Raw genomic sequence first — 131,259 nt, forward strand, 5'->3', positions numbered from 1 at the left:
ATTTAGTTTAAAGTGAAATTATTTACGTAAAAAATGTAAAAATGGTCGATTTATTTATTTTAAATAATCGATTGTTATTATAAATGATATATTAAAGCTATTTTACGTTTCTGCTGGCAAAATAATCTCATACTTGTGAGAACTTTGAATAATTTTACATTTCACATATTAGTGGCAGCTCTACAGCGGCCATTGTCGTCGGCAAAATTAGAAACATTTCTAATTTGGCGACAGCGAAGACTTCAACCCTTTTGTGGTGAAGTCGTGCTGTTGCCAAAAAATCTGTGCCCATAAGAACGCGTGTATTTTAATATTTGACAGATGTCGCTTGTCGTCTTCTATGTGTTCAGCACATTAAGATTAAGTTATGTGTACATAATGCAGTTATGTACAGTAGATTATGATTAAGATATGTCGATATATGGTATTCTGCTTGTCACGTTTGTCTCATGTCTCTATTTGTCACAATTGCGAATTGGCGACCCTGTTAGTCAGGATGTATCATTTTGGTATTCTGGCTGATACAGTCTCAAAAAAGTTCACCGAATAGTGTGGTGAAATGAAAAGCAAGCTATCAGCTGTTTATTTTAGTTGATTAGAGATGAGTGCATGTTCACAATGATAATTTGTGAATTGATTGCACGCTAGTAGTTCTTTTTACCAAATTTCAGCAGAAAAATGTCTTGTAAATAATTGGATAATATGTACTATTATTGAAAATAATACTAAAATAATTTATAATTAATGCGTTATATATGTATTTCATCTGAATCAATTTTTACCCTGCAAGACAGGTACCGGCGAATTCTTCGGTGAAATGCCAGCGAGCGGTACCCGCAGTTTCAATGAAAGTTTCTATGCCATTCTTAAGGCGAATTGACAAAAGTACCCGAAACTATGGTGTACGTGTGATCGTTCATCCCTTTCTTGCACATTACATTCATCATTTAACAATTTATATATACCTCTTGCACAATTTGGGCAATGATCTTGGTACAATCACGGATGAAAGACCCAAAACTGCGAACCAAAACTTCATGTGCACTTTCAGCAGAGAACGTTAAATATAGAGAAGGTCCAATTCCGGACCAGCGTGTGAATTGTCAAAAACTAACAAAATCCTATAAGCGAGTTTCACCACGGCTGGCTCGGAAGGAGAAATATTAACAGTACCTCGTAACAGAGCTGAGTATTAATTGAAAAATATGCTCAGAGGTTTACATTTATATTAGAGACGCATGTTAGGCTCTTTGTTTATATGTTGATGCATTTATATGCTTACTATATACAACTGATATGAAATTCGTTTTCCGGATATTTATGAATGCATCCACAATTGAAAACATTATGCGATTTCAGAGGTATATTTGTAAAAAAAAATATTGAAACGGACCCACCCAGAGAAGGAAAGAAGTGATTACCCAGAAGTAGCGGAGATTATTAATGTAGATTCCTACATGGATGATCTTATGACAGGAGGAGATAATCTAGATGATGTCAAGTTAATTCAGGACAATATCAAATTAGTTTCAAAAAAATATGGATTCAACCTTAGAAAATGGTGTTCTAATAACATTGAACTTTTAAAAAATATCCCTCTTAAAGACAGGGAAAATCAACTCGATTTAAACAGAGATATTAGCAGTGATGTAAAAGCATTAGGTGTCACTTGGACCCCATTCGTATAACTTGTAATTGGAAGTGTAACGACAAGATTACCAAAAGAACCATTCTTTCAGACGTTTCCAAATTATTCGATCCACTAGGGTTTGTGAATCCCGTCACAGTTACTTAAAAAATTTTAAAGCAAGAAATGTGGAAAAAATTGATTGCGATGAAAAGCCGCCACAGGGAATAATGGACACTTGGTTAAAAATCAAAGACGAACTCTCATTGTTTAATCAAGTACGGATATCCAGGCGAATTCTGTGCAATAAACCAGTAAATATTGAGCTTCACGGATTTTGTTTTGCTTCGATGAAAGCATATGGGGCAGTAGTTTATGCAAAATCTATAAACGCAACAGGTGAAAGTTATATAAACATATTTGCAGCTAAATCATGAGTCGCGCCAACAAAGATAATAACATTACCGCGCCTGGAACTATGAGCGGTTGTACTCTTAGTAGAATTAACACATAAAAATTTAGAAAGTTTTAAATTTAAATATACTATTTACTTTTATACAGACTCCACAATAGTATTAAATTGGCTACAGCTCGATCCTGGACGCTTACAGATTTTTGTACCAAACAGGGTCAGTTTCATATAAACCAACACCAACACCAAGAATTGGAGGCATATCTGCTCAAAGGACAATCCGGCGGACATAATTTCTAGAGGAGTGTTACCAAGTGAACTCATCAACAACAAGTTGCGGTTTAAAGGACCGGAAATTTTGAATACAAATAATTATAAAATCGAACGAAATGTAAATCTTGATAATTTAATTATTCCAGAAATAAAAATTTCAAAATAGTTATGGTTTTAGCCGAAGAACAAACAATTCTATTTCATATAAACCATAACATTTTTTTGGAATTTCTACAAAATGTTTTAGCTAATATATTTAAATTTTTAGATATTATCAGAAAAAAGCCATTAATGAATAATGAATTTTCTATAAACGACAAGCACTAAATTTCATAGTTCGTGAGATACAAAAAAAAATATTTTGACTTGGAACTAAAACTAATTAAATATAATAAACAACTTCCAAAAAATTCCAAATTAGTCACTTTAGCCCCAATTGTAGACGGCAATAATATTATAAGAGTAGGAGGTAGGATTCAATGTAGTAAGCTTTCAGAGGATGCTAAGCATCCTGTTCTTCTCCCTTATGAAGATGAAATCGTTCGATTATTAATGAATCATATACATCTTAAGCATCTACACATTGGCCCACAAGGGTTACTTGCAATAACTATGCAAAAGTTTTGGATTTTAAGAGGTTGCTTGCTAATTAGCAAGATTGTAAACAAATGTTACAGATGCTTTAAAGCAAACCCTCGCCCACTACATCAGTTAATGGGAAACTTACCCCAAGATAGACTAACAGGAACTCGTCCATTTTATAATAGGAATGGACTTCCTTGGCCCAATTTGGATGCATTATAAAATACGTGGAAAAAAGGCTGATAAAGCTTATTTCTGTGTTTTGTATGTTGTTGTACGAAAGCAATACACTTAGAAGTCGTATCAGGTCTAACTTCAGCAGCATTTATAGGTGCGTTAAAAAGATTTATTTCTAGGCGAAGTTGCCCAAACAAAATATATTCAGATATTGGGACCAATTTTATTGGAGCAGCCAATAACCTTCGTGAAGTTTTTAAATTATTTCAAAAAGACTCTCATAAATCAGAGCTATCCGAATTTTGCAATCAAAGGGAAATTACCTGGATAAATATACCACATGTAGGAGGACTATGGGAAGCAGCGGTTAAATCAGTTAAAAAACATTTTTTCCGTGTAGTTGAAGGAGTGATGACTTTTGAAGAAATGTCCACACTCATGACACAAATTGAAGCTGTACTTAATTCGAGACCTATTACACCATTATCAAATAACCCAAATGATCTACAGGTTTTAACACCGGGTCATTTTTTGATAGGAGAACCACTATCAACTATTATTGACATTAATCATAATCAAAGTTATCATGGGTTAAGGGATCACTGGAAATCGGTAGAAAAGAATTCGAAAAAATTTTGGAAACGATGGTCCAATGAATATCTAACTGAACCTCAAAAAAGAAATAAATAATAAATAGTACTTCAAATAAAGGACATTGGTACTTCTTAATGAAGATAATATTCCACCATTAAAGTGGAGAAGAGGACGCATTGAAAAAGTGATGAAAACAGATGGCAAATGTCGAATGGTAGATGTAAGGACAAGCAATGGTACATCGAAAAGAGCGATACACAAAGTTTGTCCTTTTCCTACCGAAGAAGAAAAAATAACTAATGATAAAATATAGATAGGTGATAATGAAAAAAGGCGCTCCTTCGAATTAAAAAAAAAAACAAATTTGTATATCAACATTATTAAGTTTTCTTATAAGTTTACCTTGTGTAAAATGTTTAAGTGTAGAATATTTTAAGAATAATACTGGAGCATTTCTCGAAAAAACAGGATCTGTTGGATTGACTAGATCAGAGTGGGATATAATTGTCCACATTGCGCTATTTCAATACACGTCTGAAAAGCAGCAAATATCCAATTCAATAAAATATTTTAAGAACTCCACCATATGTGAAGAGGAGGAAGTAAAAGCAATGATCCAACAGCTGCACAATAAATACGCAAATATTTAACAACTACATGATATCATCGCGTTCACCGGGAGGAGGATGCAGCGGAAGGCTAGGTCAGTCTTACCCTTTATAGGGTCGTTATATTATTCCATGTTTGGGCTAATGGATGAAGAGCACGCTGATGTTCTAATAGCAAAAATAGAGAACGCTAAAAAGAACGAAAATTACTTGCTGGACTTGCTAAGAAACCAATTTTCAGTGGAAGACGTTACCTCGGATGTACTAAAAAGGCAAAATAAAGCCTATTGGAATAATTTTAAATTAATGAATGACTCAATTTATTACATCAGTTCAACTCTCGATGAGCAAATGAAATGCTATTCATTGAAGCAGCCATCAAACTCAGCATAACAATGGTGGCCTTCGAAATGCTTCAAAGGGACATTATAAGCGATCTCTGGAATTCTGGAGGGAACTTCATGGAAAGACTGTTGCCAATAAAAAAGTTTGAAAATCAAATACAGTTAATTGCAAACAACGTCCACCAGAGCTTGCAGCTTCCAGATACCGATCCTTTCGAACTTGGACATGTAGCCACCACAACAGCCAAAGTTACTAAAGATTTTATATAGTTTAATATAAAAATTCCTTTAGTTACGAAATCGGATCTCCAAATGTGTACAATATACTCATACCCCACAATACACGACGGAAACTTCGTGAGCATTAAGGAAACAAATCGTCATATTATTTTTAATGCAAATAAAACTATTTTTTATGGTATGAACGACGAGATGTTGGACAGATGTCACAGTATGGAACGAATGACAATATGTCCACAAGTGCATCCTATCTTTAACATAGGACATATGCAAGCTTGTGAGATGTCATTACTGACAAATAAAACAGGTATACCACTTAACTGTGAAGTCAACATTATGCCGTTGCAAGAATTTTGGTTACAGCTATATTCACCTAATACTTGGATATTTTCACTGACATCAAAGATAGACGCCAAAACAAACTGTAATGGTAGTGAGAAACCCATCACGTTGGATAAACAAGGTATCATTAAACTAGATACCAATTGCATTTTAGAAACAAAAAGCGTACAACTTTGGGCATAGGAATTAAAGAACTCACTAATTGAATTTGAAATACCAGCAACTAACCTTATTACACACCTTCCTCCCCTTAAGCATATTCAATTATAAGGATCTATTCAAGCATTTAAGATACCAGACATTCCCAGACCAACTACCATTTGGGGTTTTCCATTGGATTTAGAATGGCATCATATAGTCCACTACGGGATGAATCCTACAACCCTAACACTGCTGATTGCTGGTGGAATTATAATCGCAATAGTCCTCCGACGCATTTGCAATGCATCAAGGCACGTATATCCTTTAGGAGGATATATATTTAGAAGTTAATTATTAATAAAACTAGTAAATCAAAATTACATTCAAAAATATGAAATATAGTAAAATGAAAATAATAACATATACATATAAGAAAAACAATTACGAGTTCGACCCGCCAATCTTCTACATATTGTAATTAAAATGCCCAAGATGTATAAATTCTTGAATTATTTTGAAATGTAAACACTTCAACGCGGGTAATATGTTGAGATTTCTGAACAGTTCTTAACGGCTACAGTTGTAGATAAGATACGAATACTTATGTGCATTATCGCTAAAAATAGAAATGTATTTATCAATTGCCCATTTCTATCAACACTAGAAATACATGTTCGGGCATATTGAATAGAGATTGTAGAACAATACAAATACTGAAATACAAACATTACACTGCCTATTGTAAAGGATCACAAATGATCCTAAACTAACGAACAGATAAGAGATTTGTTATGTTATGCCGTCGCCGTAGAGAACACTTAAGTGCTGAACACAAAGACGACGACACGACACGACGTAGCGACAGCTGATCACAAATGTCGCTTTGAAGCCAGCGTCTTGAACATTTTGAAGACGGCAGCGACATATCAAAAAGCAATTTCATTGTTGCCGTACTAACATCTATCACTTCAATAAAATTTACATATTTAGTTTAAAGTGAAATTATTTACGTAAAAAATGTAAAAATGGTCGATTTATTTATTTTAAATAATCGATTGTTATTATAAATGATATATTAAAGCTATTTTACGTTTCTGCTGGCAAAATAATCTCATACTTGTGAGAATAATTGAATAATTTTACATTTCACATATTAGTGGCAGCTCTACAGCGGCCATTGTCGTCGGCAAAATTAGAAACATTTCTAATTTGGCGACAGCGAAGACTTCAACCCTTTTGTGGTGAAGTCGTGCTGTTGCCAAAAAATCTGTGCCCATAAGAACGCGTGTATTTTAATATTTGACAGATGTCGCTTGTCGTCTTCTATGTGTTCAGCACAATTAGATTAAGTTATGTGTACAAAATGCAGTTATGTACAGTAGATTATGATTAAGATATGTCGATATATGGTATTCTGCTTGTCACGTTTGTCTCATGTCTCTATTTGTCACAATTGCGAATTGGCGACCCTGTTAGTCAGGATGTATCATTTTGGTATTCTGGCTGATACAGTCTCAAAAAAGTTCACCGAATAGTGTGGTGAAATGAAAAGCAAGCTATCAGCTGTTTATTTTAGTTGATTAGAGATGAGTGCATGTTCACAATGATAATTTGTGAATTGATTGCACGCTAGTAGTTCTTTTTACCAAATTTCAGCAGAAAAATGTCTTGTAAATAATTGGATAATATGTACTATTATTGAAAATAATACTAAAATAATTTATAATTAATGCGTTATATATGTATTTCATCTGAATCAATTTTTACCCTGCAAGACAGGTACCGGCGAATTCTTCGGTGAAATGCCAGCGAGCGGTACCCGCAGTTTCAATGAAAGTTTCTATGCCATTCTTAAGGCGAATTGACAAAAGTACCCGAAACTATGGTGTACGTGTGATCGTTCATCCCTTTCTTGCACATTACATTCATCATTTAACAATTTATATATACCTCTTGCACAATTCGGGCAATGATCTTGGTCCAATCACGGATGAAAGACCCAAAACTGCGAACCAAAACTTCATGTGCACTTTCAGCAGAGACGTTAAATATAGAGAAGGTCCAATTCCGGACCAGCGTGTGAATTGTCAAAAACTAACAAAATCCTATAAGCGAGTTTCACCACGGCTGGCTCGGAAGGAGAAATATTAACAGTACCTCGTAACAGAGCTGAGTATTAATTGAAAAATATGTTCAGAGGTTTACATTTATATTAGAGACGCATGTTAGGCTCTTTGTTTATATGTTGATGCATTTATATGCTTACTATATACAACTGATATGAAATTCGTTTTCCGGATATTTATGAATGCATCCACAATTGAAAACATTATTTCAGAGGTATATTTGTAAAAAAAAATATTGAAACGGACCCACATATTTATTTAATATTTTATAATAATACACATATGTACATACTTTCATAAAAATATGTTTTATATTTTTATATTTACTAAATACATTAACTCTAAAATTAACTACATATTTCGTAACTTAAACTTACATATACATATGTATATCTATATACATAAGCATTTACGTGTGTACATATGTAGATAACTCTTCAAAATTTCGAATAGTATTATTATCACTTATCAGTGAAGGTCGTGTCACATGTGCGCGCATTGCTCTGTATGCATATACATACATATGCTTGTATGTCACCGAACAAACACACAAACTTACATTTGCATATGCGTGCACGTAAATCTGCCAACCATCACAAAAAATCAAAAGCATTGTTCTACAAAAACAACAAGCGCCTCAAACGCATAAGCAGCATTACAAGTCAATATGGCAGCCAATCGACGAAGCCAAATATTGTAGTAAACACAACAAAAGCATTTTCATTCATGAAGGCAGGCGCACATTCACTTGGCAAAGTTGCTTCATTCATAAAAGCAGAGCCATACACATCACCCCGCGTATTCCATGCCAACAAACGCCTTTTCGCGACGATGACAAAAATCATAAATTGAAGATTTTTCTAATGTTCTCTCGAGAAGGAAAAGTTGCAACGCTGCAAAAACCTAGGGATAAAAGTGGCAACTTAGCCCTTGAGTCGATTTAAAACATTTTTCAGCAAAAATTCTGTGGCTCGCAAAAATTTATGTCGATATGTTTTCATGCTCATACATATTCATACATATTTACGACAAGCCGATTTTCTACCAACAACGCAATGTTGCGTCGCTTTGGCATTGCGCAGCCGGCCATCAATTTTTCGACACATCGAGCTTTACAGGGCCGTTTCAAGTGATCCCGCCATAATAATATTTGCGCTTAATATGTATTGACAAATATTGAAGTATTAATTGGTTATCTATATAATTAAATGCATTTTAATATCTACCAACATATTAAATCATGTTTAGAATAATTACTGTTGATCTTTTAAAGAAACAAGGCATAAAACTTAAAGACATTTGATGTTGGACATCTAGGCCCCTTTGCCTGCGTACGCTCCACATTCCTTACAACTATTTGACATGAACACAAAAAAATCATAAGCTTCGGCCATTGGTTGACCGTGGCAACGAAGATCTTATATGAAGCCATGAGTAAACATATTTATTTACATACATATATTGAATGTTGACAAATTGACATATGTACACAATTAGAATGATTCTTTGATATTTGTTTACATGTGCAAATATGTAATTACGAATGCGCGTACGTTTATCATTTTGTGATAATATACATATGTATGATAATATATGACATTTTATTGATTAAATTAAATAAATGTAGTATTATTATGTTACAATTACATAAGAATATAAAGAAATTTAGTTTATTGTATATTGCAAATGATTACATAAGTATGTGCGCATGTGCCTTCATATCAAATATCAACGAAATATCTATAAATTATATGCAAAAAGTCATGTGCGCATTGTATATAAGCGAATCTGTAAGCATACATTTCCTAACATAGAAATTAACACAATTTTTCTCATTTAACACTGCAAACGCTCAATTCTGCTATTTTCGACCCATCTGATGTTAAACAGTGGTGAAACTCGCTTATAGAATTCTGTGGTGAAACTTCCTTATAGAAACGAGTACCCCTTCGAAAAGCAAACCAGTGTGGTCATTAGCCCGCCGTGAACCTTCTCTATATTATACATTCTCTGCTTTCAGTACTGTTCTTGGTACTATTACGGGTGAAAGACCCAAAACTGCGAAGGAAAACTCCACATGCACTTTCAGTACTGCGACCCACAAAAGCCCAGAAACTATAACCGCTATTTTCGGTTAGTTCTACCAAAATCCCAAATGAGAATTTAATAACAAAATCATTAATTGTATTTCATATTTATTGAAAATATCAAACCATTCAGGTGTTTATTATTATATTTAATTTATACATGTATTATCGTACTACACTATATACATTTGTAAAGAAATTGAATAGTTGAACATTTTTTGCTATCGGACAAAGGCTGAAGGAAGAGTGGCAAATCTCAGATATCCCGTGCGGGGTGGAAGTGTAAGCTGCGCACAGTATGTGAGGACTCTTTTGGTCTCTTTAGGAGTTTTTGTAAGATCTGTTCTTTCACTAATTTCACTAGTACTAGATTCATCCAATTTCTGGGAGGAGGGTTTCTTTAAAATATAAAGCAAAATTTGAATTTTAACAACATAAAAGTTGGTAATAATTACCTTATGTTTCAGGAATTCTAAATCTAGCACGGGCAACGTTCTAGTCTTAACATCCATACTCTTGGTGTTGTGTTTCCACTGAACTAATTTCGTTGAATCCATGTCCTTTTAAAGCGATACAACAACGTTATGATTCCTCAAAACAAGGTGAAAATGAATCAAAAAAGTCCTCCTAATTAAACATACAAAAAGTTTTTAAATTTCTATGAGCACAAACACTCACTTAAATTTAATCTTTAATTTCTGTGTTTTAGCTGCTAATGGCACGGACAAGTGCCGGTAAGCCCAAAAATACTGAAACTGCTTTGCCCTCTAGCTCATTGGCAAAACCCAGTTGACACACGTCGTGATAATAAACGGTTTCAAAAGCACCCAAACCATGTCGTTCCAATTCTCGTGCTTGTGTTGACCAAAAGGTTTAACTGCACGTTAAAAAGTGACATTAAACTTAATATTTGTTGTGTAAATGATTTGTGTTCCATGTAGAAGCGTTTGCATCCATAGTTCTGGATTTGCTTGCAACACATGTTCCATCGCTTCGAAAGTTCTACGCTGCTACAATAAGTGACACCAATAAGTTTGCGTACCTTTAAGGCGCCATATGAGGTTTGAAATATCTGTGTGGAATATAAATTAGAATTTAAGGCAAGATTATATTATTATATTCAACAATTATTTACGTAATGGTTTCGCCATTGATGTTGACCACTGTTGGCGTAGCTTCTATTGCGTGCTTCTAATTGACAGTGCAATGAAGTATTACTCTATCACCCTCTTCAATTCCATATTTTGGCTTTAGAAAACTTTTATTTTACGTTTAACTTATTTAAAAATGCGTGCTTCAATAATTTAAACTTTAATTATGCTGCAGATCACTGATTTAAATAAAACACGCAAAATAATAATTCACTAGCAGCCATGATATAGCTCAAAACAAAACTTGTTCAAACACGAGAACTTTGGTTGTTTCTTTCTATCATTCAGAGTGCTGTACGAGAGAAGAGTTGAGGTAAATGTTTATGCACATTTTGCCCTTTGTTGTATATGTGTGTATGTAGTGGTGTTATTAAAATTTCTTTGAATGTGTTGGTGTTTCAGTACCCATGACTTGCTGGGTAAGTAAATATGAAAAAATTAACCTAACAATCGATTAACAGATGTACTCATCCTTACATTTGAGCATAATGGCAATCGAAGGTAAATAATTGTAAAAAATACAAATTCATTATTTTATGATTATTATATATTTTGGATTTTGGATATATATATAAAATATACAAACATATTTGTGTTTTGGAAATCGAAATAATTTCCTAAACGTATTTTCTTCATCTAAAATGATTTTCCTTGTTGCGCAAAATAGCCAGATTGCGCCTACGATTGTAGCTAAAACATAAGCACTTTGTTATCCATTATTGCAAAGTTGCAAATATTAATACATTATCTCTCTTCTTCTCGTTTTTTTTTCATTATTATATATATTAGGCCAATTGCATCATTCAGTATTTTGCTCTAGTTTTTCTGTGACCTGGTTTAAAGCACATCACAAATTAGATACTGTTATTGCTCAAATAGAGATGAGACAAACTCGCCAGAATAGCAAAAATTAATTAAAATACCACTACTTGAAAAGGCTCTTTATTTATACCTCAGTATTAATCCTTATCGAAACAAATGATTTATTAGTTAAGATCGCTTCAAAATCTTTATATAACTTTTTGAATTATTAGATTCTGACATTCCATTCAAAAGATATCACGAGTTAAAAATTTTGAAAAGCCGTTCGGCGGCTAACTATGCGTTGTAGAGTTGTAAGCGTCACTCGGGCACGGTGGTACGGGAATGGTCCTGTGCGGATTTAAAAAAAATTGTCGCTTGATAATAATCTATACTAATGTTATAAAGCTGAAGAGTTTGTTTGTTTGAACGCGCTAATCTCCGAAAGTACTGGTTAGAATTGAATAGTTCTTTTTGTGTTAGATAGTCCATTTATAGAGGAAGGCTATAGGCTATATAGGAGAGAAGAAACAGTGGTAAATGTGTAAAAACGGGGGAAATTATTTATCTTTGAGGGCTTCCGTTCCTTGCGCTGCGAAAGCGGTTCAAGATACACAAAAGTTATGTATGAAAGAATTATTTCTCTTTTAATGATCTAAAAAAAGTCCGTGAGTACCGTTTTTGTGATAACTAATAATTTCTAAAATTTCAATAAATTTTTTTTATTGGTATTTTTCTAATCTATCTATCCAAAAAAAAAAATGGAAAACTCGGGAAAGTGGTAACAGAGAATTCAGAATTGCAAATGGACGATGACATCTACAATGAAACATTGGTGTTGATTGAAGATTTGTGTTTGCTTATGAGTGGCAAACTTTTGACTGAAATTCATATGCCAGCGCCAAATCGTCAAATCAGAAGTGTACTGAATAGTACATTGGAATGTGAGCGTGCATACGACAGAATAATTTTGGAACAACAACTTCAAGAAATGTTCCATTATTGAATGAGCAGCAAAAAAGTGCCTATGATGAATTGATGAAGACTGTCAATAATGGAAACAGTGGACTATTTGATGCGCTCGGCGGAACTGGCAAAAATACGATCTCAAAATGGAATTGTGTTGGCTCTCGCATCTACTGGAATTGCTGCAACGCTACTAGAAGTTGGAAAAAAGGCACATTCGGTACTGAAGCTTCCGTTAAACATGCAAATCCATGAAAAACCTATTTGTCTCGAAAAAAGTCGAGAAGGGCCAAACTGATCTGGCTAATTTTAGTTTTGAAATATTTATGGAAGGTCAGGGAAGGATTAGAAAGTAAGTATATATCGAAATCGCTATAATCGCTTAAAGCGGTTCCTACGCCAAATATATATATATATCGAAAAATATTGAGGAAGATAACAAGAATATGATTTTATTTGAATTGACAACAAAATTATAAAAAAACAAACAAAACAAAGAATAATAATATTTTGAAAGTTGTCATTGTTGCTTTGTTAAAATATTTTTATTATTGTTCAATTGTATAAGGCTGTGTCGATAGCCCAAAACAATTTGTAACAAGTAGGGAAAGGCAACCGAACAGTTTATTCTCTCGCAATTTATTGATGTAATTTTATTACACACAATTTGAAATAAAGTCCAATAGAATAACGAAAATCGGCATATATAATACATGAGGGTTGAGGTAATTCCTGAACCGATTTCACTCATTTTCAACGCCCAGTTATAATGGTAAAAGGGGCAACTTGGCACCTGTTAGTAATCAGACAAACGGCAATTCGGCCTTGAAATTACTCCTAAATTGCAAATCAACGAAATACCAGTCTGCAAAATAGCCAAAAAAAAGAGCTATAAAGAATATTTTTCAGATATTCAAGTCGCTGGAGGTACTGCACAGGACTTCAAAAGATTTACGCGACAACGAACATATTTTTGGTGAAGCCATGATTCTGTTGGCAGGTGATTTTCACCAGACTTCCTAAAATCATCTCATTTGTGGCGACACATAAAGAATCGCCAATTAACAAATAACATATGAGTGTTTTTGCAACAATGGTAGGGTGCAGTTGACACCTCGATGAATTAAAAACATTTTTAACGGGTTTCTGTCACTTCATGGCTTCGAAAGAGGAGCTTATTCATCATGTTTTTTCTGACATGAAACCATAATATGATAAACATAAATGGCTGATTGAATGACCTATATTGGTGGTAAAAAAAACAAGGATCTCTTTGATCATAATGCGACAATTTAGAATTTCGTTAAAGGAGAGTTGACACAGCTAAAAACCAGGATGACGTATTCAATTATTCCACAGATTATTTTAAATTGCTGGACTATCCCCAATCACTTGCAATTAAAAGTAGTGTGAAATGTCATCATGCTGCGTAACATAAATCAACATCAAACTTTGCAAAAGAACAAGGCTGGCTGTGAAGAAGGTAATCAATGTCGTCACCAAAGCCAAGATAAAGCCAACTATGAAATTTGGTCACTTGTTACTTTCTCCAATATACGATTAAAAAATCAAAGTTTTACATATTATGATGATTTACGCTTAACACAGATCAACAATAGTGTCTATCAATCATTTTAAAATTTATCGGCTATAATATTTTCGTCTTTATGCGAAAGCATTTTTTCTCTGCATTGAAAGATTTACTAATTTAATGTATACATTAGCCACAAAAACGTGTGGCCGGGTCTGCTAGTAATATTATAAAGAGGAAAGGTTTGTTTTTTTGTTTGTTTGTCTCGAATAGGCTCCGAAACTACTGAACCGATTTGAAAAATTCTTTCACCGTTGGAAAGCTATACAATCCCTGAGTGATATAGGCTATATTTAGTTAAAAAAAAATAGGGTTCCTTACCAAAACTCCGATAATGTAAAAAAAATACCAAAAAACTTTCTTTAATCGCGAATGCTGCGAAAACGATTGAAGATATAACAAAGTGATGTACTACAATTTTGTAGAACTTATCATTATCTACGTCGCGACATCATACCTCTAACTATTATAGTTTTGTCACAATAAGCGATTTTATACAAAAAAATTAATTAAAATACCACTACTTGAAAAGGCTCTTTATTTATACCTTAGTATTAATCATTATCGAAATGATTTATTATTTAAGATCCCTTCAAAACCTTTATATAACTTTTTGAATTATTAGATTCTGACATTCCATTCAAAAGATATCACGAGTTAAAAATTTTGAAAAGCCGCTTGGCGGCTAACTATGCGTTGTAGAGTTGTAAGCGTCACTCGGGCACGATGGTACGGGAATGGTGCTGTGCGGAATTAAAAAAAAATGTCGCTTGATAATAATCTATACTAATATTATAAAGCTGAAGAGTTTGTTTGTTTGTTTGTTTGCGCTAATCTCCGAAAGTACTGGTTGGAATTGAATAGTTCTTTTTGTGTTAGATAGTCCATTTATCGAGGAAGGCTATAGGCTATATAGGAGAGAAGAAACAGTGGTAAATGTGTAAAAACGGGGGAAGTTATTTATCTTTGAGGGCTTCCGTTCCTTGCGCTGCGAAAGCGGTTCAAGATACACAAAAGTTATGTATGAAAGAATTATTTCTCTTTTAATGATCTAAAAAAAAAAGTCCGTGAGTACCGTTTATGTGATAACTAATAATTTCAAAAATTTCAATAAATCTTTTTATTTGTATTTTTCTAATCTATCTATCCAAAAAAAATTGGAAAACTCGGGAAAGTGGTAACAGAGAATTCAGAATTGCAAATGGGCGATGACATCTACAATGAAACATTGGTGTTGATTGAAGATTTGTGTTTGTTTATGAGTGGCAAACTTTTGACTGAAATTCATATGCCAGCGCCAAATCGTCAAATCAGAAATGTACTGAATCGTACATTGGAATGTGAGCGTGCATACGACAGAATAATTTTGGAACAACAACTTCAAGAAATGTTCCATTATTGAATGAGCAGCAAAAAAGTGCCTATGATGAATTGATGAAGACTGTCAATAATGGAAACAGTGGACTATTTGATGCGCTCGGCGGAACTGGCAAAAATACGATCTCAAAATGGAATTGTGTTGGCTCTCGCATCTACTGGAATTGCTGCAACGCTACTAAAAGTTGGAAAAAAGGCACATTCGGTACTGAAGCTTCCGTTAAACATGCAAATCCATGAAAAACCTATTTGTCATTTCAAAGCAATCAGTTATGAAAGATCTGTGGAATAATAATTGTCGCTTTGGTGGCGTAGTGCTCCTGTTATCAGGCGAATTATGACAAACAATTCCTGTTATTTCGAAATCAACAGTGGCGGACGAATTGAACTCATCTCTCAAGTCATCGTATTTGTGGCGACTCGTGAAAACCATACGATTGACCATGAATATGCGAGTGTTCCTGCAACAAGATAGCACCGCAGAAGATCTTCAAGGAATTGGAAATGGGCAAATTCCGGTTGATACTTCTAATGATTTGATATCAATCCGAACATTGGCCAAAATTATCGTAACTACTATTGTTTGAGTGCACGCGCAATTTTAGCTGCCAAAAATACCGATGTCGATGACTTAAATTATACAAGTCAAATTCCGAGAGATTTGTGTTCGTACAAATCGATCGAAAATGAAGCGTTGAAAATGAAGACGAAGCCGTCAATTATTCAGTGGAATTTCTAAATTCTCTGAATTTGCCTGACAAGTCACCGCATCCTTTGTTTCTCAACGTTGGATCTGTCATTATAATGCGCCGAAACCGTGTAATTGAATCCGACTGATTGTAACGCAGCTATAGAATAATGTAATAGTTGCAAGAATTTTGAAAGGGACAGAATGCTTGATTCCACGAATTCCTTTGAATTCCAACGATTTGCCATTTCAGTTCAAACGTATTCAGTTTCCAGTGAGACTTGCATTTGCGATGACAATCAACTGGTCACAAAGACAGTCGCTGGAAGTGTGTGGTATAAATCTGGAAATGTAATGTTTTGCACACGGCCTGCTATACGTGGAGTGTTCACGAGTTGGAAAACCTTTTCACATTTACGCACCGGTAGAAAAAAAAAACAAAAAAGTTGTTTATCAAGCTGCGTTACATTGAAAAAATTTAGAAAAATCGCAAATAAATGCTTTTCAATACAATATCAATTCAACTTATTATTCTTTTAAAAACAAAAAATTTCACGCAGGGCAACTGCGGGATCAGCTACTATAATATAAAAATTAATTGCTGTTCGTTTGTGCCGCAAAAAAACGAGAACGGCCAAACCGATCTGACTAATTTTAGTCTTGAAATATTCGTGGAAGGCCAGAAAAAGATTAGAAAGTAAGTAAATATGAAAAAATTGCGAGGAAGATAATAATAAGAGAATTTTATTCGAATTGACAAGAAAAATATAAAAAGAGAAAACAAAAAAATTATATTTTGAAGGTTGTTATTGTTAAAATATTTTTGTTATAGTTCAATTGTATAAGGTTGTTTCGATAGACCAAAACGATTTGTAACAAATAAGGAAAGGCTAAGTTCGTGTCCAACCGAACATTTTATACTCTAGCAATTTATTGATGTAATTTTATTAAGATAACACACAATTTAACCTATATATTCGACATAAAGTCCAATAGAAAATCATCATATATAGTATATGAGGGCTGATGTAATTCCAGAACCAATTTCACTCATTTTCACCACCAAGGTTAACGGGAATAGGGGCAACTTGGCACCTGTTAGTAGGCAAACAAACGGCACATTCCGCCTTGAAATTACTCCTAAATTGCAAATGAACGAAACACCAGTCGGCAAAATCGTCAAAAATAGCTCTATAAGGAAGATTTTCCAAATAATCAAGAAGTCGCTGGAGGTACTGCACAGGAAAAGATCTTGATTGTCGAAAATCAATCCTTGGCTAAAATCATTTAATTTGTGGCGACAAATACAGAATCGCCAATTAACAACTAACATATGCAACAATATCAAATTGCGATTGTAGAAGTAGTTGGCAGTTGACACCTCGATGGATTAATAGCATTTCCAACAGTTTTCTGTCACTTCATTGACTCGAAAGAGAAGTTTTCCTGACATGAAACTTCAATATGATAACCATAAATGACTGATTGAATGACCTATATTGGTAAGAAAAAAAAGATATCGATGATCTTAATGCGTCAATTTAGAATTTCGGTCCAAGAGAGTTGACACAGCTACAAACCAGGATGAGGTAGTCAATTAGCCCAAACTATTTAAAATTGCCTGTACTTTGCAATTAAAAGTAGTGTGAGTTGTAACATAAATCAACCTCGAGTAATCAATATCGTCGCCGAAGCCAAGATTGGACCAACTTAATTTAATGTATACCTTAGCCACAAAAACGTGTGGCTGGGTATGCTAGTACATAGATAAAAGAAGAACCGCTCCACCGATTTTGTGTAAAGATCACAAAAACCATCTAATAAATAGTCCGAACAAAGCCTAAACATTGGGTTTGGATCGGTGAACCTGTTCTTAAGTTATAAAACTAAAACGAATAGTGGCATTGCTTTTTATAATCTCGCAACATGTTGCACAGAGTATTATAGTTTTGTTCACATAACGGTTGTTTGTATCTTCTTCTTCTTGACTGGCGTAGACTCCGCTTAAGCGGTTATGGTTGTTTGTATCACCCAGAAATAAAAGAGTTATACCTGTTGTTTTATTTTAAAACAAAGCGTAGCGATGGTAAACCGGTGGGATTGGGTGAAACTCAATCGCAGGTTAAGCGACAAAGGTCGTTCGAGGGGAATCCTCTCTTGGTAAGAAACCTCGGGTTGGAGAGGCCCCGAAGTTTAGCGAAATCGCCAACCTTGCGGGGTCTATTGAGCTTGGGGTATGCGATCGGAGCAGGGAAGATGGAGCCATCTCCCACGATGATGGTTTTCATGAGGGTGATCAGAGGAAACCCTGGTCCCCCTCCAAGCTGCGAGAGCTCCACAAGCTTGTCAGGTGTGCTGATGAAAGATCAGCATCCTTGTACAAGGAAGCGGTGTCCCTGGTGGGAGAGGTCTGGAAGGGGGCTAAGCTCGAGGCGGTGGCCAAGGAAGAACTTCCACCACGCCCTCGTGCTCGGGTGTGGCTCCCCGCCGAACCCTCCACTTCAGGAGGGATCGAAGAAATTTTACGTTATTGCAATCCTGCTCTTCCCGTTTAAGATTGGAAGGTCATTCGGCTAGAGAAAACTCAGGAGCCATATCGGCAAGCGCTGATACTTCTGAATAAGGAGTCCTTGGGTCCTCTCAGTGATGGAAAGGGGGTCATCAGCTATGGTTTCGAGAAGGTGGTCCTTCGGGTCCTCCCTACCAATGCCAAAGCCGATGTCCCACTACCTCCAGGAGCGGGAGAGGAGGGAATTGATGCCCAAACGGGCATGGATGTTGACTCATCCCACTCGGACACGGCGAGTATTGGAGATGGATCCGTCTTCAATCTCGGCAAACTGTTCGAGGAGGATCGAGCCGAATGTATGGAGAGTGCGGAACTCGCACTGTTGGAGAAGAGTTTGGAGGATGAAGATCCTGCAAATTAATCTCCAACACGCAAAGGCGGCATCCGCCAACTTATTGCTTCGTCTAGGATTGGACGAGGCCGACGGTCCTGATCCAGGAGCCGTGGCTAAGCAGCAACGGTGTGTCGGCTAGCTAGCTGCGCAGGTAAAATCAGAGCTTGAATGCTTGCCCGTAATGAACTTAACGTTTTCCTTTTACCCAATTACAGTAGCGGAGACGTTGTGACCACCAGATTGGAGGGTGATGCCGGGGAACTCTGGCTAATCTCGGCCTATATGCCGCACGACGACGAGGTGGAACCACCTCCCGTTAAACTGAGAGAGGCTCTCTGGGAGGCCAGGCGTAGGAAAGTCAACGCCATCATTGGCTCGGACGCCAACGCAAGAAGTACTGTCTGAGGAAGATCGGGCAATAATGTTAGAGGTGAGTTGCTCTTTGATTTTGTAAGTACTCCCCTACGTTCGTGACTGCGGCTAGGGAGGAAGTCCTCGACCTTACCCTAGTATCTAGAGACGCCGTACCTTTGATCTCGGAATGGAAGGTTCTCAATGATCACTCCTTTTCGGACCATAGGTATATCAGTTTCAACCTGGACAGAGCTTATCCAGTACGCAAACCTTTTTGGAACCTTAGGAATACAAATTGGGTTCTATATTGTAGGAAGCTTCGTTCAGCTCTTCCGGCAGCGCCCCCACGAGACTCAGTTCTCTCGGCCAATGCGATTGATGAGTGTGTCGAAGTTTTTAGCTCTGGGTGCAGGATGGCCCTTGAAAGTTCCTGTCCTCTGAGATCTCAGAAAGGCAAAGAGAAACCTCTTTGGTAGACGCCGGAACTTTCGGAGCTCAGATCTTCAAGTCGAAGGTTCTTCAATAAAGCCCGTAGAAGTGGTCTAGGTGACGATTGGGCTTTGTATAAGGTGGAACTTGCCATTTTTAAGTCTAAAATGAAGAAGGCCAAACGGTCTTCTTGGAGAGCCTACTGCGAAAGCGTGGAAGGCTGCCAGGAGTCCACAAGATTTAGGCGTATTCTGTCCAAGAGCCCAATATCTGTGGGTTACTTGAGAAATGGTGCTGGTGAGTGGACCTCGAGCAGTGAGGAGTCACTAAAGCTACTTTTGGATGCTTATTTCCCAAAAAACCAAAAAAAAGGGGAAAGAGCTTCCCTCGGAGAGCTTCAACGGGGCGAAAGCGCTTTCGAAAACCTTCTGGATGATCGCCACCTAACCTGGTCGTTGAATTCTTTCAAACCTTTTCAAGTCCCCCGGATTATACCTGCGCAGCTACAGCGAGCGGACAAGGTATCATGCAGCTGGCTGGCACCGATCTACGCGAACTGCGTCAGACTGGGTCATATTCCGGAGGCTTGGAGACAGGTTAAGGTGTCTTTCATCCCAAAAGCTGGTAAAAGCTCTCATGTTACTGCAAAAGATTTCAGGCCTATTGGCCTCTCCTCATTCCTCTTGAAGACGCTGGAGAGGCTCATGGATCTGTACATCCGGGACAAAATTCCTAGAAATAAGCTTATTAAAGTTCAACACGCCTACTGTAAGGGCAGGTCGGTGGACACCGCCTTGCACTCTGTAGTGTCGTGGATAGAGAAAGCCCTCTTAAATAATGATTACGCGGTAGGTACCTTCCTCGATATCGAGGGGGCCTTTAACAATGTAAGGTAGAAGCGAACCTTAAGCACCTCATTTACGGTCTGCTCAGCGACAGAACTGTCTTTGCGGAGTGGGGAAGCGTAAATGCGCTCCGGACTGTAAATAGGGGAACCCCGCAAGGTGGCGTTCTCTCCCCTTTGCTCTGGATCCTGGTGGTGAACGACCTACTGGAGGAACTTGAAAATCAAGGCTGTCGAGTGACGGCCTATGCTGATGATGTAGCCCTTTTGGTAAAAGGAAAATTCCTAAACACCGTATATGAAATGACCCAAGGTTTCCTAGAAATGGTAACCCGCGGGGCGCATAGAAGTGTCTTAACAATAAACCCGAGTAAAACGGAACTCGTCTTATTCACAAGAAGATATAAAATTCTAAATGCCACTCTCCCCCCATTGGGAGGCCCCAGTCTGCAACCTGCGGACAAGGTGAAATACCTTGGGCTTATTCTTGATAGGAAGCTCTCATGGAAGCCAAACATTGAAGAGAGGGTAAGAAAGGCTTCGGTAGCTCTTTACTGCTGTAGAGGGGCTATTGGAAAAAGGTGGGGTCTCTCCGAAAGTGGTTTTATGGTTGTATGAGAACATTATTAAAACTATAATGTTCTATGGCGTTGTCGTCTGGTGGAGGGCACCCGAGAAAGTCACACTAGCTAAGCAGCTGGAGCGTGTCCAAAGAGCGGCTCTCATTGGAATCAGCGGAGCTCTAAGAACAACACCAACAATGGCTCTAAATGCCATTTTACACGTCGCACCTGTTGATATCACCGGTAGGTGCACTGTGGCAAAGGTCGCTGTCAGACTCAGAGACGCTGGGTACATGATCGGTCCCAAGCAGGGGCATTCCGTCGGTTCGATTGCATCCCTGACTACTTGGACCACTGCACTGCGGAACCGTCCTCTAGAGGTTTCTTCTCTGCACATGTAGCTACGAGGGATATGTGGGAAGGTAGAAGTCAATGGAGGAGAAGTGCAGTCAGCTTTTTCAGGGATGGATCGAAGCCTATTGGAAAGGTGGGAGGGGGAGTTTTCTGCAGAAAGCTCTCTATCAATACCAGCTTTAGGCTACCTGACCACTGTAGTGTCTTCCAAGCAGAGGTCGCTGCGATCAAAGTAGCAGTGGACGCACTGCTTCGTATGGTGACCTCTTTTAGAGAGGTATGTATTCACTCCGACAGCATTGGAATCGATGGCAGACCGCTCTGTGCTAGTTAAGGAGTATCTTAGATCCTTATCACTAACTTCCAGCTATTTCCAAGCCGACTAGTGTGGGTACCCGGTCACCGCGGGATCGCTGGTAACTGTATAGCGGACAAGCTTGCAAGGGAGGTTACCCAAGCTACATTGACGTCGGAATGGGAGCGCATTGGTATTCCATGGTCCACCTGCGCAAGAGCGCTGGACATGCAGACTACGCATGAACTCGTCAAACGCTGGTCAACTACCAGTACTTGTGCAGTGGCGAGGTCCTTTTGGCCCTCTGTGGAGCGCAGGCGGTCCTTTCAACTGCTTTCTCTGGGTAAGGTCCATCTCAGCGCCATCATACTGAGCATTTCCTACTGCATTGTTAAGCTTTTACCAGACTAAGGTTGATACACCTCCGAAAGCCCTTTTTCGGCGATCCTAGCGAATTGGCTAGAATCGATATTACCAGTCTTAAGAAATTTATAATGGATTCCAAGCGGTTTGCTGAATCTTAAAGGTCTTTGATCCACAGGGAGTTTTATTGGTACCACAATGGACAGCGCCAGACTGTCTAAGTGAGATCTTCTGTCTTTGCAGAGGTCTGCCTACAAACCTAACCTAACCTATATAAATAAATCCACGCTTACTATCCATATAACTTAATTTCGAATTCCAACTGATTCCTTCACTTTATAATGTATATGTAGCGACTAGCATCACTCCTAATTGTAATAGATTAATTTAATAACTATTCTTAATATTGTAATTATCTCCTTTCTGATAACATTGTATTCAGCAACTAAAATTTAGTCCCGTTACAATATCAATCACCTCATATTCATTTCTTTTATGCGCCGTATCCCTTTTGATCATCTGACGAGACCACACGTGTTTAAATATATTCATAACTATATATTTTAACATATAATCTATTATATTAGTAAATAGGATTTACCCGTGTGTGTTTCATTTAATAACACCCTAACCACTACATTGGTGGCCCCGACGGTCGGAGTATTACCAACGCCCGACGACAAAAGTATAATCGACGCACGACGTTTAAAAGCATAATTGCACAATCTCATCGCACATTGGCGACGCTCTCATCAAAGCTGACGACCGACGCAGAATCCATAATAGACGTGATATATGGACTAACCGCCACTTTAGAGAAGACGTGACTCCAATATTTGCACCATAACCTCTACATTGGTGACTCCTCTGTACCATAACCTACATTAGTGACGCCGATCGTCAAAGTAAATATGGATTAAGAAGTTGCACTTGCATACTCAACCAATTATGCCACGCGGCCTGATCTACAGAACAGTAAACTCGTAATCAGAATCAACTAGGTACCAAGATCACCAACGTAAGGCAGTTACCATCGGAAGACTATTCAGAAGACAGGAAACCATCACAAACATTGGCTAACATCATCCGACCTATACAGTTTAAACCTAACAAGCCATCGCTGTGGATCGCACAAATCGAAGCACAATTTAGGATTCTGGGTGTATCTTACTCTGACAAATTTTATTACGCATTTTCAATCCTCGACATGCTGCAGCAGTGGAAGACATTATAGTTGATCCTCCAATATCAACACCTTTTACTACACTTAAAATGACACTTGTTAGCCGTTTTTCTAAATCGAAGGAAGCGACGTTGCAACAACTTCTCGATTATGAGGAGATTGGCGATCGAACGCCATCACAATTCCTGCGCCATCTCCAAGCGCTGGTTCCAGGAGTCGACGAAGATGTACTTAAGGTACAAGGTATGTACGCTTCATTCGTTTCCAAAAGTACCAACAACACTAACGACGCACACATAGTCCAACAAATAACGGACTTAAGTAAACAATTAGCAGCACTATCAGCCGTTATTAACAAAAGGGAATCTAGGTCAAACACACGACAGCTCAACAAGACGAGGTCACGAAGCCATTACCAACAACGTCGGTAAGCCCTAACGGGTTTTGTTACTAACACGCGAAATACAGTACAAAAGATATATGGTGCAAACAAGGTTGCACATTTTCGGGAAACGCACAAGAGAATCGCAGTGATTCTTAACAAAATTCTCACTGTCTTTACATTAGAGATCGAACCTCTGGTACTCAATATTTGGTGGACAAAGGTTCTGATCTATCGGTTTTCCCAAAAGATTGGTCGAGAAATACAACACCAACAACTGGTTACACGCTACAAGCAGAAAATGGCTGTATGATCCTCACGTATGGAAAAAGGCTATTGCCACTAAACCTAGGACTTCGCCGTGATTTTTCGTGGCATTTTAGCCGATGTCACAAAACCAATCATTGGGTCTGACTTCCCGAGTCACTTTAACATTTTCGACCTCAAGCGAAAATTACTACGGAAATTTCCTGATATAACAAATCCAGATGGTGTAACAAGGGAGAAAAAACACAGCCCTTTCCATCACATATGCACATCCAACGGACCACCAATGACGAATAAAGCAAGTCGTTTACCACCGGATAAACTGCAAACTGCACGCCAAGAGTTTGATAACCTGATCAAACTGGAAATCGCTCGACCTTCGAACAGCACAAGGTCATCACCATTACATCTTACAGCAAAAGCACTGGAGGATGGCGACCATGTGGGGACTACCGAAGTTTAAATGCTCGCACAATTTCAGACAAATACCCTGTACGATGCTTCGAAGACTTTACCGCAACACTACATGGTAAAACCATTTTTTCAACTATTGATTGGGTTCGCGCATTCAATCAAATAACGGTCGCACCCGAAGACAATTCTAAAACGGATTCCAGATTCGAGCGCATAATGGACCATTTTTAGAGATGCCTCCGAACACAGTATAGGCGCTGTTCTACAGCAATGTCAATAACATTTGGCAATCATTGGCATTGTTCAGTAAAAAGCTACAAGTATCAATATATTAGAAGCCGTAAGATATATTCGACACATTTTCTAAGGTTGTTAGGTAATCGTCTTTAAAGATCATAAGCCGCTACAACACCCTTTCCAACAACGCACAGAACGAGCCTCCCTAGGCAGTTCCGTCGTTTGGATTTCATTGGCCAATTTACCTCGGAGATCAAACACATTTCAGGACACCAGAATATCGTTGCAGACACTCTTTCCCACGTCAGCGCGATTTCTGAATCAATCACTACGCAAAGTTTAACAACACACGACACTGAATTGCAGCAACTGCTCAGCAATCCGTCAACATCACTAACACTGCAGAAAATACAGACAGATGCCAACAAACCAACCTTGTACTGTGATATAATTACAGGATCTATACGACCATACGTCCCAGTATCTCTTAGAAAACGCATATTTGATTCTTTACAATCTCTAGCACATCCCGGAATTTAAACATCCCATACGCTGTTGAACAAACGATTTGTGTGGCCGTCTATAAACAAAGACTGTCGCACAGGGGCAAAAGCTTGCATCGACTGTCAACGTAACAAAATTCAAAGACACGTTTCAACGCCTATCGCTACTTTTCAAGCACCCTCACAACGATTTGAGCACATACATACAGACTTGGTTTCTCTACCATTTTCTAAAGGATTTAATCAATACCTAACGAATATTGATCGTTTCACACGCTTTCCGGAAGGAATACCTTTGGAAAACGGAACAGCGGATACAGTATCCCGAGCACTACTCAGGCACTGGATCGCTCGGTACGGTGTACCAAAACGAATCACATCAGATCAAGGACGACAGTTTGAGTACAAACTTTTTACCTCACTGTCACAGACCCTTGGCATCAATGGGTAAATCGAACGTTTTCACCGCCAACTGAAATCTGCGCTCCTTTGTCATCGCAAAACTTGGTTGGACGCTCTACCAGTTGTATTACTAGGTCTTCGAACAGCATGGAAAGAAGACATAGGACCGTTGAAAGTCATCACACGTCACGACAAATATTTCGTCATTGATTACACTGATCAACAAAATTTTGTACCAAAAAAAGTAAGCAGTACTTTCGAAAAAAAAAAATTCAAAATCATACCTATATTGATTTGATTACGACTAGTTTCCGTGTTCCGGTACTTATCAGTAAATTTTAATATTAATCGTCTTTTCCTTATTATTTTCTAATTCAGTTCAGGGAAAAGTGGCTGTATTTTGTGTTTGCTGATTTTTTTTAACAGTGTCTGTGATGAAAAGATAAAGTATGATGAACATAAATGGAAAATTTGCGGAGATTTTAAAGTTGTTGCGCTTTTATTAGTATTGCAACTTGGATATACAAAATTTTTTTGATTTTTTTGTGAATGGGACAGTAGGGATAGGAAGAACCATTACGTGAAGAAAAAATAGTGCAAAAGACGATCTCTTACTCCAGCAATAAAAAATGTAAAACATTCTCCATTAGTACAACCGAAGATATATTTTTACCAGCTCTCCATATAAAACTTGGTCTGATGAAAAACTTTGTAAAAGCGCTGGATTTCAATAAAGAAAGAAAAAAAAGAAAAATTCTCTAAAATCGGTGACGCCAAGATTAAAGACGGCGTGTTTGTAGGTCCTCAAATCAGGCAATTGATGAAATATGATATATTTAAAAACCAGCTCAATGATCTGGAAAGACCAGCTTGGGAATCATTTATAAATATCACTGAAAATTTTCTTGGAAATCACCGATCAAATGGCTATAAAACTATTGTTGAGGAACTTCTAGAGAATTATAAAGCATTAGGCTACAATATGTCCTTAAAAATACATTTTTTACATTCACATTTAGACTTTTTTCCACCAAACTTAGGTGCCGTTAGTGATGAACACGGGAAACGATTCCAAGACATTTTTACCATAGAAAAACGATACAAGGGAAAATGGAGTCAAACTATGCTGGCTGATTATTGCTGGGATTACAGAGAGTCGTTCCTGACGCGAAATACAGGAGAAAATCATAATAATAATATTATAACATTGTTAATAATTTAATTTTTGTTAAAATAATTTGTAATTTAATAAAAATAAAGAAATCATATTACAATTAAACTATTCCTTATTCCTAACAGAATCAGTCAAAATTTTTCTTGTTACACAGAAAAACAATTTTTTTGTTGATCAGTGTTATCGATGCAATCCGAAATCTATTTCAGTGCATTGACTTAAACCAGTATACGTAGCTGACAACGACGTAAACGAATTGGAATCCCCCACAGAAGCAGAGAAAATTCATCACAATACTCCTAGGGTAAAATTTAGCAATAAGATAATTTATTTTCCAAAACAATTCCTAAAATTTAAAATTCTTCTCAAAAACTTTACATTTTTTTTAAGAAGGGGAGTACTGTAGCGACTAGCATCACTCCTAAGTGTAATAGATTAATTTAATAACTATTCTTAATATTGTAATTAACTCCTTTCTGATAACATAGTATTTAGCAACTAAAATTTAGTCCCGTTACAATATCAATCACCTCATATTCATTTCTCTTATGCGCCGTATCCCTTTTGATCATCTGGCGAGACCAAACGTGTTTAAATATATTCATAACTATATATTAACATATAATCTATTATATTTGTAAGTAGGATTTACCCGTGTGTGAATAAAGTTTATTTAATTAAGTAAGTGGGTAAATAGTGTTTCATTTAATAATACCCTAACGACTACATATACATAAGGAACTTATGAAGATAGCGGAATAAAACTATACACAAATACTGTATATCATGTGGCTTCACTTGTGGAAAAATTTTCGTAATCGGACTTTACATTTTCAAGGCCCCGTATATTGAACATGAAGAACTCCTTGCCTAGGCGTAATTTTTCGCTGAAAATATCGTTAAATCTCTCAGATATTTTAAAGTAATTTAGAGGAAATCTTTTTTTCTAATAGTATCTCTCTGTTCCAAAAATTATTAAAATCAGGTTGTAACTTCCCCTAGCTCGCATATACCTAATTACAGGTTTTTCAAAAATATGATGAGCTTAATGCCTTATAAATTGGTTAATATGTGAAATATCTTAGCAAAATTAAGCGAGATGTTAGTCTTCTTCTTGACTGGCGTAGACACCGCTTACACGGTTATAGCCGGGTCCACAACAGCGCGCCACGCATCTCTCCTTTTGGCAGTTTGGCGCCAATTGGTTATACCAAGCGAAGCCAGGTCCCTCTCCAGCTAGTCCTTCCATCGGAGTGGAGGTCTCCCTCTTCCTCGGCTTCCACCAGCGGGTACTGCATCGAAAACTTTCAGAGCTGGGGCGCATTCGTCTATTCGAACAACATGACCTAGCCAGAGTAGCCGCTGTCTTTTTATTCGCTGGACTATGTCTATGTCGTCAAATAACACATACAGCTCATCATTCCATCGTCTGCGGTATGCGCCGTTGCCAATGTTTAAGGGACCATAAATCTTCCGCAAAACCTTTCTCTCGAAAACTCCTAGTGCCGTCTCATCGGATGTTGACACCGACCACGATTCTGCACCATAAAGTAGGACGCGAATGATGAGGGACTTGAAGAGTTTAGTTTTTGTTCGTCGAGAGAGGACTTTACTTTTCAATTGCCTACGCAGTCCATAGTAGCACCTGTTGGCAAGAGTGATTTTGCGTTGGATTTCACGGCTGACATTATTATCTGTGCTGATGCTGGTTCCTAGGTATATGAAATTATCTACAACTTCAAAGTTATGACTGTCAACAGTGACGTGGGAGCCAAGACGCGAATGCGCTGACTTCTCGTTTGATGACAGGAGATATTTCGTCTTGTCCTTGTTCACCTCCAGACCCATTCACTTCGCCTCCTTATCCATGCGGGAAAAAGCAGAACAAACGGCGCGGTTGTTGATTCCGATGATATCAATATCATCGGCGTACGCCAGCAGCTGTACACTCTTGTTGAAGATTGTACCTTCTCTATTTAGCTCTGCAGCTCGTATTATTTTTTCCAACATCAAGTTAAAGAAGTCGCGCGATAGTGAGTCACCTTGTCTGAAACCTCGTTTGGTATCGAACGGCTCGGAGAGGGCCTTCCCAATCATGACGTAGCTTTTGGTGTTGCTCAACGTCAACTTACACAGCCGTATTAGTTTTGCGGGGATACCAAATTCAGACATCGCGGCATAAAGGCAGCTCCTTTTCGAGCTGTCGAAAGCAGCTTTGAAATCGACAAAAAGGTGGTGTGTGTCGAGCCTATTTTCACCGGTCTTCTCCAAGATTTGGCGCATGGTGAATATCTGGTCAGTTGTTGATTTTCCAGGTCTATAGAAACACTGATAAGGTCCAATCAGTTTGTTGACGGTGGGCTTAAGTCTTTTACACAGTACGCTCGATAGAGCCTTGTATCCGATATTTAGGAGGCTTATCCCACGGTAATTGGCACAGTTTGTGGAATCTCCCTTTTTATGGATTGGGCAGATCACACTGAGATTCCAATCGTCGGGCATGCTTTCTTCCGACCATATTCTGCAAAGAAGCTGATGCATGTACCTTACCAGTTCTTCGCCGCCTTATTTGAATAGCTCAGCCGGTAATCTATCGGCCCCTGCCGCTTTGTTGTTCTTCAGGCGGGTAATTGCTATTTGAATTTCTTCATGGCCGGGTAATGGAAATCTATTCCCTCGTCATCGATTGGGGAATCGGGTTCGCCAACTCCTGGTGTTGTACTTTCACTGCCATTCAGCAGGTCGAAGAAGTGTTCCCTCCATAATCCCAGTATGCCCTGGACATCGGTTACCAGATTACCACCTTGGTCTCTTCATGAGGATGCTCCGGTCTTGAAACCTTCGTTAAGTCGCTTTATTTTTTCATAAAATTTTCGAGCATTCCCTCTGTCTGCCAACTTCTCAAGCTATTCGTACTCACGCATTTCGGCCTCTTTTTTTTTTGTCAGCAGATGCATCTTGCTTCCCTTTTCAGCTCTCGGTATCTATCCCATCCTGCACGTGTTGTGGTTGTTTGCAACGTTGCGAGGTAGGCAGTCTATTTTCTCTCCGCTGCGAGACGGCATTCCTCATCGTACCAGCTTGTTCTTTGTCGTCGCCGAAATCCAATTGTTTCGGCTGCAGCGGTACGCAGTGAGTTTGAGATGCCGTCCCACAGTTCCCTTATACATAGATGCTGATGAGTGCTCTCAGAGAGCAGGAGTGCCAGTCGAGTAGAGTATTTCGTGGCTGTCTGTTGGCTTTGCAGCTTTTCGAGGTCGAACCTTCCTTGTGTTTGTTGACGGGCGTTCTTTGCTGCACAGAGGCGTTTTTTGCTGCAACCAGATAATGGTCCGAGTCTATATTTGGTCCTTGGAGCGTAAGCACGTCTAAAACACTGGATACATGTCTTCCGTCTATCACAACGTGATCGATTTGGTTACGCGTGTTTCGATCAGGAGACAGCCAAGAATCTGGTACTACAGACGACCATATTTCGAGCCTCAGCGAAGTCGATCAGCCTCAAGCCGTTTGGCGAAGTTTCGTCATGGAGGCTGAATTTTCCGACTGTTGTGCCAAAGACACCTTCTTTACCCTTGGGCTTGGGGCAGCGCTCAGGCGCTCATAGAAAGCATCTTTGGTCACATCGTTCTTCTCTTCCGTTGGGGCGTGGGCGCAAATAAGCTATGTTGAAGAACCTCGCTTTTATGCGTATTGTGGCTAGACGTTCATCCATCGGGGTGAATGCCAGGACTCGGCGACGGAGTCTCTCTCCCACCACAAATCCAACACCAAATTTGCTCTCCTTTATATGGCCGCTGTAGTAGATGTCACCAGGACCCACCTTCTTCCGTCCTTATCCCGTCCATCGCATTTCTTGGATTGCGGTGATGTCAGCCTTTACTCTTACGAGGACATCAACCAGCTGGGCTTCCCAATTAATTCCATTCCAGGTGCATGCCCTTATATCATTATCCTTAAAACGTTTGCAGGGGTCGTCATCAAAAGGGGGGTGTCTCATCCGAGGCTTTCTTTTTCGATTTTACATTGGTACTCCGTTTTTATGTGGTGGGTCCCAAGCCCTACGCACAACCGCAGAAGCGGGTTCGCCTTCTCACTTTAGCTCGCCTTCAAACGGATGTTTGTTAGATACCCGGAGGATACTTGGTCTAAAACCGGAAGTCGTGAGCTGCTTGAATCATGTGGAGAAGAATCGTTTCTGGCCACTCCCAAGTAAATGACAATCAAAAACTTTCCTCACTTACGTGAACTTCTACACATGATCCCATCCTCCTATTACTTTATCCTATTGTGATTTTCTACTGGACAGTTGGGCTTCAGCTGAGCTGCACAAGCGCTTGTCGGTATCAAGATCCTTCTGACCCAAGGAAAATCTCGACATTTTACGAATTCTCGACAATTTGGGAATTTTTGAGCTCTTTGCACTCAGTAATATTTTTTCTTAGTTGAAAGGGTTATTGTCCCTTTCAAAATTGAAACCGGGTGCTAGCTGCAGAAGTTGCTTTATTTGTTTGTTGTTTATACTTTACAACAGTCGCTTAGTTGGCTTTATAAACGGAATCTTCATATTTAGCTCCAATACGAATCAACGAATAACTAAAACAAAAATATTTGTGACAGAATATCGAATATAAGTTTTCATTCAAACGATACATGATACGAAATTCTCCTTCATGTGAAAATAAAAATTCATCATACAAAAAACAGAAATGTGTGAGTTTTTTCATTCGGAATATCGGTTCACATGAAGTTTACAATAAGGTTGATTATGTTTTTCTTTATTTAACATTTCATGACTAAAAAAAATCTGTTCTGCTATTGTCGAATTTTAGCGAGACTAACGAACAACAAATCATTTACATATATGTACATATTGGGCCTAATTCTGAATCCGTTACGATCGAAAAATGGTTCGATTCGATCGAAAAATTTTAGGTCGGAATCATTGAAACCGTATCGAAAATAAAATTTACGATCACACACTTACCGTCTCGAAGAAATACATTCCTATATATACATACTATTCGTTAAATAAACAAACAATTTGGAAGTTTATATGTAAATAATTACTGAAGACGGACTAAATTATGTTTTATATGAGTATTTTAGAGACAAGAGACAAAAACACTTTAACAAGACTCAATATGAGGCGTTTAAATACGATATAAAGTTGCACCCGAAATAGCGAAAGACTTTTCTCAAATAGCCTCAGGCGAATTAAATACTTTGTGAGATGAAATTTCACAATAGTTAAACGGTGGCTAATCTCCAACCCAGGACAAAACTGAATGAAATAAAATATATTATATCTATACTAATATTATAAAGAGGAAATGTTTGTTTTTTTGTTTGTTTGTGTCGAATAGGCTCCGAAACTACTGAACCGATTTGAAAAATTCTTTCACCGTTGGAAAGCTATACAATCCCTGAGTGATATAGGCTATATTTAGTTAAAAAAAAATAGGGTTCCTTACCAAAACTCCGATAATGTAAAAAAAATACCAAAAAACTTTCTTTAATCGCGAATGCTGCGAAAACGATTGAAGATATAACAAAGTGATGTACTACAATTTTGTAGAACTTATCATTATCTACGTCGCGACATCATACCTCTAACTATTATAGTTTTGTCACAATAAGCGATTTTATACAAAAAAATTAATTAAAATACCACTACTTGAAAAGGCTCTTTATTTATACCTTAGTATTAATCATTATCGAAATGATTTATTATTTAAGATCCCTTCAAAACCTTTATATAACTTTTTGAATTATTAGATTCTGACATTCCATTCAAAAGATATCACGAGTTAAAAATTTTGAAAAGCCGCTTGGCGGCTAACTATGCGTTGTAGAGTTGTAAGCGTCACTCGGGCACGATGGTACGGGAATGGTGCTGTGCGGAATTAAAAAAAAATGTCGCTTGATAATAATCTATACTAATATTATAAAGCTGAAGAGTTTGTTTGTTTGTTTGTTTGCGCTAATCTCCGAAAGTACTGGTTGGAATTGAATAGTTCTTTTTGTGTTAGATAGTCCATTTATCGAGGAAGGCTATAGGCTATATAGGAGAGAAGAAACAGTGGTAAATGTGTAAAAACGGGGGAAGTTATTTATCTTTGAGGGCTTCCGCTCCTTGCGCTGCGAAAGCGGTTCAAGATACACAAAAGTTATGTATGAAAGAATTATTTCTCTTTTAATGATCTAAAAAAAAAGTCCGTGAGTACCGTTTATGTGATAACTAATAATTTCAAAAATTTCAATAAATCTTTTTATTTGTATTTTTCTAATCTATCTATCCAAAAAAAATTGGAAAACTCGGGAAAGTGGTAACAGAGAATTCAGAATTGCAAATGGGCGATGACATCTACAATGAAACATTGGTGTTGATTGAAGATTTGTGTTTGTTTATGAGTGGCAAACTTTTGACTGAAATTCATATGCCAGCGCCAAATCGTCAAATCAGAAATGTACTGAATCGTACATTGGAATGTGAGCGTGCATACGACAGAATAATTTTGGAACAACAACTTCAAGAAATGTTCCATTATTGAATGAGCAGCAAAAAAGTGCCTATGATGAATTGATGAAGACTGTCAATAATGGAAACAGTGGACTATTTGATGCGCTCGGCGGAACTGGCAAAAATACGATCTCAAAATGGAATTGTGTTGGCTCTCGCATCTACTGGAATTGCTGCAACGCTACTAAAAGTTGGAAAAAAGGCACATTCGGTACTGAAGCTTCCGTTAAACATGCAAATCCATGAAAAACCTATTTGTCATTTCAAAGCAATCAGTTATGAAAGATCTGTGGAATAATAATTGTCGCTTTGGTGGCGTAGTGCTCCTGTTATCAGGCGAATTATGACAAACAATTCCTGTTATTTCGAAATCAACAGTGGCGGACGAATTGAACTCATCTCTCAAGTCATCGTATTTGTGGCGACTCGTGAAAACCATACGATTGACCATGAATATGCGAGTGTTCCTGCAACAAGATAGCACTGCAGAAGATCTTCAAGGAATTGGAAATGGGCAAATTCCGGTTGATACTTCTAATGATTTGATATCAATCCGAACATTGGCCAAAATTATCGTAACTACTATTGTTTGAGTGCACGCGCAATTTTAGCTGCCAAAAATACCGATGTCGATGACTTAAATTATACAAGTCAAATTCCGAGAGATTTGTGTTCGTACAAATCGATCGAAAATGAAGTGTTGAAAATGAAGACGAAGCCGTCAATTATTCAGTGGAATTTCTAAATTCTCTGAATTTGCCTGACAAGTCACCGCATCCTTTGTTTCTCAACGTTGGATCTGTCATTATAATGCGCCGAAACCATGTAATTGAATCCGACTGATTGTAACGCAGCTATAGAATAATGTAATAGTTGCAAGAATTTTGAAAGGGACAGAATGCTTGATTCCACGAATTCCTTTGAATTCCAACGATTTGTCATTTCAGTTCAAACGTATTCAGTTTCCAGTGAGACTTGCATTTGCGATGACAATCAACTGGTCACAAAGACAGTCGCTGGAAGTGTGTGGTATAAATCTGGAAATGTAATGTTTTGCACACGGCCTGCTATACGTGGAGTGTTCACGAGTTGGAAAACCTTTTCACATTTACGCACCGGTAGAAAAAAAAAAACAAAAAAGTTGTTTATCAAGCTGCGTTACATTGAAAAAATTTAGAAAAATCGCAAATAAATGCTTTTCAATACAATATCAATTCAACTTATTATTCTTTTAAAAACAAAAAATTTCACGCAGGGCAACTGCGGGATCAGCTACTATAATATAAAAATTAATTGCTGTTCGTTTGTGCCGCAAAAAAACGAGAACGGCCAAACCGATCTGACTAATTTTAGTCTTGAAATATTCGTGGAAGGCCAGAAAAAGATTAGAAAGTAAGTAAATATGAAAAAATTGCGAGGAAGATAATAATAAGAGAATTTTATTCGAATTGACAAGAAAAATATAAAAAGAGAAAACAAAAAAATTATATTTTGAAGGTTGTTATTGTTAAAATATTTTTGTTATAGTTCAATTGTATAAGGTTGTTTCGATAGACCAAAACGATTTGTAACAAATAAGGAAAGGCTAAGTTCGTGTCCAACCGAACATTTTATACTCTAGCAATTTATTGATGTAATTTTATTAAGATAACACACAATTTAACCTATATATTCGACATAAAGTCCAATAGAAAATCATCATATATAGTATATGAGGGCTGATGTAATTCCAGAACCAATTTCACTCATTTTCACCACCAAGGTTAACGGGAATAGGGGCAACTTGGCACCTGTTAGTAGGCAAACAAACGGCACATTCCGCCTTGAAATTACTCCTAAATTGCAAATGAACGAAACACCAGTCGGCAAAATCGTCAAAAATAGCTCTATAAGGAAGATTTTCCAAATAATCAAGAAGTCGCTGGAGGTACTGCACAGGAAAAGATCTTGATTGTCGAAAATCAATCCTTGGCTAAAATCATTTAATTTGTGGCGACAAATACAGAATCGCCAATTAACAACTAACATATGCAACAATATCAAATTGCGATTGTAGAAGTAGTTGGCAGTTGACACCTCGATGGATTAATAGCATTTCCAACAGTTTTCTGTCACTTCATTGACTCGAAAGAGAAGTTTTCCTGGCATGAAACCTCAATATGATAACCATAAATGACTGATTGAATGACCTATATTGGTGGTAAAAAAAAATATCGATGATCTTAATGCGACAATTTAGAATTTCGGTCCAAGAGAGTTGACACAGCTACTAACCAGGATGACGTAGTCAATTATCCCAAACTATTTAAAATTGCCTGTACTTTGCAATTAAAAGTAGTGTGAGTTGCAATCATGCTGCGTAACATAAATCAACCTCGAGTAATCAATATCGTCGCCAAAGCCAAGATTGGACCAACTTAATTTAATGTATACCTTAGCCACAAAAACGTGTGGCCGGGTCTGCTAGTATATTATAAAATTAGATATTAGGGTTATTAAAGACTTTTATTTCAAGTTTCAAACTGAATTTATGTTTGTTGTTGTTATCTAAGTAACTAAGTTTACTCGATGAGGAGGTCAGTTTTAAACTTTTTTTAAACGAAGCAAAATTCATAAAATTTGTCGCATGTGTGGATAAAACAGCTTTACGTTTTCACTTTGTGGCAAAGCAGTTTATCGACGGAATGAATGTTTGAATGCAAATTCTCGATAAAAAATCTGTATTATATTGAAATCGCATTCGCTGCGGATTCATTATTGTAATTACTTTTTTGTAGAAATAAATTCATTTTATGATTATTCGTAAATCGATTTAAATTCGCCAGTCAGGAAGTCGAGACACTCATCATTACTAGCTGTATAAGAGCTTTACCACCCACTGTACCATCACAAGTAAGATACCATCAGGTCTCGTAGATGAGAAAGCATTGAACGTGATATCCACGTGTGTTTGGGAGTAATGGAGCTATTTCGGCTACGGGTTCGAAAATTAGTGAAATCATATTTTTATTATAACATAAAGAAGTTAATGTACGGATTTCCTTACTTTTTATTGTTTGCCTTCTCTAGTTCATATATATTTTTTTACACTTTATAAAGTACAATCGTTTTCAAATTCATATAATTCATTTACAATAATTGAGATACTATTTCATAAGCATATGGTTATAATTATGATAAAACGTGGATACGCTATACTAAAATTGATATTTACTACCAGTTGTTATTAAAAACTTTCTTTTTCTTGCTCCAATTTCAGAATTAAATCTAAATTCATATAGAAGATACTTTCAGCGTATTTAGTGCTTTCAAGCAATCTAATAAAAAATATTCAAAATAACATGGTTCCCAAGTTATACACAATTTTAAACATAACATGCCAGGCTAATTGTGACATTAATTGTGCACTGCTGTTGAGGAATGTTGAATATTTCTCTCGAACTCTTCTAAACTTAACGCTTGATTCATATTGAGCAGTGGCAATTTTCCAGCCGATGCTTGCGCAAGTAACTCAGGCGAAAACCACTGCGCCAATTGATTACTGGTGGGCGATAATCCACCATCACGTTGATAATTTATTATACTAGCGGCAGCAACCGCAGCTGCAGCGTTATTTGCCACACCGTTGCTATCATTAGCACGTGGCGATTGCATACAAACTAAACAAAAATAAAAAAAATTATGTTATATATTACAAATACAAGAGAATCACTACTGTACGCACTGTTTCGATTAGATGTGTCGATAGACTGTTGTTGTTGATGCAACTGTTGTTGTAGATGCAGTTGTTGTTGCTGATGCCTTTGCAGCGCAAGCACACGTTGTTGTTGATATAACTGTTGTTGATGTTGAACGTGGGGTATTATGTTAGAGTGGTTCTGTGGTTGCTGTGACACCATCGCGTGTTGAGAAAATGGAGTTGTAGACTGGTTTAAAACATGTTGTGGAGCCTGATTATTTTTCAATAGCTGTTGTTGCATTTGTTGAAAATCTAATTTATTGAAAATCATTGGAGATATCTGTGGCATTTGTTGTTGCTGCTGATTGACAGATTGTGGTGGTAAAGGTGCTTTCAAAATTGGCCGTCCTGTATCAATTTGAAATGTAATAGCGTTAAAACTACTATAATCAACATAGGAAAATTATTAAGCATGTTTAATTGCAGCTCTATAATATTTACGAATAGTTTACTGTTTCACCTGAAAATTTTTCTACATAAAATAAGACATAATATATTTTTGTCTACTTGAAAACTTCCGTTCACGTGTCTAACAATTGGAGATCATAATACAAACTACAAGGTTCTACAAATACAGTGGAACTTCTCTAACTCGAATCACCATAATCCACAGAAAAACTTCGAGTTAGAGAGACTTCCGAGTTATAGAATTTTCATTAAAACATAAAATTTTTCAAAAAACTGTAAAATATAGATTTATACACAGATTTATTTATTTACATCGCATATAGTTCAAAAGTTCGAGTTATGGCGATCTTCGACTTATAGAAGTTCGAGTTATGGAAGTTCCACTGCATATAATCTGTTTATCTGATAAAAACAAATATGCTTATTCTCTACAATTTCGCAGACTGATTATTACCTAAATTGCGAACACTTTGTCTTTTCTCCAGGTGCTACTGGTAAGCGATTAAGGATCTTGGTATACAGAGCCGCAGTATACTAGTCATAACCGTGGTCATATTCGGAGCGAAGAAAAGCAGACTATCAAACGAAATACTAAAAATTTCGCTGTTTTTTTACAATCGGTTATGAAATGTTAGTGACCATAGACGTCTGAGTCGGAAGCAATAAGGCCTCAATTTCCAGTTGTTATAGCGGCACAACATATTGTACAAAATTTTTCGAGGAATGCGCATAAATATTCGGGTCCGTTCCGGTTACGAAGAACCGACTATTGTGATTGTAAAAAACCACCGAAATGGTCTCAAGTGTGGCAAGAAAGAAGAGTTATCACACTTTTCCGAATACCCACTTATCGGGTAGGTTAAGGGGTATTATCGACAGTTAGAGCACCTTGGTTAGAAATTTGGGTTTGATTGCAGTAGAGATAATTATGTACATAGAAAGAAAATTGTGCAACATTTTGTGGTCAGACATATCCAAAATTTATCTGTTGGTAGAGAAAGTTCTCGATGGTAACTAAGAAGATCTCCCAAAATTGAATTCAATCCAGAGCATTACATAGAGATAATTAAACATGAAGGGGCAACCATAATGTGTGTGATGAAATGCGACAGGGTTGGATCTTCTAGCTAGATAATGAACCGAAGCATACACACAAAGTGGCAAAGAAGTGGTTCGTTGATAACGCTTTTGAATGTTTGAATGCTTCCCCCAGCCTCTTGATCACAATTCGATCGAAAATTAAACATACAAAATGAAGTCGCTAACCAGGTTCCCACAAATATTAAGTAGATTTGCGAAACGGTAAAGCAGTTTGGAGCACATATCACCCCAAAGGTGTGAAAATTGCAACAAATTTGCTGTTGCTAAGAGAGTATTATAGTATTATAGTTTTGTTCACATAACGGTTGTTTGAACACCCAAAACTAGACGAGTTAGAAATATGGTTATATATACCAAAGTGATGAGGGCGACGTGGCGAGTCAAAATCCGAATGTCTGTCTGTCCGTCCGTCTGTGCAAGCTGTAACTTGAGTAAAATTAAAGATATCTTGATGAAACTTGGCACACTTTCTTGGCACCATAGAAAGTTTGCTTTCGAAAATGGCGAAAACCGAAACACATAAAGTGCTATAACTAAGAGATAAATAAAGCTATGGAAATAAAATTTGGTACAAAGGATCGCATGAAGGGGCATATTTGGATGTAATTTTTGTGAGGAAGTGGGCGTGGCCCCGTCCCCAAATATGTTTCTTTTAGCCACCTCCCATACAAAGGATAGGTTGAAAATTACTAAAAGTGAGTTAATTCACTAATGAAAAACGTGAGAAATACTAAATTTTACAGAATAAATACCAGAAAGAAACTGCACTCAGATTTTTTTACAAAATGGAAAATGAGCGTGGCATCGGCCATATCTCAGGAACTACTCGACAGATTTTAATGAAATACGGTATATAATATTTTCTTGACACCTTGATGACAAGTGTGGAAAATGGATGAAATCGGCTTACAACTACGACAACTTCCCATACAACTAAATTTTGAATTCCATCTGATTCCTTCACTTTATAAGATATACACAAGGAACCAATGAAGATAGCGAAATATAAGTTTACACAAATACTGTATATGATCAGTAGCATCACATCAAAAAATTGTGACTATAGCTTTTCAATGGCCCGGTATCGAATATGAAGAACTCAGAGCCTTATGGTAATTATTCACCGAAAATATCGGTAAATTTCTCAGATATATTAATTTAATTCAGAGGAAATCTTTTTCTTCTAATAGAGTATATCTGTATCAGAAATGGTTATAATCAGGTCATAACTTCCCCTAGCTCTCATATAGCTTATTATAGGTTTTCTATTGAACTTTATACCGAATATATAGGCGAAATTGTGAGTGAAATTAATAAAAAAATATAGCATAAATTGCGAGAGTATAAAATGTTCGGTTGCACCCGAAGTTAGCCTTTTCTTACTTGTTCATCGTTTAATTTGTTAATTGTTAAGTTTTGGACAAATTATCTAAGGCACTCCTATATTTTGAGAAAGCTATTTCTGTTATACTTTCATAACTTTTTTTTAAGAATTTATATAACATAATAAAGTTGCTTTTTTTTGTTAATATTATTTTCATGTTAAGTAAAAAAAAAAACATTCGAAACAATCAACTGACAATTACAATATTTTTTTCTTCATTATCCACTTCATTACAACTGTATCTCGTAAATACCAAACGTTCTGGAGTCATTTCCTTTAGGTACTTGCAGTATGGAAATGGATGAAACTCCTACACAAACTTTATGTTGAAGACCCGACAGAATTTTATGGTAAAAATGGTACAGAAGAGCTGCCCTCAAACCATATCTCAGAAACTACTCTACCAATTTCAACCGAATTCGATTCATACTTCTTTGGCATCGCAATACTATAGTTTGAAAACGGCCGAGATCAGTTCGTAACCACACCTACTTTTACTATACTACAATTTTAAGTTCATCTGATTCGTTCTCTTTACAACATATATAGTGGCCGACAAATGTCAACATACACCCGCTGCTTTCTTTGGTGTGGAAGTAAGAAAAGCTTTCTAAAAAATTGTGTTTATACAGTTTCATTCTAATCTTCCTTTTAATCACAAAAAACCAAATATTTATTAAAAAAAAGTTATGAAAGTAAAACTCAAAAATTCGCATGACAAATGTCTACATACATTACGAAGCTCATACTAAATACACTGAATGTAGTGTTGAGGTAAGGTATTATTCGCTTTTTCTCTTTAATTATGGTCATTGTTTGGTTATTATTGAATTTTATTATAATTTGGACACATAAATACCTACAATACCTTTGCGAAAAGCAATTTTAGGATATGAAAAATAAAAATAAAATAATATGGTGAAAATACGAAAATGTTTAACTTGAGTAGAACGGCAGTACGAACCATGTAAAACACTTCAAAAGTAGTGATTATAGCGTAAATAAGCAGAACAGCGGACGCCCAAAGCATCCATCTCTTAAGACATCGGTTTGGTTCTCAAAAAGGCGGACCAAGATCCAAGTCACTAACTTAAAATTAGAGCAATATGTGCCATATATTCCTCAAAAATTTACAAACAAACTTTATCCGATAACGGGTTCCACCAGAGATCACCACAGAAGGTGATACATTGTCGGTAATGAACATAAAGAAAAGAGGAAGGACTTTTTAAACAAGCTTATATTTACTAGTTAGTCAAAATTAAATTAAAGATTTGAATAAAAACTAACGCTGCGCTTGATCCGAAGTACTTTTTGATAATTGTGAAGTATGGTGACGGCAGTGTAATAGTTTAGTGAGGTGTAGCGGCTTCTGGAGTGGGAATGTTATCCTTTATTGAGGGTAGTATGGATCGCTACACATAGTAGTCTCTATTGGAACTTAATTCGAAACCTTCAATGTATAATTTTACCTTGGTTTCGGCTGCATCTTCCAACAAGATTAGGTACTTTTTGTCGGCCACAGTAAATTAAGCGAAAGTGAAGATATCGGAACAAAAATTTGCAGAACTACAGCATTTTAAATTTAACATGCAGTTTCCTTTTAAAGGCTCCAGTCATTGTATATGAGGACATCAGAGCTTATTGTTATTTCTTTATTAAAAATATACGTAACTCTCTCAGCGAGTCTAAAAAAATTCAAAAGTGATGTGCTCCTTCTAATAATGTGCCTTTGTGCCAAAAATGGGCAAACTCAGGCCATTGATATGTGAGCTATCTTAGCAAAATAAAGTGGACGTAAAATCTTGGATATGATGTTGCTTGATGGCAAAAATAGTTGAAATCGCTCCAGTATATAATGTTCGGTTACACCCGAACTTCCAGAACATGTAGTTTTTTGAGTTGACAATAGAAGTCAAATTTCTACAAATTACCTTACCTCCCTCTACCTACGAGTTTTGTGTGGTTTATGGTGATTCCAGTTAAAATTAAAAAAAATTACACGTAAAATTGGATAGCATCGAAACGTTTGAGGACTAAGCCCTTAAAGCCATACAAATACATTATATAACATTTGATATACTTACCCATCGGTTTGATAGCAGTGACATTTTGATTTACTAAATGTAACGGCCATTTCATTGGTGCCATTGAGTTACGTAGTGGTTGCCCTGGTTGTTGTTGCGAAGTCTGGTTTAAAGATTGTGGCGGCACCGGATTATTGGTACTCATTTGCTGTTGTTGCTGTGAGTGGTTACCACCAAGTATCATCCGTGGATGAGTCGATATCGGCTGTTGCATCTGATGCTGGTTGTTTGATGAATTGATAAAATTATTTTGTGCCATAGTTTTATTTTGGTGCTGTATAAGAGAATTTGTCGCAGTATGGTGTTGAGTTGTACTATTTGAGTTCGTATTATCTTTATCAGCAGTCATTTTTCGCAGCACTGACGTTGGTGTGAAAGCCAACGGAGTAGGTGAATTAATATGCCTCGATGATTGATGCTGTTGTGGTTGCTGAATTGTATGCGGCACATGCGCTTGCTGTTGTGTTGTTGACTGCTGCTGTTGCATGCTATTGGAGAGATGCATTTGTTGCATATTTTTCTGTTGGGCATCAACTTCGCTTAAACCCAACATGTTATTTGACTGTGGATGCTTTTCCTGGCGCCGTCTAATTGAGTCCTGTTGTTCCTCTATTTTCTTCTTCAGCATAGCATTTTGCATTATGGTGTGTGTATGAAATTGAATTTCTCGTTGGCTCGGAATAGCTTGATGATTTGTAGATTGATGTGGCAGAAGTGAAATCCGTTCTGTTTGTCCAGAAATCATAACATTTGAATTCGGAATTTGCTGCAATATCTGTTGTTGTTGCAATGGATCGATCGTTGCATTAATAGGACCATGATGGAGCATTAGGTTTCCGCTGTTATTACAAATAGGCGAGTGCTGTTGCTGGTGCCCAATAGGTCCAGAGTTCTGCTGAGTTTGTGGAATATTGGTGGTTAATGCGGCCATAGTAGATGTGTCGCGGAGTACCGCAGAAATTACTTCTTTCACATGTAGTGATGTACTCGGGTTATTAAGATGGTGTTCCAAAACATGTATTGACACGTCACCGCGTTGTAGGCCATGAAACAGATTTTGTTCCAAACGCTTTTGAGGATGATTTGCAAACAATACAGATAATGGTATCGGTTGAGCCTGAGACAAAATACTGATGTCATTATTTTGATGCTGCTGATGAAAAGTCTGCGTATGCATAACTTTTTTCAAGTCATCATTTTTAATGATAACTTGCTGCGAGAGATTTGGACCAGCTAATGCAGCCCCTGGTGGCATTATATTAAGTGGTGGCATCGGCTCAGTTCTATTTTTTGGCGATATCAAAACAGTCGACTGTATATTAGACGGTAGTAAGGGCTGCTGTAACTGCTTCTGCTGCTGTTGTAGCTGTTTATTTCCAGATCCTAGTTGTTCCAACAGCTTTTTAAATGCTTCAATTTCCCCTGCTTGTGGTTGTTCTGGGTTTGCCGGTTCATTTGCAACTGGAAGAATTATATCAAGTACCCTATCTTGATCTTTTTTGTTTGGCATATCTAAATTGTGTGCCTCCGGTACAATTTCATTTGCTGTATTCATTACACCCATCCGTGCTTCCAGTTCCTCGACACTGGTAATAGCGGTAACTACTTAAAAACAAAAAAAAGTCAAGTTGAACAATATAATCAAACAAAGTAACTCTCACGACCATTAAACAATGTATACCTTTTTGTGTTATAACAGAATCCGGTAAAGCTGGCAGTTTGTTGAGAAATTCCATCAAAGTATTCGTTTCATTTTTGGTTTCACTGCTAACTAAATCCATAGCAATATTCTTTGTATTATCATTTCCTGACGGTGGTTGCACTTCGTTGATTCCAGTTTTGTTAGCGAACCAACGGCTGAACCGAGAGCTGCCTATTAGCTCGTTCTCATTATTGGATTTGTCTCCACGCATTAGTGAGTGTTTAAGCGGATCAAGGTTTGGATTCAAGAAAACATCAAAATTGAACTCCGGATCTCTAGAATTGCTGGCATTTTTAGACTTTTCTTCATTTTCTATCATAAAATCTGGTAGAGTTGGTTCAATAGCTACACTGCTTCTTACTGATCTTTCAGCGTTAATGCTTTCTCCACTTTCTTTACTACTCTCTTCTTCACGCAGAGAATCCCTGTTTTCAAAACTAGTTGGACTGTTGCCGATTGTCAAAATAGTTGGAGATAAGTTTAAACTGCTACTGGATTCATTATCTTGCTGTAACGATGGGTGTAATTGCTCTTTTGACTTCGAATTGGACAAGTTTGAAGCACCGCTTTCAAGAGGCGATGAACTTTCACTGATCTTCCTCGACGAATTTGGCAAAGTTGTTCGCTTAGTGTTACCAGTATCAATACTGGTGCTTCCATGGTATTGGTCATCCATTTCTTCGAATCCACGCAATTCAATTGTATCGTGCTGAGATGTTGGACCGCTACTAAACCATTCAGGCTCCTCATTTCTGTCATGATATTTTTGATTCCGCCTACGATTATGAGATACAGAATGCTGATTTGAAGACAAATCCGTGCCATACCCATCTCGCCTATTACCACCACCATGAGGATTAGGTGTTTGAGCATTGCCAGCGTAGTCATATTTTTCTCGGATATTATCGTCGCCTCCTCCACTACGTCGTTCCAAGTGTCGCCGTTCTGAGTATCCATTTCCAGATGATGTCCGCTCATGAGCTCGATCTGAATACCGTCCGCCACTTCGAGGCGGGCCTAAATGATTTATTGCTAATGACTCTTTATCTGGTACCGGGGCAGATATCAAGCTTTGGCCTTTATCTCTATCTTGTGAAGCACGGTAATCCCAGTTTACGTCACGTGGTAATAAACGGCCACTACCGATTCTTCGTTCTTGAGTGATCCCACCGTTGTTGTGGCTATGTCTAGATGAACCTAGAGCAATGGGTGATGATAGTCGCCTACTATTAGACTGAAGCTCCTGCTCTCTCTCCCGTTCACGATCTTGCTCTGTAAATGAGAAAATATTAAGTTAAAAAAGCATTGGTTAATCAATACAAAAACTAAATTTTTTAATTAGCAGAATAATGTAGATGGACCATTCTTTTTACTTTAATTAATTGAGTATCTTTAACGGGATTTTGAAAAAAGTGTCTGCAACAGCTAGTGGAACTGCTATAAAAACGAAAACATACTAGTCCCCGTATGACAAACAATTCATATATACCTTCAAACTTAATCCTCTAACATATCCTTATCTATAGCCTAATTTTATTAAAATATATCCGCTTCGGTCAAAGCATAATTTAAGAGCATATTATTGTTTTCTAAAACATATAATTTAGTTGGTTACTTACCCAACAGTTTCCTCTGAGGTGATAAGAATAAACTGTTGTCATCTCCAGTCATCGTTCCGCCATTACTTCCGCGTTGACGGTAATCGTACAATTGATCTTTGTTTCGTTGCCTCACATGACTGCTATTCCCACCAAAAATATTAGGGTAAGATAAGCCATCTTTAATTTCTGTAGGCGTTTGCGAACGTGTTTCGGTTGGAGAATTTGGTCCATAAGATGAATGTGCACTGCTTGATAAATTCTGTGCACCCATAATATTGGTATTACTAGAAGGTACAGAAGAAGCAGCAATACGTCTTTTAGCAAAGGCAGGCATAAGATGTGCTGAAGAAATGCTGCGATGGTCTATGTATGTCTTATGTAGGTTATGGTGAGATAAATTATGTTGCGAAGAATTTGATATGTTTCCTGTAGTTTCACGCCTTGAAGGAGATCGTCGGACACTCAAATTCGAAGATGATAATTGTGCTGTATGATTAGCTACACAAGCATTGCTAGATGATGCGGTTCCTTCGCTACCGGAACCAGAACCATTTTGTTGAACATTGCCACTCGTATTAAACTTCCACACACCAAGCGATTGTAATTCAGCTCTTAGGACGTATTCAGGACGGCGGCGAGAATGTGTTTCGTTGCGAAGATCATATAGTTTTGACCTACTATAACGCTTTACATTGTCACAGTTAGAACCCGTGGAGTTACTATTGTCTGAAATGGCCTCAGGTAACTGGTAATAATATAGTTTTAGAGGCCCTTGACACTTAACAGACATGTCTAACGCCGAAACCTCTGAAGTATTCATAGCCGAAGATTATATCGTCCAAATCCAAGTTATTACAAGGTATCGCCAATTTATTGATGAATTTTCCTTTTTTATAAATTTGTAATTATAAGCTGATTATTTTGCATTTTTGTGTATTACTAAACCGAATATTTTGTTTCCGCTTGTAAAGCTTCACTACTTTAATTTATTTTCCTGGCAGTATAAATCAGTAAAATACACTACATATTACCAATTTCACAGGTTCGAAAGTACTAAATTATAAAATAAAATATATAAAAAAATATTTAACTATATATCACAATTGAAATTAAATCGATGGGTATCGAATTTTTCAAATCAATCACTATACGAATACTAAATTAAGAAATTACTTTTTAACTGGTTTGTTTTCTTACCACGAAAATTATCGTCCAATTTCTTATTCGATAATTAGTAAAAAATTAGTGACATAGAAATAGAAACAAAGTTTAAACATTTGTAACCGAATAGGCAAAAGATATAATATAAATCAAGTGATATTTTTTTGCTTTTTCCACACTGTTGCTATGATTTATATGCACGATTTTGTGGAAACAATGTAGAAGTCCATGTACTTAACAAAATCATGTCCTGACAATCACAAACGCAAAAGTAAAAGCGAAAAAAAAGTTGTACCACCTATTCGTTTCTTCAGTGCTCAATACTAGTATTGCCATTCTTATAAACTCAAACAAACATAACTGCAAATTTTTGATATTTTTATGTACTTATTTAGATATTAAAATACTTTGCGATTTCACAAACATTTTCTTTGGATATCGACCATTAAATAAATCAGTGTAGAACAATGGACGATAAATTACGATGCATTTAACTAACATTAACTTTCATATTTCTTATTATATACAATCAATCACTCTCTAAAGATGTTGGCAACACTAAATGTTGCAAACATAATGGCCGATGAGAGTCAACCTGAATTTAGAGACTTGCTAATATATTCGAAAAAAAAATTAACATTTATATTTTTTAATAACACAATTGCACTGTTGTTTTCAACGCCATAATTAAGGTATATCAATACAGTTAATTGTAAACCTATGTATACAAAATCACTTCGTTGCAATATTCACAATTTTCAATGTATTAGAAAGGTACCACTCTTTAAACTCACTAACTAATGTATTTTTAATTTAATTCTGTAAAGTTACTCACTTTTCCGTTTACAAATAGAAACCCGCTTTATACATATAAATTAAATAAAAGTACCACATACATTCGTTTTCTTAACCACTTTGATAAAGAAAGCACACTTGAACAAACGATATAAAGAATTTGAACGTAGTGGTTGACGTCGTATATGCTTTGTTTTTATTGTTAGCATTTGACTTATTGTACTATATATTACTCTCTGTCCAACAAATTATCGGGAGAGAATTGCCATTCTAAAATTTTCACAAATGTTCATATAAATATCACCAGAATAATTATACTATGTTTACAACCAAAATTTATCTATTAATTTTTATAAACACTGGGTATAGAGTGAAATTATAAAAAATAAATTAAGTTACCACAGCTTACTTAAAAAAATATTTCATCATATAAGTTTCATTGAGATCACGATGAATCGTTTTTACGTCGGCTTTAGAATGCGAACCCACGATTTCGGGATGAAAATGGGTATGGTCGGAATGAGGAGATTCACCAGATTAAGAATAATATATAAAACATTTGTTCCACTATTAAGGTGCTGCAACCAGTTCGGCAACTGTTGCGCAACACAAGCTCTTTCAATTCTACTTGTTCCTTGATATCTCAATTCTGTTGAAACTCTAATTGCCTATGCTCTCTTTGTGATAATAGTCGTGTTTTATATAACCACCACAAGCTAATAGATGGTGTATCATGTGTATAAGTTCACGTAAGTGAGGAAAGTTCTTGACCCCAATTTTGCTGGCAACCACTGCAAAGATATTAAGGACTACGAATTAAAAGCATGCGCCTGGAATGTCCCGACCCTTCATTGGGAAGATGCCTATGCCAAGCTGGTTGATGTCCTCGTAAGAGTAAATGCTGACATCACCGCCATCCAAGAAATGCGATAGACGGGACACGGACGGAAGGCATCCAATCCTCATCGAAGCGAGGTTCTTCAACATATTGCTTATTACATTTGCGCCTACGCCCCGATGGAAGAGAAGGACGATGTGACCAAATATACTTTCTATGAGCGCATAGAACGTACCTATGAGCGCTGCCTCCGCCAAAAAAGACAGAAAGACAGCGGCTACGCTGGCAAGGTCGTTTTGTTCCAAAGGACGAAAATGCTCCATATCTGAATGTGTACGATGTAGTTCCCGCTGGTAGAAGTCGAGGAAGAGGGAGACTGCCACTCCACGGTAATTGGCGCAGATTCTGGGGTCTCTCTTTTTGTGGATTGGGCAGATTACAATCGTCGCGCGTGCTTTCTTACGACCATATTCTACAAAGAAGCTGATGCAAGTACTTTATCAGCTCTTCGCCGCCGTATTTGAATAGCTCGGCCGGTAATCTATCGTCCCCGCAGCCTTGTTGTTCTTCACACGGGTAATTGCTACTCGAATTTCTTCATGGTCGCGTAATTTAACAACTGTTCCATCGTCATCAATTGGGATCGGGTTCGCCATGTCCTGGTGTTGTACTTTTACTGCCATAAATCAGATAAGATAAGTGTTTGATTAACTAGAAATAATTTATTTTATAGTAATTGAATTAAATAAAGAATTCTATTGTTTCGTTAGTTCCTGGTTTATAAGAGAAATTGTAGAAAATTTATAAAATACAGAGGTGGTCAAAATTATTTACACATCGAACGTTTTTTTTAAATTCTACAGAAAAAGCTGTTTCTTGTTGTTGTTGTTGTGGCTGTGCCACAATATGTTATATTAACCTTGATCTATTCGCAAGCGAACGATGCCAGGTTGCTGAGAATAGATGGACATATGACAGAGAAATTTACAAATGAAAATACTACCAGTTGTCAAAAGTATTTACACATAGGTTTTTGCGTCAAAAGAATTTACACACCGCGATTTAGCCTTTATCCTTGCAGTTGATTTGTGCAGGATTAGGGATTGGTAAAATTTATTTACACACCGCGATTTAGCCTTTATCCTTGCATTTGATTTGTGCAGGATTAGTTATTGCCTTCTATTACATCCATAACAAACTAACACAGCCCTAAAGTATAAAAATTGGTAATTAAAATGACCAAAACGGAGATATTAACGATTATAACTAGATCGAGGACTGTTACTAAGTTTAAGACTGTTGTTTCGGCACCGGCATCGTTTATAATGTCATTAAAAAGATGGAGACGAACAATTAAGTGGACAATTTAAGGAGAACTGGACAGAAACCTGTGAAAACACAAAGGTAATGAAGAAGATTAATAGAAACCGTCATACAAAATCCCACAATAAGTCGTGTTAATATTACAGCAGCATCAAATCACCATATTGCATTAACAGTTAATGATGCTACACTGCCTAGGCTATCAACAGAAATTAACAGAAACACCTGTATTGTGCATAAAACGGTCAATATTTTCGAAACCATAAAAAGCGATTTGAATCCCATTTGACGTAAATAGCATTCTAAAGCCTGGCGTGGACAGATAATATTATGTTTCCACAGACACAAATCTGCGTGGTTTAGGTTGCTGAGACGTTTAACTCACTAAACCGCTGGATTTAACGAGATTTCGTCATACAAAAATGACACTTCAAAATCATTTCACCAAAGTGATTTGAAGCTGAACTTCTCTAAATCCTCCTGTGCGTCTCTGACTTTGCGCCATCTGTTGGTCACATTTGTTTAATCACAGCTGATTTTGACACTACAAACTGTCAAAGTGAAAAAAAAACACACAATTTAAAAAGAAGAGAAAATAACAGACAAACTTCAAATCAAAAATCAAAAAAGTGCAAATAAATATAAATAAAAATATAAAATAAAACAAAATAAAGGCATAGTGCATGAAAAAGAAACGTGTTGTTTGGAGTGAGGCTGCCGAGGCCGATTTAATTCAGCTGTTCGTTCCGCTAGGAAGAACAGCCACATATATGAAGAGATGTCCAGCGCCATGGTATCAGTTGGCAATATATATACTGCACAGGAAATAAAAACAAAATTACATAATTTTACAAACAAATATAGGTGGGTAATAAATTATGCAGTAAACGTACATCATTGAGTATTATTTTTTTATAATTTTAGGCAAGAGAAACAAAAAATTGGAAAATCGGGTGGCTCCCCGAGTACATGGAAATTGTACGAAGCGGTTCACCAAGCTGTAGGCGACTACAAGAGCTTTTGTTCCGCCGAGCTTGTGGAGGACAGCATCGAGGGTAAGTTTTAAGTGTATTGGAGGTTCTATAATTCGAAATGAAAAACGTTTATGTAATGTTTTTTATGCTTTTATTTGTTTGTAGAAAGTTTTTAATATGTATGCATATTTTCAGGTGATATGGAGGCGATTTACCTGGAGGCTGAAATAGAAGGGGAGTCGCCGCTCCCGAGCCCGGACGCTGGTCCTTCTACATCGGGTAGCTCGACTCGGCCATCGTCAAACGAGGCTAGTAAGAAGAAAAAAACGGCTGTGATGGTAATGGAGGAGATGCGGGACTATTTTTTAAAGGCGACTGAGGCGATGAAGGAAGCCGATGAAAAGCGTCTGGACATGTTACAAATGTATGTGAACGATGTCAGGGAAATGAAGGACGCTTTCATCGACTTCCTTCGTCGCCAAAACTAGATTTAAGTAGAAATTAAGTTTTAGTTTTAAGATAAGTAAATAAAAATGTAAATGAATTAAAAAAATGAATATAAATTTAAGTTTTAGTTTTAAGATATGTAAATAATAAATGTAAATGAATTAAAAAAATGAATATAAATTTAAGTTTTAGTTTTAAGATACATATGTAAATAAATGAAAATGAATTTAAAAAAATGAATTGTCAATGAAAAAATTAATATAAGAAAAAGAATGTATGAATTGGAAAATATTAATATAAATAAACTTAAAAAATGTATTATTATATATATATATATAATATAGAAATATTTGTTATTTGTAGTGGAATAAATAAATAAATAATTTCAAATAATTACTGACCGAAATATGAAACAAACCCTTGTCTTATTTCCTCTGCTCTTGGGTTAACATTTCCACAAACGTAAGAGACGTTTTCTGGCAACTGTCGAGTTTCGTTTTCGATTTGTTGTGCTGCAATCCACTTTTCATTAATTTCACCATTTTCCTCATTTAAAAAGTTGTGCAAAACGCAGCACGCTTTGATGATGTGGTTATCCAAGCCTTTGCCAACGCGTCTAAACCTTGCCTTTAAATGACCGAAAGCATTCTCCACCACTCTTCGACATTTCGAGAGAACATGATTAAATTTTTTTTTATCCAAAGGTTGGTTTACACAAAAAGGGTAAGGTTTCATTAAATATTCATCTAGTTTGAACACAGAACATTAACTGAAAAAATTTGTCTACTCATGTCTTTAAAGAAACTAGATTGTGCTAACTGGCTTTTTAAAGATGAACTCTCAAATATTGAAGAGTCATTACAACGGCCTGGACTATCAACGTTGATGTATATAAAGCGGCATAACATTAAAGAAATACATTAGGTGTTAAAAGAGCTTCATGAAAACACTTACCTTGCATCTACTAAAGTCAAAAGAACTGTGGAATACCAGCCTTTGTAATTGTAGTAGTCAACAGCATCTTCTGCTGCTGGGCGAACTTCTATATGACAACCATCTAAAACTTCAAAATATATAAAAAGTCCATCGAAAAAAATTTAACCTATTACCTATATTTCCATTGAGTGGAGAATATTTCTAAAAAAAAGACAATTTTTATAACAAAGTACGGCATTACAATATTTTCCTTTAATAAATATTTGGTGTTTATGCCTGAATGTCAAAAATCTCCAACGGCAGTGAGAACAGGGTAGTTTTGTTAAGCGTTTAAATGTAATCTAATTACTTCAATTTTTTTTGTGGGAACATAATATAAGACTGAATTTTTGTTCCAGACATGTTTAATAAACGCTTTATGCACTTACGACGTGAAATGTGCAGTTCAGGCGTTAAACAGAGTCGGAGGTGACATCATGGCGTTGTTCTGGTCAATCGGGCTTTTCCATCTATTGGCAGGATTTTACAACACTACAATGCTCATATCGTGAAGGATCATTATCATAAAATATCAGAGAACCATTGATACAATGACCGAAAACTCCATTATTACCGAAAATTGGTTTTAAAAAAAAATAAATTTTATTTAATCAATTCGAACCAGGTAGCAGGAGGTTTTTGATGCCAAAGGCGAAATAACCAATGATGAATTTATCACCATAGAATAGTAATTTAGACAGAAGAACATTACAATTTAAAAATTATCTATCATTACGTCGTGTGTTAATACTTTTGACGCAAAAAAATTTGAGTAATTACTTTTGAGTATTGGTAGTTTTCGTATACCTGGGAACCAGCATCAACAACACGAACAATGACAGCCTCGAAATCCAGCGCAGAATAACTCTTGCCAACAGGTGCTACTTTGGACTGAGTAGGCAATTTAACAGTAAAGTCCTCTCTCGACGAACCAAAATCAAGCTCTACAAGTCGCTTATCATTCCCGTCCTGCTCTACGGTGCAGAAGCTTGGACGATGTCAACATCAGATGAGACGACACTAGGAGTTTTCGAGAGGAAAATTTTGCGCACGATTTATGGTCCTCAGAACATTGGCAACGGCGAATACCGCAGACGATGGAACGATGAGCTGTACGAGTTATACGACGACATTGACATAGTTCAGCGAATAAAAAGACAGCGGCTACGCTGGCTAGGTCATGTTGTCCGAATGGACGAAAACACTCCAGCACTGAAAGTGTTCGATGCAGTACCCGCCGGAGGAAGCCGAGGAAGGGGAAGGCCTCCACTCCGTTGGAGGGACCAGGTGGAGAGCGACCTGGTTAAACTTGGGATCTCCAACTGGCGCCGAACTGCGAAGGAGAGAGAGAGGTGGCGCACTATCGTCGATTCGGCTATAACCGGCTAAACGGTTGCAACGCCAATCACATACATTGGTAGTTTTCTTTTCATTTGTCCATTTCTCTGTCATATGTGCAGCTATTCTCACCAAACTGACATCGTTCGCTTGGGAATAGATCAAGGTTTATAACAATATAACATTTTGTGAAACTGTCACAACATCAACTACTAGGAAAAGGTTTTTATGAGAATAGAGATAAATATTTGTTAATGAAAAAAAGGTTTGTTTTTTAAATTAAGCGTAGAATTATTTGTGTAAATAATATGAAAGAAACGGACAGATATTCCAAAACCGAGTTTTCGCATACATAATTCGCATGTGAACGCAGTGATTGATACATAGCTATAAGTTTCCGATAAGTAGTGTCAAAAGTATTTGAGTATGAAAGCGGTCTAAGGAGGCTATGGCTCTTCATTGTTGCCAACAGCAACAATTTGGTCGTGTGCTCTCTCTGTTAGCAAAATAGAAGAGTGCTGTTGCAAATACCGAGACAAAAAATAGGTTATATTTTGCTTTTGTGGCATCGCCATAAAAGCTTTCTGAATAAAAAGTGCAATTAATTTAATTCCTACGCGACAAATTTTAAAAGTAATTAAATTAATATACACATTGCCAAATATTAACCTATTAACTTAAATTATATTTGTTTTTTGTATTATTATTGACTATTGCCGTATACACGTGGGCTCTAATATTTTATTTAATTCTTAGTCATGGTCATGGCTAAGGCGCATAGTGCTTCCACACCATCTGTCGTTTGTAGGGAAAATGTTTGCCGCGTTCCAGAAACAATAAATTTTACAGCAGAGGAGGTGCGTACATTGGAAGTGTGGCGAAAGAGCAAAATATTTGAACAGTGTATGCAATTATCAAAGGGAAAGCCAAAGTAAAGTTTAATAAAGATTATTAGTTATTGGAAGTATTTCAAAACAAATCTTAAAATTTATAGATATACATTCTATGACGGTCCACCATTTGCTACTGGACTACCGCACTATGGTCATATTTTGGCAGGCACCATTAAGGATATTGTTACCCGGTATGCATATCAACAGGGATATCATGTGGATAGACGTTTCGGTTGGGATTGCCATGGTTTGCCGGTTGAATTTGAAATAGATAAGCTTTTAAACATCCGTGGCCCAGAAGATGTTGCTAAAATAGGAATTAAAGCATACAACGCTGAATGCCGGAAAATAGTCATGCGTTACGCTAACGAGTGGGAAGAAATTGTTACTCGTATGGGACGTTGGATTGACTTTAAGAACGATTACAAAACGCTTTATCCTTGGTATATGGAATCGATATGGTGGGTTTTTAAACAATTATTTGACAAGGGATTAGTTTATCAAGGAGTAAAGGTGATGCCATATTCAACGGCATGCACTACTGCGCTCTCCAATTTCGAATCTGGCCAAAATTACAAGGAAGTAGTCGATGTTTGTGTAGTGGTGTCACTAAAGGCAATTAATTTGCAAAATACGTACTTCCTCGTATGGACAACAACGCCATGGACTTTACCATCCAACTACGCTTGTTGTGTTAATCCTAACATGATATATGTTAAGGTAAGTGCTGATGTAGAGGTAACATAAAATGCACATCCAAATTAAAATATCATTTTAGGTACTGGATAAAGCAACTGCTCGAGTATATGTTCTTGCTGAATGTCGTCTAAATTATGTCTATAAAAATGAAAATGAATACGAAATTTTAGATAAATTTCCTGGATGCACCCTAGCTAATCAACCCTACGAACCTGCATTTCCCTATTTTAAGCAGAGGGGAATTGAAGATAATGCTTTTCGTGTACTTATAGATGATTATGTAACAGAAGATTCGGGCACTGGAATTGTACACAATGCACCGTATTTTGGCGAAGATGATTACCGTGTTTGTCTTAAGGCGGGTATTATTTCAAAATCAAGTGTCATAATATGTCCATTAGACGACTCCGGCCGGTTCACAAATGAAGTTAAAGATCTAACTGGTTTATACGTAAAAGATGCCGATAAGAAAATAATATCTATGCTGAAGGATAGTGGAAGTGTTGTTTCAACAGGGAAGGTTAAACATAGCTACCCATTCTGTTGGCGTTCAGATACACCACTTATTTATAAAGCTGTGCCATCGTGGTTTGTACGCGTCGAGCATATGTCGAAAAACTTATTGGCTTGCAGCTCTCAAACATATTGGGTACCAGAATTTGTACGAGATAAACGATTTGGGAATTGGTTAAAAGACGCAAGGGATTGGGCTGTAAGTTTAAACATTAGATTAATATTTATCTTAGTGAAAATATCGTTATAATTTGTATTTCGGCTTTTCAGATTAGTCGCAATCGTTATTGGGGAACACCAATACCAATTTGGCGATCGCATACAGGAGATGAAACTGTTTGTATTGGTAGTATCAAGCAATTGGAAGAGTTATCAGGCAAGAAGATTGCGGATCTACATCGTGAGACAGTTGATGAAATAGAAATTCCATCTGCGATACCTGGGCGACCGCCATTGAAGCGAATTTCTGCTGTTTTTGATTGCTGGTTCGAGTCTGGTTCCATGCCATTTGCTCAACAGCATTTTCCTTTTGAGAACGAAAAAGATTTTATGAATAATTTCCCAGCCGATTTCATTGCCGAGGGCATTGATCAAACGCGTGGTTGGTTTTATACACTGTTGGTCATTTCTACAGCTTTATTCAATAAAGCGCCTTATAAAAATTTAATTGCCAATGGCCTAGTGTTGGCGGCAGATGGTCAAAAAATGTCGAAACGTAAGAAGAACTATCCTGACCCCATGGAGGTAGTCAACAAATACGGCGCCGATGCATTGCGTTTGTATTTAATAAACTCGCCTGTAGTACGTGCGGAAAATTTAAGATTTAAGGAAGAAGGTGTACGGGATATAATTAAAGATGTTTTCTTGCCGTGGTACAACGCGTATCGGTTTTTACTGCAAAACATTGCTCGCTTTGAGAAAGAAGATCTAAATGGTGAGCAGTTGTATACATACACTAAGGAACGCCATCTGAAAGATATTGGTGAATCGTCTGTGCTTGATATTTGGATAATATCCTTCAAGGAGTCACTGGTGGATTTCTTCTCTAAAGAAATGAAACAGTACCATTTATACACGGTGGTGCCACGGTTAACCAAGTTTATATATCAATTAACTAACTGGTAAGATTAAGTGATTTATATTTATTGATATATATTATAATACTAGTATGTATTTTTGTAGGTATGTACGTTTGAATCGTCGACGTATCAAAGGCGAACTTGGCAAGGATCAGTGTATAAAATCATTAGATACACTGTATGACGTACTCTATTCAATGGTTCAAATGATGGCGCCATTCACACCGTTCCTTTCCGAATACATTTTCCAACGTTTGTTACTATTTCAACCAGTTAATGCTGTTGCAAATCCAACATCAGTGCATTATCAGTTAATGCCGGACTGCAATCGCAACTTTATACGTTCCGATATTGAGAAATCGGTAAGCTTAATGCAGTCAGTTATCGAATTGGGTCGTGTAATGCGTGACCGACGTACACTGCCAATCAAATATCCTGTCTCGGATATAATTGTTATACACAAGGATGAGGATAGCCTTTCTGCTATCAAGAGTCTGGAAACGTTCATTTTGAGTGAGTTAAATGTGCGCAAGTTGACTGTAAGTTCAGATAAGGAGAAATATGGCATAACTTTACGCGCAGAACCGGATCATAAGGTACATTAGTTGTACATGTTTCCTTGAGTTATTTATAAACTGGATTTCTTCCCGCAGGTTTTAGGTCAGCGTTTAAAGGGTAATTTTAAATCCATTATATCAGCTATGAAACAGCTTAAAGATGATGAAATACAATTACATCTGTCAAATGGCTATTTCGAAATAGTCAACCAGCGCATTGAACTCGAAGAAGTGCGGATTATATACTGTGTTTCAGAGAAGATTGCTGCAAATATGGAGGCGAACAGTGACAACGAAGTACTTGTGCTTATGGATATGACTCCGAGTCCTGAATTGCTCGAAGAGGGTTTAGCACGTGAATTTATAAACCGCATACAAAAACTTAAGAAAAAGGCACAACTCATACCAACGGACCCGGTTGTAATTTTTTATAAGTTAACTGAAAATTTTGGTGAAAGCCATCAGTTAAGTAAAATTATTGGTAAACATGAAAGCATGATTAAAGCCAGTATTAAGTCGGAATTGCTTCCCTTCAGTATGGAAGAAACCGCTAAATGGCGTGTAATTATCACTGAAAATACAGACATTAAAGGTGTGAATATAGAACTAACCATTTGTACAAATGGAAATGAAAATGCGACACCATTTAAGTGGGTGAATTTTATTCTATCTGAAAAAATAAGTCCACGGTTTAATCAGGGAAGAAAAGCCAGTATATTACTTGAGAATAGTACTACAAATAAATTCATTACGCTATCACAAATATACGACGAGATAAATACAATATTTGGTCTTTTCGGCTTAAATTACAGCATCTACTCAATTAACAACCGAAAACAAATTGAAGCGTCGGATGTAAATATTTCATTAAATGGAGAAACTTTGTTGGTGGGATTCGCCTTAAACGAAACAGCTGAATATCAAGCCGTCAAACAGTCACATGTTCCATTTTGCCACTTTAAAAATATGAATCATTTTATTTTTACGGAAAATCCACAGGGAAATCCTTTGCTTTGAAAGCTGAAAATATTAATTTTATGAAATTTCATTGGGAATGAATAAAAAAAATAGACATAAAAAATTGTTTTTCTTTGATCTTACTGAAGAATAAAAACTGGTGCTTGGTTCTTCAACAGTTTGAAGAATGAAGGGTCATTTCAATGCGGTATCCTTCTAATGTTGTGGCTACTATGCCAGAATAAGAAAATGCAACCGCAATGTTGGACTCGCACGAACAGTGGCTAAAACTAATGACATAAAGAATGTCTTCCCAGTTCCACCAGGGGCATCCAGGACATATGAACCAGCATTTCCGTTATCAATTGCCCTCATTGTATGATAAACTTTATTTTGTGATGGATTCAACTGAGGTATATTAATTTCAACTACTAAATTTAAGTTGTGGAACCCAATAGACCGATAAATCCCAACATATATATGTATGTCGAAAGTGGCTATGTTAAAATTGCGTTACATACATTAATCTAAGCAACTTATATCTACAATGGATAATGGCTGATATTATACGTACTGTGCAATAAGTATAATTCGTGCTTTGAACGTTATCTAATTAAAACACATTTAGGTAAATCGAACGTATTAGATACTTTATTTTGAGTTCAAAATGTATGGGTGAAATACCCAATTATATAAATTGTATACTAGGAATCACTAATGGGCTTTCCGAAAACAAAAAGTGATATGCATTTTACTCTGCTGTCAAAAATATGAGCATTCCTGCTTAATTCGGATTAGAAAGGCACATTTCGTGGTAATAATAAATTCCACATAAGCCCTATGGGGTTTTTCTTTGATTCGCGCTTTTCTGTCAGACAGTTTTTAAGGCACAATGCACAAGCGTTTTTAGTCTTCACACACTTCATATTTGGGACGTGCACGAGCCAGAACTTTTTGTAACTCTGATGAACGTGCTGTCTTGTACTAAGGACGAAAAATTAAGGAAATTTAAATTTGTTAAAGGCTTTTTATTTTATACACCTACACCAGATACGCTTTTTTGCAGGTTTAACTGTGATGACAGTCGCCGCCCTTCTTTCACACCACATAGTTGTATCAATGTTTCAACCCGTACAGCAAACAATTGTTCACCATTATATTCAGCAAATCGTTTCACAACATCCGCGGAGAACTCTTTTGCATTTAGCCAGTTAAACACGTCACTATTATTAGACCACTGATCGATGTAAATCGGCAACGTCTTATGTATTTCTAAGTCATTGCGCTTCTCACGCATTCGCAGGACTTGGCGTAACTCGTCTTGTATCGAACCATTAGATGTACTGAGTTCACTACTTTTGCCTCTGTTGGTGTCTTATTAAAAGAATGGAAATAATTAAATGTCTGTACAATTAAATATATAGAAAATATTGTATTTTACATATGTCTTACATATATGGATATTGTAAAATTGCAAATATGAATGAAAGACATATAATTTATTACCAGCTTATTCTAAGTAGCGACTAAGTCAGTGGTCGGCACGAGAGGAATTCTGACTGTGTAGGTGAGCACGAAATGAAAGATACCCAGTGAGAACTCTGGAACCTTACATTACATGCTGGTTCGACAACGACTGAACGATAAGGCGTAAGCGTACGTGTGATGTAAGTTCGCCACAATTGTGCCAAACAGGGCCGACCACTGGACTAAATGTTGGACAAATGCTGAATATCTACTACTTAAAGATCCAAAATATATAATTTCATGTTTATTTCTATATTTCCAGTTTTGCTCATCGAATACATAAAAAAATGTCACGTGACATATAAACATCGAATTTAGACTTAAATAATCTACCTAGAACTCGACTGAAGCACTTAAGCTGAAACTCCGTGAAGCTAAACTATATAGCTTGCCTATGCGAATGCGTCGTAATATACGTGACTGCGTATTTCGAGCATCTCCACAAGTTCGATTTTGAATGCGGTGACAGGTGAGTTGTTGTTGTAGCGGTTATCTATCCCTGCCTGAAAAGAAGAGCATAAATCTAGTTGTCGTCGAAATCATCTAACGGGAGGCCCAGGAAACGTGCTGTTTCGACAGGGTTGGACCAAAGGGAAAGGGGTGTTAGATGAGTAGGGTTCGTTGGGCATGCAAAGAGGTGGTTAGAATCATGCGGGGACTTGTTGCATGCGGGACATGTATTTTTTATGTCGGGGTTCAGTCTGGATAAGTAGGAGTTTAACCTGCTACAATATCCAGATCGAAGTTGCGCAAGGGTCACTCTGGTTTCACGTGGCAACTCGAGCTCTTCGTCTGCTATAGGTGGTGGTTTGGTTCCAAGGACGCCATTCACTGGAAGGGAGTCAATGAAAGTGTTGATAGCTCCACTGTGAATGGCGTTTAGAGCGGATCTAAAACTGTTTGCGTCCGCAGTCTGGTCGGTATAAGGGTTTAGTTCGTCGACGTGTTGTAGGAATGATCTCTTGATGCACCTAGGGGGCGGTTCTGCTTCCAGCAAGTGACTACATGGGTGATTTCTACGAAAACACCCAAGTAGAAACTGCTTGCTAAGCAGTTCATTATGCTCCTTAATAGGAGGTAGCTGTTCACTTTCGAACACATGTCATCGATGCCAGTGCCCGACGTCATTATCGTACAATCATCTGCGTAAGAGGTAACGGAAATTCCCTCTGGTGGTTGAGGACGTTTGGAGATATAGAAATTAAACAGTAACGGGGAGAGGACACCGCCCTGTGGAACCCCTTGTTTAATTTTCCTAAGTTTCGATGTTTTACCTCGAAATAATACCGATGATTGTCGACCGCTCAGGTAGTTCATAATCCATCTCTTCAGCCCCGGAGAAAGTGTTGTTTGTTCGACGTCTTCTAGAAGCGTTGTTAAGTTGACCGTGTCAAAAGCTTTTGACAGGTCCAACGCTACTAGGACGGTTCTCTTACAGGGTGGTTTCTGATTTAGACCATGAACTATCTGGGCGTTTATGACGCTAAGTGCTGTGGTGGTACTATGCACTTTACGGAGACTATGTTGATATTTAGCTAGGTTCAGGTGCTATGTGAGTGTCGGGAGCAGTAAGGCCTCAAGTGTCTTCACTACTGGGGAAAGGAGAGTTATCGAGCGATAGGACTCCCCTTGGTTGGCGGGTTTCCCAGGTTTCAGTAGTGCAACCACTCTTCCGATTTTCCACATATCGGGTATTTTAAGAGTGGTTAGCGACAGATTAAGTACCTTGGCGAGAAATTCTACTCCCGTTGAACCTAGGTGTTTTAACATCAGAGAGTTGATTCCGTCAGGGCCGATGGCTTTGGAGGACTTGGTCTTTCTGATGACCTCCTGAACCTCCCCACTGGTGAAAACAAGTGGCGCGCCGTTGTTTGGCATTTTGCGCAGCCGTCTGGTGACACGTCTTTTAGCCTTGTCAACCGGGGGGTGCAGTATGACAGGTGACAGGTGTGATACATATGGGCACAATTCCGATTTCTTTGACGATCTGAAAGTATCGTTGGAAAGACTAAGTCCTCCTGATTAAAAAATATACGGGGTTATAGGTACCGCAGACGCCTAGTTTTCGAGATATTTGGCTTTAAAGATTAAAAAATCAAAAATTTCAACCAGCAATTTCACACACTTTAACACATTTTACGAAAAAAAAAATGACAAGACAAATAAATATTTTTGTTGTTTTTACTTTGAAATATATTTTAATTTATTAAATAAAAGGTAGACGCAGCTCGAGACAAAGAGATAAATAAATATTTTTGTGCAGATTTAAGTATATCTCCACCTAAGAAAATGGTTCAGCAGTATTGCGCATGATTAAGACGACATTTTAGCGCAGGCTTGCACCAAAAGTGCTGCCTGCTTGTTTTAATTACAGGATAGTGCGTTCTTTTGGCTTCTCTATAACGCTTACGCTGAGGTTACACGGGGAAGAACTTACTTTCAAGTTGATCACACGAATTAATTGTCAAAATTGGCATAAATTGAAAACCGTGACATAGGCTGCAGGCAACTTTTTATTCAATTATTGTTACAGAGATGCCGTCGTCAAGGAAACTGCTTTCATTTATCGCCAAAATGGATTCATAAGTCTTTATTTGTAAATCAATCTTGTTTGTGTACAATTTTGTGAAAGGGAATTCACTTATTTCAACTTTTTTTAAAACTAATTTTAAAATTTTAATACTTCTAATTTGAAAATTGGAGAGCTCTACACTCAGCTGATATTTATTGATCATCAACTCTTGCTCGCAAAAATTGAGAGCAAGATGGCTTTCAAGTTCGGAAAGTGTGAGTGTGGTAATAAAAAGGTGTGGGTGTGTGGCAATTTGAAAGCAATTTTTTTCCCGTGTAACGTCCGGGTTAGCCAATCGATGACAGCTATAATTAAAACACACAGAGTAAAACTAAAAGCAGACGAGCAAAAGTAATCGGCATTAAGAAATGCTAATGCACATAGAATTAGACGGCAGGGGTCGGCTTTAGTACACTATTCCAGGCTTTCGGGGATAAAATGGACATGGTTGGAAAAGGGGATATTCACACTTAAAGTTTAATAATTTACACTTTTAACACGTTATTTCTCACTGTATATTGAACTTTTCACATATATTTTGCACTTTGCATATGTTTACACTTCACTAATTTGTTTCTACATATCTATTTGATATTAATTATTACGAAATTTGTTTTAAATAAGCATTTTAATTTTTATTCAGTTTTATCAATATCACAATAACGAAATGGTTGCATTTTGACAAAAAATAAGTGTTGCCATGTTCATATTTTACAGAAGGATCAAACTAAATAAAAAGGAAGGATTTTAACCCAAATACAAAAACCGCAATCGTGCTTGATAAGCTCATGCAGAAAGTAGTTCTTTCTCTTTAATAATCCCAAGTGTTGACCCGACCAGGTTTTTTTTAAAGCGCAGCCAAGAACCCTATCCAGGTATAAAATTTGGGGTAAGAATTCAAATTGTGTTCAAGCCATAATTGTCCACCAGTGCACAGCACTATGGAAACGCTCAACTGGTATTAGCTTCGGCTACAAGGTGTTACCAGAGACTTTAACCTGGTACCACGGGCAGCAGGAGCCCAGGGAGCTTTGCTTCTAATCTGCTTAATGGCTTGTTCCTTCGGGGAGTTTCGTGGTGGCTGTGGTTTCAAAACCTAAATGCAGGCAGAGGGCCTTTGGTTACTCGGTGTGGAGTTACAAGGCAACCGGGTGCCGGACCCAAAGCACGGCAGAGGTTTCAGATGGGCCTCGGCCCTACTAAGGTAGCATAAGTGTGTCCATACCACACGCCAATTGGTACTGAAAGTGCATAGCGTTGATCAACGCATTGTATTGATCCGATGTATGTACTCACGTAAAACAAACTCACTAGTTATCTTCGAAGTCTCAACAAGTTGTCGAACAAAACGGTACATATAAAAAAATAATGATATAAGAATCGACTAAAAATTACTGATGTATTTTTGTGCGTTGTTGACAGAGCTGGCTAAAGATGCAATAACGTCCGACGCGTAAATGAAATGTGGCACCCTTTGTAAATAATTTTCGTCTCTATTGTTTTTTGGGGATGCCTAATGTAATGCAAAATTTCTGGATTTTAAAATTTTTATCGTCCAAATTTAAAAAAAATCAATTGAAAGAAACTTACTTTGCGTGCTTTGGTTTGAGTGAAATTTTCAATAGTTTTCAATAAGTCAAGCTGATTAGCAAACACTTTTCCGATAGATAAGATTGCTAAACAATTTAATCTTTCTTGAGACATAGTAGATCTGGTGTACGTCTTATTCAATTCTTCTTCTCACTCCACTCCCAAAGTCAACAAAAATATAAAAAAAACGAAATCTGTGACATAATGCTGGGATTGATGGTAGGAATTTTAGCGAATTGACCATGTCTTACCAGCTCTAACCAATTTAGTAAATATCAATTGTTTTATTCCCGCAACATGTTACACAGTGTATAATGCTTTTACATAACATTGTACATTTAAAAAAACTCAAAATCTGGCTATAACTTTTCAAGACCCCTGGTATCGAACAAGATTACCTCAATGACTGTGGCTAAATTTGAACCCTTATTATCCGTAAATCTTTCACATATTTTCTAGGAGCCGAGGGAAATATTTTCCTTATAATATAGTGCCTCTGTGCCATTAGGATTCTTAAACGTTTGCTGGGTTTTATAGAGTGAACCAAAATAAAAGTATAATCATGGATCTAATGTGGCTTGGTAGAAAAAAATTGTGAAATAGGTGAATGATTTTCGTTATTCTAGTGGTCATTATGCCGAATATATGGGTGTCACCTTAATAAAATAAAATAAATTAATTGCGTTCAAGTCGAAATGAGAGTGAAGGAGTAAAGAAGTGTGACTTGAAAGCAATTTCTTGAACGAGTAACTGCCTTCCCTAAATAAAAGCGTTGAGCGGAACGTTTTTTAACCGCTCAGCGTTAACGTCGATGCGGCATCCCTAAATAAAAGCTGCTACTTTACGTCAAATATCAAAATATTTACTTGAATTGTTGTTGTGAAATTTTATTGTACAGAGAGTACTACTTAAATTCGGAACGCTCTGTCAAAATCGAATTGTTCAGTTATACAATATCCAAATTCTTATATCTAATGCTTGGGGTCGTTATTTTGATGGAATATGAAGCATCTCCCTAAACTTAAGACCTCGGCTTCGTTCGCAGAAACTCGGACTGATATATGGAACAACTTGGCACATTTTACGTAGAGATTTTAAATTGAAAGCGTACAAAATACGGTTGTGCACGATGTGAAGTTGCCGCTCGACCTTCCCAAGTGACATTGCTTTGGTCTAGGGCTCTTGAAAAGATCAATGAAGATCCAACGTTTTTGAGTTAAATTCTGTTCAGCGATGCGGCTCAATGGGTATGTAAACAAACAAAATTGACGCATTTGGGGCGAAGAACATCCTGAAAAGATTCAAGAGCTGTCATTTCATTCAGAAAAAAGCGGTTTGGTGTTGTATGTGGGCTGGTGGAATCATCCATAGTTCTTAAATAATGATGCCGGTGAGAACGTAACCGTCAATAGCGACTGTTATCGCACCATGTTAACGGCCGATGCCCGAAATGGAAGCTCGTGATCGCGGCGACTTTTGGTTTCAACAAGACGGCGCCACTTCCCACACATTGCATCAATCAATGGTTTTATTAATAGAACACATTTCACGTTTCGGGCCGGTCGATTGGCCACCAAGATCCTGTGTGGATATGTAAAGTCTAAAGTCTATGCGGACAATCCCGCTTCAATTCAGGCCTTGAAGCAAAACATCACGAGTGTTATTCGCCAGTTACCAGTTTATATGCTCGAACGAATCATCGAAAATTGTTTTCAACGAATGGACCCTCTGAGACGTAGCCGCGGCTAATATTCGAAATAGATACTGTTTCGCATGAAATAATAAATATTTCCCATTAAATTAGAAATTTCTGTGTTTTTTTTTCTTTAAAAAAGTAAGGACGTTGAAATGGATCACCCTTTATTTTAATAATGGATTGTTCACTATTCAATCCGTTTCAATTCCGTAACTCCGTTTCACACATTTTCCGATTTCTTGAAAAAATGTTCTTTCTTTATGTAAATTTATAACTAAACTTGTAATTTTAATTGTTTATTCACCCATTAAACTTTTAACTTCTTTCTCAAAAATATAGCACACTAGAAAAAATAGAACAAACAAGAGATACTTCGGACAGAAATTGACAAATTTCGATGTAACGGCACATGAAATGAATATTGCTTACAAATTTCGACTTAGTTGCCATTTTAAATATAAAAAAATTTACATTTAAATAAGTGCTGCTAATGTGGAATATATTAGTACATACAACTTTAAATATAATGTTTTCATTAAATGCTGAATGATTGGTGTTAGTATAGTAAAATTACTAGCGCACGAATATGAATATTGCATACTGTACAAAAAATATATTATAAATTTAAATATTCCAAATATATTGCAAATATTAATTTGAATATAAGCTTATATGCAACCATGTAAATAATTTAAAAATAAACTTAAAAAATGTGTTGAATTACAACACAGTGAACTGTTATGGACATGAACCAAGTATAATAGAGGAATAGATTACGACATAGGTTTAGCGCTAGCATTTTTGGTTTTGCTGTGACGTCATGCAAATCAGAAACACAAAACAAGCAAATTAGAAAAATGTCGAAGCTTTTTGCACAGTGGTACAAAAGGGCGGGTACACCCTTGAAACGTGCTGTTTCAACAGTGTCGGACCAAAGGGAAATGGGTGTTAAATAGAGATATGTAGGAGTTTAACCTGCTACAGTATCCAGAACGAGGTTGCGCAATGGTCACTCTGGTTTCACTTAGCGATCCGAGCTCATTGTCTGCTATAGGCGCTGTGAATTGAGTCCGCGTCTGCAGTCTGGTCTGCTTGGCGAGCAATTTAATACGCCACAAATAGGTCGCCGTGGATTTAGAAGGAGAGAGTACCAGGCTCCTCGCAGAGAAGAAGCGAGAAAATTATATCTAGTGGTTCACTTTTAAACACATACCATCAATTCCAGTGTCCGCCGTTATTATCGTGCGTAGGATGTAACTGAAATTTCCTCTGATGGTTGATGGAGTTTACAAATAAAGAAATTAAACAGTATCAAGGAGAGGACACCATCCTCTGGAACCCTCTGTTTAATTTACCTCGAAATAGGTAGTCCATAGTTCAGTCCCGAAGAAAGTGAAAGTGACAAAGTCGAAGAGAACGATGGTGCTTTATTATTATTTAAAGTTCTGTTGTTGTTGCCTGCTGTCATTCTGAGTCGTGTGACGTCATTGTGTCGTAATCTTGTCTGCTAGCGTTGGCCATTGTTCATATACTACTACTACATACATATTATATACGGATGAAGATACATTTACTACTACATAAATACATTGCTTTTGACATTAATTACCGTTTATTTGTCCATACATGCAGCTGCCAACTCCTTCAGAATTGCTAATATTATTAGTTTGCTCATTTTGTGCAGAGTTAATTACGTCGGGAAAAGTTTTCCGTGGTTTGTTAACAGAATTGTAAATATTGTTTTGTTTAGGTTTACAGTTATTAGAACTAGTAGTGGTAGATAAAACTAACGGCGGTGCTGCCGGCACATTAATCAATGCAGAATTTGATTGTGACGCGGCAACGTGTCTGTGTTTCACATTATAATCATGTTTTTCTTCTACCAGAGAATTTTTATTTAGCGGCGGAATAATTATGTATGGCTGACAATATATATATTCGTTGTCTGATTGATGTTGTTGCTGTAGCTGTTTTGATAGTGAATTGTCTTTATTTTTAACAGATTGCTGCTTAAACTGTTGTGTCGGCTGTTGATGAGCAGAGTTTTCGCCGGCCTTCGCTATTGTCAATTAAACATACTTTTATTCATTTATAAGTTTAATGAACAAATTGAATTATAAACTAAGTAAATTACATAAACAGTATACATTTACAAAACGTATTATTAGTACTTATTGAGTAAAAATTATGTCAAAATTAATGATAAAAAAAGAACACGAATATTTTTTGACTTAAGTGTTTTACTATCACCTCAAAGCCAAACATCTAAAGCACAAACTAACAAGCTGCCTTTTAAGGTATGGTTTCTTCTTATGCTGGATACATTTTGTTTTACGAGTATGTACGTCTACAACATGAGCTGAAAATATTCGATCCAATAATGTACAGTCATATTTCTATTTGATTGTTTTACCATGTTCGAGATAGCCGATGGAAATAAAAAAAAAATACTTATACTTATTGCATTTGATCAATGTCAGGCAATTCCTAGAGTGTTTGCGTTACTATCGATCAAAGATAAAGAGATGTATGAATCTCTGTCATTGGAATGAGAGCGCTATATCAAACATTAGAACCTCCTCGACTTTGACCGATGACTGGATGGTGCAGGTTTTGACCAAAAGAGATCTACCACTCTCATGTCATTGAAAGTGAGAGCGCAGTATCAAACGTCAAACCCTCCTCGAATTTGACAGTTGGCTCGATTAACCATGTTTTGACCAGAGATAAAAGAGATGTACGACTCTCTTGTCAGTGGAAGTAAGAGCGCAATATCAAACGTAAAAACTTCCTCGACTTTGACAGTGGACTGTATTGAGGAGATTTTGACCAGAGATAGAGATATTTACGACTCCCGTGTCAATGTCATATCATCCGTATCAGCCTTAATCACCTCGACTTTGATAGTTGAGTGGTTTGAGTGAGTTTTAACGATACGTATGTTACGAAATTGCGAAGACTGAAACGGTCAGATTGAAATGTTGCTAAAAAATATAACAGAGATATGTATAACCGCCATGCAAGATCATAAATAGACAGTATGTATTTTATACCATTGCAAATAAATACAGTAAATTATCGTCCCGAAAATGTTAGAGGTTTTGTTTTGTTATTGTTGTTTTAACGATTATCCAGGTCATCTAACGGTAGATACAGGAAACGTACTATTTCTACAGGGTCGGACCAAAGGCAGAGGGATTTTAGATGAGTCGGGTTCGATGGGTATGCAAAGAAGTGACTAATTTCATGCGGGGACTGCATGCAATGGCATAATGAGAGAAATATGTTCTTTTGTCAAAACACTTTCTTGACATACTGTATATTCTCCGTTTTAAATGTTGTTAAAGGCGTGCCTGAAACTGTCCGCGTCCGCAGTCTAGTCGGCGTATTGTTGATGTCGTCGACGTATTGAAGCGACTTTTTGGTGCACCTGGGAGGCGGATGACTGCTACTACTTTTTCCTACGAAAACACCCTACTAGAAACTGCTTGGTGAGTTGCTGCAGTTCATAGTGTTCCTTTACAGGTAGCATAACGGTCCCGTGGTGTAGTTGTGCATCAGGAGGCATCAAGAAGCATCCTGTGACTGTCCGGAGTGCCATATTCTGGCACGTCTGTATCTTCCTCTGCTGCGTTCCACTGCATCCAGGCGACCATATAGGTGCCGCGTAATTGACGACCGACCGAACGACAGCTTGTAAGTGGCCAGCAACATTTCTTTGTCCTTTCCCCAAGTGTTACTCGGCTAGCTACTTGAGGACTTTCTTGTGACTCTGTGCATTTGTCATTATCGCTGTCGTATAAGGAGTGCAGAATGTTGAAGGTAATACCCAAAATTTAGGGGTTATTCACGGTCGGTATAAATTTTTTAAAGCTTTTGCTATACTGCTATCTACCAAGTTAAAAACAATCCTGAGAATTTACAGTAGTTTCGATGTTTTTTTTTCCTGTTCAAAATAGCGCTAAATAACATATTTCTTGACAACTGAGTCATTATTGCTTGATCACTTTTTTTGTAAACCAACGTGAATTAGTAGTAACGCCAGCCTTGAATTCGACGTGCATAGTTAGCAACCAAAGTAGTGAAATAAAAACAAATATCAAATTGTGTTGAACTTTTTAGGATATATAAATCCGGTGCAATTGGTAGCAACAACATAAACTAAACTTGCAGATACTATGTCAACAAACCGTGCAGTAAAATCAAATAGTTGAGTTGAGTGAGTGGGAGGTGTGGACGGCGAACTCATTGCTATACATATAAACGAAATGAACCAAAAAAAAATATATATTTTATTTAAAGAAATTGCAAAACATTATTACTTTTGCATTTTTTAATATTTAATTTTTACAACCAAATAGATAAAATAATAAGTAAATAAAAAGTAATAGCTAATGACAATATAATATAATAAGAATATACCAAACATATGTATGTGCATGTTTCTAGAACAGTAGCAGTAAATTGTCTTTCATTGCTACATCATTCGATATATTACTACAAATCGTTAGTTTTATATAGCAGAAAGGCGGTAGTTATAATTTATAAATATTTGCAAATTTAGTATTTTATAACATTAGCTATAAAAGCTAACGTACGCTTACGTTACGCTTAAGCAAGTATAGTCAGATCTCAGCTATGAAAAGGTAACGAAATGTACACATGATTATATTCAATTACAAATAGGGTGTTGCGCTAAGATACATATGTAATTAAATTGACACAAAGGAAATTAAGCGAAAGCAATGTTTTAAACTAGATCTGCAAAATTTCAATCGAAGCTAAAAATGTCTAAATCTTAGGTATCTATTGCACACACACTCGTAGTAGGGAACCTCTCTGTTTTTTGGTTATAAAGGGTGATCCAAGCAGGGGTACTTTCTTCAATGCCTTTTTTTTACAGATCACGCCTGAGTCTTGCTAAGCTGTCATTTTATTTTTGTTTAGTATTGTTTAGCATTTCATCATGAAAAGACTTATGAAAAACAGCTTGTGCACGAACTGAAACCGCTCGACCTTCCCAACCCAGATCGCTTTGCTCTATTGGCTCTTAAAAAGTTCAAAGTATCTTCTTTTTTTTAACGTTTAACGTTTTCGAGTTAAATTCTGTTCAGATATGAGGCCCTTTTCTGGCTCAATGGACATGAGTGCAATCATTGGTACAATTTTCTTCAAAAATGATACCAGTGAGAACGTAACAGTCAATGGCGACAATTATCGCGTCATGATACCGAATGTTTGAATATAATAATGGATTCATTGAGAGAACACTTCGGAGAGCAGATAATTTCATATTTTGGGCCAGTCGATTGGCCACCAAGATCATGTGATATCACACCGTTACACTTATTCCTGTGGTAATATGTAATATGTAATGTCTATGCGGACAATCCCGCTTCGATTTAGGTCTCGGAGCAAAACATCACGCGTGTCATTCAACAGTTACCAGTCGAAATGTTCAAATAAGTCATCGAAAATTTGACTCAACGGATGGGACCATCTGGGACGTAGCAGCGGCCAAAATTTTAAGGAGGTAATCTTTAAAAAATAAATGCCAAAAAATGGTCTTTCGAATGAAAATAAACATTCCCCATTAAATTTGCATTATCTGTATTGTTTTCTTAAAAAAAAAGTAAGGAACTTCGAATTGGATCACACTTTACAACCCTAACTTTTTCACGATGTTGTATTTGTTTCAATCATGACATTGATAAAAAGTAATCTTGGTGCAAATATCCTGAGTGAAGAAAGTAAGTGTTCAAATACTACTACTGAATTATATACCATATTTGTATAAGACAAATCACTGTTCGTTTTATTTCTGTTTGCAAACTTCATCCAATATATTAATTGTATGGTTTCAGTTTATGTTTATATTCGTAAAGTCTCTAAAAAATGCAACATATCCTAAATTGCCCATATGCATTGTCAACTGCTACATTTGCAACACACACTTTAACTCTAACAAACACATATTTATACAAAATAAACGCAAGCAAATTAATTTTAAGTTAAAAAGTTAACTTGTAAAATATTTGTATAAACAACACATGGCTTAAAATATCAAAGACAGACAATAAGTACGAGCAATGAGTATACATGTACGCTGCAGCATATTAAAAATATCTGAACTCTCCTTTCTTACCCAGATGCTTGTTTCGTATCCAGTCGGTAGTGTCATGTGAACGGCTTGCTTCGATATTATCCTAAAAATTATAGATATAAATACGATACGGTGTTATACATTCATTCAAATTGAACTTACACTGAGATTGGTATTTGCCGCCTGCCTCGGTTGTGTGTAATTATTGTTTCCTTGCAGATGAGACGACGGTGTCTGCTGTTGCCCATAGAGCTGATTGCTCGTAGACTCTTCACCGTAGATATATGGAGTTACAATTGTATGTGGAACATGTGCCACTTGACCTCGTATGTTGCGAGCCTTCCACCATTTTCGAGTATCATCCAAAATCTGAAAAGGGCAATATTAATAAATGACACTGGCATAAGTATTAAAGTAAATTAGATTTTTGTAAATTCAATTTAATAATAATTGTCAGGGACAGAAATGTACGACGTTCGGATAACTCATGGCCTATATAAATCAAAAACCTCTCTGCTAGAAGGCATTGAACAATTTTCGCTTCCTCCAGGGTTGTATTATCTAATCGGTCGTAAATCATCCGTAATGTTTCGATGTCAAAAATTAGGACTTCCTCTCCCTCCTAACTGTCTTCTCCCCGTTATTGTTTAATGTCTATATTTCAAAACGCTCCCAACTACCAACTGGAGTCTCAGTCACCTCCTACGCTGATAATTTCACGATAATGTTGTCGAGCACTAGAATTGATGACATGTGTTCGAAAGTGAACGACTACCTCCTCGACTTTTTTCGCTTATTTACTGAAAGGAGCCTAAAATTCTCTTCTACTAAATCTACAGCGACCATATTCACCAATTGCATGAAGGAGTACAGTCTACACCTTAACATTTCTGCCGATGGCATTAAAATTCCGTCTGATAACAACCCCAATTTGTCACATAAAATCTACACCGTCATGGTCCCCTGGGTCAGTGATTGGAATTGAATAGAAACTTTTGCGTATGAGCTGATTTAAGGAAAAAGTGAGTTTTGCAGTTCTCTGGTAAGCATATTACACTCAGTCCTTTTTTTACTCGATCTTGTTTTACGCTATTTCACTTTAACGCGGTTATTTTTGCAGCGCAAATTCCTATTTTTCACGCGAATTTCTCACTTTAACACGATTGCTTTTTTTCGTTTTTTGCTTGTTTACATATTTTTACTAATTTATTTAATTTTTGAATATAATACGGGGAAGTCCCAACAAAAAATGTTACTCTGTGTATCAATTATTGCAAATCTAATATTATTTAGTATTTAGTTAGCGGCCGGGGCAATTGTTTTGGTAAGACTTTAAAATATATCTATAATGTTGTAATAAAAATAATAAAAAAATTTAATAAGGAATTTCAATTTTTGCTAGCTTTACAATGGAAGCTAATTCCAGAAAAAATAAAAAACGCAAAGGCATTTCTTTAGAAGCAAAAAATAAAAGTTTTGGACTATCTAGAGCAGGGAGCTTGCCCAACAAATGTGGGAAAGAGGCTTGGACTCTAATCTACAGTGCGGACAATAAAAAAAATGAAAATGCAATTAGAAAATCTGTAGTTTCCGGCAAAAATGTACATGCGAAGAAAACTTCATACTCAAGAAATGTTTTTATTGAAGAAATGGAAAACCTATTAACAATTTGGATTGAGGATCTCAACCAGAAACGAAAATCCTGAATTGGACTTCACCGATGCTTGGAAAAATTTTTCTATCAAAGATTGCATCTTGTACGCGTCAAAAGCAATTTCTAAAATAAGGCAACATACGTTAAACGCATGCTGGAAATCTCTTTGCCCAGAATGTGTTAAAAGTGGTATGTCCGTGACAAGCAATTCAACTAATTATTCAGATATCATTGATTTAGCATGTTCCGCGGGAGGAGAAATTCTTGCAGATATGACGAGAGAAGATATTGACGAGATTCTTCTAGACCGAGAGCTCGATGATGACGATTTGATTGAAATAGCTACGGAAGTAATCGAATCGGAAAATAGTAGCGACACCGAGATAGACGAGCATCCAATTAAAGCTGAGACGATTAAGCAAAGTCTTTAACCTGCAGCAGAATTGGAAAATTATTTTGTAGCAAATGATACTGATGCCGAACGTGCACGAATTTTGCAAAAAGAATTGAGTCTCTGTTAAGATATAAAGAACTACATCGGAATTTATTGGGTCCAAAAAGAAGCATTCAAACAAAATTAACTGAATTTATGGAGCAAACTCAATCAGAGCATCAATCCATAGTTCGTACTATTGATTCTGATACGAATTCTAGTGATATCAGTGCCGGCCATCAAAATAAGCGGCTAAGAATAATTTCCACTACGGATAATGACAGTGATTAAACAGCATTCAACGTTTTTATCAATAAATCTACCTATTTTCTATTTTCTTCTCTTTTATATATGGTTTTTGTTTTGTATTTTTTATTTTGTTATGAATGAATAAATCATAAGTCTGAAATTTGAAACTTATTGTATTGTTTTTGAATATTTTTTTGCGCGTATATTTTGTTATACGCGATATTTTTTATATTCGGAACCAATTCGTCAGTTAATATTGGAAAACTAACAATTTTTACGCGATTAGTGGCAGAACCAATAATCGCGTAAAAATAGGACTGAGTGTATATGTGAACTAGCAGACCCGGCCACAAGTTTTTGTGGCTAAGGTATACATTAAATTAGTAAATTTTTCAATGCAGAGAAAAAATTCTTACGCCTAAAGACGAAAACGTTATAGCCGATAAATTTAAAAATGATTGATAGACATTATTGTAGATCTGTATTAAGCGTAAATCATCATAATTTGTAAAACTTTGATTTTTTTGATCGTATATTGAAGAATGTAACAAACAACAAAATTTCATAGTTGGCTTTATCTTGGCTTTGGAGACGATATTAATACCTTCTTCATAGCTAGTCTTGTTCTATTGCAAAGTCGAGGTTGATTTATGTTACGCAGCATGATGATAACTCACACTACTTTTAATTGCAAGTGAATGGGGATAGTCCAGCAATTTTTAATAGTCTGCGGGATAATTGAATACGTCATCCTGGTTTGTAGCTATGTCAACTTTCCTTGAACGAAATTCTAAATTGTCACATTAAGATCAAAGAGATCCTTGTTTTTTTACCACCAATATAGGTCATTCAAGCAGTCATTTATGGTTATCATATTGTGGTTTCATGTCAAGAAAAACACGATGAATAAGCTTCTCCTTCCAGTCAATGAAGTGACAGAAATATGTTATTAATCCATTGGGTGTTAACTGGGACCCGACCATTTCTAATTGCTTCTACAATCGCAATTTGATATTGTTGCAAAATCAGTGGTATGTTAGTTGCAGGGATAAAGGGATGTCCAACTTATTCCAGCGTAAGAGCGCCTCAAAATAAGCGTTTTTTATAACAATTTGCATTATTGCCAGACCAGACAAAATACAAATTTTTGGGCATTTAAATTAAAATACCCAACATTTATTACGGTTAAAAAAAATTTTATACTGAATTTTTAATATAAAAATTACATATTTAAATTTCTTTTAGCGATATTAAGGTACGTTAAAATTGCTTGTTTTCGAACTTTCAGTAATAAATAAGGAAAATTATCACTTGTTAACTGACAATTGATAATTTTTTTACAATTTTCCATGAAAAAATAATTTCCCTATGCTGCATATCATAAAAAATTTCTTTACCCTCTTTTAAATTTCGCGTTTACATTTATATTTATTGTTTTAAGCTCTTATAAGTAATCTTGCACGGCGTTCAAAAATGTCTCTGTCGTATAATTTTTTTAGCAACATTTCAATATGGCCGTTCCAGTTTCCCAATTGCGAAACGTCAAAACCTACTGATTCCAGTCAACTGTCAAAGATTGGTAGGTTTTGACGTTTGTCCGTGCGCTCTCACTTCCAATGAAAATAGATTTGGACATCTCTTTATCTCTGGTTAGTTGTTTATTGGCGATTGTTTATGTGTCGCCACAAATTAGATGTTTTTAGGCATGCGATTATCCAGGAATAATTGGAAGAGTCTGGCGTAAATAACCTGCCAACAGAATCATGGCTCCACCAAAAAAGTTTCTTCTTGAATATCTGGAAAATCTTCGCTATAGCGTTACTTTTGGCGATTTGGCAGACTGGTGTTTCGTCGATTTGCAATTTAGGAGTAATTTCAAGGCCGAATGTGCCGTTGGTTTGCCGACTAACAGACGCCTAGTTGCCCCAATGCCCGTTAATCTTAGTGGTGAAAATGAGTGAAAGTGGTTCAGGAATTACATCAGCCCTCATATACTATATATGATGATTTTATATTGGACTCGAACTTAACCTTTACTTATTTGTTACAAATTGTTTAGGGCTATCGACGCAACCTTATACAATTAAACACTGACAAAAATATTTGAACAAAACAACAATGACAACCTTCAAATTATGGTTATTTTTTGTTTTCTTTTTTATATATTTTTGTTGTCAACTCGAATAAAGTTCTTTTATTATTATCTTCCTCGCAATTTTTCCATATTTAATTACTTTATAATCTTTTCCTGGCCTTCCATGAATATTTCACCGTCAGCCGTTCTCGACTTTTTGCGAGACTCACGTACAGAGCAATTCATTTTTATATCTATAGATTAGAAATTGTTTGACATATTTTAATTGTTTTCAATACAAAAGAATTACCGAAATCGGTTCAGCTGTTCTCGAGTTATGCGCTTAGCAACACATTTTGCGATTTATTTTTATATTATAGAGAGCGAGATGTAAATTTAAATTGGAATTCAGAATATAATCTGAACGCCATCTATCAGGCGTAACTGAAACTAAAGCACACTCTTGAATATTTGACACAGCGACTACAGCGCAGTCTGCCGGATCCTATGTAAGTTGTGCTAACATTAACACAAATTTGTAAATAAATAACATAACTAAAAACAATATCTAGTTCATCGTATTGTGAAACTAAACCATCCTCAAACCCACTGGAATACACACAAAAAATCTCATCAAAATCGGTCCAGCCGTTTAGGACGAGTTCAATGACTAACGGAAATTTTATATACACTACTATACTTTCATAAATTTCATAAACAATATCACAAGTTTACAATTACAGGACATTAAAGCTTCTAAAATAGCTTCACTCACCTCCAAATATTCTCCACGAACTACACTTAGCTCTTTATCGTTGTTGGCTGTACGGGGATACGTGACTAGGACAATTTTAGCATTTGATGCTTGTAAGTCATCCAGCCACGCCTCTAACATTTGTTCGTCATTGGTAGTATTGTCGCGACCAGAGAATTCGGCAGCTATGTTATTATTGCGCCCGCCTGTGGCACTTTTGGAGTCGCGTGCATGCAACTGTTGTATTCCTGTCGATATTGCTTGAATACCAGATGCAGTGCTATTATTAACTTGCAAACCATGCAGTCCTCCACCGCTTCGTTCAATTGAATCAATTGAAATCTCACTGCGTATGCTAAAATCAGCAGGCCCACCATCCGCGGCTCCACTCAAACCACCAGTCGCCATGATTCGTTCACCACCGCGTTCATAATGACCAGAATATTTCTCACTTACCACACTTGTTTCGTATTCTTCGGGTTGTCCCATGTGTAAAGCTGTATTGCTGTAATTACTATTACCGCTAATTAAGCGGCCATTCGCACCACCATAGCTGGTATGACCAGCATGCAAATGTGATTGAACATCTAAGCGACGTTTGCTAATGTTTGTAGGCGTGCTAAGAGTTTCCAATTCATCGATTACTAAATAGTCCGGCGACCAACCATCCATGAATACGGGATGGTATGAGCCCACATCATTTTTCCACTGATCGCGTGGTATAATCCAAGCATCACCAAGAGAGCGCCAGAGTTCGGTTTCTTTACTTGTAACGCAGTTAATTAAAAGATTTATGGCTTCTCGTGTAAGTAATGGATTTATCACTCGTGTTGGTAACTGGGACTCATAATAAGTGTCACTGGAAGCCTCGACAATTAGTGCCAACGGCGTAAATAAGAAGTGTACCAGTTCGGGTGCATTTGGATCGTGAATATGTGCTTTCAGCTTGGCCAGCAAGTTAAATGAAAGTTTAAATTTGGCGAAAATGTCGATAAACTCTTTTTCATGTGGCGGTCGCGTACGCAACGTTAATAGGCCCTCGCCGGGATCTTTCTTTTTTGTTTTTCTGTTACGGCGTCGACGTTCCAGTTCACGTGATGCCGCAGCTGCATGTTGCAGCCGTGCGATAAATTTTTCAATGTCATCAAAGCAGTGGTTCAACACAGTTACATCACGCTCATATTTTTCGCTGGACGTTGAACTAGTTTCGTCATTTAACCCGCCTTGTTCGGAATCTGTTTCAGCATTTCCGTTGCCAGCTCCAACTACAACACCCGTTTGACTACTTTCTAACATAGGACTGCGGACGTGTAAACCATATTGATCTATACTAGTGCGCGATGGTGTAATAACACCACCATTATGTAGATGCTGTATTTGTTGCTCAATGCGGCTGTGTTGACTGGAGGATGTCGGTAATGACTTAGCTAAACCAGTGGTACCGCTTTTTGGGCTTGCTTGGTTTGATTGCTGTTGATGCAATAAACCCTCACGCTGTTGTATCACCATTTTGCCATTTCTTAGACTCTTTAAATCTTCAACCAAATGCACGGCAGATACACTTTGTGACTTAAATTGTAATAAAAAAATAAAAAAATTCACTGTTAAAAACTTACAAACTTTGTATATTTACCTGAAAAATATGCATTTCTGAACGTGAGCCACTGCCGCCAGACACTATAAATACTAATATATTGTTATATAATTCCATGGCATCAGTTGACGTAAATGCAGTTGGTTCTTGTATAAGAGATGCTGGAAATCTTTCAATAATATTCTGAAATAAAGTTTGGGAAATCAATGTAAACAAATTGTTAAGTGGCAATAAAGTCAGTATATGCTCACTCCGGTTTCATAATCCATTATGAGCACCCATTGGTAATCTAAACATAATTGCATTTTCTGCGACCATATGCCTGTGGTTTTTTCTAACTGTAACAGCCGGCGCATGCCGTCTGCAGGGTAGACAATGCCGGATTCTTTATTTACCGTAAAAGTTGCCAAATGTTCGAGCAGATATATGGGCTTATTATTCAAATCATTTTCAGGATGATCTTCACCACTCCGAGAGTCCCGTTCATCACCGGAATATTCACTGGAGCCCATTTCACCAGCAATACCGCGTAAACTGCCGCCAGCTGCGCTATTGCCACCAATAGCACCACCATTCGAGTTGTGATAAGCCATTCTGGGATGTTCTCATAAACACAAATTTATTCGTACTAATATTGGAAATTTACTAGAAAGAAAAAAGAATGATAGTTTGTTATGATCATGTTTATAATATTTAATTTGTATAATTTTAATTTAACATAATTCTTCATAAAAAGTACATTCTTTCACCAAACTTGAACATCAATTATATATTTTCTTCAGAAAATTTTGTTCATGACCAATGCTTCATGTGACGAATGTAGAATGGGTAAAATCAACCACGTACTATATAACTCAATATTAATTTTTCTCAGATTCTTACACTTTACAATACAGTGACCCCGCTTAAGTGTCCCCCATTTAAGCGCCTTTCCCGCTTAAGTGACCATATTTTGCAGCATCGTTGTTTTTTTTTACATATAAAATTCCCCCCTTAAGAGCCTACGCTTAAGTGCCTTTTCCGCTTAAATGCCTGTAATATTTAAACCACAAATACAAAATTGTTTGCAATTTTCCTCTGTTAAGTGCCTTTTAATATTTTTGACATCGAATGCGCTGAGTCAAAAGGAAAACATATACATACATAGTTTTGTAATATTTTTTTCCCATAAATGTGAATTTCATTCTAAAAGAAAAAAATATTAGAACGAAGTATTTGGGAAAAAGCTTGGTAAATACCTCAAGGCTCTTAAGCGGGATTTATTTAAGTGCCTTTCCTGCTTAAGTGTCTCAAAAGTCTTGCATGTTAAGAGGGAGCACTTAAGCGGGGATTCTTCTTCTTAACTGGCGTAGACACCGCTTACGCGGTTATAGCCGAGTCCACAACAGTGCGCCACGCATCTCTCCTTTTGACAGTTTGGCGACAATTGGTAACACCAAGTGAAGACAGGTCCTTACATCGGAGTGGAGGTCTCCCTCTTCCTCGGCTTCCACTAGCGGGTACTGCATCGAGAGCATTTCAGAACTGAAGCATTTTCGTTCATTCGAACAACATGACCTAGCCAGCGTAGCCGCTGTCTTTTTATTCATTGAACCACGTCAATGTCGTCGTATAACTTGAACAGCTCATCGTCTGCGGTATTCACCGTTACCAATGTTTTAGGGACATTAAATCTTCCGCAAAACCTTTCTCTCGAAAACTCCTAGTGTCGCCTCATCGGATGTTGACATCGTTCACGCTTCTGCACCATAAAGTCGGAGTTGTTCGTCGAGAGAGGACTATACATTTCAATTGCCTACTCAGTCCAAAGTAGCACCTGTTGCCAAGAGTGATTCTGCGTTGGATTTTCAGGCTGACATTGTTATTACTGTTAATGTAGTTTCCAATGATATCAATATCATCAGCGAACGCCTGTAACTGTACACTCTTATAGATTGAACCTTCTCTGTTTAGCTCTGCGGCTCGTACTATTTTTTCCAGCTTCAGGTTAAAGAAGTCACACGATAGCGAGTCACATTGTCCGAAACATCGTTTGGTATCGAACTGCTCGTAGAGGTCCTTCCCGATCCTGACGGAGCTTTTGGTGTTGATCAACGTCAGCTTACACAGCCGAATTAGTGAATGGTGAATATCTGGTCAGTTGTTGATTTTCCAGGTCTAAGCAGGGATTACCGTTTATAAGTAACATCGAACTCAGACTGACGGAAAATATCGTAGAAGTGGCGAGATATTGAAGTGAAGTGAAATGAGATCCTTTAATACTCGTATAATAAATAATGTGACCTGCTACAAAAAATGGTTAAAGTCGGCTATAAAATTACCGTAGTCCCATGTACTCATACATAACCCTACCAGTTGACTTTATACCATATATAAAACCGTTCGATCGACCGTCTGGCCAAGAAAAAACTTGATTATAAATCTATATATACGAGGGCTGCTATATATATTTCTGGCCTAGGCAACACTAAGTGTTGGCAGGTGCAATCTGACATTTCCATTGGAAAGTTTGATATTTTTTAGCATAACATCACTCAGAACGTTTTGTCATTTAATCGTGAATTGTTTTATTTACAGGGAATTAAAAAATTCATCTGGACCAAAAAATGGAATTAACTCGTGAACCTTTTCGTGCGATCATTTTTCACAACTTTCGACGTGGATTATCGCGACAAGAGTGCATCGATGAACTAAAAAGTTTGTATGGCTATGAAGCACCATCCTATAGCACTGTGAAAAACTGGTACAACGAATTCAATCGTGGCCGACGCTCGCTCAAAGACGAATTCCGTGAAGGTCGTCCAAAAACAGCCGTTTTGCCAGAAAACATCGATGCCGTACGTGAACTGATAATGCAAGACCGTCATGTAACATACCTTCAGATAGAGGCATGCCTATGCATTTCTCCCACCAGCATACATTCGATATTGCATGAACACCTGGCCGTAAAAAAGGTTTGTTCTCGTTGGATCCCGCACAATTTGACAATCGCTCAAAAAAAGTGCTTCGAAAATTGGTTTGAGCGCATGCAAAAGTGTATAAATCTTGATGGAGAATATTTTGAAAAACAATAAAACCATTATCGTTGATAAATATTCCTATTTTCATTATTAGGCCAGAAATATATATAGCAGTCCTCGTATTATTAAAAAATGGCACATTTAACCGTTGGCACTAAGAGTAGGTTGATATTGTAGATGGATGGCTTCGGACGACTGGACTGGTGGAGAAAAGGGGAGGGACTGCCCACTTTTCTTGAGCTTGGTTAAGTTAAAGGAACTGTGGCACAGGAGATTCCACTTGGACTTCCAGATCCGCTATTTCGCGTGGTTGTGAGATCAAAGAAGGCGAGACATTCCTGAAGAAGGTGATGAGATGGTTCCACCTCGTCCACCAATATACACTTTTACAACTAGCAGCCGATATGATTTTACAGCTTGTATACCGATGGTGCAATGGCCAGTTAGAACCCCTACGACGAAGGAGAGGCCTGTGATTCACCTTAGGCCAGAAGGGTGGTGATTGTGTAAATGCTAGTGACTGACCAACCCTTGCCCAACTCAGCCGAGGCCTATCTGTCCAGTAGTAAACCAAAATTTACGGTTATAATTTACGGCTACTCTTAATTTAATGCAGTAGTTATTTTATGGAGTCATGTGTAGAAGTTCTAGTAGGTGAGGACAGTTTCTGATTGCCATTCACTTGAGAGTGGCCAGAAAAGATTCTTCTCCAAATGGTTCAAGAAGCTCACGACTTACGGTTTTAGACCAAGTATCCTCTGGGTAGCCAACAAACAGTCGTTTGGGACCCACCATATAAAAACAAAGTACCAATCGTCGAGAGCCACGGATGAGAAACCCCGTTTTGATTACCACCCCCTAAAACGTTTTCACGATTATGATTTTATGGCATGCACCTGGAATGTCCAGACCCAGCTGGCTGACGTCTTCATAAGACTTAAGGCACCGCCATCAAAGAAGTGCGAATGTGTGTCCTTGTGTAGATGTCAGCGTTGAAATCGCCAAGCACGATTTTGACATCGTTGGAGGGTGGACGCAAATAAGCGATATGTTGCATAACCTCGCTCCTTTATATGGCCGCTGTAGTAGATGTCACAAGGACCCACTTTCCTTCGTCCTTGTCCCGTCCATCGCACTTCTTGGATGGCGGTGATGCCAGCCTTTAGTCGTATGAGGACATCAACCAGCTGGGCAGAGGCACGTTCCCAATTAAGGGTCCGGACATTCCAGGTGCATGCCCGCAAATCAAACTCCTTAAAACGTTTGCAAGGGTCGTCATCAAAAGGGAGTTTCCCTTCCGAGGCTTTCGTCGATTTTTTATTGATACTTCGTTTTTTATGTGGTGGGTCCCAAACCCTACGCACAAGCGCAAAGCGGGTTCGCCTTCTCACTGTAGCTCGCCTCCAAACGGCTGTTTGTTGGCTACCCAGAGGATACTTGGTCTACAACCGGAAAACGTGAGCTGCTTGGACCATGTGGAACATGAAACACATATTATTTCTTACACTCCTTTTTTAAGTAAAAAATGAGACTACTCAACATTTGTATATGAAATGCTAACGGTGTTAACCAACATAAATGGGAGCTTATTAGATTTACATATTAGATTTATGGATGTAAATAATTTAGATGTTATGCTATTGTCAGAAACTCATCTTACGAACAAAAACAATTTTTTTATACCGGGATTTTTACTCTATGTTACAAATTATCCACGGTGGAATAGCAGTGTTGGTTAGAAAACGTTTAAACCACCTCGCATTAGAATCTCAAGCTACAGCGCAGTTACAAGCTACAACAATATCTATAAACAAGTGAGGGTGTAACCGAACATTTTAGTAAGATAACAGGGGGATGGGGTCATATGTAGAAGTTCACGCAAGTGAGGAAAGTTTCTGATTGCCATTCACTTGGGAGTGGCCAGGAACGATTCTTTTGCATATGACTCAAGCAGCTCACGACTTCCGGTTTTAGACCAAGTATCCCCTGGGTAGCTAACAGACATCCGTTTGGAGGCGAGCTAAAGTGAGAAGGCGAAGCCCGCTTGTGCGGTTGTGCGTAGGGCTTGGGACCCACCACATAAAAAAATCTCCCCAATGAAAACAAACACCGAGCCTCGGATGAGAAACCCCCCTTTTGATGACGACCCCTGCAAACGTACTAAGGATCATGATTTGAGGGCATGCACCTGGAATGTCCGGACTCTTAATTGGGAAGGTGCCTCTGCCCAGCTGGTTGATGTCCTCATACAACTAAAGGCTGACATCACCGCCGTCCAAGAAGTGCGATGGACGGGACAAGGACGGAAGAAGGTGGGTCCTTGTAACATCTACTACAGCGGCCATATAAAGGAGCGCAAATTTGGTGTTGGATTTGTGGTGGGAGAGAGACTCCGTCCCCGAGTCCTGGCATTCACCCCGGTGAATGAACGTCTAGCCACAATCCGCATAAAAGCGAGGTTCTTCAACATATCGCTGATTTGCGCCCACGCCCCAACGGAAGAGAAGGACGATGTGACCAAAGACGCTTTCTATGAGCGCCTAGAACGCACCTATGAGCGCTGCCCCCGCCACGATGTCAAAATCGTGCTTGGCGATTTTAACGCCAGGGTGGGTAAAGAAGGTGTCTTTGGCACAACAGTCGGAAAATTCAGCCTCCATGACGAAACATCGCCAAACGGCCTGAGGCTGATCGACTTCGCTGGGGCCCGAAATATGGTTGTCTGTAGTACCAGAAGTGTCTGAGTACCAAACACAAGGAAGGTTCGACGTCGAAAAGCTGCAATCACAACCGACAGCCGAACGATTTTCTACTCGACTTGCACTCCTGCTCTCTGAGAGCACTCGTCAGCATCTCGATATAAGGGAGCTGTGGAACGGCATCTCAAACTCATTGCATACCGCTGCAGCCGAAACAATTGGTCTCCGGCAACGCCAAAAAACCAGTTGGTACGATGAGAATTGTCGTTCCGCAGTGGAGAGAAAACAGACTGCCTACCTCGCAACGTTGCGATCGACCACAACACGTTCGGGGTGGGATAGATATCGAGAACTGAAGAGGGAAGCGAGACGCATTTGCAGACGTAAAAAGAAAGAGGCCGAAATGCGTGAGTATGAAAAGCTTGAAAAGCTGGCCGACATGGGTAATGCTCGAAAATTTTATGAAAAGATGAGGCGATTAACAGAAGGTTTCAAGACCGGAGCATTATCATGTAGGGACCGAGAAGGTAATCTGGTAACGGATGTCCAGAGCACACTGGGATTATGGAGGGAACACTTCTCCGACCTGCTCAATGGCAGTGAAAGTACAACACCAGGAGATGGCGAACCCGATTCCCCAATCGATGACGATGGAATAGATGTTCCATTACCCGACCATGAAGAGATTCGAATAGCAATTACCCGCTTGAAGAACAACAAAGCGGCGGGGGCCGATGGATTACCGGCCGAGCTATTCAAATACGGCGGCGAAGAACTGATAAGGTGCATGCATCAGCTTCTTTGTAGAATATGGTCGGAAGAAAGCATGCCTGACGATTGGAATCTTAGTGTGCTCTGCCCAATCCATAAGAAGGGAGACCCCACAATCTGCGCCAACTACCGTGGTATAAGTCTCCTCAATATCGCATATAAGGTTTTGTCGAGCGTATTGTGTGAAAGACTAAAGCCCACCGTCAACGAACTGATTGGACCTTATCAGTGTGGGTTTAGACCTGGAAAATCCACAATGGACCAGATATTCACCATGCGCCAAATCTTGGAAAAGACCCGAGAGAGAAGAATCGATACTCACCATCTTTTTATCGATTTTAAAGCTGCCTTCGATAGCACGAAAAGGAGCTGCCTTTATGCCGCGATGTCTGAATTTGGTATTCCTGCAAAACTAATACGGCTATGTAAGCTGACGTTGAGCAACACCAAAAGCTCCGTCAGGATCGGGAAGGACCTCTCCGAGCCGTTCGATACCAAACGAGGCTTCAGACAGGGTGACTCACTATCGTGCGACTTCTTCAATCTATTGCTGGAAAAAATAATACGAGCTGCAGAACTAAATAGAGAGGGTACAATCTTCTACAAGAGTGTACAGCTCCTGGCGTATGCCGATGATATTGATATCATCGGAAGCAACTACCGCGCCGTTTGTTCTGCGTTTTCCAGACTAGATAAAGAAGCAAAGCGTATGGGTCTGGTGGTGAATGACGACAAGACGAAGTATCTCCTGTCATCAAACAAACAGTCGGCGCACTCGCGTCTTGGCTCCCACGTCACTGTTGACAGTCATAACTTTGAAGTTGTAGATAATTTCGTTTATCTGGGAACCAGCATTAACAACACCAACAATGTCAGCCTTGAAATCCAACGCAGAATCACTCTTGCCAACAGGTGCTACTTTGGACTGAGTAGGCAATTGAAAAGTAAAGTCCTCTCTCGACGAACCAAAATCAAACTCTATAAGTCGCTCATTATTCCCGTCCTGATGTATGGCGCTGAAGCGTGGACGATGACAACATCCGATGAGACGACTCTTGGGGTTTTCGAGAGAAAGGTTTTGCGCAAGATTTATGGTCCTCTAAACATTGGCAACGGCGAATACCGCAGGCGATGGAACGATGAGCTGTACGATTTATACGACGACATTGACATGGTGAAGGTGCATGCATCAGCTTCTTTGTAGAATATGGTCGGAAGAAAGCATGCCTGACGATTGGAATCTTAGTGTGCTCTGCCCAATCCATAAGAAGGGAGACCCCACAATCTGCGCCAACTACCGTGGTATAAGTCTCCTCAATATCGCATATAAGGTTTTGTCGAGCGTATTGTGTGAAAGACTAAAGCCCACCGTCAACGAACTGATTGGACCTTATCAGTGTGGTTTTAGACCTGGAAAATCCACAATGGACCAGATATTCACCATGCGCCAAATCTTGGAAAAGACCCGAGAGAGAAGAATCGATACTCACCATCTTTTTATCGATTTTAAAGCTGCCTTCGATAGCACGAAAAGGAGCTGCCTTTATGCCGCGATGTCTGAATTTGGTATTCCTGCAAAACTAATACGGCTATGTAAGCTGACGTTGAGCAACACCAAAAGCTCCGTCAGGATCGGGAAGGACCTCTCCGAGCCGTTCGATACCAAACGAGGCTTCAGACAGGGTGACTCACTATCGTGCGACTTCTTCAATCTATTGCTGGAAAAAATAATACGAGCTGCAGAACTAAATAGAGAGGGTACAATCTTCTACAAGAGTGTACAGCTCCTGGCGTATGCCGATGATATTGATATCATCGGAAGCAACTACCGCGCCGTTTGTTCTGCGTTTTCCAGACTAGATAAAGAAGCAAAGCGTATGGGTCTGGTGGTGAATGACGACAAGACGAAGTATCTCCTGTCATCAAACAAACAGTCGGCGCACTCGCGTCTTGGCTCCCACGTCACTGTTGACAGTCATAACTTTGAAGTTGTAGATAATTTCGTTTATCTGGGAACCAGCATTAACAACACCAACAATGTCAGCCTTGAAATCCAACGCAGAATCACTCTTGCCAACAGGTGCTACTTTGGACTGAGTAGGCAATTGAAAAGTAAAGTCCTCTCTCGACGAACCAAAATCAAACTCTATAAGTCGCTCATTATTCCCGTCCTGATGTATGGCGCTGAAGCGTGGACGATGACAACATCCGATGAGACGACTCTTGGGGTTTTCGAGAGAAAGGTTTTGCACAAGATTTATGGTCCTCTAAACATTGGCAACGGCGAATACCGCAGGCGATGGAACGATGAGCTGTACGATTTATACGACGACATTGACATAGTTCAGCGAATAAAAAGACGAAAGAAGAGAGATTTACCCATACGACGACTCTTGGGGTTTTCGAGAGAAAGGTTTTGCGCAAGATTTATGGTCCTCTAAACATTGGCAACGGCGAATACCGCAGGCGATGGAACGATGAGCTGTACGATTTATACGACGACATTGACATAGTTCAGCGAATAAAAAGACAGCGGCTACGCTGGCTAGGTCATGTTGTACGGATGGAAGAAAACACTCCAGCTCTGAAAGTATTCGATGCAGTACCCGCTGGAGGAAGCCGCGGAAGAGGACGACCTCCACTCCGGTGGAAAGACCAAGTGCAAAGTGACCTGGCTTCACTTGGTGTTTCCAGTTGGCCCCAAAAAGCAAAAAGGAGGAATGAGTGGCGCGCTCTGGTGGATTCGGCTATAATCGCTTAAAGCGGTTCCTACGCCAAATATATATATATATAACACACAAATTTACCCATAAATTCGGCATAAAGTTTAATAGAATAACGAAAATCGTCAAATATAGTATATGAGGGCTGAGGTAATTCCTGAACCGATTTCATTAATTTTAACTAGCAAGGTGCACTATATCCAAGACTATACTCTCGCTTTATTTTGCTAAGATATCAGCACATATTAACCAATACATATATGCAGAATAAATCCTACCGTATTTTTTAAAAACCTAGGTATATGGGAGACAGGAGATGTTATGACCCGATTTTAATAATTTTTGGAACAGAACACTATTAGAAGAAAACAATGTCCTCTGAATTACATTAAATTATCTGAGAGATTTACCCATATTTTCGGTTAAAATTTAACCTTAGGCTCTGAGTTCATCATGTTCCATATCTGGGGCCTTGAAAAGTTATAGTCCGTTTTCGACAATTTTTTCACAAGTGATGCCACAGATTATATACAGGATTTGTGTAAAGTTTTACTTCGCTATCTTCATTATAAAGTGAAGGAATCAGATGGAATTCAAAATTGAGTTATGAGGAAAGTAGTTGTGGTTGTGAACCGATTTCGCTCATTCGTGTTGTCAGGGTGTCAAGAAAATATTATATACCGAATTTCATTGAAATCAGTGTTTTAGACGTGCGTACGCTCCGAGGACCAAACATTGACTCGGACCATTATCTAGTAGCAGCAAAGATACGCACTCGCCTCTGTGCAGCAAAGAACGCCCGTCAACAAACACAAGGAAGGTTCGACGTCGAAAAGCTGCAATCACAACCGACAGCCGAACGATTTTCTACTCGACTTGCACTCCTGCTCTCTGAGAGCACTCATCAGCATCTCGATATAAGGGAGCTGTGGAACGGCATCTCAAACTCATTGCATACCGCTGCAGCCGAAACAATTGGTCTCCGGCAACGCCAAAAAACCAGTCGGTACGATGAGAATTGTCGTTCCGCAGTGGAGAGAAAACAGACTGCCTACCTCGCAACGTTGCGATCGACCACAACACGTTCGGGGTGGGATAGATATCGAGAACTGAAGAGGGAAGCGAGACGCATTTGCAGACGTAAAAAGAAAGAGGCCGAAATGCGTGAGTATGAAAAGCTTGAAAAGCTGGCCGACATGGGTAATGCTCGAAAATTTTATGAAAAGATGAGGCGATTAACAGAAGGTTTCAAGACCGGAGCATTATCATGTAGGGACCGAGAAGGTAATCTGGTAACGGATGTCCAGAGCACACTGGGATTATGGAGGGAACACTTCTCCGACCTGCTCAATGGCAGTGAAAGTACAACACCAGGAGATGGCGAACCCGATTCCCCAATCGATGACGATGGAATAGATGTTCCATTACCCGACCATGAAGAAATTCGAATAGCAATTACCCGCTTGAAGAACAACAAAGCGGCGGGGGCCGATGGATTACCGGCCGAGCTATTCAAATACGGCGGCGAAGAACTGATAAGGTGCATGCATCAGCTTCTTTGTAGAATATGGTCGGAAGAAAGCATGCCTGACGATTGGAATCTTAGTGTGCTCTGCCCAATCCATAAGAAGGGAGACCCCACAATCTGAGCCAACTACCGTGGTATAAGTCTCCTCAATATCGCATATAAGGTTTTGTCGAGCGTATTGTGTGAAAGACTAAAGCCCACCGTCAACGAACTGATTGGACCTTATCAGTGTGGTTTTAGACCTGGAAAATCCACAATGGACCAGATATTCACCATGCGCCAAATCTTGGAAAAGACCCGAGAGAGAAGAATCGATACTCACCATCTTTTTATCGATTTTAAAGCTGCCTTCGATAGCACGAAAAGGAGCTGCCTTTATGCCGCGATGTCTGAATTTGGTATTCCTGCAAAACTAATACGGCTATGTAAGCTGACGTTGAGCAACACCAAAAGCTCCGTCAGGATCGGGAAGGACCTCTCCGAGCCGTTCGATACCAAACGAGGCTTCAGACAGGGTGACTCACTATCGTGCGACTTCTTCAATCTATTGCTGGAAAAAATAATACGAGCTGCAGAACTAAATAGAGAGGGTACAATCTTCTACAAGAGTGTACAGCTCCTGGCGTATGCCGATGATATTGATATCATCGGAAGCAACTACCGCGCCGTTTGTTCTGCGTTTTCCAGACTAGATAAAGAAGCAAAGCGTATGGGTCTGGTGGTGAATGACGACAAGACGAAGTATCTCCTGTCATCAAACAAACAGTCGGCGCACTCGCGTCTTGGCTCCCACGTCACTGTTGACAGTCATAACTTTGAAGTTGTAGATAATTTCGTTTATCTGGGAACCAGCATTAACAACACCAACAATGTCAGCCTTGAAATCCAACGCAGAATCACTCTTGCCAACAGGTGCTACTTTGGACTGAGTAGGCAATTGAAAAGTAAAGTCCTCTCTCGACGAACCAAAATCAAACTCTATAAGTCGCTCATTATTCCCGTCCTGATGTATGGCGCTGAAGCGTGGACGATGACAACATCCGATGAGACGACTCTTGGGGTTTTCGAGAGAAAGGTTTTGCACAAGATTTATGGTCCTCTAAACATTGGCAACGGCGAATACCGCAGGCGATGGAACGATGAGCTGTACGATTTATACGACGACATTGACATAGTTCAGCGAATAAAAAGACGAAAGAAGAGAGATTTACCCATATTTTCGGTTAAAATTTAACCTTAGGCTCTGAGTTCATCATGTTCCATATCTGGGGCCTTGAAAAGTTATAGTCCGTTTTCGACAATTTTTTCACAAGTGATGCCACAGATTATATACAGGATTTGTGTAAAGTTTTACTTCGCTATCTTCATTATAAAGAATCAGATGGAATTCAAAATTGAGTTATGAGGAAAGTAGTTGTGGTTGTGAACCGATTTCGCTCATTCGTGTTGTCAGGGTGTCAAGAAAATATTATATACCGAATTTCATTGAAATCTGTGGAGTAGGTCCTGTGATATGGTTTTTAACCCATAAGTGGGCGATGAAGCTTCCTTCTGCTATTTCTCCTGTACAGTGTAGTGTTTCTGACGTTTTTCGTTAGTGAGTTAACCCTCTTTTAGTCATTTTCAACCTAACCTTTGTATAGGAGGTGGGCGTGGTTATTATCCGATTTCTTTCATTTTTGGAGTGTATAAGGAAACGGCTAAAAGAAACGACTGCAGAAAGTTGGGTTTATATAGCTTTATTGGTTTGCAAGATATAAACAAAAAACCTATTTGGGGGCGGGGTCACGCCCATTTTAAACAAAAAATTGCATCCAAATGTGCCCCTCCCTAATGCGATCCTATTTTCCAAATTTAATTTTTATACTCTCGCAAGATGTTGCACAGAGTATCATAGTTTTGTTCACATAACGGAGAAATAAAAGAGTTAGATATGGGGTTGTATATATATAAATGATCAAGATGACGAGTGGATTTGAAATCGGGATGTCTGTCCGTCTGACCGTGCAAGCGATAACTTGATTAAAAATTAAGATATCTTAATGAAACTTGGAACACATATTCCTTGGCACCCTGAGGAGGTTGCTTTCTGCACCCTGGTTGGTGACTGCAAAATCGGTCCACTGCCACGCCCACAAAATGGCGGAAACTGAAAACCTATACAGTGTCATAACTAAGCCATAAATAAAGTTATTAAAATAAAATTTGGAACACAGGATTGCATTAGGGAGGGGCACATTTGGATGTAATTTTTTTTAAGAAGTGGGCGTGGTCCCGCCCTCAAATAGGATTTTTGTATTTATCTCGCAAATCAATAAAGCTATATAAACCAAACTTTCTGCAGTCGTTTCTTTTAGCCACTTATTAACGCAGTCCAAAAATAAAAGAAATCGGATAATAACTACGCCCACCTCCCATACAAAGGTTAGGTTGGAAATTACTAAAAGTGGGTTAACTCGCTAAGGAAAAACGTCAGAAACACTAAATTCCACATAAGAAATGGCAGATAGAAGCTGCACTCAGATTTTTTTACAAAATGGAAAATGGGCGTGCTCACTTATGGGTCAAACACCATATCTCAGGAACTAATTGACCGATTTCAATGAAACTTGGTTTGTAATAGTTTCCTTACATCCCAATGATATGTTGTGAAAATAGGCCAAATCAAGTTTTCGAGGCCCCATATATCGAACATGAGGACCTCGGTGCTTCTAACCTAATATTAGGGTTTCCAACTTTCAATGGACTTTATACAATATATATGACGAAGATGTGGGTCAAATTGTGTATTATATAATATTAATAAAGTTTAGTAAATTGCGAGAGTATAAAATGTTCGGTTACACCCGAACTTAGCCCTTCCTTACTTGTTATAACTTTATTTGTGGCTTTGTTTTGACATTGTATGTTTTTTCGGTTTTCGCCATTTTGTGGGCGTGGTAGTGGACCGATTTTACTAAGGGTAATTTTTCACCTCAGATATTTTAATGTAATTCATTCCCTCTGAATTTTTTTCTCTCTCTCTGTACCTGAAATGGTAAAATTCGAGTCATAACTTCCCCCAGATCCCATATACCTGATTATAAGTAATATTAAATTAAGTGAGCGTATAGTCTTCGATACATTGTATCTTGGTGGTGAAAACGAGTGAGTTTAGGAATTACCTCAGTCCCCATATACTATTTATGTTGATTTTCGTTATTCTATTGAACTTTATACCGAATATATGGGTCGAATTGTGTTATCTTTATAAAATTACATCAATAAATTGCAAGAGTATAAAATGTTTGGTTACACCCGCACTTAGCCCTTCCTTACTTGTTTATATATATATATAACCCCATATATAACTCTTTTATTTCTTGGTGAAACAAACAACCGTTATGTGAACAAAACTATAATACTCTGTGCAACATGTTGCGAGAGTATAAAAATCGCTGTGGGGACTTAAACCTGGCGGCTATATACTGCCCACCTCTGTAAAATTACAGATAGCGAATTCAAAGACTTCTTAGGAACGCTGTCAGGTGCAGATTACAATGCCAAACACATGTATTGGGGCTCACGTTTTATAAATCCGAAAGGACGACAGTTGTATCATAATATTATAAATATGAGCAATAACCGTAAATTTTATTATCTCCTAGTAAGCCGACATATTGGCCTAGTGATTAAAAAAATTACCAGATTTAATTGATTTTGCTGTAATCAAAAATATAGATAAATCGCACATAACTGTAGATACATGTAATGACCTATCTTCTGATCACGTTATCTTCTGATAAGTTATATGAACAACCCACATTTGTTGAAAAGAAAATGGGCCTAACATCTCACAAAACGAACTTGCTAAGATTCAAAAAATACGTGAGGAGCATTAGTATTGAGTACAAAACAAATATAGAAGGAGATACTTCTGTATACTTCTAATTACTAACACAGCAACACCAAAGAAAAACTATAAGCCATTTGGTCTCAGAAACATCAGTAATAATGAAATAGAAAAGCTTGTAAGTGAAAAAAAGCGTGCTATACGAGAATGGCAGATAAATCGCTCCCCTTCCACTCAGCTTCAATTGAAATCGGCTGTACGTAAATTAAAAACAGCTCTTTAACGCGAGGAAAATTCAACAATGAAATGTGTATAAAGAAACTGCGTCCGAACTCAAGTAAGCAAAATTCCCTTTGAAAAGCCCAAAAGTACATGAAGCCACCAGTCGACTCCAACATGCCTATACGAGACTTGGGTGGAAATTGGGCTCGAAGTGAAGAGGAAAAGGCTCATTATTTTGCAAATTTCCTAGAAAAGTATTTCAAGCTTTAAGCTGCCAATCTTACCCAACAGAGCTAACGAGTCGATCGAGTCTTTTAAGACTTCAACTTTTGAAATCATTACTTCAATTATCATCAAAGAACTTAATCCAATAAAGTCGCCGGGACAGGATAATATTACCCCAAAAATCCTATTGGAGCTACCAAATATTGCTCTCTTTGCTTTTCAATGCAATCATTAGTTTTGGATACTATCCAATTTCATGGAAAAAGTCGCAGATTATCCTGATAGATAAACCTAGGAAAGACTTGACTCAGCCGTCTTCATAGAGACCAATTAGTCTCCTACCCTGCCTTTCTAAAATATTTGAAAAGGTGTTACTATCAAAGATGCCCCCTTTCCTCCATGAAAATAATGTAATACCAACGTACCTATTCGGGTTTTTGCAAAACATAGCACAATAGAACAAGTAAATAGAATTATTAATGAAATAAGAAAAGCATTCGAGCACAGGGAGTACTGCTTAGCTATATTTCTAGACGTAGCTCAGGCTTTTGATAAGGTGTGGCATGAAGGTCTTTTATATAAGATTAAAAACATTCTACCTTTAGTATTGTATAAAGTATTGGAGTCTTATTTAAAAAAATAGACGATTTATGGTTAAAGTAGGTGATTTCATATCTGCTGAACGACAGATAAGGGCTGGTGTACCTCAGGGCAGTGTTTTAGACCCAACTCTGTACATCATATATACAGCAGGTCTTCCAACAGCGGAGCATTTCAGTTCTGTCGAAGAATGGCTAGCCAACTGGCATATGAGCAAATGTGAATGAGCAAAAGTGTTACATTTATGCTAAGTAAAAATGCAGGCAGTAAAATGAACAATATTTTAGTACCCCAAGCGACTGAAGTAACATATCTTGGTATTCACTTGGATAGAAGGCTCACGAGGAGAAAACACATATCGAGCAAAATAACCTGCATGAAGATAAGAGCTGCAAATTTAAATTGGCTTTTAAATAAAAACTCTAAACTTAGCCTAGACAACAAAGTCCTTTTATACAATGAGGAGGTCATAAAGCCGATAAAGCCATACATCCAGTATGGCATTCAACTGTGGGGTACGACCTGTGCAACTAATATTGATATAATACGAAGCTTACAATAATCACGTGCTCACCATGGTACATGCTAAATGGAAACATCCATAAAGATCTTGGTATCCCTATGGTAAAGAAAGAAGTACATAACACCAGAACAAACAGCTCAATAATTGAGCTTGTCTAGATTTTAAATAGATTTAAGATTTTATAACTTATTGTTAGACTTTATAAAAGCAGATTCAATAAATAAAGAAATATTGAAAAAATGTCTTCCATTGTAAACATTGAAATAACTTCATATTTTACTTTAATTTAAATTTTTTCGCGAAGAACTCATTTATATATTAGCGGCCTTCGGCCGCGTTTTAAAACAAAGAACCATAGTTGAGCCAACTCTGTATAGATCCCAAATAAAAATTTAAAACAATTTCTTAACTAATTTTCCATAGAAAACAATAAGTATATGTATTAATCCAGTTGAAACATCACTTTATTTATCACTGAAAATTAGAAACCGTCTTGGTTTAACATACCATAATATCGCTACAGAGACTAAAATAGGTATTATTTATATTAATCGTTATGTATATAATAATTTTGAAGTGCAAAAAATATTGGGTTTTTTAATTTAAATGCCCAAATATGAATATTTCGTCTGATTTGGCTACAATTCAAATTGTTATAAAAAATGCTAATTTTGAGGAACTCTCCCGCTGCTATAAGTTGGACATCCCTTTATCTCTGGAAAAACTGTACGTAGCTATTCAATTACTAGATTAGTTTTTATGTACGAAAAATCGCAATTCTGTGTCTTAAGTCTTGAAAAGGAGTACCGTTGTCCTATTGTGGTTTACTACTAGACATTTGAGCCTCGGCTGAGTTAGGCAAGGGTTGGTCAGTCACTAGCTCTTGCGCAGTCACCAGACCCTTCTGGCTTAAGGTGAATCGCAGGGGTTCTACCGAGTTCTTCACCCTCAGTAAAGTTCACCTCTCGTAGGGGTTCTAACAGGCCATTGATCCATCGGGATTCACGCTATAAGGTTAAGGCTTACCGGATGCTAGCTTTAAGCTGCATGGAGGAGGACGAGTAGAATCATCTCATCACTTTCTTCTGGAATGTCCCGCCTTTACGAGATCAAGAAAAATATTTTTCGGATCTCACTTTTTCGAATAATCTCGCGAAATACGGATACAGAAGTGAAAAATCTCGTCAGATTTTCAGTAGGTTCAGGGCGTTCCCTTTGGGGAACAGTCTTACAACCTATGTTTTAAAATCACTTGCTACATATATTATACTAGCAGACTACTCCGGCTTCGCACGGGTTTAAACACGGAACGCTCAGAGCTCAACGGCCTTGTATATAATATTTTGTTTTTCAAGCCACTGCACACGCTCCCTATTCGCTTCTCAAGGGCGTGCTGGCAGGTTTTGAAATTTTATTCAGCAAGCAGTTGGGAGCACTCGTTACTCTGGCACGCGATTGCGATGCGAAAAAAATGATTTGCAGGACGCTTTTCAGTTTCAGATTAAGATTCTCCATCACGGAGTCCTTTTGATACCCTCACCTGGGAACTACTTCCAGAAAGGTTAGATTCTAGCAATAAATGTAGCCTATGTTACTTGGGGTGAATGTAGCTTTCCAATGGTGAAAGAATTTTTGAAATTGGCACAATAGTTTTCGAGTTTATTCAACACAAACATACATACAAATCTTTCCTCTTTATAATAGTCGTATAGATATACTATTGGTAGACAAACATTTTTATTTCAGCTGTAAGTTCGTTAATGCTCTTGAAAAAATTAACTACTATAATTAAATATCTAATAGTGCAGAGATGTTCAAATTTTCAAGATTTCTTGCTGTCATTATGTGCCTTATAATCATGCTGGAAATCTGAGTAACAAAACTATTTTTACCTACCATGAAATATATATGAAGCGTTTTTCGGTTTAGAATTGGTTTTACTACTTATTTAGAAATTGTTTATAGAACCGTTTGAAATTGTTGTGATTTCTAGTAAGTTAATAAAAAATACTTTTTCATATAAGTTATGTCTTAATAATGCTGTTAGTAACAACTAAGCAAGGTTTATGTAAAATTTGTATCAATTATGGACACTGACAGATAGTTGAGAATCGATCGTTTGATCCACATTCTCGACGCCAGCGTCAATGGTAGCTGTGAATGAACAAGTGTATCTTTTATGAATATAATATTCGGCATCAATCAAAGCAGTTGTTGAACTACTGCTAAGGAAAGTTTGCTTCTTTAGAGCGGTATACTTACGGATCTCCGACTTGACTCTCTAGACTTTGCATATGCCTTCGTCCTGAAATCGAAAACCTGCCTTAGCAGGTTTGTGATAGGTTCAAAACTCTTTAGCGTTAGGTGTTATTGAGAGTTATTTCTGAAGTTACACGCATAATTGTAACGACGTCAAAAAACAGTGTCGGAAAGTGGGTGATTAAGATTCAATGGCTGCAACGATTAGTCTTAAAGTTTTACACAGGCTTCTGTACCATATTTTCTAGTGCTTAATCGAAGCTTTTTTATTACACACCGATAAAAATTATTTTTACAATCTCACAACGAAGTTTGTTCACATAACGGTTGTTTGTAACACCCAAAACTAAACGAGTTAGATATAGGTTTATATAAACCAGAGTGATCAGGGTGAAGAGTGGAGTTCAAATCCGGATGTCTGTCAGTCCGTATATCAATCAAATTCTCAGGAATCTTTTAGGTACTACCTTATACAGTCCAAAAATGGAGGAAATCGGATTATAACCACGCCCTCCTCCCATACAAAGGTTATGTTGAAAACTTCTAAAAATGCTTTAATTCAGTAAGGAAAACCACCAGAACCCTTAAATTCCATTATAAAGATGGTACAGAAGTGATGCACTCCAAATGGAAATAAAATTTTAAATGGGCGACTCGACTCATTTCGCTGTAAAAAGCTTCATAACTTCAGCTATCTCATATATACTTAATATTAGGGTTTTCAAACCTTCAATGGACTTTATACCATATATATGTCGAATATGTGAGTCAAATTGTTTGTTATATTAATACAATTAAATAAACAAACTGCGAGAGCGTAAAACGTCCTTCCTTACTTGTTATACTCTCGCAACAAATGTTGCTAAAGAGAGTATTATAGTTTTGTTCACATAACGGTTGTTTCTAACACCCAAAACTAAACGAGTTAGATATAGGGCTATATATACCAATGTGATCAGGGCGATCCGCCTTGCAAGCTGTAACTTGAGTAAAAATTAAGATATCTTGATGAAAATTGGCACACTTATTTCTTGGCACCATAGGAAGGTTGCTTTCGAAAATGAGCAAAATCGGACCACTGCCACGCCCACAAAATGGCGAAAACCGAAAACACATAAAGTGCCATAACTAAGCCATAAATAAAGCTATGGAAAAAAAATTTGGTATGAAGGATCGCACTATGAAGGGGCATATTTGGATGTAATTTTTTTGGGGAAGTGGGCGTGGCCCCGCCCCCTACTAAGTTTTTTGTACATATCACGCAAACCAATAGAGCTATATAAACCAAACTTTCTGCAGTCGTTTTTTTTAGCCACTTCCTAATGCAGTCCAAAAATGAAAGAAATCGGATCATAACCACGCCCCCCTCCCATACAAAAGTTAGGTTGAAAATTACTAAAAGTGGGTTAGCTCACTAACGAAAAACGTCAGAAACACTAAAATTTCACATAAGAAATGGCAGATTAAAGTTGCACTCAGATTTTTTTACAAAATGGAAAATGGGCGTGGCGTCGCCCACTTATGGGTCAAAAACCAATGAAACCGTTTGAAAACCATTGAAACCGATTTCAATGAAACTTGGTTTGTAATAGTTTCCTTACATCCCAATGAGATGTTGTGAAAATAGGCCAAATCGCTTCACAACCACTCCCACTTCCTATATACCAGAACTTTGAAACCGATCTGAATCATTTACATTACAATATATAAAGTAGGCACTAGTGAAGATATCGGTGCAGAACTTTGCACAAATACTATGTTAATAGTGTGGCAGCCCCATTCTAAAAATCAACTATATCGGACCGTAGGTTTTTAAGGCCCCATATATCGAACACGAGGACCTCGGTGCTTCTAACCTAATATTATGGTTTCCAACTTTCAATGGACTTTATACAATATATATGACGAATATGTGGGTCAAGTTGTGCATTATATAATATAAATAAAGTTAAATAAATAAATTGCGAGAGTATAAAATGTTCGGTTACACCCGAACTTAGCCCTTCCTTACTTGTTTTATACTCTATTTAATGCCAAAATTATTCTAACAAGTAAGCAAAATGTGCAACCGAACATTTGATAATCTTGCAATTTATTGATATAGTTTTATTAAGATAACAGAAAAACGAAAATCATCATATATAGTATATATTATATTTTCATCACCAGCATACATTATATCTAAGATTATATTTCACATATTAACCATAAGCTATTAAGCCCATCGTAATTTTGAAAATCCTATAATTAGCTACATGAGACCCAGGGGAAGTTATGACCCGATTTTAACCATTTCTGGCACAGAGACACACTATTAGCAGAAAAAGATTTCCTCTGAATTAAATTGAGATATTTTGTATTTGTATTTGTACAAAGTTTCAATTCGCTATCTTCATTGATTCCTTATGTATATATTATAAAGTGAAGAAATAAGATGTAATTCAAAATTGAGTTATATGGGAAGTTGTAGGGGTTGTGAACCGATTTCATCCATTTTCCACACGTGTCATCAGGGTGTCAAAAAATATTATATACCGAATTTCATTGAAATCGGTCGAGTAGTTCCTGAGATATGGTTTTCGACCCATAAGTGGCCGATGACACGCCCATTTTCCATTTTGTAAAAAAATGAGTGCAAAAAAGAGTGCAGCTTCTTTCTGCCATTTCTTCTGTAAAATTTAGTGTTTCTAACGTGTTTCGTTAGTGAGTTAACACACTTTTAGTAATATTCAACCTAACCTTTGTATGGGATGTGGGCGTGGTTATCATCCGATTTCAACTACGTTAATAGTGTATGGTGGGGTACGTAAGGGAACCGACTGCGGAAAGTTTGGTTTATATAGCTGAATTGGTTTGCGAGATATATACAAAAAAACTATTTAGGGCGGGGCCACGCCCACTTCCCCAAAAAAATTACATCCAAATATGGCCCTTTCTAGGACGATCCTTTCTACCACATTTTACTTTTATAACTTTATTTATGGCTTAGTTATGACACTATATCTAACTCGTTTAATTTTATGACTTACAAACATCCGTTATGTGAACAAAACTATAATACTCTGTTAGCAACTTTTGTTGCGAGAGTATACAAATATGCGCGTACGTAATTTTACATATTAACAAAAATATGTCAAAAATCGTACCTACGGTATGTATTTTAATTATTTGCGTTCTCTTTTTGTTAACCGTTTATTTAGACATAACTTGTGTATATGTATATCTATGTATGGATGTGTAAACTTGTTTATGTAGACTAATACACATACATATGTACGTGTTGGAGTTAACAATCTCGGCTAGAAATGTATTATACACATTCCGGTATATTGTAGATACATATATAGTTATATACCTGTGCAGGTACGACTACGGAATTCTACACATTACTATTGCATGATTTCACTGCTTTGGCATTTAGGCGGTTTCACGTACAGCTTTCATTATACATTACTTTTTGTTTGTTATGCGGCGATATCTACAATTGTCATATGATTATATTCATATATACTTATACATATATATATACAAATGTATGTAACTACGTAATATGACTGTATGGAAATATAACTGAATTTATAATGAAAGTTTTTCCCATTTAACTGCTACAATACTTTTATTTAGTGACACGTATTTATGTTTTGGTTAATATATGTATATGTACGCACATAATCACATTCAAAGGACAAAGGACTCAACAGGACGCTCATAACAAAATTGTTAGACAAAAATTAAAATTGAAATAAATTACAATTTGTGTATTTTATTTTAGTTTTATACTTTCAAACATAAGTTTAAAGCTGGACAGCAAGAGCACTGATTGAGGTAGATATTTGATTTATATGGTACAAAGCAGTTGGTTTGTGTTTCTTACCAAGTGAAAAGTGGTTTATATACAACTGTTAGAATATATGTGTTTATAAATACATATGTGTATATGTATATATATATATATATATTTATAAATATGTATGTAGCTTTTATATACTCTTACATATAAGTATGCTTTTATACAGAACTAGGATTCAGTTCGCATTCTTAAATTTATACATACATACATTCAAGTATATATGTATATACGTTTAGTTAAATGGTGTCATGTTAATAAACATTGCTTTAACCAAATAATAATAATTGTTGCGTTATGTTTTTTTGTTGCCTTCCTCATACAGTTTTAGAGGGCATGTTGTTACAATGTACTTGTTTGTTGTGTTTAGTTGCGCACCTGTTAATACGTTAGCAATATTTGATCATTTTATTTATTTAGTATTTGTATATTGTTTAGGCAATAAATGACTTTCTTTCGCTTTAATATTATATTTTCAATCAATTTTGCTTTATTTTACATATGTATGTATTACGGCAATTTGCCTGCATTGGCTAGTAGGTAAGTATACGTGGATAGACTGACGTTGATGAATGCAACCAATAATAGAATGTGGCGGCTTAAGCAAAATAAGTATAGATTTTTGAATAACACATTATTGCATATATTACCGTTGGCACAAGCACATGAACATATATATACACAAACGTACATTTTGTATTTTATCATAAGATCACTACATATTTTGTATATAATTTGACAAAAACAAAAAAAGCGAAGCACCCAATTCTAGCTTGCACAAAAAGTATAAAGACTGTTGAAAACAAAGAAAAGTTAGCGATAATATAACGCACGCGCGTTCTACTAGCCACGCTATTTCGCCTCACAAAACCAACTGCATTAACGTCTTTGATTGTTGGCAGTTCATTTGCTTTTTGCTTTCGTTTCATATTGGCTCCCACGAATCGAGTTGAGTTCGTCTCACTAGCACAAAGTTAAGCGGTTAAACGCTAACAGCGAGAGAGAGAGAGAGAGTTGACTGCTAAAAAGCCAGTCATGACTCAAAAATGGAGTGCACAATACAAAGTCGGAATTGCGTTCTACTCCAGAATAGTGAGCAGCAAAACGATAAGGCCGAGCATGAATTTAGGTTCAAATTATTGGAACAAATTGTTTCAGTTTTTTTATGAAACTATGATAGCTAACAACTAGCAGTAATATATAAAGTAAGCTAATATAATTTCTATGTAAAATGTTTAGTGCTGCTATTTATAAAGTTTGCGTTGCCAAATATACTATGTACAGTTCAACTTCCATAAGTCGAACTCTTGAATTGGAAATTTAAGTCAAATATCATACAAATTACCTTCCATAACTAGAAGCTTTTTGTGGATTACGGTGATTCGAGTTAGGTATAAAAAACCAACCGATAATGTAGCAAATTGTCAATCAATTTTTTAGATTAGGTTAGGTTACTCTAGCAGACTACAACGCCACACATAGACCAGTTTTGGTCCTTTGTGAAACCAGATGGATGCCGTCACTTGAGGAGTAGTCATCTTTACGCAAGACAGTGACCAGTGAGTATGTCGGCATTTTCCTACATTTTCTTCTATCGAGCGCCAATAGAAATTTCGTGTACTTCTTATCTACCGCCTTGCACATAACTTTTGAGGTTTTGCATCCCGGCATATTCTTCCAGCGCGCTTTGAACTTTTTTACCAAGTTTCTGTCTAGATCATCATATAGACAGTGTAAAGGTCTATCTACGTTCATCATATTTTCGGATGACAGTTTTACGCCTCGTTTGGCAATCTCAACCACTATCTCGTTACCTTCTATGCCCTTGTGGCCTGGCACCCAGTAGAAATGAAGTCGCCTATTCCTGGCGACATCATCCACTGCTGTCCTACCACTTAAGACACTTTTGGCCGATACGCTGAAAGAGGACTGTCTACGTATATGTTTAATTTAGAGTATCCTTTTGGTGCGCTTAAGGATAGCTCAGCGGCTTTTCCAATTGCAAACACCTCCGCTTAAGATATACTGCAGTGGTCCGGTAGTTTGAATGGTTGCATTATACCTAACTCTGGGCAGTATATCCCCGCGCCTACCCCGTCCTCCATTTTCGAGCCATCCGTAAATATGTTTAAATTGCTGCGTGCAGGTGCTATGCCCTTACGCCAGCCATCTCTTTCTAGGTTTACTTTGAACCTTCTTTCCCATTTGAAAGATGGGGTCAGGTAGTCGGTGTTCGCCAAATTGCCATTACCCACTGAGCTATGCCCAAAGGTTCTATACTTAAATTCTCCTGCTGCCATAAGGCGCCCCGCCGATTTTGCCGCGCTGTTTTCAGCGAAGAAATCTATAGGCGGCAGGTTTAGTATTATTTCAAGAGCCGCCGTTGGGGTGATTCTTAGTGCTCCCGTTATGCAAATACCCGCAAGCCGCTGAACCCTTTACATTGGCTTTCGATACGTTGATTTCCGTGCGCCTGTCCACCACACTAGAGCACTGTAGAGCAGAATCGGTCTAACCACTGCTGTGTAGCACCAGTACATAAGAGAGGGAGAAAGCCCCCAGGTTGTACCCAGCATTTGCCTGCACGCATATAAAGCATTGCTGGCCTTTCTTACTCTCTCCTCTACATTGTACTTCCACAGCAGTTTGCTGTCCAAGACTACCCCCAGGTACTTGGTACGGTCCTTGAGAGGGAGTTCTATCCCATTTAGCGAGGGGTGTCTCCATGAGGGAATTTTGTACTTCCTCGTAAAAACAAGCAAGTCAGTTTTCTCCGCATTCAACCCCAAACCTGAGTGAGTAGCCCAGTTCAGTACAGTACTGAGAGTGGCTGTCATGATGTTGCTAATAGTGTGTAGACACTTGCCCGTTATTAAGGTGGCAATGTCGTCCGCATATGCTACTATCTTAGGTGCTTTGCCGTCCAACTTCCTTAATAGTTTATTCACGACTAATGTCCATAGGAATCTAGTGCTACAGATGACCATATTTCGGGCCCCGGCGAAGTCGATCAGCCTCAGACCGTTTGGTGATGTTTCGTCATGGAGGCTGAATTTTCCGACTGTTGTGCCAAAGACACCTTCTTTACCCACCCTAGCGTTGAAATCGCCAAGCACGATTTTGACATCGTGGCGGGGGCAGCGCTCATAGGTACGTTCTAGGCGCTCATAGAAGGTATCTTTGGTCACATCGTCCTTCTCTTCCGTCGGGGCGTGGGCGCAAATCAGCGATATGTTGAAGAACCTCGCTTTGATGCGGATTGTGGCTAGACGTTCATCCACCGTAGTGAATGCCAGGACTCGACGACGGAGTCTCTCTCCCACCACGAATCCCACACCGAATTTGCGCTCCTTTATATGGCCGCTGTAGTAGATGTCACAAGGACCCACCTTCTTCCGTCCTTGTCCCGTCCATCGCATTTCTTGGATTGCGGTGATGTCAGCCTTTACTCTTACGAGGACATCAACCAGCTGGGCAGAGGCACCTTCCCAATTAAGGGTCCGGACATTCCAGGTGCATGCCCTTAAATCATAGTCCTTTATACGTTTGCCGTGGTCGTCATCAAAAGGGGGGTTTCTCATCTGAGGCCTGTGATCCTTATTCACTGGTTATTCGTTTTTATGTGGTGGGTCCCAAGCCCTACGCACAACCGCATAAGCGGGATTCGCCTTCTCACTTTAGCTCGCTTCCAGACGGATGTCTGTTGGCTACCCAGAGGATACTTGGTCTAAGACCGGAAGTTGTGAGCTGCTTGAGCCACATGTAAAAGAATCGTTCCTGGCCACTCCCAAGTGAATGGCAGTCAGAAACTTTCCTCACTTACGTGAACTTCTACATATGACTCCATCCTCCAAATCACAACCGACAGCCGAACGATTTTCTACTCGACTTGCACTCCTGCTCTCTGAGAGCACTCATCAGCATCTCGGTATAATGGAGCTGTGGGACGGCATATCAAACTCCTTACGTACAGCTGCAACCGAAACCATTGGCTTTCGGAAAAGCCAAAAAAACAGCTGGTATGATGAGGATTGTCGTCTCGCAGTGGAGAGAAAACAGACTGCCTACCTCGCAATGTTGCGATCGACCGCAACACGAGCGGGATGGGAAAGATACCGAGAGCTGAAGAGGGAAGCGAGACGCATTTGCAGAAAAAGAAAGAAAGAGGCAGAAATGCGTGAGTATGAAGAGCTTGACAAGCTGGCCGACAGGGGTAATGCTCGAAAATTTTACGAAAAGATCCGGCGACTAACTGAAGGTTTCAAGACCGGAGCACACTCCTGTAGGACCCCCAGCGGTGATCTAGTGGTTGATGACCAGAGTATACTGTGTTTGTGGAGGGAACACTTCTCCAGCCTGCTGAATGGCAGTGAAAGTACAACACCAGGAGATGGCGAACCCGATTCCCCAATCGACGACGATGGAACAGATGTTCCATTGCCCGACCGTGAAGAAATTAGAATAGCAATTACCCGCTTGAAGAACAACAAGGCGGCGGGGGCCGATGGATTGCCGGCCGAGCTATTCAAATACGGCGGCGAAGAGCTGATAAGGTGCATGCATCAGCTTCTTTGCGAAATATGGTCGGAAGAAAGCATGCCCGACGATTGGAATCTCAGTGTACTCTGCCCAATCCACAAAAAGGGAGACCCCACAATCTGCGCCAACTATCGTGGGATAAGCCTCCTTAACATCGCTTATAAGGTTCTATCGAGCGTACTGTGTGAAAGACTAAAGCCCACCGTCAACAAACTGATTGGACCTTATCAATGTGGCTTTAGACCTGGAAAATCAACAACTGACCAGATATTCACCATGCGCCAAATCTTGGAGAAGACCCGTGAAAAAAGGATCGACACACACCATCTATTTGTCGACTTTAAAGCTGCTTTCGACAGCACGAAAAGGAGCTGCCTTTATGCCGCGATGTCTGAATTTGGTATCCCCGCAAAACTAATACGGCTGTGTAAGTTGACGTTGAGCAACACCAAAAGCTCCGTCAGGATCGGGAAGGACCTCTCCGAGCCGTTCGATACCAAACGAGGTTTCAGACAAGGTGACTCGCTATCGTGCGACTTCTTTAACTTGATGCTGGAGAAAATTATAAGAGCTGCAGAGCTAAATAGAGAGGGTACAATCTTCTACAAGAGTGTACAGCTCCTGGCGTATGCCGATGATATTGATATCATCGGAAGCAACTACCGCGCCGTTTGTTCTGCGTTTTCCAGACTAGATAAAGAAGCAAAGCGTATGGGTCTGGTGGTGAACGAGGACAAGACGAAATATCTCCTGTCATCAAACAAACAGTCAGCGCATTCGCGTCTTGGCTCCCACGTCACTGTTGACAGTCATAACTTTGAAGTTGTAGATAATTTCGTATACCTAGGAACCAACATTAACACCGATAATAATGTCAGCCTTGAAATCCAACGCAGAATCACTCTTGCCAACAGGTGCTACTATGGACTGAGTAGGCAATTGAAAAGTAAAGTCCTCTCTCGACGAACAAAAACTAAACTCTACAAGTCCCTCATTATTCCCGTCCTACTTTATGGTGCAGAAGCGTGGACGGTGTCAACATCCGATGAGACGGCACTAGGAGTTTTCGAGAGAAAGGTTTTGCGGAAGATTTACGGTCCCTTAAACATTGGCAACGGCGAATACCGCAGAAGATGGAATGATGAGCTGTATGTGTTGTTCGACGACATAGACATAGTCCAGCGAATAAAAAGACAGCGGCTACGCTGGCTGGGTCATGTTGTTCGAATGGATGAAAGTGCCCCAGCTCTGAAAGTTTTCGATGCAGTACCCGCTGGTGGAAGCCGAGGAAGAGGGAGACCTCCGCTCCGTTGGAAGGACCAGGTGGAGAAGGACCTGTCTTCACTTGGTATTACCAATTGGCGCCAAACCGCCAAAAGGAGAGATGCGTGGCGCACTGTTGTGGACTCGGCTATATCCGCGTAAGCGGTTTCTACGCCAGTTAAGAAGAAGAAGAATGTCCATAGGAGCGGAGATAACACCCCACCTTGTGGGGTACCTCTGCGGACCTCCTTGGTCATTCTGGCATCATTCCATTCTGCTATTAAGAATACTGATGTTATATATACAGACTTTAGTAAAGCATTCGATAGAGTAAACCACTCAATTCTTTTGCAAAAACTGAATCTTCTTGGTTTTCAACCAAGACTTCTTGAATGGGTATCCTCATATCTTACTAACAGAAAACAACATGTTTTATTTAATAATACATTATCTGATTCAATTAGTGTCACTTCAGGGGTTCCACAGGGTAGTCATCTCGGCCCGATTCTGTTCTTGTTGTTCATCAATGATATACCTTCAGTAATTAAGTTTTCACAAATTTTATTATATGCGGATGATGTAAAACTTTTTAAATCATATACTTCTCATAACGAAAGGACTGAGTTGCAATCGGATTTAAATAATTTAGTTACTTGGTGTCACAAAAATGATATGCCACTGAATCTTAAAAAATGTAAAACGATGTGCTTTTCCCGTAGAACTGTTGATCTTTCCTCCTATGTAATAAATAACTTCAGTTTAGAGCAAGTTTTTAGCTTTGTTGATTTAGGAGTTAATATGGACCCTAAACTAAATTTTAATTCTCATGTAAATTCAATTGTCTTAAAAGCTAAAGGTGCTTTTAGCTTTGTTAAACGTTGGTCTAAAGAATTTAGTGATCCGTATATTACTAAAATTCTTTTTACAACATTGGTAAGGCCTATATTGGAGTATGGTTCTGTGGTATGGAATCTTAGCTATCAATCCCATTCTGATAAGCTTGAGTCCGTTCAAAAACAATTTTTACTTTTTGCTTTAGGCCACTTACATTGGGATTCAAGATTGAATCTTCCCTCGTATACTAGTCGTTTAAAACTTATAAATCTTCCCACACTCACTAGTCGCAGAGAAATGCTAGGTATAATTTTTCTAGTAAAACTTCTGAATGGTTTAGTTTGTAGTTCATTTCTTTTGTCTGATATTAAGTTTAATGTCCCATTGCGTTCATCCAGGCAGTTTAGACCATTATTTCTAAAATCTTCTAGAACAAATTTTGAGTTAAATGTACCATTCTGCCGAATATGTCATGATTTTAATTCGCATTCCAGCACATTTGATCCATCTGACTCAATATTTAGCATCAAAAAAACTATTTTGTCTTCTCTTAATAAATAATATTCAGAAATTTTTAACTTTTTGTTTTTATAAATTTTTAAATCTCAGCTGTTGAAATGTTTCTTTCTGTAGCTGAGCAGTTTGAGAACCGGACGCTTAAAAATCTCTTGCCTTTCTAGACTCGGCAAATTCCGCTCGTATGCGGACTGCGCCCCACGCGTCGGTTGGGCGGGAGGAGGGTAATCGTTTGGGTTAATAATAATAATAATAATTATCCTTCTTGAAGTCAAGAGGCTTTTGACCCACCGTTGTATTGCAGTCTCAACGCCTATTGACTCGATACTGTTCAAAATGGCTTCCGTTGACACGTTGTTAAAAGCTCCGGAGATGTCCAGGAAAGATCCAAGGGCATATTCCTTATATTCCAAGGCTTTTTCGATGCTGAGTACCAGCGAATGGAGTGCAATCTCTACGGATCTGCCTTTTGCGTAAGCATGCTGCGCTTTAGACAAGCTGTCGGGAGGCGTTGCATCTCTGATATGCGCATCTAGTATTTTCTCTAGCGTTTTCAAGAGGAAGGAAGTTAAGCTTAAGCTTCGAGTAGGTTGGGTTGTTTTTACCTGCCTTTGGTATTAACACAACCCTAGCCTCTCTCCATGAATGCGGTACATAGCCGAACCTCAATCACCCCCTATAAATCGTTTTTAACCACGGCACAACCAACCATTGAGCTTTTTGCAGCATGGCAGGAATAATTCCATCCGTACCGGGTGATTTAAATGCGTCGAAGGACTGGATTGCCCATTCTATCCTCCGTTCTGTTATAATATTTTCGGGTACACTTACAGCCCTGTTCCCTTCGTTAATGGGACTAGCCGTGTTCTTGCAGCCCGGGAAGTGCACATTGAACAGGTCTTCTAATGAATCCTTACAGTTATCCGTCCACTCCCCGTCCTCTTTGCGAATTAGACCAAACGGGGCAGGACTTTTGGATAGTAGCTTCTTGAGCCTCGCTACCTCGTTGGTCTTTTCCAAGCTGCTTCCAACAGTCCTCACTTTCTGCTAGTTTGGCCCAGTGGAACATATCACGTACCATTCGTCTATGCAATCCGAGCTCCTTGTTCCACCAAGGAGGCTTCGTTTTGCGCTTTACTCGTATAGTCGGACACGCGGAATTAAATGCTTTATTGAGAGCATTTGTGAATAGATTCACGCCTGCCTCTACTTCTTCATGAGAATTGAATACGCAAGGTCTTAGTCTTTTGTGCTCTAGTATTTGAACATAGAGATCCCAGTTTGTATTTCTGGAATTTCTCCTAACGTCTACCTTAATTTTCGGTTCAGATGTTATAGAGAAGTAGATGTACCTGTGGTCAGAGAAGGACGGTGTACTTAGCACTCTCCAATTCTCTACCATTGCACATCTACCGGCATAGAGTGTTATATCTTAGACGTTTTTTGAGGTGGGTCCTATATATGTAGGCTTCTCTCCTCGGTTAGCTATCACTAGACTACTTTGTAAAATGAAGTTAAGTAGGGACTCACCTCTTTGGTTAGTCTTGGTTTGGTTAGTCTTTTGTGCTCTAGTATTTGAACATAGAGATCCCAGTTTGTATTTCTGGAATTTCTCCTAGCGTCTACCATAATTTTCGGTTCAGATGTTATAGAGAAGTAGATGTACCTGTGGTCAGAGAAGGACGGTGTACTTAGCACTCTCCAATTCTCTACCATTGCACATCTACCGGCATAGAGTGTTATGTCTTAGACGTTTTTTGAGGTGGGTCCTATATATATAGGCTCCTCTGCTCGGTTAGAGGACTACTAGACTACTCTGTAAAATGAAGTTGAGTAGGGACTCACCTCTTTGATTAATGGCGATCCTACTTATGTGGAGGTTCCCCTGTATTACCCTCAGCTCTCGGTTCTCCAGTGATCTTCTAAACCGAAATCCACTTCACCTTTCTCGAGCGTGTTTACATTGCTGTCTGCGGGGTGGCGCTTCTTGAGGGGAAGGAACACGCTACCAACGCCCCACGCCATCTTCCCGAACCTTGCGTACAGAATATCGTGCGCCGCCTTATTGATCTGGAAGATGTAGCTTTGGACTCCATCTTCATTAGAAGATTTTGCCACGCTCAACACCCTCCAGTCGCTAGTCGGCATGTCCGGATTCTGTCGTTGTAGCAGCCGCAAAGCATATTCCGGGTCCACCACGCGAGCTATAATTACCTTCGCCTTGGGCATCGATGGAATATCATTGCGGTCCACCACCTCCAGTCTCCCATTCTCCCATAGGCTAGGAAGCGTTTTTACTGCCTCCTTTACCCATGTAAGAGACGGGTCATCCCTACATTTCAGGGTTTTAACTCCGCTAAGCCACCCAGCTCCATCAAATGTGGGCATGGGCGCGCTTGGCTGGGCATCCATCCTCCCAAAGAGGGCTTCTAATAGCTTCATTTCCACTATCCTCAATCCGAGTAGCAAATGCTGCATCCGAGACCACCTCCGTGTTGCGAAATGCGCACGGCCGGTCTTCACCTCCTCTCTGGCCCAAGCCTCATCCTCCTTCAGGTTGGACTTGCCCTCGAGTTGGTTACATATTCCGACCGCCGCCTTGTATCTGGCCTTAGCTTTCATCCCCTCCTTGTTAGGCTTCTTCCAGGAGAACGAAGAAGCTCTTCTTCCTTTTCAGCGTTGATGCTTACGGCGCTTTCTTGGTCCGAGTCTTCGAGGACTATGACACCCGCGCAGAGGATATAGCTAAGAGGATTTTTGTCGACCAATCAATTTTTTATACTCTCGCAACAAAAGTTGCTAAAGAGAGTATTATAGTTTTGTCCACATCACGGTTGTTTGTAAGTCCTAAAACTAAACGAGTTAGATATAGGGTTATATATACCAAAGTGATCAGGGTGACGAGTAAAGTTCATATCCGGATGTCTGTCTGTCCGTCCGTCAGTCCGTCCGTGCTAGCTGTAACTTGAGTAAAAATTGAGTTATTTTAATGAAACACGTATTCCTTGGCACCATAAGAAGGTTAAGTTCGAAAATGGACGGAATCGGACCACTGCCACGCCCACAAAATGGCGATAACCAAATACACATAAAGAGCTATAACTAAGCCATAAATAAAGTTATGAAAATAAAATTTGGAACATAGGATCGCATTAGAGAGGGGCACATTTGTATGTATTTTTTTTTGGAAAAATGGGTGTGACCCCGCCCCCAAATAGGTGTTTTGTATATATCTTGCAAACCAATAAAGCTATATAAACCAAACTTTCTGCAGTGCGTTTCACATAAAAGTTTTAGCTGTTAAGCAGCTAAGGATTCAAATAAAAAATCGAGGTTCCCAACAACAATGGCATGCACACCAAAAGAGTACTAGATAAGGAATAAGCAAAAGACATATTAGAAGTCTTCGACTTACCGACTCACCATTCCTTTTTTATATCTTGTGCACTGCGCTCTTATAAAAAAAATTATGTAATTCGTAACACGAAAGTATGCGGTTGAATATTCTTTGTTTCTAAACTCCAAATTTTGGATTTTCATATCTTAAAATATTATCCAAAAATATCAAATCAATCCGAGTAAAATTCTAAGAGATAGACCCTTTGGAAGTTCCGCCCATCAGTCCACCTCAGTTTGAATGAAAAACTTTAAAAGCGTTTATCTCAAAACTCAATTGTTTAAGTCTGTGGACAAGATATCTTGAATCGATCTTGTTCAAATTTTACACTCTTCTTTGAAATAATATTATCTAGTTAATGAAATAAGTTTTTATACTCTCGCAACAAATGTTGCTAAAGAGAGTATTATAGTTTTGTTCACATAACGGTTGTTTGTAACACCCAAAACTAAACGAGTTAGATATAGGGTTCTATATACCAAAGTGATCAGGGTGAAGAGTGGAGTTCAAATCCGAATGTCTGTCTGTCCGTCCGTCCGTCCGTCTGTGCAAGCTGTAACTTGAGTAAAAATTAAGATATCTTGATGAAACTTGGCACACTTATTTCTTGGCACCATAGGAAGGTTGCTTTCGAAAATGAGCAAAATCGGACCACTGCCACGCCCACAAAATGGCGAAAACCGAAAACACATAAAGTGTCATAACTAAGCCATAAATAAAGCTATAGAAATAAAATTTGGTATGAAGGATCGTACTATTAAGGGCCATATTTGGATGTAATTTTTTTGGGGAAGTGGGCGTGGCCCCGCCCCCTACTAAGTTTTATGTATATATCTCACAAACCAATAGAGCTATATAAACCAAACTTTCTGCGGTCGTTTTTTTTAGCCACTTCCTAATACAGTCAAAAAATGAAAGAAATCGGATCATAACCACGCCCACCTCCCATACAAAAGTTAGGTTGAAAATTACTAAAAGTGGGTTAACTCACTAACGAAAAACGCCAGAAACACTAAATTTCACATAAGAAATGGCAGATGGAAGCTGCACTGAGATTTTTTTACAAAATCGTCGCCCACTTATGGGTCAAAAACCATATCTCAGGAACTACTCGACCGATTTCAATGAAACTTGGTTTGTAATAGTTTGCTTACATCCCAACGATATGTTGTGAAAAAAAGCCAAATCGCTTCACAACCACGCCTACTTCCTATATACCAGAACTTTGAAGACAATCTGAATCATTTACATTACAATATATAAAGTAAGTACTAGTGAAGATATCGGTGCAGAACTTTTCACAAATACTATGTTAATAGTGTGGCAGCCCCATTCTAAAAATCACCGAAATCTGACCATAGGGTTTTAAGACCCCATATATCGAACACGAGGACCTCGGTGCTTCTAACCTAATATTATGGTTTCCAACTTTCAATGAACTTTATACAATATATATGACGAATATGTGGGTCAAATTGTGTATTATATAATATAAATAAAGTTAAATAAATAAATTGCGAGAGTATAAAATGTTCGGTTACACCCGAACTTAACCCTTCCTTACTTGTTTTCTTTATTTTTATTACCACTATTTTTTCGAGGCAATAGAGTAGCTATCAAAATGTAACAACAAACAAGTAAGGCAGGGCTAAGTTCGGGTGTAACCGAACATATTATACTCTCGCAATTTATTGATGTAATTTTATAAAGATAACACAATTCGACCCATGCATTCGGTATACAGTTCAATAGAATAACGAAAATCATCATAAATAGTATATGGGGACTGAGGTAATTCCTAAACAGATCTCACTCGTTTTCACCACCAAGATACAATGTATCGAAGACTATACGCTCACTTAATTTAATATTACTTATAATTAGGTATATGGGATCTGGGGGAAGTTATGACCCGATTTTTACCATTTTAGGTACAGAGAGAAACTGATATAAGAAAACAATTCAGAGGGATTGAATTACATAAAAATATCTGAGGGATTTACCTATATTTTCGGTGAAAAATTACCGTTAGGCACTGAGTTCTTCATGTTCGATATCAGGGCTTTGAAAAGTCATGGTTCGATTTTGACAACTTTTCCACAAGTGATGTCACAGCTCAAATACAGTATTTGTGTAAAGTTTTATTCCGCTATCATCATTTGTTCCTAATGTATATATGTATTATAAAGTGAACGAATCAAAAGAATTCAAAATTGAGTTGGAATATGGGAAGTAGACGTAGTTGTGAACCGATTTCGCCCATATTCCACCCGTGTCATCAGGGTGTTAAGAAAGTGTTATATACCGAATTTCATTGAAATCGGTCGATTAGTTCTTGAGATATGGTTTTTGACCCATAAGTGGGCGACGCCACGCCCATTTTCCATTTTGTAAAAAATCTGAGTGCAGCTTTCATCTGCCATTTATTATGTGAAATTTAGTGTTTCTGACGTTTTTCGTTAGTGAGTTAACCCACTTTTAGTAATTTTTATACTCTCGCAACCTGTTGCACAGAGTATAATAGTTTTGTTCACATAACGGTTGTTTGTGACACCAAGAAATATAAGAGTTAGATATGGGGTTATATATACATAAATGATCAGAATGACGAGTAGATTTGAAATCCGGATGTCTGTCCGTCCGTCTGTCCGTCTGTCCGTTCAAGCGATAACTTGAGTAAAAATTAAGATATCTTAATGAAACTTGGAACACATGTTCCTTGGCACCCTGAGGAGGTTGCTTTCGAAAATGGGCAAAATCGGTCCACTGCCACGCCCACAAAATGGAGGAAACCGAAAACCTATACAGTGTCATAACTAAGCCATAAACAAAGTTATGAAAATGAAATTTGAAACATAGGATCCCATTAGGGAGGGGCACATTTGGATGTAATGTTTTTGGAAAAGTGGGCGTGACCCCGCCCCCAAATAGGTTTTTTGTATATAACTCGCAAACCAATAAAGCTATATAAGCCAAACTTTCTGTAGTCGTTTCTTTTAGCCATTTCCTTATACAGTCCAAAAATGAAAGAAATCGGATAATAACCACGCCCACCTCCCATACAAAGGTTAGGTTCAAAATTACTAAAAGTGGGTTAACTCCCTAACGAAAAACGTCAGAAACACCAAATTTTACATAAGAAAAGGCAGAAGAAAGCTGCACTGAGATTTTTTTACAAAATGGAAAATGGGCGTGGCGTCGCCCACTTATGGGTCAAAAACCATATCTCAAGAACTATTCGACCGATTTCAATGAAATTCGGTACATAACACTTTCTTGACACCCTGATGACACGGGTGGAATATGGGCGAAATCGGTTCACAACTACGTCTACTTCCCATATAACCCAATTTTGAATTCCATCTGATTCGTTCACTTTATAATGTATTCATAAGGAACCAATGAAGCTAGCGGAATAAAACTTTACACAAATACTGTATTTGAGCTGTGACATCACTTGTGGAAAAATTGTCAAAATCGAACCATGACTTTTCAAGGCCCCTGATATCAAACATGAAGAACTCAGTGCCTAACGGTAATTTTTCACCGAAAATATAGGTAAATCCCTCAGATATTTTAATGTAATTCATTCCTGAATTTTTTTCTTATAACAGTTTCTCTCTGTACCTTAAATGGTAAAAATTGGGTCATAACTTCCCCCAGATCCCATATACCTAATTATAAGTAATATTAAATTAAGTGAGCGTATAGTCTTCGATACGTTGTATCTTGGTGGTGAAAACAAGTGAAATCGGTTTAGGATTTACCTCAGTCCCCATATACTATTTATGATGATTTTCGTTATTCTATTGAACTTTATGCCGAATATATGGGTCGAATTGTGTTGTCTTTATAAAATTACATCAATAAATTGCGAGAGTATAAAATGTTCTGTTACACCCGAACTTAGCCCTTCCTTACTTGTTTTTTTTTACAAAATGGAAAATGTCAAAAACCATATCTCAAGAACTATTCGACCGATTTCAATGAAATTCGGTATATAACACTTTCTTGACACCCTGATGACACGGCTGGAATATGGGCGAAATCGGTTCACACCTACTACCTACATATCTAACTCTTATAGTTAAATCGATGAGCTAAATCTTGTGGATTAAGCCTGAACGCAAGTAAAACTGAGATAGTGCTGTTTACTACGAAACACAAGATTCCAGAGTTCACACCACCCTCAATAAATGACACATCACTGACAATAAGTGAGAAAGCAAGCTATCTGGGACTAATTTTAAACAGGAAGCTATCGTGGAAACCAAACTTGGAAGCTAGGGTAAGGAAGGCAGCTTTGGCCTTATACACCTGTAAAAGGATGGTCGGACCAAAATGGGGGCTAACACCCCGCATATCGCATTGGCTCTACACAGGTGTGGTAAGGCCGATTATGACATACGGTATATTGGTCTGGTGGCCAATAATCGACAAGAAGTACGCAGTAAAGAGCATGGGTAGTCTACAAAGAGCGACATGTATATGTATCAGCGGAGCTCTCAGAACAACGCTGAGCCAGGCGTTAGAGGCTATTCTGCACTTACTGCCTATAGACATATTCTGTAAGCAACAGGCGGCGAAATCGGCACTTAGAGAGGTGTGATCCTCTAGAGAGGTGTGGGATATGGGAAAAGTAGACAAAGATTCAGCGATAAGTATCTACACGGACGCGTCAAAACTTGACAAACGAGTTGGAGGTGGGGTATTCTCGGAAAAACTAGATACCAGAATCGCCTTCCGGTTACCGGATAATTGCAGTGTGTTCCAAGCAGAAATCACTGCAATTATAGAAAGCCTTCTCGTTCTGTCAAAAAGAGTGTTAGCGGCCAGACAGATATTCATATTCTCGGATAGTCAAGCGGCTTTAAAAGCATTAAAGTCTCATATCTTCTAAGATAGTGAAAGAATGCTTGGATTTATTATTGACAATGACGTCATACTTCACGATACACCAACAATGGGTCCCAGGACATAGTGACATCCCTGGGAACTGTGTAGCAGATGAACTAGCCAGACTAGGCACCACACTGCAGTTGGAGGCCGATAAAGAGGCAATCTATATACCTCTGGCAACCTGCAAATACTTAATCGATAAACATGCAGTAGATACGGCTGTATCACAATGGAAACAAGTAACGACGAGAGCCGTACTTGCGGCTTATTGAAATTTAAGAGGAATGAAACAAGAACCCTTGTAGGGGTGTTAACGGGACACTGTCTGATTGGGAGACATGCCAGCAGACTAGGCCTTCCTTTCAATGATTACTGCAGGAGCTGCCAAGAAGAAGAAGAAGAAGAAACGATTACACACCTTCTTTGTGGATGCAAGGCTCTGTACAGAAAAAGAATCGCAACTATTAGACGCGGTTTTCTCGAGGATGTGGGCGAAGAAGCTAATGTCAAATTGTGTGAACTTTTTCACTTCATTAGGACCACAGGGTGGTTTAAAGATGACTCGATAGTCCCAGTGGTATCACAATGGGCCTCCCAAAGGACTAGGTGCGCCGTTTGGCAGCCACTCTACCTAACCTAACCTAACTCTTATATTTCTTGGTGACACAAACAACCGTTATGTGAACAAAACTATTATATATAAAAAAATATACAAACAAGAATGTTGAACTATAATCAGAAATTCAATTCAGCAATATTCTGCAAATAAACAAAATCATTTGTTGCTCAATAAAATTACAAAAATTACAAAAACAACACATTTCGTTGGCACTAAGCTAGAGCGGAAGCCGTGCCGCCGCGATGTAGGCTGTTCGATCAAACTGAGGTTTGCTATGATTATTGCTTAGGTTAGCATTATTGAGTGTATAGAAACAAGTGCTAGTAATTAAGAATTCGTACGGAATTCGGAAGACGGAATTTGGAGCAATGGAAGTCAGTATTGTTTTCAGATGATCGGCCTCCTTGGAGCAATGGAAGTCAGTATTGTTTTCAGATGATTCCAAATCTAATTTGCAGAACTTTGATGGAATGACACGTGTACGAAGACCAACAGGAAAGCGTTTAGACCGTCGATACTTGCAGGGTACCGTAAGGCATGGTGGGGGTAACATAATGGTGTGGGGATGCTTCTCTGGCAGGAAGTAGGACCTATTTTCAAAATAGAAGGGAACATGGATAGGTTCCAATATAAAAATATACTGCAAACCCAAATGTTACCCCACGCTATCCAAAAAATGCCGCCTGATTGGCAGTTCCAACATGTTAATGACCCCAAACACACGTCAAAAATTGTGAAGGATTGGCTTTTGGAAGAAAAAGTTTGTGTTATGAGATGGCCCGCCGAGTCTCCTGATATAAACCCGATTGAAAACTTATGGGAAATTGTCAACAGGCAGATTAATAGGGAACAGGTCCACGGTAATAAAAACAAGCTATTTGATGCCCTGAAACAAGCCTGGAATGGAATAAATGATACATATATTATTAATTTAATTTCATCTATGCCTAAAATATGTGCTGCAATCATTAAAAATAATGGCTACCCAATAAAATATTATTATAAAACGAATTTATTTTCATATTCAGCTAAAGTCCAATGAGTTATGTCGCGAGAATTTTTTACTTTTTTCCCTTCTGTTATAAGTTATAAATTGTACATAAAAGTTGAAAAAATTAATAAATGAAAAAATTGAATTGTTTCTTAATATAGAATATGCGATCTTTCTTTTGCAAAAAAAATTATTCTTCTAATGCATCCATGTTATGACAGAATATGTCTGAGACTCGATTTAGTCCAATGAGTTTTGTCCGACACTGTATGTAAGTTTATACTCGTAGTAAATAAGCTAAATTGTGTATAAAAATTCAACTTCGACATTAGAAACATCGTGTCATTGATTATAGGGTGGCGACCATTAACTGACGCCCGAGAGCTTAAATCTTGAAGTTGCCTAAATCAAAAGTATTAAAATAAATCGTTCACTTAAAATCGGTACGCACAAATATTATTATAACTGAAAAAATAAACGACGGAACCTAAAATTTGTTACAAAAAATTGCTTTCAGTCGAGTTTGACATAAGTTTTGTAATCCTTTAAAAAACATTCATTGAACGAATACGGCATGTTCCCAAAATATTCCGTTCATCATTTCTTTTTAAATACTTAATTACAAACATACGCAAAAAACGCCGCAAAATAAGCGCGCGTTAAGTGTCGTGATATAGCTTAAAACCTGTTATAAACAATAAAGCGAACTATTAAGTGTTTGACAAATCAAATCAAAGTACTTATAAAGTGGGCAACCAAAGCAAATACGCCGCTAAATCAACGCCTAAAATTACATCATTCACCCCCAAAAAGCTTCAAAAAGGATCATGTGGACCGTCCGAAGAGAATGAAGAAGCTAATACTCCTGTAAGTTAATTTTAAGCGTATATAAAATTTATAACTACCCGATATATTAAAAATCTTAATAGCATTAAAAATATAATTGATAAAAAAAACATTTGTAAAACCATAGTAAACCTCAGAAATTTAACAAATTCAGGAAGACATTACACATCTAATTAATGCACTGATCGAACAGTCCAAAATATTGAGCAATAGGATAAATCAGTTAGAAAGCAGAATTAATCCCCACAACGAAAGCTCAATTTCTAGTAACTACATTCACTTAACTGAGTCAGACTTAATAAAAATTAGCAGATTACCTGACAGCGTAAAGAACCTCCCATCATTCGAAGGAAATCCGATCCAATTCATATCCTGGATTCACAACGTCGAATCTGTTTTGCAGGACTACGAGTTGTCAGAACAAAGCCACTGTATAGAGCCATCTTACGGCATATTAGACAGAAATTTAAAGGCCCTACGAATACCCCTTAAGGCGGTATCATGGGTTACGTGGATTCAAAATATAGATTTTTTGTTTTTTGGCTTACAACATCTCAAGAATATTGCCCTACATTTTCAATTCGATCGGAATAATAATTTTGGAGATACAGCCTTTGGAAGGTGTGCGCTCCAAGTCAAGTACTATTGTAATTCAAAACTTTAAACGCGTTTTTCTCGGAACCGTGTTTTCAAAGACGGTTGTCAAATTTTCTCGAAAACTACTCAACCGATCATGATGAATATTTGAACAGGGGTTCGTGATACAATTTACTTTTTTTTCAATTACAACTATTTAAAGAAAAAACAAAATGTCAAGCAAATTTTACCTAAATTTTTTGGAAAAATGTCTGCCAAAATTCCAATTTTCACTTTTTTTGTCTTTCCTTCGTTCAAGCACGAGATTATGGTCTTACCTAAAACACCTATTTTTCTCTTTTCATTTTGGATGACCCTGTCAGGAGTTATGCTGACAACGCGGACGCACCTTTTTTCCGATGGGTCACCGGACATGACGTCGCAATGGAGGAGTCTTACTTTTTTTTTGGAAATTCCAGAAATTATTCTTTAAATATGTATCTATAAGACAGAAAAAAGTTTGAATTAAATAAATTATTTTTTACATGAAAAAAAAACATATTGAAAATAGGCAATTTTTTACGCAACAAAACCCATGTAACCCCTTAATCTCATATAACATATTCAATGATGATTGGGAACAATCAAAAACTGTTTATCACTGTACTATGCAGACAAACGCGACCTTAGGACTCTAGAACACGAACTAGGAACATTATCCCAAAAACAATTCAGCGTACTGCAGTTCTACGCAAGATTCAATCATCAATTATCGTTGATAATAAACAAAATAAAGAGTCAGGATTATTCCAAAGGAACAAATAATGTTCTACTGGAAACCTATAGGAACTGAGCGCTTAATTTATTTAACAGAGGCCTAAACGGCGAATTGTCCAGAATGCTAGTCATTCAACGGCCCAGGAACATACCCGAAGCATACGATTCTTGCCTGGAAATTCAAAATATTAACTTAAGGAATTATTCAATCTACGCAAAGAATGGAGGTAACTCCAATCAAAGGCCAAAACACCAAATGAATCGAAAACCAATATTTGTAGGAAGGGTATAAGGGTGCCGGAAAATATTTAATCTATAATAAAAATTTCCAAAATCAAGCAACGCCACCACCCAGACCAACCAATCCTGAACCACCAGTCCCGATCGAGGTGAACCCTTCAATACACTCACGAAGAATAAACTACATGAATCGACCGAACAATACGCGTATAGTAAGGCCATCCATTTATTCTTAAATATTCCTAGGAAAAAAATACTTGAGAGTCCCTTTAAAGTTCATTCTGTCGCAGGCCAAGTAAATATAACCCATATACTATGTGGACCATTCTTCGGAAGTATAGGTATTACATATAATTTTGATTTTTTTATGTTATCTAATTTAAAATCAGCGTTTGAAAAACTACGCTACTCTCGTAGCATTTCATTTTACTCTTGCTACCGCTCCCACTTTATCGAGAGCCACAGCATATCCTAGCATAAAGTGCTGAACACAAAGACGACGACACGACACGACGTAGCGACGGCTGATCACAAATGCCGCTTTGAAGCCAGCGTCTTGAACGTTTTGAAGACGGCAGGGACATATCAAACAGCAATTTCATTTTTGCCGTACTAAAATCTTTCGCTTCAATAAAATTTACATATTTAGTTTAAAGTGAAATTATTTGTGCAAAAAATGTAAAAATGGTCGATTTATTTGTTTTAAATAATCGATTGTTATTATAAATGATATATCAAAGTTATTTTAGGTTTCTGCTGGCAAAATAACGTCATGCTTGTTAGAACTTTGAATAATTTTACATTTCACATATTAGTGGCAGCTCTACAGCGGCCATTGTCGTCGGCAAAATTAGAAACATTTCTAATTTGGCGACAACGAAGACTTCAACCCTTTTGTCGTGAAGTCGTGCTGTTGTCAAAAAATCTGTGCCCATAAGAACGCGTGTATTTTAATATTTGACAGATGTCGCTCGTCGGTTGTCGTCTTCTATGTGTTCAGCACTTAACAATGTAAAAGTATGTGCTCTACTCTGCTCTGAGTTTTGCTAGGTAAAAAACTATAGCTGGAGCGGCAGCAAAAAATTAAATTCTGCGCTATGCTCTGTCGTAGCGGTAGCAAAAAATTGAGAGCGGTAGCACAGCAGAGCTAATGAAAATTTGCATGTGCTACAGCTCTCGCTTGTGTTTGTTGCTTTTTTTCTTTTTCTTCAGAAATCTTTTCGAAGTATTGCACAGAGCTGTGCGATATATATTGAAGTACAGTAGTTTTCCAAAATAACGAACACATTAATTGTCAGGCCTATTCGTTACATCGAATTTTTCGTTATTTCGAGTAGAGAGGTGTTTTTTTCAATAATTTTAAGCTTTTTTATAAAACTCAACATATACTACGTTTAAGCTTCATTTCTACTCGGTTATATTATACACGGGTAAGTTCAACCCACATGCATAAACAATTTTTCACCACGAGTTAAATGATCTACTCGGATAGAATATACGTATGTAGACGAGTTAACTCGGATGCATAAACGGATTTAGAGTTAAGATGAACGTCAAATCAGCTGATTTTTTGTGCTCCGTCATGATTGGGAAGAACCTCTCCGAGCCGTTCGATATCAAACGAGGTTTCAAACAAGGTGACTCACTATCGTGCGACTTCTTTAACTTGATGTTGGAAAAAATAATACGAGCTGCAGAGGTAAATAGAGAAGGTACAATCTTCTACAAGAGTGTACAGCTCCTGGCGTACGCCGATGATATTGATATCATCGGAAGGAACAACCGCGCCGTTAGTTCTGCTTTTTCCAGACTGGATAAGGAAGCGAAGCGAATGGGTCTGAAGGTGAATGAGAACAAGACGAAATATCTCCTGTCATCAAGTAAACAGTCAGCGCACTCGCGTCTTGGCTCCCACGTCACTGTTGACAGTCATAACTTCGAAGTCGTAGATAATTTCGTATACCTGGGAACCAGTATCAACAACACCAACAATGTAAGCCTCGAAATCCAGCGCAGAATCACTCTTGCCAACAGGTGCTACTTTGGACTGAGTAGGCAATTGAACAATAAAGTCCTCTCTCCACGAACCAAAATCAAACTCTACAAGTCGCTTATCATTCCCGTCCTGCTTTATGGTGCAGAATCTTGGACGATGCCAACATCAGATGAGACGACAATAGGAGTTTTCAAGAGGAAAATTTTGCGCAAGATTTATGGTCCTCTGAACATTGGCAACGGCGAATACCGCAGACGATGGAACGATGAGCTGTACGAGTTATACGACGACATTGACATAGTTCAGCGAATAAAAAGACAGCGGCTACGCTGGCTAGGTCATGTTGTCCGAATGGACGAAAACACTCCAGCCCTGTAAGTGTTCGATGCAGTACCCGCCGGAGGAAGCCGAGGAAGGGGAAGGCCTCCACTCCGTTGGAGGGACTAGGTGGAGAGCGACCTGGTTACACTTGGAATCTCCAACTGGCGCCGAACTGCGAAGGAAAGAGAAGAGTTTCGCGCTCTCATCGATTCGGCTATAACCGGCTAAACGGTTGAACGCCAATAACATACATACGTATATTATTTTGACAAATTGTATAAACAGGGTTCCCGTATTGCCAATTGGTTACTTTTTGGCACCGGTTTTTTGTGGCCCACCCGTGTCACTGTGGGTAGTCGGACGGTGTAGCTAAAACCGGTTTTTTGCAAAAACTACGAGTGGGTAGTCGGTTTTCGTAGAAAACCCGTTTTTTTTGGGTCGGTCATTGGTCGGTTTTGCTCGTGCATTTCTGCCCGAACACTTCTCAACCGATTTATGCCGCACACCCCTTATATCTGGAAAATACGGACATGTTTATAATACGTGGTTTCGATGTTATTTGATTTTTTTCTCTTTCTTCATATGTCTTCTTCATTTTGTTCGTTGAACCGAGTACTTCGTATACAATATACATCTCCGATGTTCGTTATTTAAGGTACTCATTGTAACAAATTTGGTTTTTAGTTATAAGCGGTTTTCGTTAAAACGAATATTCGTTATTTCGGAAAACTACTGTACTTCAATGTATATTGCACAGCTCTGTGCAATACTTCGAAAAGATTTCCGAAGAAAAAGAAAAAAAAGAGTGCGTGGAGTCCCTAAGCGCGGATGAAGTTATACTTCTTAGTGATATTCCAAGAAATGCATATCATTTTGTATGAAAGAAAACTAGCGAGAGACACTTTCTTAAATTCACATTTTATAAACCAAAGTCCAAATCAATTATCATTTCTGGGTTCTGACGGATTGATATCTATAATATTTACAATTGGATTATGATAACTAAAATACGATATGAAATGTCTTACATCTATTGTATCTATATTTCTCGCGAATACCGTATGTCACCAACCAATAATGCGCAACCATACAATCATACATATGCGTACACATTTTTCCGAAGTCGTATAAGAAGTATAACTTCAAAAAAATTTAATTTTATTGAAATAAAAAATTTACTGCCCTGGGTCAGGCTCGAACCCACAACCTTAAGAAATTAGAAAAATTTTATTTTATTGAAATAAATATAAAATTTAATGCCCCGGTTGAGGCTCGAACCCACCACCTTAAGAAATTTTAAAAATTTAATTTTATTGAAATAAAATACATACACATGTGAATATGTCATCAACCAAAAGTAATACTTTCGATTTGCAAAGAAAGTAAATGAATACTGACTACGAGAAATGATCCTGTGAAGCATAGTCTTAACTTTTCAACGGCAAACGCAGGGAATTTCGACCAAAAGTCAAATAAACTAGTTGAGAATTCGCAGAAATGAAACAGAAACGAAAGAAAAATATCAAAAGAACCATACGCATAATGTTCGCAAATTTGTTTACATGCATATGTGTGTAAATATGTGCGCTTGTAGTACATTTCTTGTAAAATCTTCGTTGCCAAGGACAACGAATGACCGCAAATAGTAATTTTTTTGTCACAGACTTGTAATCAGTGTCGCGTTTTCGCAGGCAAAGAGGTCCATGTCCCCAACTCATATTATTATGGATTGTTTTATGTCTTGATTCTTACTAAAATCAATTGTAGTACATTAATATTTGGCATCATATATTAGTAGAATATTTAAATACATTTAATTATTTATATTTGCTAATAGTAAGTCAATACTATCCAATACATTTTTGCGCATTTATAATTACGGAGGGATCACTTGAAACGACTCTGTAAAGCTCGATGTGTCGAAAAATTGATGGCCGCCTGCGCAAAAGCGACGCAATATTGCGCTGTTGGTAGAAAATCGGCTTGTCGTAAATATGTATGAATATGTATGATCATGCAAACATATCGACATAAATTTTTGGCGCTTGTTGTTTTTGTAGAACATTGCTTTTGATTTTTGGTGGTTGACAAACTTACGTGCACGCATATACAAATGTAAGTTTGTGTGTTTGTTCAATGACATATAAACATGTACATATGTATGTTTATGCATACAGAGCAATGTGTTGCGCAACAATTATCGCAACCTTTTCCGAACTCGTATAAAAAGTATAACTTCAAAAACAACAAACACATGCGAAAGCTGTAGCACATGAAAATTTTCATTAGCTCTGCTGTGCTACTGCTCTCAATTTTTTGCTACCTCTACGCCAGAGCATAGCGCAGAATTTAATTTTTTGCTCCCGCTCCAGCTATAGTTTATTACCTTACAAAACTCGGAGCAGAGTAGAGCACATACTTTTACATTGTTATGCTAGGCTATGCTGTGGCTCTCGACAAAGTGAGTCACAATAATGATGATTTTCGTTATTATATTATTCTTTATGAATATATGGGTCAGTATTGTGTGTTATCTTCAGTGATGGATTACCGCCTAGGCCCGCGAAGCAAGTGCCTAGGGCGGCACAATTTGGGGGGTGGCAAATTTTTCAGAATGTCAAAATTTTAAATCTGATACAATGTTACGACAATACATTTTAGGATTTATTCTGATTTTTATACTCTCGCAACAAAGTTGCTAAAGAGAGTATTATAGTTTTGTTCACATAACGGTTGTTTGTAACACCCAAAACAAAACGAGTTAGATATAGGGTTATATATACCAAAGTGATCAGGGTGAAGAGTGGAGTTCACATCCGAATGTCTGTCAGTCCGTCCGTCCGTCCGTCCGTCTGTGCAAGCTGTAACTTGAGTAAAAATTAAGATATCTTGATGAAACTTGGCACACTTATTTCTTGGCACCATAGGAAGGTTGCTTTCGAAAATGAGCAAAATCGGACCACTGCCACGCCCACAAAATGCCGAAAACCGAAAACCGAAAACACATAATGTCCATAACTAAGCCATAAATAAATTTGGTATAAAGGATCGCACTATGAAAAGGCATATTTGGATGTAATTTTTTTGGGGAAGTGGGCGTGGCCTCGCCATCGTATTTCTTAGCCACTTCTTAATACAGTCCAGAAATGAAAGAACTCGTTTAATAACCACGCCCACCTACCATAGGTTAGGTTGAAAATTACTAAAAGTAATTTTACATAAGAAATGGCAGATGGAAGCTGCACTCAGATTATTTTACCAAATGGGAGTAGCGTCGCCCACTTATGGTTCAAAAACCATATCTCAGGAACTACTCGACCGATTTCAATGAATCTTGGTTTGTAATAGTTTCCTTACATCCCAATGATATGTTGTGAAAATAGGCCAAATCGCTTCACAACCACGCCTACTTCCTATATATCGGAACTTTGCAGACGATCTGAATCGTTGACTTTACAATATATAAAGTAAGCAGTAGTGAAGATATCGGTGCAGAACTTTGCACAAATACTATGTTTATAGGGCGGCAGCCCCATTCTAAAAATCACCGAAATCGGACCATAGGTTTTTAAGGCCCCATATATCGAACACGAGGACCTCGGTGCTTCTAACCTAATATTATGGTTTCCAACTTTCAATGAACTTTATACAATATATATGACGAATATGTGGGTCAAATTGTGTATTATATAATATAAATAAAGTTAAATAAATAAATTGCGAGAGTATAAAATGTTCGGTTACACTCGAACTTAGCCTTTCCTTACTTTTTTTTATATATTTACAAATAAATTTCTATGAAATAGAATGTAATTCATTTTTTGATTAACTTTTTTATTCGTGAGTGCAATATTGATAAAAAATGTATTATAACAGAAATAATTGATAAGCTTTTTCTGACGAATTTTCAAAACTCTGTTGACTTGTTGTATCTTTAGTAAAGTTAATCTTACAAGTGAGCCGCTTCTAAAATTGCACAATGTTTTCTTATTTTATTTTCAATGATTCCGGTGTTTCATATATGAATTGAAATAAGTATTCATTTAAAATTAATTTGATATATGTATATAAAAATATTTTTATTCTTGTTGGAAATAAAGTTTGATATGGCAACACTTCCCATCACTATTTTTCGTTATCCTATTTTCTTTTACTTTAAGCTTCTATTTCTTTGTGCATTAGTTGTATAACTTCAGTTTATTTGAATAAATGAACCAAACAGGTTATGGGCTCAGAGCGGTAAACAATAAAGTGCATATAGACAAAAGTGCATTGCGGTGTGTCGGTATCGCGAATCTGACAAAATTCTGTATGTCGGAATTTTAAATAAACAGTTGAATGTTATTTTTGTGAAAGTTATTAAAGTTGAAGTGCAAAATGAGTGCGCTGTTCCAGATTGAAAAATTGGACGAATCCAACTACATATCATGGGCTGTACAAATGACACAAATACACTCCGATATGTGGGGAGTGGTTTGTGGCCGAGAGGTCAAAGTAGAGACAATGACAAATGCAGAAAAGGTTGCATTTGAGTTAAAAAACGAAAAAGCGCTAGCTTCAATATTATTATGCATAAAACCGTCACAGTTTAACCATGTGAGGCATTTAACATGCGCAAAGGCTGCATGGGATAAATTTAGTGAAATCCATCAGCCAAAAGGGCCTGCGCGTAAAATTTTGTTATGTCAGTGTCGGAGGTATTGTAGTGTCGGAGGTATTGTCAGTCTCGCTGCAATAGATGTGGACATTCCCGAAGAAATGTTGGTGATAATTTTATTATCAAGTTTACCAGTGGCATTTGAAAACTTCGTTGTTGCTATGGAAATAAGAGATGCATTGCCATCATTGAACGTTTTACAAGTGAAAGTGTTAGAAGAAGGTGCGCGAAAAATGCATGTGTACAAAAATATGAAACAAGTACAGAAACGCTTATGCATGCTACGTCAGACGCGCGTGGAAATTTCCAGAACAAAGGAAACGTTACAAACTGTACAAAAAACAGTAACAATAACAAGAACAGTAAGAACAGCAAAAAATTTAAGTGTTTCAATTGCGGAAAATACGGACATTTCGCGGCGGCGTGTAGACAGTCAAAAAATAATGTGTATAAGCAAGATGGCAATAGTTATGAGCGTTCGTGTTTTATAATGAATACAAAAAACTATAACGGAAAAAAGTCCTCGACGCATACGTGGTGCGTTGACAGCGGCGCAACTTCGCATCTTTGTTGCGACCGCAATTTGTTTCAAAATTACAGTAGTGTTAGTGAGAAGATCTGGTTGGCGGGAGGCCTATGTATTGAAGCAGTTGGCCGTGGCGACGTCGACGTCGCCGGTACAACAGTTATGCTAAAGAATGTGTTGTATGTACCAAATTTGCAGTGTAATTTTGTGTCAGTAAGCAAAGCAATCGAGAGTGGGTATACAGTTACATTTGAGCGTGATTACGTGGTAATCAAAAACAACAAAAATCGTGTTCTAATGAAAGCGTTCAACAATAACGGACTATTTGTGTATGAATACGATAAAAACAAGTGTTTTAGTACAGTGGTACGAAAAGAAGAGAATGATTATGACAATGCATATAAGTGGCATTATCGATATGGACATGTAAATTTCAAGTGTTTAAAGGACATGTCAGGTAACCAATGTGTGTCAGGGTTAGATATTGGTAAGGTACCGAAAGAAACAGTTTGTAAGACATGTGCAAAAACTAAAATATGTGTAAAGCCCTTTACTCAGGCGACTGAAAAGTGTGAAAAAGATTTACTTTCTGTTGTGCATAGTGACATTTGTGGTCCGATAAATACGACATCAATTGGTGGTTCTCGTTATTTTGCGACATTTATTGACGATAAATCGCGTTATATGAGCGTTTATTTTCTAAAGACTAAAGATGCGGTATTCGAAGCATTTAAAGAATACAGAGCAATGGCGGAAAAACAAACCGGTTTTAAAATTAAGACCCTGAGAAGCGATAACGGTCGCAAATATAGTTCGAATATGTTCGAGTCGTATTTAAAGCAAAACGGCACAGCAGAACGGCGTAGCGGAACGAGCCAATAGGACATTGGTAGAAATGGCTAGGGTCATGTTAAATTATGCGAAACTTGGTGAGCACTTTTGGGCGGAAGCAGTTAAGACAGCTGCTTATATACGTAACCGCACAGTAACAAAAGTACTCGTAGATAAGACGCCATATGAGTTGTGGGCGGGCATGAGACCAAGTGTAGGACATTTTAAAGTATTCGGATCGACGGCAGTGGCTCTCGATAAAAAACAGACAAAAAAGTTTCGTTCTAAAGGTAAAGAATACATAATGATCGGGTATTCTGAAACCAGTAAAGGTTATCGTCTGTATGATCTAGTAAGCCGAAAAGTTATCGTCAGTCGTAACGTAATATTCGTTGAGAATACTAAAAGTAGTCAAGAGGTAGATCCAAATAATCGTTTTCGGTGATGGTGAACTGGATGGCGTAGTATTGCCCACAGAGGCAACGCAGTTGCAGAGTAACATCGAAGGTGGTGAAGTAGCAGAAGATAGCAGCGCGTTAACTGAGAAAGGTGTAGAACCTAACGAAGAGGATCGTGGCAGCAGCAGCATACAAGATAGTGTCGTGATTGGTCGAGGTAGACCAAAGTTGTTACGAAGAGGTATGAGAGGAAGACCAAAGAAGCAATACAACGAGTTACATATTATGAATAAAAGTTCTTCCGACGCGCCAAATACCGTAGAAGAGGCGTTAAATAGTAATCATTGTGGCGAATGGAAAGCCGCGATGGAGAAGGAGTATTCAGCACTCGTACGTAATGATACGTGGACCCTTGTAGAATTACCAGAAAATCATAAGGTAATCGGTTCCAAGTGGTTATTCGCGGTTAAGCGTGATAAGCATGGCGTGGTGAAACAATATAAGGCACGTTTAGTAGCTAAAGGCTGCAGTCAACAGTACGGAATAAATTATTTCGAAACGTTTTCTGCTGTGATCAGATATGCCAATATACGTATGATAATCGCATTGGCAGTAGAGAATAAACTAGATCTACACCAAATGGACGTGTCATCAGCGTATCTGAACAGCGAATTACATGACGAGGTTTACATCCGTTCCCACGACAGTCGGTTCTACGTAACCGGAACGGACCCGGATTTTTATCCGGCCAAGGACTGTCAAATCGGCAGCATTCCTCAAAATTATTTGGGGAATGTTTTATGCCGCTACAACAACAACAACGAGGTTTACATGAAGCAGCCAGAATGTTTCATGGATAGAAAGTATCCAAATCGTGTGCTGAAATTGACAAAAATCTTTGTATGGTCTCAAACAAAGCAGTCGTGAGTGGAACGCCAAATTAGACTTTGTTCTTAAAGAATTGGGATTTAAGCAATGTCTCAGTGAACCGTGAACCATTTATACCAAAAGTTCAAAAAGTGTGACGAACTTGATCGCAGTGTATGTAGATGATCTGATCATCGCGAGTTCCAGTAAGCCAGAACTCATCCAGATAAAAGCTAAGATAGCAAGCAAATTTGAAGTAATCGATGGTGGCAGCAGCAGACAATGCAATAAGGTCGACAGGGTAGAATATCAATCTATCATAGGTGCATTGATGTATTTGGCGATTTCTACGAGACCAGACATTCTGCATTCGGTGAGTAAATTATCACAGCGGAATACAGATCCTCATGTAGAACACGAAGCAGGAGTAAAACATGTGTTACGATATTTGAAGAAGACAGCAAATTAGAGTGATAGAAAGTCGTATTCAGGCTATGCTTTTGTAGCAGCTGGTGGCGTATTCTCTTGGGAATCGAAGAAGCAGAACGTTGTGGCCTTAAGCAGTACTGAAGCCGAGTATATAGCGTTATCTGCGGCAGCGAAAGAGGCATCTAATATTAAAAAGCTTCTTAAAGAAATGGGTTTCGAGCAGATCGGACCAATGAGGTTAAACAACGACAATCTAAGTTCGCAAAGCCTTGTGAAGAATCCAACCTATCATGCTAGAAGTAAGCATATCGACATCAAGGTTCATCACATCCGTCAGATGTTTAGCAATAATGAAATATAGTTAAATTATATTTCAGTAATATGATGTCAGATATGTTAACTAAAAACTTACAAAAGTTAAAACATGTAAAGTTTTCAAAAGAGATGGGTATATATTAACTAATTGATGTAAAGTGTTGAGAAGGAGTGTTGGAAATAAAGTTTGATATGGCAACACTTCCCATCAATATTTTTCGTTATCCTATTCTCTTTTACTTTAAGCTTCTATTTCTTTGTGCATTAGTTGTGTAACTTCAGTTTATTTGAATAAATGAACCAAACAATTCTTAAAAATGATTTCTATAGAATCAAATAAATGAATATATTAATTTTATAGCCAATGAAAAAATAGAAACAATTTGAAGAAAATATGAAACAATTCAAAACAAGAAACTTTACTGAATAAAATTCCAAAAATATCTAATTTTATGACAAGATCAGAAAAACTTGTAAGTGAAGACCAGCAAGCATCAGGTTTATCGGACGTAAGTATTTTGATACAATTGCAAGTTTTTTTTGTGAAATATAACTCTAAAAAAAAAGATTAAAAATAATTTCTCATAAATTGATCTTTTAGAGAAAGTAAGTATTTGAAATATTGAGAATTGAATTTTTTTTAATCTTTTTGTCTAATCAGGGAAAATTTTAATTTCAAATATGAATGAATTAATGTCCGTGGCTAAAAGATTTTTTGGTTTTTAGCTGGGATTAGATGACACTTCAGCACAAGATACCAAAGAAATACAATCGAATCCTCCTTTATTGCAAGATACAAAATACAAACAAAACGTCAACTTTTCTTTCATCAGAAGATGGGGAAGAAAGTCAATCTGTTGATTGAAATGTTTCAATTGAGTGGTGATCGTTTTCTATGGAATATAAATGATGAAACACGAGATTTAATAACTATAAACGGTTTACATCAATATAATGTAACGGATTTTAAAAATTCACGAAATTTATATAATGATAAAACGAGGTTTTGTTCTAAAAGCTTATTCCAACGTAATTTAAA

The 131,259-nt window shown here is 37.8% G+C and overlaps 3 protein-coding genes and 1 pseudogene across 20 annotated transcripts; 2 read left to right on the plus strand and 2 right to left on the minus strand.

Annotated features, from left to right (window-relative positions):
- Nucleotides 1-36,348: 36,348 nt before the first annotated feature.
- Nucleotides 36,349-47,514, minus strand: LOC105220037 (eukaryotic translation initiation factor 4E transporter). 7 transcript variants are annotated; one of them, XM_011196417.3, is made up of 6 exons: nucleotides 47,397-47,514; nucleotides 45,358-46,392; nucleotides 43,718-45,010; nucleotides 42,037-43,641; nucleotides 37,042-37,404; nucleotides 36,349-36,976 (listed from the first exon to the last, which is right to left on the minus strand). In XM_011196417.3, exons 2-6 carry the CDS (start codon nucleotides 46,157-46,159, stop codon nucleotides 36,714-36,716), a joined length of 4,326 nt encoding a protein of 1,441 aa, XP_011194719.1. In that variant the 5' UTR covers nucleotides 46,160-46,392; nucleotides 47,397-47,514; the 3' UTR covers nucleotides 36,349-36,713. The 7 variants fall into 7 exon arrangements, with proteins under 7 accessions (XP_011194719.1, XP_028901410.1, XP_028901411.1 ...); XM_029045577.2 differs by having other exon boundaries at nucleotides 45,358-46,225; nucleotides 47,336-47,510; XM_029045578.2 differs by having other exon boundaries at nucleotides 45,358-46,333; nucleotides 47,336-47,510.
- Nucleotides 47,515-53,661: 6,147 nt separating this feature from the next.
- Nucleotides 53,662-58,012, plus strand: LOC105220040 (isoleucine--tRNA ligase, cytoplasmic). Its single transcript, XM_011196421.3, has 7 exons — nucleotides 53,662-53,823; nucleotides 53,947-54,121; nucleotides 54,185-54,803; nucleotides 54,862-55,494; nucleotides 55,566-56,416; nucleotides 56,478-56,970; nucleotides 57,028-58,012. The coding sequence occupies exons 2-7, from the start codon at nucleotides 53,949-53,951 to the stop codon at nucleotides 57,946-57,948; spliced, it is 3,690 nt and encodes a 1,229-aa protein (XP_011194723.1). The 5' UTR covers nucleotides 53,662-53,823; nucleotides 53,947-53,948; the 3' UTR covers nucleotides 57,949-58,012.
- Nucleotides 58,013-58,517: 505 nt separating this feature from the next.
- LOC105220041 (epidermal growth factor receptor kinase substrate 8-like protein 2) lies at nucleotides 58,518-101,347 on the minus strand. 12 transcript variants are annotated; one of them, XM_054235595.1, is made up of 10 exons: nucleotides 101,034-101,257; nucleotides 99,892-100,014; nucleotides 78,386-78,779; nucleotides 78,174-78,317; nucleotides 76,562-78,109; nucleotides 71,539-71,745; nucleotides 71,419-71,479; nucleotides 66,883-67,332; nucleotides 58,934-59,262; nucleotides 58,518-58,872 (listed from the first exon to the last, which is right to left on the minus strand). In XM_054235595.1, the coding sequence occupies exons 3-10, from the start codon at nucleotides 78,725-78,727 to the stop codon at nucleotides 58,795-58,797; spliced, it is 3,159 nt and encodes a 1,052-aa protein (XP_054091570.1). In that variant the 5' UTR covers nucleotides 78,728-78,779; nucleotides 99,892-100,014; nucleotides 101,034-101,257; the 3' UTR covers nucleotides 58,518-58,794. The 12 variants fall into 12 exon arrangements, with proteins under 12 accessions (XP_054091570.1, XP_054091573.1, XP_054091572.1 ...); XM_054235598.1 differs by having other exon boundaries at nucleotides 101,217-101,231; XM_054235597.1 differs by lacking the exon at nucleotides 99,892-100,014 and having other exon boundaries at nucleotides 101,217-101,347.
- On the plus strand, nucleotides 72,365-73,883 carry LOC128923124 (uncharacterized; annotated as a pseudogene).
- Nucleotides 101,348-131,259: the final 29,912 nt, after the last annotated feature.

This window comes from Zeugodacus cucurbitae, chromosome X (genome assembly GCF_028554725.1).
Source record: "Zeugodacus cucurbitae isolate PBARC_wt_2022May chromosome X, idZeuCucr1.2, whole genome shotgun sequence".
In the NCBI taxonomy this organism is placed as follows: Eukaryota; Metazoa; Arthropoda; class Insecta; order Diptera; family Tephritidae; genus Zeugodacus; species Zeugodacus cucurbitae.

Excerpts from the sequence above, each read along its gene's own strand:
- LOC105220037 (XM_011196417.3), bottom strand. The coding sequence starts at position 46,159 with ATGAATACTTCAGAGGTTTCGGCGTTAGACATGTCTGTTAAGTGTCAA. Across the intron at positions 45,011-45,357 it reads ACCTCAGAGGAAACTGTTGG|AGCAAGATCGTGAACGGGAG; the intron begins GTAAGTAACCAA and ends TCTCATTTACAG. Across the intron at positions 43,642-43,717 it reads TTCTGTTATAACACAAAAAG|TAGTTACCGCTATTACCAGT; the intron begins GTATACATTGTT and ends TTTGTTTTTAAG.
- LOC105220040 (XM_011196421.3), top strand. The coding sequence starts at position 53,949 with ATGGTCATGGCTAAGGCGCATAGTGCTTCCACACCATCTGTCGTTTGT. Across the intron at positions 54,122-54,184 it reads TTATCAAAGGGAAAGCCAAA|ATATACATTCTATGACGGTC; the intron begins GTAAAGTTTAAT and ends TAAAATTTATAG. Across the intron at positions 56,971-57,027 it reads GCGCAGAACCGGATCATAAG|GTTTTAGGTCAGCGTTTAAA; the intron begins GTACATTAGTTG and ends TTCTTCCCGCAG.
- LOC105220041 (XM_054235597.1), bottom strand. The coding sequence starts at position 78,727 with ATGGCTTATCACAACTCGAATGGTGGTGCTATTGGTGGCAATAGCGCA. Across the intron at positions 71,746-76,561 it reads TTCGTGGAGAATATTTGGAG|ATTTTGGATGATACTCGAAA; the intron begins GTGAGTGAAGCT and ends TGCCCTTTTCAG. Across the intron at positions 59,263-66,882 it reads CATGTATGGACAAATAAACG|ACACCAACAGAGGCAAAAGT; the intron begins GTAATTAATGTC and ends TCTTTTAATAAG.